Genomic DNA, 144179 nt, shown 5'->3' with positions numbered 1-144179 from the left:
CACATACAGGTTAAACTCGAATAATTAGAATATCGTGCAAAAGTAATTGCATTAAGTGCTGCAAAAGGGGCCCAAACCAAGTACTGAGTACATATACATGCTTGTACTTTTCAGAGGTCCGATATTGTTCTATGTACAATCCTTGTTTTATTGACTGCATGTAATAATCTACTTTTTTGAGGTCGTGGATTTGGGGTTCTTGGGGTTTTCATGAGCTGTAAGCCATAATCATCACAATTATGACAAATCACGGCTTGAATTATCTTGCTTTGCATGTAATGAGTCTATCTCATATATTAGTTTCACCTTTAGTGAAATAAATGAACTTTGCACAATATTCTAATTATTCGTTTCACCTGTATATAAATATAAGCAATTTTTAATAATTTTAAAATTCCCATGATCCTGCCATGAAGGTTCTTGTTCAGGTACTTCCTGCTGTAGCGTAACAATCCTTTGACCCTGTCTCCCACGTGTCCTTCTACATTGTCACTTGTCACATATGCTTTTTATGGAGACTACACGTTGCCATTTCAACACACATTAGGCTCCATTCACACCTGAGCGTTTGCAATTAATAGATACGCGTTTTGCCTACAACCACAATCAGAACGCAGGAACCACCCAGACAATCACACATGTACTTTTCTGTGTGTTGCGCGTTTTTATTCACGTGTACGAACGCGCATTTGTGAACGTGCCCTGTTAGAATGCATTGCCTTATGTGTTTTGCACTCAAGTGTGAACCAGGCCCAATGCAGGCATGATCAACTGCAGTCAGCATCAGGCAAGCACACCCTGAGGTATGGCATGTAGCCATCCCTGGGGTGTATGCATGCAGTCAGGCAGAGTCTGCAGACAGATTGCCGGAGATCAACGTGATATGCAACAGATGATTAAAAAAAGGTAAAAATTATATTTGCAATACATTTCTTTATGATACACAGTGGTTTATCAAAGTAAATGTCATTCAGATACAGTTTAGATCTATATTAGGACCGAACAACTCCAGGAGTAAAGGACAACTTTTTGCAATTGCAGACAACTACAACAATTCTATAAATCTCCTAGCAGGGAACTCAGGACCAACAATATACTGTATTGTATAATATCTGAGTAATTTCTAGAAGATCTGCATTTAAAAGGCTCAAGACCAATGCAGAGCAGCCATTACGATTATGTTTCCTAAGCAATTACTGTATGATAGTGAACGCTAGATGGAAAAGAAATACAGGAAAGATATATTCTTTCAACTTACAGATTTAGGGTCAAGCACTGTACACATTATTGACAACAAAAATAACAGGCAGAGAGACTGTGGACAATGTGAATGCAAAATTATCATTGAAAGATGAGCTAAATGCTAGGGGCCAAAGCCCCTTTTTTGATAGCACTGGGATCTTCGGTTTGATTTCAACATTTGGTTGTAGGTTTTGCAGGGGTAAGGACTGCTATTAAAACCCAACTTCAGCCAAAGCTTTTTTTTGATTGTTTTCAATAGAGTAGGAAAGAGTTAGAATCTATGTTAAGTTTTTGCTGCTAGCTTCCTGAGTTCCTGTCTATCAGTCAGGGAAGGAAGTAAGGGGAAATCTATCCAATGGGGACACAGTCCGAAGTAAAAACAGAATTAGATTATCTGGTGTTGACAGCTTTCCGAGTTCTCACTGCAAAGTTCTTTCTGTACGTCCTGCTCAAGTAAAGGGAAATCTCCACAAAAAGAACACAGGCACTATTTAAACCCAAAACAAGCCTTGCACACTCCACCCATACATAATGAAATGGCAGTATATACTGACAATGCAGACTGGCAGTATCTTTACAAAGCACAATAAGATGGCAGCATATACTGACACAGGATACTGGCAGAATATTTACTCAGAATAACAAGATGGCTATATGTACTGACCAAGCATAATTAAATGGTGTTATATACTAAAGGTGCCCAAACAATGTGCGATTTTTGTTCAGAAATCATACACAAATGTCCTTTCAAAGGCCATTCGTGTACGAACGAAAGGCCTTCGAAAGACCAGAACAACAGATTTTTAGGCATGCACCGAAATTTTGTCCTCCGAAACATTTCAGCCCGGAAATCAGCCAAAGGTGCCACGACGGCTGAAAATGCGGACTGAAATTCAGTGTATCCCAGCTTCTCTTCTTCCTACTGGGCGCCAGTCTGTGTGCCTTCCAATGCAACGGAGGTGCCCAGCAGGGAGGAGAGAAGCTTTCAGGATGCCGAGCGGTGCAAGGAGCAGTGACAGCTGTCATCGTTGCAGGAGGGCGAGCTCTCCTTCCACACCGTCAGGATTGGCCTCCTGTGTCAGGATGGAGAGCGGCACTGTGTGGTGACAGCTGTCATGGTTGCAGGAGGCCTAGCTCTCCTGCTGCACCTGCCGGCTCAGCCTTCTTTGTCAGGATGGAAAACGGTGCAGGGCAGTGACAGATGTGATCTGTCACAGGAGGTGGAGCTCTCCTCCCACACCTCTCGGGTCCGCCTCCTCGACATTTGACTATGCTTGATGGGAAAGTCTAGGTATAATCGAACAAGGGTTTGTGCCAGAAATGAAAAATTTAGAACGAAAATCGTACAATGTATGGCCACTACATACTGGCAGTGCATTTACCAAGCAAAATGAGATGACAGTATATACTGACACCACAGGCTGGCAGTATATTTACCAAGCACAATGAAATGGCAGTATGTACTGACACCAATGACTGCCATTATATCTTTTAGGCAATATGGATTAGCATTATTCTTTTTTAATGATGGCAGTGACGGGTAACATACAGTACATTTGAACATGACATTTCATATTCCACAATTAGTATGTGCGCAGGTCTTGTGCCAAATATCTCATGTTGTGTAGAAATCAGAACAGAAGCTGGAAGTTCAGGAATCCACCTTCTCTGCACTGAAAACATAAAGACTATTTTTATCAGCACTATAAAAGCGTTGATGGAGGATTGCCTTCTGCAGATCCAGCTCAATATCTCTCTTAATAAAAACACAGCCCAGAACGACAGAATTAATAAAGGGAAAACACACATTAAAAACTCACTTAACGTTATTTGCTTTGCGATATCCGGCTCAGCATTGGAAAATCTTTTCTTTTTTTTTTTTTCTAGCTGCAGAACAAACCATGTTAATGGAAGTATTCTTCCCAGTAGGCACAAAAAACATTTGACAGGGATAAAATTAATGTTCCTGAAATTTAATTAACAACATGCTACATGGAGGAGATTAAATGATGCATTTTATAATCACTTCTACTCTGTCCAGTGTTTCTAATTAAATCTCCATCTGTTAATCACAGAGACCTCCTCCGTTACATCTCTGTATTAATGGGGGAGAGGGGATAGTGAATCCCATCAGGTAGGAGTATCACTGGGCTATGTCCCATTATTGCTGGCCTTTCTCATTTCATTCTGCAGGGATGTAGCTGGTTTATACGAGTGTTGTACACAGGAGCAGTCATATTTGGGTTTTGAATTTTTTCATGTGAGATGTAGTGGCTGATAGAGTCTTGTAAACTCTGATGTGTTCACAAATATTTGGCTATTGCAAATTGAAATAGCCAATAGGAATCTAGCAATGCATTCCTATGGCCAAAATTTTTATTTTATTTTCTATTCTGATAAGAAAAAGCAGTGTTTCTCTCCTTGGCGCCCGGGAGAGTTTTTCTTTTCTTTTTTTGGACGGCAGCAGAACCGCCGGACAATAGCTAGCTCCGCACAATCGTTTTCTATTTATTTTTGTTCTACTTTTTTAACAATTTTTCTGTTCTGTTCGCTCACAGAGGGACCGAGCAGAACAGCCGAGCCGAATGCCGCTCAGCGGCATTCGGCTATCCACTCACTGCTGTTCGGCATCTATAAGAATAGACTGAACAGCAGCGAGTAGCCTGCCGGAGGTTCGGCTTAGCCGATCCAGATGTTGCATCGGCTGAGTCTAACTCCTTCTGCACTTCGCGTCAGCTGAACATGCTGAGCATGTTTGGCCGACCCGAAGCCACCCGATGTACGGCTGATTTCAGCCGATATACGGCTGTAATCAGCCGTACCAGCCTGAAGTGAATAGCCGACTCACTTCGCTTTAGGTCGGTTATTCACTCGGCTGCCTACGGCAGCTTAGTGAATAGACCCCTTAGATCAGCCCCTGCTCCAGCCTCTCAAATTGTGACTTGCTGCAATGCTTCAAACTTTGCTACATGCACTGCAAGGTTTAAAGTGAGACTAAAGTCAGGAGTTAAATTTTAAAAAGTACCTTAACTATTAACAATGCTGTAAATTATTTGTGTATCACTCGTCTGTACTGTAGCTCCTCAAATCATCTCTGAATTGGTGCTGACACTGTCCTTTCTCCTGGAGCTCACCACTCTAAGCTCACTCCCATGATGGAGTACAATCTCATGTTTAGTTTACTCATTTGTATTGAGGCTGTAGTCCATCACGGGAGCGAGCTTGGCGCGTGTCATTTCAGTGTGTCATTTCTCTGGCTCCTGTAGCCGGAGAAAAGAAGATGGCGGAGCAGATCTCTGCTTCATCAGCTTCTTGCGGGATCTATAGGTGACATTAGGGGTCTAATAGACCCCTGATGTCTCTATAAAGAGGACCTGTCATTGTATCTGTGCTATCACATGGGGGCGTGTTAGCAATTTTAAGGCTTGATCTTCTTGGTAACTATTTACACGACATGACCCCATCTTTTATATTTTACCAAAAAATTGGGTAAAAATAAATTACATGGTAAAAAATAAAAACCTCAGTGGTGATGATTAAATACCACCAAAAGAAAGCTCCATTTGTCCCAAAAAATTATATAAAATTCATTTCGGTATAGCGTTGCATGACTGAATAAATGTCAGTCAAAGTACGACAGTGCTGAATACTGAAAAATGGCCTGGACAGCAAGGGGGTGTAACACCCTAACCTTCAAGTGGTTAAATCCTCACAATAGTATAAAAGAAAATGTTGTATTTTGGTAACTGTATGTGGTTACAATCTGTAATTATAGTTTTCTGGTGTATGAATTCCTTTCTTTTTAATCAGGGCCAAGTTTTGCAGCGAAGTTTTGCAATAAAAAAGGTAACTGTTTTACAATGTTAGCTTTGGTTGGACTTTAACTGGTTTGTCACTTACTTAAAGCAGAAGTAAACATTCCTCATTTTATATATCTAGTTGGCAAATGTCCAAAAGAAATGTTAAAGAGCATTTTTTTTTTTTAGAAGACATTCAGCAGACATTCACGTCACTTCAATGTGTAGAATTATCTTCATACATCGTCTTGTGTGCTCCTGGGCAATGGAGCTCGTGGTGGGGAGGATTTTAATAGCACTGACATGTCACTTACCTGTGATGTGCAAGCTGGTGCAGATGCTACATTTCCACTGACAGGTGGCAGAGCATGCAGATCATCATCCAAGACAGAGAGTGGTGCTCAGCATGGCCAACTACTGATTGAAAAGCTAGAGCCTTGGCTTGTACAGAGCCATTGTGCGTAATATTTTGTCACCCACAAAGTCTCTCTGCAGGTGTGAGAAATACAACTCAGGTGGCTTCTTTTAAAGTCCATTTGAAGAAAGGATAAAACTTTCCATTGGCTACTGAGGCACCTGTCCTGCATTGTGTGATGGCAGGGGAAAAGGTATGTCTGACTTGGACCTAAGCCGAGGCCGACATGCAGAATGCTTTGGGTTCAGAGATCCCTGGCAGCAATAATGATTATTTGCTCACAACTAAAGGCAGAGGAAGGAATCTTGTTGTGCCTATATCCAGCTACTAGTGTTAGTTAGGCAAGTTGGTTTACAAGACAGGTTCACTTTAAGTCAGAACTATGCTGCTGTGGTTCCTCAGGGCTCTTGCCATAATGTGCAAAGATGTGAAGCATACTTAAACATTATGACTGTCTTACCTCCCAAAGTGCCCTGTGATATCTACACTCCCACTTCGTCCCTCTGTTGCTGGTCTTCTTCTGGGTCTGGAATCTTCTCCATTGGATAGCCATGGATGATATAACCCCTATGCATGGGCACCCGGATCTTTCTCTTGGCATCTGTAAAAACTGCACATGGGCAGGCAGCAATCAGTGAACAATTTTTAAAAACTGAAAGCAGGCAGAGAAGCAGGTTTTATGGCAGAAGAGAAATACAGAGCCATGTCTCCCAGAAAATGCTTATCTGCCAACATTTTTTTAAACTTGATGAGGTGGGCCAAAAGGAACCAAAAAGCCTTCCAATGAACCGGTGTGGAGCACAGTAGAGCCTTCTTAAAGCAGAAGATATCTACATGTCTCAATTCTATCACAAATCCCAAAAAAATAGTTACTAATTTTAGGATAGTGGGTGGAGCTATGCAAATAATGTATTTCTACCTCTTGGCCAACTGTACTACAATTATAGAACCGTTTATTCCAAACTACATACAAATGTTTCAGGCATGTCAGCCATTATCAGCACAGTGCATGAAAACCTTGGCCTCAATGGAGTAGAGCAATGGGCAGGTATAACCTGACAGGTTATGGTGAAGTGTGCCAAAAGGAACCCATATGTCTAATTCCCATCATAAATCTCAAAAACAAGGTATTTATGCCTCATTATAAAATAGTGGGGAGGGGACACAGTTATATATTTATGTATATACAATATTTAAGAAATCCAGCCCTCCAATGACTTTACATAATTGTAACTACTCTATAAGTCGGAAGAGAGTGACGGCATCCAACAAAAACTTGTGTATTCTCCCTGTGTGTTTATCAGAGTATGCAGACAGTATTTAAATTTATGATGAAAATCCAAATTCCAAATATCCATCACCTCCTAAAGTGTTTATGTAAATAACATCAGCCGCTCGATACTTGTCAGACAATTTGTAAAGTTTCAAAGAAAATAAAACACTTCCTGACTCCCAAATAGTCTGTGAGCACTCGAGCCTGGCAAAGCGGCCTGACAATTAGTGCGGATATGCTAATAAGAATCAATTGTATCATAATTAGACTATTGCTGAGTTTCTGTGTCTGCCGCAGCCTTGTCTGGCTTATCAACGCAGCAGAGGACGGAAATCAGAAAGCTTAAAGTTAACAGAGCTGCAACTCTAGCATAAGCATGATGCAAAAAGTGTTGCTATGTTAGTTTTCATCCTCTTACAATTAGATTGGATGTTTTACTAAAGAGAAATTACAGTTTCCCAACCTCAGATGTCATAGGGCCGCGACTCGAGCCTCATTTATCTCTCCTACAACTGGGGAACTACACAAGTTAGAAAATACACCCTCATCACCATAGTTGAGAACTCTCCGGAACTGGTCCAGAGACTCTAGGTTACCAATATAATTACCTCTGGTTGTTTTCTCTGGCTGACCAGCCAACAGACTGGAGTAGTGATGCTAGAGTAACCACTCCATTAACACTGCAAGCCGCAGCAGAAGCTGTAACAACAAAGGAGAGATCCAAAAGAGGGTATGAGCTGGGATCTCCCTCTGGTCACTTAGAGGACACATGTGGGATCAGAGCAAGAAGATTGCTAGAGCCTGGACATAAGATGCAGAGACTGTGCTATGATTGACCGTGCATTTTATTATTTATATATTGCCTATTTCTTGTCCACATATTGCTACAATTACCTGTTTGTTACCCACATATTGTCACAATTGCCCATTTGTTACCTATGTATTACCACAACTGCAAAAATGTTTTCTGCATATCACTATGTATGATTGTTATGTACCTATTACGAAAGGGAGCAACTTTAGTGGGCATGTACATCTAACTCAGTATGTATAGGAGAGTGTGACCTTACACCCCAGTAGTAGGTATTTGTTCTGGAAAAAATTGGAAAAATCCTCCTAGGGGTGTGCCAAGGCCCTAGGGGAGGGGGCTTTTAAAAGATACTGGACGCTCTCTTTTTTAAGTATATATGGAGTAATTATATATGGAGTAATTATGTTTTATTGAATTAAATTTAAATTATTGTCTAAAAATCATGTTGTAATAATACATTCATTTGTAATTTTATACTTAAAAAAGAGAGCGTCCAGTATCTTTTGAAAGCCCCCTCCCCTAGGGCCTTGGCACACCCCTAGGAGGATTTTTCAACATTTTTCCAGAACAAATTATGTACCTATTACCACAATTGCTTATTTGTTGCCTATGTATTGTCACAATTTCCAGTGTATTGCCCACATTTCTTGCCCACCCACTGTCAGAATTGCCATTGTGTTACCTGCATTTTGAGTTCAGTGCTGTGGTGTTATCGCTGTGATGCCAAGTAATCACTTGTTGTTTTGAGGACCATGTTGCTATAATTTATCTACCCCAGAAAACAAGGTATTTTGTCCATGCCCCAAATTTGGTGAATGCCTCTAAGATGGTGCTGTTTTTCCCTGCAGAATTTCATGCTCACAGGTTTACAGATGTTCCCACATATGTTTATCACCAACAGCCCCTCTCACTCACCTAATAGCATCAGATGCTGCCCTAGTACATGCACCCCCAGGCTTCCTGTTCATCTTCTAAATATAAACTGTCACGACAGGTCCTATTCCTACACAGCAGTTTCCATGTAGGTTATCAAGTCACATTATGACGGAACAGGGAAGACTCCAAAAACATCTTAAGAACCCTTCCAACCCTGCTCTCCATCAAAAATGAACTCCAGACCACGACTGTCATTTTAAAATTATTTGATTTGTACCTGTAGGGCTCAAGGCTTGCACAATTTGTTTAATTCTGGTGTGCTTCTGTTCCCCTAAGATCCAGGGTGCAAAGAGATGGCAAGCCTAATGGCGATGCTCTGGTTCTGGCTTTTTATCTCACTATTAGCCCTTCAAACGTCATACCCTACTTTGCAGCACTGGGGGCCCCTGGTTCGAATCCCGGCCAGGCCACTATCTGCAAGGAGTTTGTTCCTTGCATGGGTTTGCTCCGGGTACTCCGGTTTCCTCCCACTGTTCAAAGACATTCTGGAAGGTTAATTGGTTCCTGTATAAATTGGCCCTCATATGTATGCATGTGAGATAGGGACTTTAGATTCTAATCTCCTTGAGGGCAGGGACTGATGTAAATGTGCAATTATGTAAAAGCGCTGCGTAAATTGTCAGCGCTATATAAATACCTGTAATAATAATAATACATTGAAGACAAGGGGATTTGAAAAGGGTAGGTCACCGCTCTGTGCATTGAAGAGTTCTTAGGGGTACAGGGGCACTCTTGAGATAACTAGTTGTGCATCAGACATGAGTACAGGCTAAAGGTTCACCTTCTTTAGTAGGATCACAGGTTTGCTTTAAGCACCAGAAGAAAGCTAGCAGGGTAAAGTGATGACAGAACGTTTATATAAATAGTAACCCCTTTTCGTAAGTTTGTTTCCTTAATAGGGTTTCTCTGCAGCGTTTTAGTGGGTGAATGTTTCTTTCCACTCATTTTCTCTTGCTGTTTTTATTTTCTCTATGAAATAGGATTACAGGCATCAATTATATTAGAAATGGGTAGCTGAAATGGAAATGCGGTCTTCATTCCCACAAGCTGAATTGGTAATTACAGGAACTGACCTGAAGCTTTTTGACATAAAGTGACGTTTATAGACTCTTGTTCACCCCTCTATTCTCTATACAACTGAACAGCGTGGAGAACTAGCGCAATCCTTGCAACGCTAACTGCAGCTTGAAGGTTAAACAGAGGTTGTATCGGCAGATACATTATATAGTCTTTCACAAAATATGGCTTTCACTATCACAAAGAAGGGTGATGGCATTTAAATTATACTCCAGCGGGATCTGGCCTAGAAAAAACTGTAACACATTTGGAGCTAAGGCATAAGACACAATAGAAGTAATGCAGACAGTGCATCTCAGCTACATACTGTATCACAATATCAAAATATATCATACGAACTTTTAAAAAATGAAACAAAATAAAAACATCAGCAGATTCTAAAAAAATTTATGTATTCTGTATTCTTTATTCTGTATGAAAACTTCATTATTTGAGTTCAGCCAATTTCTTCATTTAAGAGCTATGTATCCATCTCACTGTAAAATGAAAATGTGAATTATTTGGCAGTTACGTGATTCAGTTGGCTTCAATAAATGAGTTGTTGGGCTTGTGATTTCATTAACATGTATATATACAGTTAAGTAGTGTACTCAAATCTCAAAGGAGACTTGACAGAAATTGGTATCAGATATTGATCATTGGTATTTAATATAAAATGGTCTCTTCTTGATTACCTTAGAAGTTTCAAATGCCAGGGTGTTATTTATGCAAAGTATTACTTGAGACAAAGGGGTTGATTTACTAACCTTTTAAAACACACCACGAACGTGTATACACCTCTGTAGTGTGTTCCCTCCCAGCATGATCTATGGGAGGAATCGAAACACCTTTGTAGTGTGTACACACCCAGCAGGTGTGTTGTGCAAAGCCCTGCAATGAATTGCAAGGTAATGTGGTGTAAATTAGCTCTAGGTTATGTTGCTTGCGTTGATGAATGCAGGAATGTAAATGCATGAGCTAACCATTTTTGTCTAAACTGTGAAGCAGCATTATATATGCATCATGTGCATGATTTTTCCATATATGGCATTAGTGGAAATATGCTTTTAGAGACTTTTTGGTTGATAAATACGTTTTGCTGTGTGAAAATCACACACACCTGGTGTGTGTGTGTGTTTAGGTTAGTAAATCACCCCCAAATAGTTGAGGTCAAACACACACACCAGACTGCATATTTCTGAGCCTTTAAAATAGATGGTGCCAAATAAGTTGGATTGCCAGAGGAGCAAATGATAGACAATTCAATCATCTATAGTTCTGACAATCCTTGGTATTCAAAGACTGGAGGTTGCTTCCCAGCACTTAGGTAGCCTAGCCCATGGCCCTTCTTACATTCTGCTCTTATTTTACGTGCTCTATTCAATTGTGCTCTTATGACTTTCTTTCTATTGATTTTTTTTCCAGGGACGTAACCAGAGCTGAAGTATTCATCAGAAAATAGAATATATGTACTGTTTTCTGAACAGAACAATATAAAATGTATATTGATTGTGAATGCCGGAAATGATAGGAGCTTTACACTCACATGTAGGTAGGTTAACCACTTCCCAAGCATTATATGTATTTGGAGATTGCTGGAGGCTCCACGTGCCCTTTTGTGCTACCTTGGCAGCTCCCGTGACATTAAAAAAATATGAATTCTGTGAATTTGTTTTCAAGCTTTTGTCCTAGAGATTTATGAGAGGATAGAGCTAAGAGTAACACTAAAAGCAACAACAGTGTTATATTATAAATTTTACTGGGTATGACTACTGGCGAACAGTGGTGTCACAAGGGGGGTGCGGAGGGGGGGGTGCAGCCCGCACACGGGTAACACCATTGTAGGGGTGACACCAAAATGACTTGCAGTCATTTTGGTGTCACCCCCCTCTGAAAAGTTGGGCACTCGGTCATGGACCGAGAGCCCGACAGTTGCAGGAGAGGGATGGGGACCCGGCGGCATACCTTATCCCGCCAGGTGAACGTCCTTTCCTCTCTCTGCCGGCATCCCTCACCAAGAAGGCCACCGGCAGGTATCGCAAAGATGGTAGCGCATGTGCGATGACGTCACGTGCATGATGTGCGATGACGTCACAGCAGGATCTCACCCCAGTATCCGCTCTGAGTGGCACGCGGCCTCGGGATGCCCCTGCTGGCGTGCACATCTGGAGCCATCTTCTATCTCAGGCTAGGCACTGGTGGTTTGAAGAGGTTGTGCTGGAAATATTTTAACATTCTGCTTCATAATAAATTGTACACACCCTTTGCCAGGGATTTTTTTCCTTAGCTTAATGAATGAGCTGTAGCTTGGCTGACTTTCATCTTCCAACCAAAAAAAAATGTTTTATTTTTATTTAGCCTTGTATGTGATGGGGCATCCTTTGCAAAGTGAATTTTCACCACATTCACTAAGCAAAGGGAAAATTCCCTGGCAAAGTGAAAAGCCTATTTGCCGTTAGTAAATCAACCCTTTAGCATCTGGTGTTCTCTTTGCTATTGCCATGTGTGGTGTCATCATGCCAAGATCAACAGAGGTCTCTAAGGCCCTCAGAAAGGACTGGCTGACTTCGCAAATGCAATCCAAAAGCTGATGGTTTGATGCTAAAATAAGTATCCAAGAAGCCAAAAATGTAATTGCAGGACTTGATCAATCAAAGAGTTATTTGGCACAATAACAGGGGACATGTTTGCTTCCAACTGTATTTCAGTGGAAATGTTTCAGAAGAACCTCATAGCATCTGCAAAGCATGATAGTGGAGATGTTATGGCTTGGGGTTCCTTTACTGCTTTAGGTCCTGGGCTGGTCTCATTGAGTCAGCTGTACATGTATTGTGCTTGATGAGAATGTGAGGCCATCTGTTTAAAAGTTATGGCTGAACCGGAAATTAATCTTTTTATACAATAATGATCAGAAGCACACTAGCACTAGAAGATCTACCAAAGAATGGCTCAGAATGAAGATGTCCTAGTCAAAGCCCTGATTTGATTCCCATTGAAATTTTGTAGGGGGATGTAGGGATGGGGAAAACGAGCAGTTCATGCAAGGAAACCCACAAACATCTTGCAACTAAAGCAATCTTGCTATAAGAAATGATCAATTTTTATGTCAGAGACTGGAGGGCAGTTATTTCAAAGGTCTACAAGAAGTAGATGCCAAGGAAAAAGTTGATGCCATGGGTATACTTACATTACATCTATTGATATTTTTGTTAAATAAATGATTGAAAGGGCATATTTTGCTTGTGTTCTTATTCAAGTGTATCACTTTTATCCATGGGCGCTATTTAAATATAAGATTTAATTAAAGATATAATGTTTGCCTGTTTAAATATGTTGAAGAAGTCAACAATTTCAATGGGGTGCACTTAATTTTTATATGACTGTAGATGTACACAGATTAACACACTGCACAGATCTTAACATGTACCATTTAAAATTATGGCTTGTGGCATGTCATTAATGGGCCCTTACCCATGACTCAACTCATTAACCTAACAATTAAAACTATCTCTTAAAGTGTATGTCAAGCAAATTCCTTTCTATCTGTGTTGCAAATTACCCTTACCTTACTGTTGGTAAAACATAGCAGGACAGGAAGTGAGGGTAAATCTCCCAAAGCCCCGGATAGCAGTAAAAACCCCTTAATCCAAAACAAAAAAAAAAGTTTTAGTTTGACATACACTTTAAACTTTGATCATAAAACAAAAGTTATCATTTAACTTGTTGCTGATATACAGTATATATAAGATTATAAATAATAAAAGACTTACCTATTTAAGAATTTTCCACAAAACCCATCTTTCAAACAGCAATGAAAAATCCCAAGACAATGGCACTTTTTTTTAGGAGGAAAAGGTGATTAATAAAAGGCAAAAAGGCATCACATATGTTCTTAAGGTAACCAGGGATGCAGAATAGCTCTCTCCTTTGCTCCAGAGATGGAATGTCCTTCTGTGTCCTCACATCCAATACAGTGTATGGCAGCATGTTGTACATGGTAGGAAAAACCCCAACCCTTCCACATACAAATCTGGTCAACCTCTCATAAACCATTTTAACTTGTGCCTTCTCTTAGTCTTGGCCTTGTAAGTTGCAGCTATTCAGGATCTGTTAGCTGCATTCCCTTCAGGTAATGTAAAACCCATGTGGCTTACATTCAGTGTTAAAAGAGCCCTAAAGAAAAAGAAAAGGGCTTTTTAAAAAATATGAAAATTAAGGAACACTTTCAGCTTTTGAAAGTTACCAAAGAATATAACAAAATATATAAAAAGGAAAATCAAGATCACAAAAAATCAGATGAACGACAGGTTGCAAAAGAGAAAGGCTAGAACTGAGTGAATTTCAGCTGGTTCTTGATGAACTGGTTGAAATTCGCTCAGTGGGTGGCCCTGTCTGGCGGCTCCCGATTAATTGAAAAACCAAAGGAGTGAGGTAGAAAATTGTCGGCTGAACAATGCTTGCATCTAATCAGCGCTGAATAAAGTTGCGCATTATTTATTGTGTGTCTCACTATGTCACAGGATTTTGATTGTGTCACTAAATTCACTCAGGAGCTGTACCCGCATACTTGTCAATGTCAACAACTACAGGTTTGTTACACTATATAAAAACCTCTGTGAAGGTTCTCATTCATCCAGGTCATGGTATATCTGTAAAGAAAAGTAAGTCAAGGCAACTGGACTTGCTGTATTTTTCTTGATGACGTTTCACTGGACATCAGACTAGCTTTCTCAATTCAGAATCCACTCTGAATTGAGAAAGCTGGTCAGATGTCCAATGAAACGTCTTCAAAAATACAGCAAGTTCAGTTGCTTTGACTTATTTTTTTACACATATACTATTTAAAAACGATTTTATAAGCAACAGTCAGCATGGATCCATGAAAGACTGAATCTGCTATACTACTATACTATATCTACTTTCATTTTATGAGGGAGTATCCAAAAACTTAGACAAATGGGTGCCGTGGATGTAGTATACTTGGACTTTGAAAAAGGTTTAGAAAATCCAGTCTGTAAATGGATAGAAAACTGGCCTAAAGACCTTATTCAGAGAGTAGTTAGTAATGATTCACATTCATCAAGGCCCCTCGGTGTAGTGTGGTCCTCACTCTAATCTATGAGAGCCTCAATATTGGAGCATATATAGCAGTGGATAAATTGACAGTAGGTATGCCTAGCGGTAGCCCATTCTTCCTAGATGGCAAAGGTGCACCGGAGGCTCAGCACATTAAAATGTCAGCTGAAGCCCAAGCTGTGTAGTGGGATAAAGTAAAGTCCTCTATTCTGACTCCGATTGTTGTGATAGCGATTTATCCCTTGTTGAGACCTCTAAGCCTGGCCTGTATAAGCAGATACAATCACTGCGGACAATCCTTGTCAGATAGCTGAACTCACCAATACCGTGTTCGTCCACAAAGGTTGCTTTATTCTGAACGTGAAGATAACAGGATAACAGCAGATGGACGGTTACAGTATTATGCGGTCAAAAAATGATGCCTTTCCTAGTGTACTATGCAGAGTACATGTCTCCTGAATACATGTGGCTGTTAGCTGTTGCCATGACACAGGAAAACTGACAACAAAACGAAGGGTGGGGCTTACATACAGAGCAACTGTCATACAGAAAAACAGGTGCAATATCACAAAGGCCACTAGATGGCAGCATAGGAACTAGACATATAAAAACGTCCATAGGAAAAGGTATTTGCTGTCTGTGTAGAATTTGATGTCATTTATCTGAATGTCTAGCTCACGCAGTACGAAATCTGCAATTTCTACAGCTAGCACAGTCCCGCAAAGTTCAAGCCTAGGAATTGTGTGTTCAGGCTTGGGTGCTAACTTAGCTTTCCCAAACAGAAACCCTATGTGGGTTTGATTAGAGGAATCTCTTACCTTGAGGTACGCAACAGCTGCTATGGCCTCAGTAGATGCATCTGAGAAGATGTGAAGCTCTTTCCTCTGACTGGTAGCAAGTGAATCTGGAGTGTAGCAGCGTGGTATACAGATTCCATCTAAGGCATGTAAAGATTGTTTCCAGGACTCCCACTTTGAAAACTTGTCTATTGGTAGTGGAGCATCCCAATCTTTGGTAGTCTCTGAGAGCTGTCTAAGTATGGATTTACCTTGTATGGTGATGGGAGCCACAAATCCCACTGGATCGTATAGGCTGTTCACCTCTGACAGAACACCACGCTTGGTAAATGGCTTGTCTGCAGAGCTGACTTGAAAGCCGAAGGTGTCTTTTAATAAGTCCCACAGTAGGCCCAGACTTCTCTGTACAGGTGGCATGTCCATTCCCAGATGTAAGTCTTTGAACCCTGTGGCATGATCGCCAGGTTGAAAGGCTTTCATAACAGCAACACTGTTTGAGGCAATCTTGTGTAGTCTGAGGTTAGCCTCAGAAAGCATACCTTGTGTCCTTTGGAGCAGGTCTCTGGCTTCTTCTGCAGTAGGTAAAGATTTAAGTCCATTGTCCACATAGAAGTCTCTCTCAACAAAATGTCGAGCATCTACACCATACTCCTGTTCTCCATCAAGAGCAGTCCTTCGTAAACCATATGTTGCAACAGCAGGTGAGGGACTATTTCCGAAAACATGTACCTTCATGCGGTATTCAATCGTCTCATTTTCTTCCAGTTCTGCTGGAATAAGGCAGTCTGAGTTAGTACTTTGTCCCATTGCTTGTTCAAGGACTTTCAGCCTTGCTAGTGCACCTGTTTCCTTTTTCTCCATTCGTAGAATCTGTATCTGAGCTTCCATCTCTGCTTGAAGAGTTTTGCTTTGAGCTTCCATTTCTGCTTCTTTCTTAGCAAGGGAGCTTTGCGCTTTTCTGGATTCAGCATCAGCGCGGGCCTCTATTAGCTTGTCGCTTAATGTTGAACTTCTGGAGCGAGAGGATCTAGAAGAACGTGCAGTATGCTTGGTTGATGTTGATCTGTGAGATCTGGTCTCCTGCAGTTGAGCAATGCGGAGTTTTGCCTTATAATTAGCATTTTGCACTAAGAGATCCCTTTGTTGGTTCAGTGCATCAGTCCTGGTCAGTTCTGCTGAAGAGTCCTCTATGTTACAGTCCTGCAAAAAAGCTTTGTATTTTGCAGACAGCCGCTGGAAGCGTACATACGCAGCAGATAGGTGATCTATAGAGTCTCTCAATTCAGCTGGTTGATCATTAAAGTGTGACAAAACTGACAAGCAGTGTGAAGTTCTGTCCCAGAGGTCTGACAGATTGCTGGAGAACTCATCTCTAGTGTATTCATAGTTTTCTCTGAGCTTCTGTGTTGGTTTTATTGTACGTTTGGGTCTCGCACTCTGTTCGGCAATATCTGCAGAATCTGCACCCTGTACATCTGCGGGTTCAGAGGCATGATGAATCTGCGTTGGTTCAGCCATAAAAGAGTGTTCAGAGCCTTGTCTAGACATTTTTCACGGTTTTGCAAAAAATGGTACTGTTTCTTTAAGAAGACGAACAGCAGCTTAGACAGATGGGGTAACACAGTTCAATGTAGAGAAACAGTTTTCAACATTCACATGAAGTGCTGTAAGCTTGTGCAACTATGTGCTTTCACAAGATGGCGGATGGCACTGAGCTTGATTGCAGATTAGGCACACACATATACACAGCAGGCTTTAAGAAATCTATGCATTTTTTGACTATTCTGACTCCGATTGTTGTGATAGCGATTTATCCCTTGTTGAGACCTCTAAGCCTGGCCTGTATAAGCAGATACAATCACTGCGGACAATCCTTGTCAGATAGCTGAACTCACCAATACCGTGTTCGTCCACAAAGGTTGCTTTATTCTGAACGTGAAGATAACAGGATAACAGCAGATGGATGGCTACAGTATTATGCGGTCAAAAAATGATGCCTTTCCTAGCGTACTATGCAGAGTACATGTCTCCTGAATACATGTGGCTGTTAGCTGTTGCCATGACACAGGAAAACTGACAACAAAACGAAGGGTGGGGCTTACATACAGAGCAACTGTCATACAGAAAAACAGGTGCAATATCACAAAGGCCACTAGATGGCAGCATAGGAACTAGACATATAAAAACGTCCATAGGAAAAGGTATAGGGAAAACAATCTATATAAACCTTCTATCTAAATAAACTTATATGCCCATTGGGGCGGCACATCCTCAGAAGATGTTTCCAACCTGCAAGCAGACCTGAATGCACTGTTTGATTGGGCAACTATGTGGCCAATAAGGCTTAATATTTATAAATGTAAAGTTATGCACTCAGGGGCTAAAAACATACATGCATCATATACTCTAGATCTAGGGGGAGTACAATTGTGGGAGTTGATCCAGGGAATAGTGTTCAGACTTGATGTAAATAATCTTATCAATATGCATTATTGCTAAGACTATTAGCATTATGTAGTACTGCACTATTTAATACTGCACAACAATTGTGCTTTACTGCTCCTCCAGTGTAAGTCTATGATTTGCTCAACATATAAAAAAAAATGGCCGATATCATATGTTCATATGTCTCAGCTCTTAACAAAGAGAGAGAGATGAGAGAGAGAGAGAGAGAGAGAGAGAGAGAGGAGAGAGAGAGTAAATGCACTGAGCAATTCAGAGCGCCATACACTGACTAACCTACATATTTCTATATTTAATTCAATGACACAATTCCAAAATACTAAAAGACATACAAATTACTTTAATGATAACACTGCATGTGTTTGGTTCGACCATGTCCATTTTGTCCCAGCTGTGTATTTCAGCAATTCAGTCTTTCACTCTTGTGACTACCTTTTTACATGTATATTATAATTAACTATTACATATTTCACAAGGACAAGACAATTTATCCATTCTTGATGTTCTTGTATGATGCATATCAGATCTCCCTGTCTGTGGTGTAAGCTGCCTACTCTTTGAGAGGTGCAGACGCTAAATGAGGCCTAGTGTGGTCACATTTACGAAGACTATGGCAGTTGTTGCCTGCTCCATGGAAAATCGGTACTGCATCAATAACACATTATAAGTGTTCTCTAAAATACAATATACTTTCCCTTTAACAGTCATCTTCATTCGGGGAAATTTGTATCAGAAACTGGAACACTAAGAAGAGTGTGTCTGTATTATCTGCATCTGCTATGTGAAATGTTCAATTACTGCTTTAATAAAACTGTGCAAGGATAGCAACAAGAGCATCCTTCTGGGAGCAAGAGACTGAACTGAATCAGTGCGTATTTGGATGAAAATCCTCATCTGAGAGGAGCAGCTGGAATAGAATTTCAGCGGCTATATTTTAGAAAGTAAAAGCAGTAACTTTGCAAGTTTCAAATGTATACATTTCTGATATGTAACAATAGACAACAACAGTGAATTTTGTTTCCAGTAAAGGTAAATTTTACTATTGAAAAAAACAGTTCTTGGGCTCCAGGCACGTGCCTCCCCCAAGAATCTTAACAGGATGATGTCATCATTTTGCTGCAGGCAGTAAGAAGCATTTCCTTAGTCTCCACTCTCCTTAGTCTGATCACTGCACACTGTAATTTTGCTGTGGCTTAAAAGACAAGAAGCAGAAGGGGCTGATCTAGGTTTTTCTTAAAGGGTATCTGAAGCCTAAACATTTTTCTTTAGTTTTGTATAACGTAGAATAGTTATAACCCCTGTCAGTTTTGGGGTTTTTTGCTGTCCCACTGGGAAGTTTTCCCTCTTGTCCTGTCCCACAGACACAACAGGAAGTAGAGAGGAAATCTCTCCAAGGTGAGAAGAAATGTACTCTCAGATAGTTGTCGCTGGAAAAAGGTGTCCCCATTAAAAGATTTTTTCCTCCCCTCCTATTGCTCCTGTTCCAGTGACACCTGTAAGCAATGGTAACCAAGACAAATAGGGAGGGTGAATCTTCACAGCAAACACACAGACAGCATTACAAAACAGACAGGATATATGATTGTCCACACTCCATCCAAAACTAAAAAACGTTTTACCTGTAGATGCACTTTAACTTCATGCAGCCAGATTCAACAGTCTACTGTCAGATTGTTTAGATGGTTCCATGGCTTCTTCTTCTATGTTTCTCTGCAAATATACACTTTTTGTGCTGCAGTGGGTGGTGCTGCTGTGATTTCGAGACTGATCATGAAAAGGATGATGAAGCGCAAGACTCATTATGGGTTGTCGATTTTAATCGACTTAATTGAATAACTGTTGCAGCTCTAGTTAAGTTTAATACTTGACAAGCCCAGGGAGCAAATAGGTTAATCAGATGAATAATCAATTGGCACATGTCACCCATCTAATGCATATTTATAGCAGGTGAGGAGCCAATGACATCCCAAATGTAATTTCCACACGTTAATAAGTTTTGCCAGCCATGCACACAAAATGTATAATTCCCTAGATAATTCTTTCAGTATTTCAGCTACTAGAGCCTTTTCCAAGGATAAATATATGCATAAATGGAGCTTACACCCTGGGACAGTTTCAGATCTTCAAACTTAAACTTAGAAAGAGGAAAAAGTGCAAAAAGCACTGTTCTGTAATGATTTTCATAGAACTATGAAAGCAGAAAGCAGAGGCCTCCCAATATATGCATAACCATGTCCCTGCATCATACCCTGTGGAAGGTTATTAGGCTAGACAAGCTTCCGAAAAAAATTACCAACAACAACTACTATTTTTTTCATAGAAAAGGAGCAGAGATGCTAATGTCTAATTACCGGCCCATTACATGTAAATGCTCTTTAATGCAATCAGGAAAAATGATAATGACACTCTCATTATCAATGGTCATTTCGTAGGAAGTAAAAATATAAGTAATGGGATCAGGAAGAAAACAAGTTTTAATTGTACAGAATGGAACGTTTTTTTTTTAAGACGAATTCTAAAAGAAAAAAAAGTGTTTTTTACTAGCAGATGAGCCTTCTTTATTAATCACTGCTTCTTATATACAACCTATGATTATACTACAATTGAGATTATCAGCAGTGTGACAACGCCAAATCAGAAATTAAATGACCATAAACTGGTTTCAGCACAGAAAACTGGGATAAATTGGCCGGCTCATTACGCTGAGGATTTTCTCACACCGAGTTTTGTGGCATAGTAAATTCAAGCGTTGTGATTACATTATTTTCCTTTAATTGGTCTGCAAAGGGAGAGCTCTCTTTTCCATGTAAATACTGCAGAAAGCTGAAAGAAAAAAAAAACAGAATATGATGTGGAGGGGATAGATAGATAAGATAGATAGACTGTATGTATATATATATATACATATACATAAATATCTCCTGCCAACCACATTTTCCTGACCAAGCCATGGTGAATTTAGTCACTTAATGTATTTGTACACAACTCCAACCAAAACATTTTGGTTTAGTTTTCAAAAGGTAACAGTTAGAACCTACCTTAACAAAAAGCTTTTGCCCATGTTTGACTTTAAATCATATGTAAGGCACTGTCTCTTTATCTACCCTTCCTCCAGTAGATGAGTAACACATTATATATGTCACTGCATAAGATACAGATGGGGCATGGTCAAGTGTGCAAAGAGTCTCTGAGCAGGTGTCAGATGGATGTTGCCTCACAAAAGGTAATCAGTCTTCCTAGCCAGGGCCCCTCCCTACACAATGGTGGACATACAGCATGTGTGTACAGGCGCACTAGGAGAGTATGTTCTCTGGCCTGTCTGACCTCAAACACAGGCGCTCTGGGACCAGACCGACATCTGAAGGAAAGTGAGTGGCTCACTATCTTGCACAGAGAGTGCAAGTGCTTGAATAGACAGAGAGCTTGTGCTCTCCATGCTGGGCAACTCAATATCAAGGAGGCTGAATTCATTTTGCTTTGTGATATGCTCAGGAGCCATTTCTCTATCATCACTCGTGTATGTACATTATAGCTTGAGCTACTGAGTTCATTAACCACCTGACAGCTCAGCCCCCTATGTGATAGCAAAAAAGTTAAAAGACAACTATGGGGTAACCTTTTCATCCCATAGTTCTCTTTAGTGTCACAGGAGGACATATACTAATGTCCTCCTGTGACCCAAAACTGAGCGCCGCAGCTGGGACGGATCCCGACACTACTGTCGAGATCCACCCAGCTGGCTCTTCCCATCTAGAGGCAGAGCCAGCTGTGCCCGCCCCCTCTGCATCTGTTCCTCCAGTCAGCACTGGAGGATCGGACAGGGGAGGGGGGAATCCCACTTTCCAATCATCTCTGCAGGGAGATGATTGGGAAGTGAGCGAGCGACGGTATGTGTTCGCTCACTTTCCGATCAATAGAGCCGACGTGGGACAGTTTCAATGTCACACATTGGCTCTAACTATGAGGATGAGTGTAAATCACTTACCTCTTAGTTCTCCTTTAAGTGTAAAAAAAAAAAGTTTTAAAATTTTTTGACGCAAATAAAAAAAAAATTAACCACTTGCTGTCCGGAGCAATTTTTTTACTATTTGCACACACGTGATAAAATATGCATTTCGGGCTAGAAAATAGCGTCAGACCCCAAAACAATTATATATTTTCTGAAAGAAAAGGGCTTGTAGAATAAATTACGTTGCACAGTATTTGCGCAAATGTTTATGAAACCAGTATTTTATATAGAATACACTATAATTAAATTTAATGCACAGAAACAAAATATAATACTTAATTTGTTGGTAAAATATAAAAGATGGGGTCACGTCTGGGTAAATAGATACCAAACATGTCAAGCTTTAAAATTGCATTCGTCCCTGAAGCAGCAAAAAACTTCAATATCCAAAAATTCTCATAGGGGACATTTAAAAAAAAGCTTTTACCACTCATCAGTTTAGTGTTAACAGTGACTCTGACATTCACAGCGATATGTAAAATGTGTAGCGCAATTTTAATTTTTGCACGTATGCGCACCAACACGTGTTTGCGTATGTATGTGTGTGCACATGGGGGGCTGGAACTTTAAAAAAAATGTTTTGCATTTTTTGATGTTACTTTAATCTTCCATATTACTTGATGTTACTTTTAACTTTAATTTAAACACTAACTTTATTGCTATCACACGCCCCCTATGTAATAGGGTGTGGCAGGTCCTCTTTATGGAGGCATCAGGGGTCTTTCAGACCCCTAATGTCACCTAGGGACCCCAAAGAAGCTGATGAAGCTTCTTCTCCTGGCTCGCAGAGCCAGAGAATGTAAACAGTGACACCGGAAGTAATGTAATACACATCAGTTCCAGGTTCAGTGATCGGAGGAGAGATCAGCGGCTAGAAGCCGATGCAGGGAGACCCGCTGTGCCGGTAGCCTACGGCAGGGGAGGGGGGGAGGCAGCACACTCCGCTGATCGGTAAAAGTGATTTGGATGCTGTATAGATGCCGGATCACTTGTATCTAAACAGCAATCGTCTGCTGTTCACAACAGTACCAAAAATACGGCTGCAGGTATAACCACTTTAGCAGCTGGCCAAATATGTATGGCCACCCGCGGGAAGTGGTTAAAGTCACATATAAAAAAACCACTTAAAATTTATTTTTAAAGTCCCCTACTCCCTCATACAAACCCAAACATGTGTCGGGTGCGCCTACATACAAATTCTAGGGCCATTAATCACTAAACTGATGAGCAGTAAAAGCTTTTGAAACGTTGCATATGGCATATTTTGGGTGTGGTCGTTTTTTGTGATTTTGCGAGCAGGTGCAATTTTAAGGCATGACATGTTTGGTGTCTATTTAGCTGAAATGAACCCATTGTTTATATTTTACCAAAAAATTGGGTATTTATAAATGTTTCATAACATAGGGAAAACTATTTTTTTTTAAAAACCCAGTGGTGATTAAATACCACCAAAAGAAAGCTCTATGTGTCCCCAAAAAATGATAAAAATGTCATTTTTGTACAGTTCAGTACAGTACAGGATTGCATGACTGAATAAATGTCAAAGTACCACAGTGCTTTAACACCCTGGTCTTGAAGTGGTTAAACAGCAGGATAGTTGGGTATGAGAATACACAATATTCAATTGTGACCCCTGTCACTTTCTGTTGTGGCTATGAGACAGGAAGTGAAGGGAAATCTCCCCAATGAGACACAGATCGCAAAAAAAAAACTGACTGGTTATAACTAAGGATGGGCTTGGGCGTGTTCGCAGCTCCACGTGCCGAGCCTGCCAGGAAGCTGACAGCGCGCAGTGCCAATCTCAGGTACTGAGACATTTTCCCGGTCCGCAGCTGTAGAGATCGGGAAATGTCTCAGTGCCTGTGATTGGCGCTGCGCGCTGTCAGCTTCCTGGCGGGTTTGCCGCGTGGAGCTGCGAACACGCCCGAGCCCATCCTTAGTTATAACTCACCCTTACTCAGTGTAAAATTTAAAAAAAAGATTGAGGTTTAGATCAACTTTAATTTAAATTTCTAGCGCAAACCATAACAATTACAAGCACATTCCCTTCTAAGTAAAGTACCAATAGCCATACATGTGTGGAAAAATGGTTTGGACAACAGAAGTACTAACCTATTCATTGGGCGTAGTCACTACCACAATCTGTATCAAGCAGATGTTTACAACTGAATGAAAACCACCATTTCTGTTTTTAATATTTGTATGAGGAACAGATCTTGTTTGCTTCACAGGGCTCTGAGCGCTAATTACATAAGTGGCAACACAGAGGAAAAGGAGGGCAACCTACAGTTACCTGTAGGAGGAAATTGTAAAAAGAGAATGTGGTTATAAAAAGAAATAATGAAATAAAAAGAGCTGAATAAAACCGGCACAAAACTGTTTGCATTTGAGAAGGTGGACAGAGAATCTCTGCAGCCAGCAGTTCGATTTTTGGAGCAAAGCTTTTGCCTTAACTTGTCAAACTACACACAAAAAAAGAATTTTTAACATTTAATGCAATCTATAATATGTCTTCTTCACCAGACATGATCTTCCATCTTGCGTTCCATGTTCTGATTATAAGAGCATCGTTCTTGTTCTGTGCCTGCGGCTGCCGTTCTTTGATATCAGAGGGCAGGTACGATCTTCTCTGTCAATACAAAAGCTTCCACGAAGGTGAATATTCAGCAGACCTTTGAAAAGCGTTTGCTTTTAAATACTGTGGCAGATGCAATAGAGCCCTGCTGAGGAGAAAAAGTGTGGTGAGCCTCCAAAAAAAAATCTCATTATTCCTTTCCAGTGTCAGCCTGTTGGCTGGGAGTGAGCAGCCCTAAACTCGCAGGTCTGCGGGGATGTGCTGAATTAGGTCAGCACTCAGCATTCCAGTGCAGCACAAGGGACTGGGCTACTAACATGGAGAGTGGAGGCACATAAATAACAAACGCACGGGTCCTGCGCTATATCAGAGCAAAGAGATTGATCTCAAAGACAGAATGTCTCATAGAAGAAAAAGCAAATGTAACAATAAATCAAATGAAATGGAGAAAATTAATAGAAAGGGTGTAAAGAACAGACATTTCTGCTTCGTTTTATCTTTTCCATTAAAATAGAGAATCCTCTAGAATGTGTGAGGCTGCTATGCGATCTGTTATCATAAGAAAATGTACTCCAAAGCAGTATGCATGCACTACAATTAACACACAGGCTTGGTGTGAACAGGCCCTCATGTTGTATAATATTATTATTTAATTTAGCTTATTACATCACTTCCGCATTCAGCTGTCATTCCCAGCTATAAAAGCCGGGGAGAAGCTGGGGAAGCAGATCATCAGCTTCTCTGGGTGTCCCTAGGTAACATTAGGGGTCTTAGAGACTATTTTGGGTTAGGGGGACGCACTGGAGTCCCAGCGTGCATTTTTGGTTGCTGGGCCTCCAGTGCGTCCCTGCACCTTATTAGGAGGAGTAGGCCACCTCCAGGTACACCTGCATGTAATTTATCAACTTTATTAATATGCTCACACTTGGAGACTCGGATACATAGAGTTAGGACCACACTTTGCAGAGGTGCCTTGACGCGGCAGTGTGGCTTCTACATATTTTTGGCCAAAAGTTTGTGCAACTAAACCTCTGATTTTAACGCATACTGTTGACAGGGCTACTTGTTTGGTTGCAGGCTGGCTGGCAGGTTTGGGCTGGGGAATTTTTGTGTTTTGTTTTGTCTTAGAGACCCCTGATGTCTCCATGCAGATGATCAGTCACTGTAAATTTGCTATCACATAGGGGGCTTGTTAGCTTGGGGGCTTGTTTAAAAAAAATCCCATATGAAAAGAAAATGTTTAAAGTCCCCCGCCCCACATGCACACGCATAACTTCCATCAGGTGCGACTACGTGCGAAAATAACAATTGTGCCCACATGTTACATATCACCGCAAACGTTGCAGTGAGAGCAATAATTCTAGGGCCAATAATCACTGTTAACACTAAACTGATGAGTGGTAAAAGCTTTTAAAGTGTTGTCTATGGCCAATTTTGGGTATGGTAGTTTTTTGCGATGTCGCGGGCACGCGTAATTTTAAGGCTTGACATGTTTGGTGTCTATTTACCTGATGTGACTCCATCTTTTATTAACATTAGGGGTCTTAGAGACTATTTTGGGTTAGGGGGACGCACTGGAGTCCCAGCGTGCATTTTTGGTTGCTGGGCCTCCAGTGCGTCCCTGCACCTTATTAGGAGGAGTAGGCCACCTCCAGGTACACCTGCATGTAATTTATCAACTTTATTAATATGCTCACACTTGGAGACTCGGATACATAGAGTTAGGACCACACTTTGCAGAGGTGCCTTGACGCGGCAGTGTGGCTTCTACATATTTTTGGCCAAAAGTTTGTGCAACTAAACCTCTGATTTTAACGCATACTGTTGACAGGGCTACTTGTTTGGTTGCAGGCTGGCTGGCAGGTTTGGGCTGGGGAATTTTTGTGTTTTGTTTTGTCTTAGAGACCCCTGATGTCTCCATGCAGATGATCAGTCACTGTAAATTTGCTATCACATAGGGGGCTTGTTAGCTTGGGGGCTTGTTTAAAAAAAATCCCATATGAAAAGAAAATGTTTAAAGTCCCCCGCCCCACATGCACACGCATAACTTCCATCAGGTGCGACTACGTGCGAAAATAACAATTGTGCCCACATGTTACATATCACCGCAAACGTTGCAGTGAGAGCAATAATTCTAGGGCCAATAATCACTGTTAACACTAAACTGATGAGTGGTAAAAGCTTTTAAAGTGTTGTCTATGGCCAATTTTGGGTATGGTAGTTTTTTGCGATGTCGCGGGCACGCGTAATTTTAAGGCTTGACATGTTTGGTGTCTATTTACCTGATGTGACTCCATCTTTTATATTTTACCCAGAAACTTGGGTAATAATAAATGTTTTAAAATATAAAAACAGTTTATTTTCAAAATGTTCTGTATATTTCTCTTTATATAGAAAACAATAAAAACCCCAGTGGTGATTAAATACCACCAAAAGAAAGCTCTATCTGTCCCCAGGAAATGGTGTAAAATTTATTTCAGTACAGCATTGCATGACAGAATAAATGTCAGTCAAAGTGCTGCAGTGCTGAATACTGAAAAATGGCCTAGACAGGAAGGGGGCTTAACACCCAGGTCTTCAAGTGGTTAATAAAGAGGAACTTTACCCATATCTTCAAAATAACAAGAAAGGCACCTTTAGAAATATTTAGTAATGACAATCTACAAACAGATACTAGATGATTGACAGCTTTTTATTTTTGGCATACCTTATTTTTCTTTTCTTCCCAAGTCTTCTGACAGTGGCCATTTTAACTAAGGGCAGGTTACTAGATCTCCCTTTACTTCCTAGAACTGTGGCCCATGTGACTAGGACACGTGACCTTGCACATCATCTCAGGGGAGGAAAATGCCTTTCCCTGAGATTATGAGATTATAGATGAGATTTAGCAGCAATGCTCTGCTGATGTACCCTTCCGAGGATGCAATGATTGGGCACAATTACATCATTTGTACCAAAATGGACCAGGAAGTGGAAAAAAGAAATTGTAAGTAAAATAAAAATATGTTTGTTTAGCTAATGAATGTAAAATTATTGCTGTATGCCGATTTGAATTTTAGTCAAAGGGGGTTAAGGTACTCTTAACTATGCCAGGAGATACCACATGCTTCCTATAACTTGACATTTTTTTCTGCCCATGGACATGTGGTCTTAAAGACTGGTAATCTGCGATATGTTACAATTCAAACCAAATCCAAGAAAGTAAATCATATATTGGTATATGGTGTATTTAACAGTGGTTCCTGTAAATCTAGATACATCCAATGACATTCATACAATACACAAGCATGGTACAACAAATAAAGAAGCTAGTAGTAGTTTAGTCACATTCAACTGGACTTGTTTTGTACTGTTAAAGACATTTTGTAGCTCATCCAAGCCACTTCCTCAGTTCTAATGAGGGACAGGAACACACCCAGCATTAATATCCTCACAGGTAGGATAGACAACTAAATCAACATGGAAAGGCAGATGTTAGTGTCCAAGATCAGGATGGGAAGTGTGAAAGTTGTGAAACCACCATGTTCTAGCTACATAATCCCATGCTTGGTGCCAGGAAGTCTTCATAGATGTTAATTCTTCGCTATATACACAGCTAAGGGCTGATGCACACCTAGGCAATTTATCGCGCAAAACACAGATTCGCATTGAAGTCAATGGAGGCTGCTCACAACTTTGTGGTTTGTCGCGCATCCGAAATAGCCTGTCACGCAAAAAGGTGCAGGAGCTATTTTCGGGCAGTTGTCGCACGGTTTGGGTCCCATAGACATCTCTATGCATTGAAAAACGCGTGGTTTACAATGAATAGTCGCGCGATTGAAAACGCGCGACAACCGCGTGAAAACAGCTTGGCAACTGAATCGCCTAGGTGTGAACCTAGCCTTAAGGTACGAATTGTTGTCAAAACACCAGGGTAGATATGGTAAACCGGCATGTGGAACTTGGTGTTGAAGGCACCCACCCCATATAAATGCTGGAGTATTTTCCTGACACTCAGTAGAACTAAAGAAGTGGCTTGGATAAGCCATACCTCCCAACTTACTGAGACAAGAGGGACACCTTCCAGCACAATGTATTTAGGAAATTGACACACCCCTGCCATGCCCCAGTTATGCAAACCACTAAGAATTTATATACAAACATGATTGGTTAAACCCAGTATAGTTTTTTTCACCATTACATTCCCTACATATTGGAAAACAAGATAATAAAGAGCAGGGGTGTAACTAGAAATCACAGGGCCCTATAGCAAAATTTTGTATGGGGCCCTGTGATTTCTAGTTATACCCCTTGCAGAGCCCACTTGAGATCCCACACGGCCCACCCGAGGGTGACCCTGCAGAGCCCGCCATAGATCTATGGTGGGCTCTGCAGAGTCACCCTCAGATGGGCTGGTCGCACTCCTTACCTGTCCGCCTCCTCTTCCTCCACACTCGCCGATGGGCCCCGCCTCCTCCTCTGTCACCGGACCCGCCTCCTTCTCCATCCCCAGGCCCCGCCTCCTCCGCTGCTGGCTCTCATTGACTCAGCAGCGGCTCTGGCGACGAACGCGCTGCTGCATAGATTACGGTCAGTGATCTGAACAGTAGCGAATTCTTCTTCAGAGCCGCCAGTGAAAGCCACAAGCAGAGGATGCCATAGCGACCCAGGCAGTCCGCTCGGCATCTGGCCAGGCTCCCCTGTGCCCCGGGCCCCATAGCAGACGCCTTGGTCGCTAAGGCGATTGTTACGCCACTGATTAAGAGATAAGATAAAGGTTTTAGTGCAGAATAACATTTTTGGTAGTTAAATATAACTTTTTCATTGATATCTGTACATCAGATGAAAAAGAGAGACAAATGAGAAAAGAGAGACAGAGGAATTTGGTTCCAAATGAGGGGCAGTCCCTTCAAATGAGGGACAGTTGGGAGGTATGGATACGCTACAAAAACATCTTCAACTTTACAGAACAAGTCCAGTTGAAATTGACTAAAACTCCAACTATTCCGTGAACTGGATAAGTGAGAACATTCACAGACAACATATAAAGAAGAACTTTTTAATAAAATTCTAGAAGAGTTGATGATTCTCAGCAACACACAGTTCCTATTATAAATGCATTAGCCATTTCATTTATGCAAAGAGTCCTAAATTAAATTGCTCCAGACACAAGTTAAATCTAATATTCACACAGTGCCTGTTATTAGCTTTTGTAGAAAAGAGAGAAGTGTCCTTCATGTAATTCTTTCAAACCTGATGAAAACAAAAAACAAAAGTGTGAAACAGCCTATTGATTGCATGATAAATAAATTGTGTGGACGGGGTTGAAAATTAGCCAGCAGAGCGCGAGACGTTGTATTGAGTTTTAGGGGAGTAGTGGTGGGAGGGCCGGCGGGCCTCACCCAGAGGGACCTTGACAAAGTTGACAAAGCTTTTCTATTTGCATTTTGCTTTCTCTTATATCTTTCACCAACAAAAAAAGACCTACTGACCCCTACAGGCTGATAAATTTAATAACATGTTCATCTTTTCCCACAGTCAATATATCTTATTGTACAGATAATTTATATATATACAGCACTCAGTACCATACAGAGAAGAATCATATTAGACTGTGCACCACAAGAGCTTATACTCTAATGTCACACCACAGACACACATACATTTATACCTGTATACATTTATATAGCCGTGACATATTTCACAGTGCTGTAAAGAGTGTTAGTAGGCAAATACTTGCACATTCTATATATAGTAAGTATGTTTACCTTATATACATAAGTGTGTGTACCTAGGGGCATAGCGTAAATTCATGGGGCCCCATTCAGTTGTAGAATCGCAAAGGGGCCAGGGGTGCAAAATTTGTAGTGGTGCACTGGGACCGGCGCAGAATGTACACATTAGGAGCAGGGGTGGGGTTGATGGTTCCCAGAGTGCCCACGGTGGCGCGGCCAGGATGGGGGCCCGCCACTGGCAGAACTAATGCGGTCAGAGCCGCTACCCACTGTTCAGGTAACACAATGTCCTGTTGGGGGAGGTGCTCACGGAGGACCCTCTCCACCGGACACTGGCAAGGAGAAGGTGCTGTAGGTGAGGCTCAAACCACAGATCAGAGGAGACCAGCAAGAAACACTTCCCTTAGTTGAGAAAATTTTGGGAGAATTTGGTGTCATTTTGATTATTGCAAGAGGTGCTGAGTATTGCTGAGATTAGTAGTCCTCTATAGCCGATGCCACTTCTGCATTGTTGTATAATGTATTCCTGGGATTTGTAGTCCTCAATTGCCGGTGCCATTCTACATAAGGTATTGCTGAGATTTATTCTCCTCTATAGCTGGTGATATTCTGCATTGCAATATAATGTATTGCTGAGATTTGTAGTCCCTCTACAGCTGGGTGTCAGTGGCAGAACTACCATGGTTACAGCGGTTGCAGCTGCGACCGGGCCCTGGCACTCTACCAAAGTCCTAAAATCATTAGTCCGTATTGTTTTAGAAAAACTGTTACATGACACTAAAAAAAAAAGGTATCAGTAATTGGCATCAGCGAGTACTTGATGAAAAGTATCAATACTCGTACTCGGTCTGGAAAAACTGGTGTCGGTGCATCCCTAGCTTGTATAATCTAATACATAGGACAGGAATAAAATCAATGCTATTTGTGGATCAAGATTCTGCTGTGCATTTGTGGGGGCCTGTGTGCATGCCCAATACATTTCTCAAGCATGAGCAATTACAAACTGTTAAAGTAGTGCTAACGGTCCAAGGGTAGGGGGGCACAATACTTGCTTTGCCCTGATAACCCACGCCATGCCACTGCCGCCAGGGACTTCTCTCTGACACATTGCAGTGTCAATTGAAACAATAGTGTAACTGATTTTACATAAAGTATGCTAAAATCAAGCAGCAAGAGCTGGTAGCATAGTTGGGACACCATAAGGCACCAGTTGATAGAAGTTGCCAGAGAAGAGCAGCAGTGCAGGGAATTAACTTTATATTTACTTAGTAACTCACCAGCATTTTTCAGCATCAATTGTGTTTTTTTTTGTTGGAGTATAAGATCCTAGGGATTTGGTGTAAATCTCAAGCTTATCCTTCATCTCAGCCAACAACTGCTGAAAAAATGGTTTAGTAGTCAACAAAAATTTTAAACCACAGATCAAATTTTGCCTGATTCAGCAGGAAACTGACGAAATTCAATTCACGTTTGGCCAGCTTCAGCCATACAGGGTTAACATTAGAGAGCTGACCTTGATGACCAGAAGCTCTGAAGGCAATACATTTACTCAAAGATGGGGTAAAACAAGGGAGTTCTGTGATGAATGGCAGCTTAGGATCAGGATTAATGATACAGTACTGGATTTGTGTTATCTTTACATGCACAATGATTTTGCATGTTTAAAGGAGAACTATGGGGTTAGGACTTTTCGACCGAACTACCCCTAACGAATTTCGTCCGAATCCGAATTCCGAATCCGATCTGACATTCACACCCGAATCCCGAAAAACGAAATAACACAAATCCGAATTTAAAACGAAAAGAAACTAAACAAATTTTTTTGGCAGTGCACATGTCTAGTGAAAAGCACTCACCTCATAGTTCTCCTTTAAGTTTCCTCAACAACCTCCTTAGTGGGGATACCACCACTAGTGGGCATAGCAGCCCCCTGGGGACATACATACATTTCGTGAGCACAAAAACTATCGGTAGAGGGATTTGGCAAAGGGGAATTATGTGAACAATATACATATGTGAGTGCATTGGTGGAATCTAACCTATATAGTAATAAGTAGAATCTTTGTTATGAAATCCAAAGACTAATGCAGAGCTTATGATGTGATATGCATAATAAAAAAATAATTTCAGGGTACACACAATACTGAGACAACATTCCAACTGTTAGTCCAACACAAATCTGATTCCTGTACAAGGATAGCTCAACCCAATCAACCCAAAATCCACCACCGATTTACACATATTAGGAAAACCACATTTCGTCTATAATCTGCAGTGTTTTACTATAATGAAGACAATCACATAGTACAGTAAGCAAAGAATGTTTATTTGATGATGTCTGAGTGATGTGGTACTGGGGACTAATGAGCGATACCTCTCGGGATCAAATCTATAGAGAAAGTTACTAGTTTCCATTGATCCCACGTGGTAATGACATTCTCTACAAGCTGTAACTATTTGACAGGAGGTGCGGCTTAGGCTGAACGGGAGTCCGGCATACAGGTGGCAAGTTGTTATCTTCCAATTTTTTGTATTGTTTCCTTGGCCTAATAGCCAGCATGGTTGTTAATGCGGCACCATTTTCTTGGGTTCCACATACAAGAAACAAGTAAGCCCTCTTTACATACAGGTGGAATATCACTGGGTAATGCACACTGTTATGTGATTGGTTGTTAGATTCTTTATATGCTTGTTCATTGCACATGGTATTGTTCTCTCAACTTGATAATGTCACCCCACAACACTGTTGAGGTAGAGTGCCATCTAAGTAAATCTAAGGTTGTTTACTTAAAGGGTTAGTTCACCTTTGGGCACAATTCCTAAAGAATCCCCCATGCATTCCAGCATTCTCAGATTGCAAAGCACTGTTTTTTTGTTTTTTTTTTAAATGCTCCTGTACTTAGCCGTAGCTGCTGCAGAGTAGGGGAAGTGCACTGGACATGTTCATTATTTGAAAGAGCCAGTTTAATCACTCCTTCTGTGTTGCAGGTGTGTATTATATCCAGCCATAATGCTTCTTCCAACTTGTCTAAAAATAGCTTTTGCCTTTACATATCTATTGCACATACATGGTTGTCTGGTGTTCTCCTTTAAATCGGTGACAAATGTCATGAGTAACAAGTTGAGTGGAGAGTTTGGAGCTCAGATAGCATCATGCAGCATCTTCACTTGCCCCTTCACACAGACTTCATTGCGAATACATTAGTGATGCTAATCACAGACCTTCTGCGTCCCGCTGATGTTACACACAATGCAATCCAGCTGATTGCAGGGGAACAGGAGTGCCAGTGATCTTCACTGTAATTTAATTTGAGCTCACAGCCACAGAGGCGGCTGTGAGAGGTTCAGGCCTAGCGAGATCTAATTTTGCTGATTTAAAAAGCGCTGCTGAATGAAAATGCAAATCTGGGTGACAGCTCACCTCTTTGATTGCATAGCAAGTAAATGTATTTACAGCAAGGAAGAACAAAGACATATCTGCAGAGAAATACACAACGTGCAAATCTGGCACACAAAAGTTTACAGGTGAACTCTACCCAGAACTAACATTTCTGTTTTTGGTGAAGAATGGCAAGCTGGATCACCGACTGGCCACTCATCTTTTTGGATCTCCACAACAAAGTTCCCAGCTGCGTCTGTCTGACATTCTGCTGAATATTATATGTAGTCTGCATAATGGAGAATGCAACAGGACTTTGCTGCAGCAGGAGTGAAACTTCAATGGGCGCTGTGTTGGGACTACCTCAAGATATCCAATGAGATTTAAAAAGCTAGGTGATTCAGGTTGACAACACAGACATCAGTTTGTAGCTGCTCCTAAAGTGAAAGTACAGTGATTTTTTTATGTTACTTTTTAAATTTTGTAAGCTTGCTTTTACATACTCTTATTATTGTATTAGATTGTAAGCACTCAGGGGCAGGGCCCTCCTTACCATCTTGTCTTGAATTGTATTGTGATTGTAATGTCTTCCTTATATTGTAAAGCGCTGTGCAAACTATTGGCGCTATATAAATCCTGTATAATAATAATTGTATTAAATATTGAGGTTTATGGATAAACCACTAGAGGAAGTTCAGTGCAATTGCTCGCTCTTAAAGAGGACCTTTACACCCTTTCACTAAAAATCACCTCAGCATGCAGCTCTGCATGCTGATACAAAATCATCTTACATTCATTAGTTAAACAAACATATTTTTATTTTACTTACAATTATTGTTTTTTCACTTCCTGGTCCTCTTAGGCATTAGTGATGTAATGTTCCCAAGCGTTGCATCCTGAGAAGGTTACATCAGCAAAGCACTGCTGGGAAATCTCATCTGTAATCTCATGAGATCTCAATAAAAAGTAATTTTCCTCCCCTTACATGATGTGCATGGTGACATGTCCTAGTCAGACATATCAGAGTTCCAGGAAGTAAAAGGAGATATATTAATCTGCCCTTAGTAAAAAGGACCACTGTAAGAAGATTGGGGCAGAAAAGAAAATTAGGCATACAAAGAATAAAAAGCTGTCAATTATCTAGAAGTATCTGTTTGATTGTCATTACTAAACATTTCTAAGGGTGTGTTTGTTGTCATTTCAAAGATAAGGGTAAAGTTCCTCTTTAACCGCTGCTGAGATAAAATATTAAACACACAGTACATAAATTGTTCCCAAAGTGTTGGTCGACTAAATCGGCTAGACTTGTATTGTGAGAAAGCACAGTAAATCAAAACCAATTTGTAGCAAAGCAGGAAAACAGAACCTGAGTATAGCACTGCATGAACTGGTAATTTTTGTGTGCATTGTGTTGCATTGGGCAGCCCATTTAAATGAATGGTCTGCCTTAATGCAACGCACCTTAACATGCAGTGTAAAGTGGATGCAGTAAGGTACTGCAATGGTGTAAATGGACCCTAATGGTTAATAATGTGCTAAAATGTTGTTGTTTTTTTAAAGTAGAGTATCACGTACCTGGTTGGAGACCGGTAGGTGAGGAGGATTCCCTTGCGACTCGTGTCCCTCACCCCTGGAGATGGAGACAGAAAATGAGTGAACAGCGAGCAGCACAAGTTCCAATGGAAGTGCAGACACTGTGCCAGGTTGAAGTCCAGAATCTCGATCAGGAGCTGATCAGAAGGAGCCGTGGTCAATCCGGGTGAGCAACGGGGTACCAAAACAGAAGGCGGAAGCGTAGTCAAGGAGAGCCAAGGAGACAAAACCATCCAGGCTGCAGAGCACAGGAAACAGGCCGAGGTGTGAAGGCAGGCAGCGATCAGGGATAGTCAGGAACAATCTGGTTCAGGCACAAGAAACAGGCAATCCAACAGAGTAACGAGTACACAGGCAACTTGCTGAAAAGGAGCAGCTGAGAGTGTGGCAAGCTTGTTTATATAGGGTGATCCATTAGAGTGAAAAGCAAAATTTCCTGTGCACCAGAAGTGAACATGTCATGCTCACTTCCCGTTGCACACGCATAAGTGCATGTTTCCCAACAACACGGAGAGCGGGACCATGTGCAGAAACAGTTGTTGTCTTACAAGAGTGACGCTGGTTCCATAGCGAGAGCTGTGATCTCCAATTGTAATCTGCAGAACTGAACTGTCAGCTTGATAGGTCAGTCTTTCTGACCCAGATGCACTCCCCAAGGCAGGTGCCTCTTCTGACATTGCCTCGGCCCAGCCCTGTTTGTACTTAACCTATTTTTTTTTTCTGTAGTGTGAAAGATCTACGACTCTCTCAGCTTTTCATAGGTGTATGTACAGGTGAAACTCGAATAATTAGAATATCGTGCAAAGTTCATTTATTTCACTAATGCAACTTAAAAGGTGAAACTAATATATGAGATAGACTCATTACATGCAAAGCAAGATTTGTCATAATTGTGATGATTATGGCTTACAGCTCATGAAAACCCCAAGAACCCCAAATCCACAACCTCAAAAAAGTAGATTATTACATGCAATCAATAAAACAAGGATTGTACATAGAACAATATCAGACCTCTCAAAAGTACAAGCATGCATATGTACTCAGTACTTGGTTTGGGCCCCTTTTGCAGCACTTACTGCAATTACTTTTGCATGATATTCTAATTATTCGAGTTTCACCTGTATCTCTGTTGGAAAAATACACTTTCACTATTTCTCCTGGGTTGGGAATTTTAAACTTTTTCAGTCAGTACTGGAAAAGGAGGTGAGGGAAAATCTTTGAATGTGAACACTTGTTACAACGAAAAGTGTCTAGAGGGAACTTCCCTTCACTTTTGTAGGTACTTCCTCCATTACTTTCTGACTAGCTTGTGGCACAGTAAGTGAGGTTAAATCTTTGCTGTGGTGACGCAGACAAAAGTTAAAAGAAATTCTAACCCTTCCCCAAACCATCTAAAACTATGAAAAACATTTACAAATAACACTTTAAAAATAAAGTATTGTTAAAGGATGCCCATGCATCTCATATCTTAAGAAATCCAAAAAGTTCTATGGAAATGCAGACTTCGGCCAAATTTTTACTGTAACCTTCATAGATAGAGGTCATTTTATATGGCTGTTAATGCACAACAAACTGATAGTCAAACAATAATTTCTAAACCTTTTATATTAGAAGCCATGATTTTGGCCACCTTTACTATTTATCTCAACATGACAGGGTCAGTCAGTGTCCAGGCCAATTTCATTGGGACACAGATTCATCATCACTTTCTGTTTGGAATTTTTAATTAATACAGTATATCTCCTGTATTATGCTGCTCAGGTCCCCCTAACATTTGCAAACTCTAACAGAACACAAACAATTACTATGCACACAATAGTCACATGATTTGGTCCAGATTTTGACCATACTACTATGTAACATTTTCAGGATACATACAATATCCTGAATAATGCAACCTGAATGCTCACAGCTAGAATATGTATTATTTATGATATGTACACTGTATTAAATTCATGTACCAGTGATCAGAAAGAGCCAGTAGGTCAGGAAAAACAGATTTTTAAGTACAAACATTCAAATTCCTATCTCCAGCAGCCAGTGAGATCCCCCAGATCTTATCAGACATTTTGTGAAATTGGAATAATGATTTTAGGAGAGAAGCGAAACTGAAGCTTTGAGCCTGAAACGGTTCAGGAAAAAAGCTGAGTTGGTCGCTTTGCTCAGTTTTCTTAGATTAATTTAATTCCACCTTTTGAGCTTGTATAATAAAAGGTGTTTAAGGAATTCATTTGTGCTCAACTGCTTATGTCATTCTGGTTAAGAGAGCAGTGTCTGCAATCGTACCTTACTATGTTTGTAAAACAAATTCGATGGGAACCAGTCATGATTTAGCTAATGCAAGAATTCAAATATTTGCTCTTTAAAATATAACAGTGTCCACTAACAGAGCTCCAAAATTAAAGTATAATTAATTAAAGTCCAAACTTTTATTTTGGCTTGAGTAGGGCATAGTTTAAACTTCTGTCAGGTTTTTGCAGTCTGTAAATACAAGAATAAGTGAGAGGAAATCTATCCAAAGAGAGGGAAATGCCCTCTTAGACAATTGTCACTATACCCATTGGAAGATTTCCCCTGTGTTTCTGTTCCAGTGACTGCTCAAAAGTTTGGGTAATCCCTTACTTTTAGTGCCAATGACAATGGTCAGCATTGCAGATAGAGAGGGTGAATCTTCCTAGAGGATCCACAGACAGCAATCAGAACCTAACAAGGTTTAACCCCTCACCAGAACGTGTCTAGATCCATCATTTTTGGCTTTAGATACACTTTAAGAAGAATGCAAACTGCTCCATGACTGGATATCTTTTAATATGTTGTTTTCATAACACGTGTGGCTATTCATTTGCTATTCATATAGCTACGCACATTATTTGATCAATTTTCATGATAGAAGCCGTCTAAACTGTCTAAAGCTGTCTATAATGTTTCTCCTCTGATAAAATAACACCATTAAACTATTTTGATTTCCAGTTACGTGTTGGAAACCTGCACCATCTGTCAGTCACCCTGCTTGCACAGGCGCTCATGTGAAATTAGGGCAAAGTGCTCCAAGGCACCTTCAAGCCTCACTCCTCGGAGATACCAGCAATAATATAATATCTGAGGCCTTGCATTTATCAAAGCCATTTTCTGAAACAAGACGCTAGTGAGCCATCTATGTAATCACACGGCAATAATTGGATTTATCCATTAGACTTTTTTTCCTAAACCGAAATGCAGTTGTGATTGAATTTCAGAGCACTTTCATTTTAATTACTGTGCTTTTTTATTTTTTTACTTCAGACATCCCACAAGTTCTATTTTTTGAAAGCGTACAAATGCAGACCGTGGGGCGAGAGTCTCCAATGACAAGTAAAAGCAAATAACGTTCTTTTTAAAGCTTTTTCTTTTTTCACTCAATATCCTTTGTTTCTCACTTCATTTTCATTCGCTTTTATCATTTCCTAGTGTCAGGCAATTTCCAGCGCTCCTTGCCGTCTCCTCGCATGTGGCATGTTGTTTTACAAATAAATAATTTAGTGCCATGAACTCCTAATGACTTGGAACAGAAGGAGCAGAAAAATCCTTTCTTAAAGTGGAGGATGTGTTGTTAACCTCTGCGTGGAACCGTGCTCTACAATCACCTACAGATAAGCACAATCTTTGTAAAGTAAAACGGATAGTAAATTTAGAAGTTATAGATGTAGAGGTTATGCTTTGTAAACTCAAATCAGATGGATTAAAGAGAACCTGTCATTAAAATCCTCACATTAAAGCCAAACTCTAGCCTAACCTTCAGTTTTGCACAGTTGTGTAGACTCCTGCTCCTGCCCCTAATTCAGTCTACCTAGGAATGCCTACTCCTTCAGACGGACATCACCCATTGAGGCATTTGGATAATTTCATAACTCCTCCCAAGATCAAGCCTACTGCTTGCATCAGGGCTAGGGGCTCTTAAGGGGAATACTGAGGCAGGGTGCTGTGGTGTTTTCAGTAAGCTTTGTACAGCCTGTTCCACCAATCATGATCTGCCAGCATTGAATAGAAATGCATGGAGACCCTATAATAACATCAGTGGGTCTAAAATAATGTATGTAATGAAGACAAAGGTTTTATTTAAAAAAATTGTATTTTTATGTTTTTTAAATAATAAACTTCAGCATTAATCAATTACTTTGCAAATCCAAGTAAAAATTTTCTATTTTTTTCTTGAATTAATTAGGAATTCTGCTCCTAAACTGCCTCATGTGACCTATAACCAGGGCTTATTTTATGGCTGTACACACCGGTGCGCAGTACCGGCACCTACCGCCAGCCCTTTATTTTATTTTTTTTGCAATATAGAATCGCAAAAAAAAATCTTAAAAAGGCATCCTTGTGGCAAGCGTTATCACCCCGAGAGGGGTGATGACGCTTGTCTGTCGCTGTGTCTGTACACTTGCTGTACAGACAATGCGCAAGTGTCCGTACGGCAAGGGTACGGACACAGCGCCAGAAGACAAGTGTCATCATCCCACGCAGGGTGATGACACTTGTCTTCTGGCGCTGTTAACCACCAAAAAGATGGCCGCCGACAGTAAACCCCATTGGCAACGGCCATCCGTCGCATGCTCAGTGCATCCTCGCTACCACAACAAAAATGGCCGCCGGTCCTGAGGTTTATTGTCAGCGGACATCTTGGTTGTGGCAGCACGGACTTACTGCGCACAACAAAGATGGCTGCCGCAGGGAGTACCAGAACCTTTTTGCCCAGAAAAAAAGCACTGCCTATAACTAATAAACTAGTCTAAATAAAAGGGCAAACAGGAAAAAGGGGTTCAAAGGAGGCTAACTAGATAGGCTTAAAAACCCTAAATGACTTCTATTTCCATATAGGGTTGCAACCTTTTCTTCAAGCCAAACCCGAAAACTGTAGCACCTTGCGGCAATTTTTTGGTAAAGTATACACTATGCATATATTTTGTAATTAAATAACATTGGAGGTAATCACAATATATCACAATATATCACAAATCATATGGAGTTAATCACAACTTTCCAAGAAAGTGAAACCGCCTTCCTAGCCAATGAGGAACCCGGGAAGCAGGTCATGACGTGACGCCCAAGTTCCTGATTGGCTAGGAAGCAAGCTTCACTTGTTGTGAAGTCTATAGTATGCTGCGGGAATACCCTTTTGAAAAAGTCGAGTACGACGAAGCGCGTCAAGGACAAAAGGACAATATTGGCTCCGTCTCTCACACACAATTGTGCTTATACGGCAGAGTGTTCTTGCCGCTTAAACGTTTTTTATTCTCTGAATCTTGTAAGTGCAGAAAAAGATTTGCTTATAATAAATGTTTTAACCGATGCACTTAGGAGTTTTTTTCTTTGTCTAATTTTTCTCCTCTGCCATCTGGATAAACCCCGGTGGACGGATACCGTGACCTATGCGGTGCATGAGGGGTTAACCAGAGGGGAAGGAAGGATCGATGCTCAACCTGGTCTTTCGGATCCAGAGTAAGGAAATGGATGAGAGAAGATAACAAAAAGGATCGGTGAAGGAACTCTCTCAGAATGTACTTCTTCAGCGGATCCCAGGATAAAACCAGGACACATAAGTACCATTATTATCCCCCACACGCTACTACTCGAAAGTTGGGGTGAAATAGATGATTGGTCAATTGACTTTTTCCGGCATCAGGATCGACCCTATGTGAGGACTTATTTGCGGTGACAGAACATTGAATGGACCTGCCGATTTTGGCTTATTGTTTGGAATGATATCCTAGATGTAGGATTACATTCTGATACTGACTCCCCCTGTAGATTTTGATAGTTAGATCAAGGTATTTAGCAGCTGAGTGGTGTAACAGGAGAGCTCCCCCTCATTTGTTTTCTCCGTATTTGATGGTTTTCTCACATTTTTATATTCACAGGCTTATAAGCTATATAAAAAATCCTTTATTATCACAAGTTCACACTACAACCGTCCCAGACACAAGCGGTAGCTTTACATCCTAAACTATTGGAAGAAACAACACTTGCGATTGCTTATATAGGTGGACACAGTTAGTTTCTTAGATCACTTACTTACTCCTTCACTTTATACACCAAGCGCAGCATACTATAGACTTCACATTGTGGTTTTGATTGCACATTGCTGCAGCTGGTAATTATTGACACATTGGGGTTGATTTACTAAGCCCAACACACGCACGAATGTGCTGCGTGCGCGTTTTAACCCGCAAAAATGTATTTACTAAGTGAACACGCACATCAAGTCGCGGTTTCACGCAGGTATGGCGCGTTTTTATGTATTTACTTACGCGTGTGTCGTGTAATACGCGCCATCGGCTGCACGCCACTATAATAAAAAATTGCAAGTGCTAGAATCATATTTATACTACTGCCATACATGTGCAAATCATTCATATGATACATATGTTATTGCTATGCTTCTGTGCATACAAACATTCCACATAACACTTACAAACTGGTAAAAGACAGTATTCCAAAATAAGGTACTTACACACCAGTGCCGTGTTCGGATGTGTTCCAGGCAACTGCGCATGTGCATGAGCAAGTTCACACGTTTTTTGATCCTAGAAACACGAGCACCCCAATCCTGCACGATTTCTTCTTAAATCTAGCAAACACGCGCCCATGGCGGATAAATTTGAGCGGCGCGTTTTTTTTATCCATTATGTATCAAAACATAGCTTGGAGATCACACAGCTACGGTCAATTTGCAGGATTATACATTGCATTCAAGGCCAATTGCTGTAGTGAGCCAGGCAAATGTGCGTTTTCCTTCCGAGTACATGAGGGATCCAGGTAAGCACCTGGCTCACTACTGCTGGAGTTCTTAATAGTGCAAGAAGTGTAATGCGGTGGCATTGCCCCCCCCCTCGCCAGGCGTACTTTACAATGTCCACACTGTCGTGCATGCACTACACTTGGAGATGCCCTAGAATGCATGGGCCTGTGGACACTTGCATTGGGAGTGAGAGTGACATGTGAGTGGCACATTCCAAGGCATAGCACTGAAAGCCATCTCCTACAGTGGCATCACAGGAATGCAACGTTCAGGCCAAACGCATGTCCATTGGAGCAGCAGTGACGCTCGGCGAGGTAAGTAAGAAAAAAAAACCCGCAGTCAGCGCTGGTCAGGTGAGAGGAGCTCCAGGTGGGTTCTAATTTAGCTGGCAGGCACCTCTAAGCCAGCTAAATTAGGACCCCACCTGGAGCTCCTCCCACTGGACCAGCACTGCCGCTGACTCGTCCCTGCTCTCTCCAGCACAGTAATGCCCCACTCACACTGAGCGACATGAAAATCGCGCGACTTTGAGCGATATTGCGCGATAAGCGTTATTGAGCGACGTGTCGCGCGACTTCTTCCTATTGGGCTGTATGCAATCAGGAGCAATATCGCTCAAAATCGCTCTAAAAAAGGGTCATGTAGGAGCGACAAGCTACCAGCGACGAGCTACAAGAGATATTGAGCGATATTGAGCGACGAGATGTGAACAGCTCCATTGAAATGTATTGGTGAAGCTACATAGAGCGATATCGCGCTGAAATATGAGCGATATTGCTGCAAAAATCGCGCAATACGTCGCTCAATGTGAACAGAGCCTTTTATAATCCAAATCCAAAATGCGGATTTTTCCGCGCACCACGGAAACCGGAAGTGCGTCATCATGAACTTGCGCGTGACCTGGATGTGCAACGGTGAGTCAGTTGCTGGGCGCATTGGACTGAGTGCCACCTCTTCTCTTTGGCGAGGCCCAAAAGGCACTAATTGCACGCATGAGTACATTTATTTGGCGTTTTTTTGCATGTGTTCACATCTGCATGTCTGCTGTGTTTAGCTCTTGCACGGACTCAGCTGGCCAGGCTGAGCCGTTGCAGCCAGGGGCACTGTGTGTCTAAAAAGCTACCGACCCAGTTTGCACTGTCCTCCAGTGCTCCTTTGACCCTTCTACCACTTCCGTCGGCATCCGTCACTACACGAACCCCCACTCTGCCTCCCGAGCCTACTGACAGGGAGCCGACGTCATCCAGCTTTTTAGACATGTGGGTCCATGTATGTGCAGGCCTCTGTGTTTAGCCAGATGTATGTGTATCTGCAAAAAGGAGACATACGTACATAGATGGGGATCTGGGGACTGCCCTGGTGACAGGAAGCAATCAATTCATACGTAATGCAAAATACCATTGTTAAGGCAGCAGTGCTTTTAACATCATTTCCAGGCTATCAATTCCTTCCAATATCCTGCCTGGGGGGTCCTCTCAACCTGCCTGTGAAGTGGTGCAACTATACCATGTATAGAACATGCAGCAGCAAAGATTTCATTTTGAGTGTTTTAAAAGTTTTTGTATTTTTTACTTTGCTAAAGTGTGCCTTTCATCCCTCAAAACAATCCCTGAGCTTTAAGGTCAGCTCGGAATGTTTGGATGGCCCCCATGTTTCAAAAAGTGTGGGGGTCACCCGAAAAGTTAGACTACCTTCTTAAGGTCTGCTACTCATTGCAAGGAGGAGCAACACCACCAAAAATGTGTTGCACAAAACATGGGGTCACCCCTAAAATCCCTTGCCCATGGGGCCAAGGGCCTCTCCCCCAAAAAGCCTGGGGCTGTCTGAAAGTGTGGTTGCAGGCAGGGGGCTTAATCACATCACGGTCGCTTTCTCAAAAGTGGCCACGCAGATGACAACCCCCTCTATCCATACGATTATTAAGTCACAAGACCAGACTTTTGATAAAATCCTTTATTTGAAGAAAAAACAAACATGCCGTTTTTGACTATTCCTTTAATATAAAAATAAAAAGGCTCCATCGATGTAATCCTGCGTCAATCTCGATGCAGGAACCACGACGCCCGCCTGACCGCAACGACGATCCGCCGCAGAGTGACATTGCTGATCGTATGTCTCCAGATGGGCGGAGCGAGCCGTGACGTCATGGCTTGCTCCGCCCATTTGACATTCTCACCTGTCATGAATGATACTGGTATCAGTATCTATGCATCCCTACTTGCAAATCCATTTTATTAATAGTTGGCATTCAAACGACAAGCGCATTTCTTAACCTGATGAAGGGGACCCTGCGCAGCCCCAAAAGCGCTCGTCGTTTGAATGACAACTATTAATAAAATGGATTTTGCACTAACATGGAATCTGGACATCTGTTTTGGATGATATGGACTATTGCACATAAAAGATTGATATTTATTTTGATTAAATGTTTTAAATACCTGTTTATAAGTCCAGGTGAAAAGAAGGATGGTCACAGTCAGACTCCCATTTCCAGACGAGACGAAACTGCTCCACAAACAGGCTGCCGGAGGATGATTTCTCCCTTGCTCCCTCTCTCTCTGATGTCACTTCCTCTCACTAACAGAGGAGAAAAACAGAGAGAGGGAGGGAGAGAGTGAAGACAGTGCCGCCCAGTGCTCGCCACCAGGTAAGTAAGTCTGCGGCTTTGTCCGGTTTGAATCATGTGCCCGGGTGTGAGGTGGGCTTGCACCCAGGCACAGGATTCCAAACCCGGACTGTCCGCTCACGCTCGACTCGAACATCAAGCCCATCCCTACAAACAGGGTGGCTAGAAGCATCAGACTGCATGACTTGAAGAGGCCAGGAAGACTTATCGTTGCTGATGGTAGGCATGGGCAAGAGTCTTCATTCTAGCAGAAAAAGAAGAAAGATTTTAAAAGGTAAAGATCACTTTTTGAAAATAAATAAATGCACACTTCTTCATAAAAGAAAAAAATGTGGATTGATTTTTTTAAGATATGGCCTTATCTGGAATATGCAGTTCAGTTTTGGTCACCAAGGAAAGATGTTCTTGAGGTAGAGTTCAGGAAAGGGCAACAAAATTATTAAGAAGACTGGAGGAATGGATTACATTGAATGATTACACTTATTCACTTTGGAGAAGAGGCGCTTAAGAGGGCATATGAACCCAAATATATCAAAGGTGCCTATAGTAACTGTAATAAACTGTTTACTCCAAAGTCCTTGAAGAACACTTTAAAGTGGCCATAATTTGAGGTTGGAAGAAAGAAGGTTTTACCCTAGATTGCAGAAGGGTTTCTTTACTATTAGAGCAATGAAAACATGAAAATCTCTTCCTCAGGAAGTAGTACTAACTGAGATAAATCAAAAAACTTTTACAGCGTTATTCACAAAGCTGCCAAAGGCAGCCGAGTGAATAACCGAGCTGAAGTGAACTGAGCCAAAGTGAACTGAGCCGAACGGCGTTTGGCCATTCACTTCGGCTCAGTACGGCTGAATTTAGTCGTACATTGGCTAAAGTCAGCTGTACACCGGCTGCCTTTGGTTATGGTCTGCATGTAGTGCAGAAGCAGTTATACTCAGCCGATCCAACATCTGGATCAACTGAGCCGAGCTCCAGCAGTTCACTCGTTGCCATTCGCCCTTTTTCTCATAGGAACTGAACGGCAGTGAGTGAATAGCTGAATGCCACTGGCTCGGCTATTCTGCTCGCTACCTCCTTAGTGAACAGAATAAGAAAATGTAAACAAAAGACATTTTTTTTGAAATGTTAAAAAATAATTTAAATAAATGTAAAAAAGGGAAAAATAAATATGGTATAAAAATAATTTTAAAAAAATGTAAAGAAAAAAAAACAGCGTGGGGTTTCCCTCCAAAACCATAAAAGACCCTTAAGGTCTGGTAGGAAAGTTAGAAGTGACCCCAATTAAAAAAAGGGAAAAAAAAGCATGGGGTCCCCCCCAAAAGTCATACGGGGCCCTTTAGGACTGGTAGGAATTTTAGGAGGGACCCCAAGTTAAAAATAAAAAAAGTGCATGCCAAAGTCATACCAGGCCCTTGGAGTTCCCCCCCAAAATCCTACCAGGAACCCCACCCCCCCAAAAAGTAAAAAAAACCATGGGGTCCCCCTAAAATTCCCAACCAGATCCAAACACAGGCCTGGCAGGGCTCCCTGCGATACCAGGCCACATGCCCTCTGCGCTGGGAGTGTGCTTTTCCAGAGTAAGCACCTTCTCCCCTTGCCGATGGGAACAAGGGCCTCTTCCCCACAAGCCCTGGGGCGTTGGTTGTGGGAGTGCGGGCAGGGGGGCATATTCACATAAGGGTACCCCTTTAATAAAGGGGCATCAAGATGTGCCCCCCCCTTGTGAATGAGTAATGGGTACTTGTACCCCTACCCATTCACTAAAGGGTTAAATTAAAATTTTCAAAAAAGGGGACTTTTAAAAAATAATTTATTTGAAAAAAAGAAGGATTTTTGTCCTTTGTTAAAAAAAAAAATCCCCAAAAACGATCCACCGACACAATCCAGGGTCAATCACGACGTCTCGGCAAAATGTAAAAAAATAAATAATAATTTTGTAAAAACCCTATTCTGACAGATGCTGGCAAAATATAAACAATTGGGCCGAGCTAGCGGTGACACCACCTGACAATCTGCCTGCAGGTCCCAGGCAAATCAAAACAAATGGGTGGTGAAGACTGGGGAACAAGAGCTTTATCTTATTGGCAGAATACATTTTGAGGAATCGCTCAACAGATAAAACAAATGCCTCTACATTTGCATTCTTCATTTTTACTCTTAAATGTCAGTACTGTAATTTGTCATAGAGAGAACATGGGAACAAAATAATTACTTTGTAATTCCTTTTCATAGAACTGTTGGTGCATTCCCCTATAGAATAACTAAGCATATACTCCCATCAAAACAAAATGTTAAGAGACTAGTTTGAACTGAGATTAGCATTTTTCAGTAGAATTTTTTTTTAGTTTATATGTCTGTTTTATGTCTGTTGTTTCACTATATACATACATTTGTTATGAATAAATATTTAATATATGACAAAGGATTCATGGAGCACTATGAGTTACCTAAAAGCAAAACACAGATGGTGCTGCCTGCTCGTATGTTTAGTTTGTGGCATGGAGCCGGAAGGTAGGAGTTGTTGTCATGAGTCATTCATTTGCAGGTTTAAAAAGAGTAAAAAATAAATACAACAAATGTGTACAAAGCAACAGTACATTTACCTTATGTTTCCCTGGGTGGTCTCTGCACTTTGACATGGGTGAAAATAACCCCGCAAATATGTGTTTCCAAAATTTTCTATAACAAGACTTCATACTTTTTTTGATAAAGGGTTGCTATTAATAGTGATGGGCTCAGGCATGTTCGCAGCTCCACATGAACCTTTCCATGTTTGCCTGCTTAAGAAGATAAAGTTTGAGAAACTCAGTTGCCAAAGAGACAGAGCTCTGTAAGAGTCTAGCTAGCACAATTGGTATATAGATAAACCCAATTAGAGAAAAATCTAGTAGAGATTAAGACCTAGTCTGCTGTTATGAGATCTACTATATTTGTGGGGAAATCCTGATCCACACCTCACCCTCCTTCCTATACTGCTACGTGCAAGAAAAATGTTTTCTACTTCTCAACTAAAAAGTTACTGGAGCCAATTTCTGTACATCCTGAGCAAAGACCCACACCTGAAACAAATGAGCCTGGGACCTTTATTGTCAAGTAAGTACGGATTTAGGATATTTACAATGTTGTTCCTAGTTAGCAGGATTGACATTCCTTCAAATTGTGTCAACCTAGTTATCAGTAGCGCTACACAGGGATAGATGCTTCCCCTTTATCACAAAATCCATTTTTTTTAAACTTCTAGAATAGGAAAATTAGCAGATTTTATTGAATTTGAAGGTTCTCCACATCTGGAGGGAAAGTATTTACTAGAACAGCTCATATTCAGCATAATAATGTGCCACTAATTGTTAAATCCGGCTCTAATGAAGAGAAAAAAGGGAAAGCAGAAGTTATGATGAGAATATTGATGGATTACAACAGTTGGTCCAGCTGTAATTAGCTAGAGAATTAAGCGCGGAGCCCCTTTCAGGAGACGGCGAGGAAAAAAGCTGACGTAGATTCTGGAAGGCTGCAGGACACCTTCTCAGTGAATATTTATAGGAAATAACAGATCTGAAATTAAATGTTCAATAGGAACCTTCATTATAATATAATCTCATTTGTTTACAAGCCAGCACACTGATTTTTTTTACTTCCAGGAAGAATATTCCGCAGTTTTATAATATTAATGTACACAGCGTGGAAAGAACAATGGGAATGGTGCATATGATAATGTCATAGCTTTCATGATTTTACTGCATTATTTTACGGTTCTTCATTGTTCATGTAATGCTCTATTGTAATTTTTTTCTGTGCTTGGCATGTGCAAACAGCTGGGACAAAGGAGACATGCTGCTGCATCTAGCAGTATATTCATCATCTAACAGAAACAGCTAGTATTAATCCCTTCACACCCTTAACTAAGTCTAGACCGTAAGATTGGACACAGTTATCTTTTTTTGGTGTCACCTGCTGTTCACCACAATATTTTACAATGCACATTTGTTACCATTCACTTATTATATCACTATATTTTCACTTATTACACCTCCAGAGAATCAATGTAACACAAGTGTTATTCTTTAATCTTCATAAAACTCTCCAATGCTTGTTCATTTATTTCCTTTTGTCCGTCGTCATCTCACAAGGTAGCCTGACACAGGAAAACCAATACAAATTTTGCGTTCTAGCTCGCTCTCCACAGCAGCCAAACACAATTTTTTCCCCTTAATAAAAATGTCTCTCTCTATTTTTCACTTATGTGGCTTATGTCAGCTTTGGCCCTGCAGAGGATTCCCAGAGGAGGCGTTTTCTCTATCTCAGAATTCACTGACCTCTCCGGTGACAATTTAAACTGGCGTCTGTATATTACACTGAAGACTCTACCACCAGTCTCTGAGCTCACATACGGCTCTATTACATAGTTTAGATGCTTTGCTTTTTAGTAGACGTGCTTTTATTTTCTGCTGTTTAATACCTCAAGAAAGGGGTTTAGGACTGAAAACAAGATTGTATCTATAGCTGCATTTAGACTCAGGTGAAAATTCACCTTCTGGGCACACAAAAGAGGGGTTTGATTGCTTTGCAACGGATCTGGAATAAGAACTCTGTAAGGATAATGAGCATTAAACAGAGCCTAGAGTTGGCAATGATCTCTAGGGTTCAATGGTCTCTGGGGTTCAGTGGTCCATTGGGTTCATTCACACCTATCCAATGCATATTGGTTTATTAACACACGTGTGTTAACGTGTGTTATGTTATGTGTTATGTTGCGCAGTGCGTTAAGGCAGCCCATTAATTTGAAAAACCTGCCAACGCACCACAATGGACCGAAACTTTTATTTACTAAATGTTTCCTCTAAAGCCAGTAACACAGTGATGGTGTCCCTTTAAAACAGCCGCTATTTATTTATTGAATCAGAAAGTGTACATCTGTGATGGCCCCTCCATTTTAACGCTTTTAAATAATGCAAGTCACTTTTCTAACACTTGAGGAAGCAATCTGGCAATCTAAAAGCTCTAATAGCCATTGTGTGTCTCACCTTGCTCCCTGAGACCAGTGCAGGGGCTTTTCAGCTAATTTTATCCTTAATAAATAAAACATGCAAATTTCATTTCCCAAAGTAAAAAAAATGCACTTAGAAAAAGCCTGGAAAAAAACAAGGCAGCATTAAAAAAGCATTAGGAACTTCACTGCACCCTCAGCTACAAAAAAAGAGAAAAAAAAATATCCCGTTTGAGGTCTATTCCCCTGTGGGCCACGGCATCAGCATGATGCAGAGGATGTGGTGTGAACTCAGGCTGTTAGCCACCAGCCAAAATTTAGGACAACCTTATGTAAATCCTCAGGGCCCGCGGCTGTGTGAAGAGAGAAAATGCCAGAGGTTGTTATTGCAGAGTTTCAGAAAGTGCTGGGATTCTGGAAGATTTTTTTCCCCAGTTTACAAAGTCCCAGAGCATCATATTGGAGAGAAAAGACAGCTCATCCAGCAGAAAATTATCTAGAGCCTCCATACAGGCAGTGATTTGCTATGAGCAGTTGCGGACCTAAGGAACAAAGGGCCCTGGTGCAAGATTTTTTTTTGGGGCCACCCCCCCCAAAAAAAACCCCGCAAACACAGAGCTCTCCTCCCGCAGCGCTCGGCCGGTTTTCACTTTCTATCCTCCCCGCTGGGACACGGGCCCAGAGGGAAGGAAAGAAAGCAGGGATGCGTTGCTGTATCGGCAGAAAAATTGCATTATTGCTCTCACTGCGACATTCGAGGCGATATGTAACATGTGCAGCACAATTGTCGTTTTTCGCGCGTAGGCGCTCCGACGCGTGTGTATCTGGGGGCGGGGGACTTAAACATTTTTTTCCCCATTTTTTTATTTTTTTTTATGTTAAATTTTGAAACACTTTTTTTTTGTACACTAACCCTATTGGTATTACATAGGGGCTAACAAGCACCCTGTGTAATAGCAGATAGGGTGTGACAGATCAGCAGCTGAATCTCTCTCTGACCATTGCGGGGAGACCCACCGACCCAGTGGCCGCTGCGGGGGGGGGCCACACGGTACAAACGATCCGGCGGCTGTTTAGACAACAGATCGATTGTAAGTTACACAGCAATCGCCTGCTGTTAAATGCAGTACCAAGAGCACGGCTGCCGGCCAGCCGTGTTCTTGTTTTACCCACTTCTGCAGGCTGCCGTACTGCGGCCCGGAAGTGGTTGAAGTGAGTACGGCATGCTACCGATACCGGTAGCATGGAGCTGGCTTCCCGGGCAATCAGGAATACAAGCAGCGTATCTATTTGGCCGGCTCGATGCTGATTGGCTGGGGAGCCAGCTTCCTGGCCAGTCAGCATCGGGCTGGCCAAACAGCATGGAGCCGACATCCCAGCCAATCAGCAGGTTAGACCGTGAGTCATTACCCACGGCCCGGCTTCCTGGTTGGCCAGGAAGCAGGCTCGAAGTTCCCTCACTGGAATGACCAGAAGTTCTAGTATCGAGATAAGTATCGGAGCATTTGGGCAAGTACGAGTACTCGCCCAAATATTCTTTATCGGCACAGATAAAGAATAATAGTATCAGTGCATCCCTAGCAGCTACTTTACAACACACACAGGGACCATGGGGAACAAAAGTAGCCAGAAGGAAGGACAGTGTCATCATGAATTCAGAGATGATTTGAGGATCTACAGCCGAGTGATACACAAATAAGATACATTTTTGTTAATAGTTAAAGGTACTTGAATGCATTTTTAAGATTTAACTCCTGAGTTTAGTGTCACTTTAAGAGATTCAAAAACTTAATTGGTGTCCTAGGGAATTATGGTATGAGCTTACTGGTTAATGGTCTCTTCTTGCAGATCTTCTGGGTCTGCATTTCATTTACTGCCAGATATAGAACGAGAGCTGAAGAGTCTCAGTAGGACTTCTGCGGCTATGATTGAATGGTGAGGAGCCTAGGGAGCAGTTCCTACAAGTAGAGTAGGGAGCAAAAGATGAAAGCAACAGCCTGCTGCCATCTTGCTCAATGGCAGCTCCCAGTGGCAAGGACGAAATCAGTTCATTCACACAATCTGTTGCTCCCCCTGTGCTTTATAGACATGGTGTGCATGGGGGATATTTCACTGCTACTCAGACTGCTCTCAGGTCCCCTGGTCGCTAGTTATGTGCTGCTGTGTTGTACCTACATGCAGAGCCCTGTTAAGCTGTGTCCAACTTGCCCAGCTGCTGTTCACGACCCCGTGGGTGTATTTATTAACTACACTGGCACATTTGCCTATGCCTTCTTTATAGTGCATTAGCTGCCCACTCATTTACTGAACATTGCTCAGTCACATTTTATAATAGGCAAATGTGCAGCTGACAAATGTGACAGCCAACGCACAGCGGCAAATGTCACATTTACAGTAAGCTGCAGCACAGTAGAGTCTTCTTAGAACAGAAGGTATTTACATGTCTCATTCTATCATATATCCCAAAAATAAAAGGATTATTCCTCATTTCAGGATAGAAATAGATAGACAGGTGGATCCATAGAAACCATTCTTTTTCATCCCATTGATAACTGTGCATCCACCACTAATGTACAGTATAAATATAATTTATTATGTATTTGTCATCTCCTTCTGAAACTGCATTTTTACAAAAACAGTGATTAACCCACAGGGCACTATTTATTTTTGTAAATTAGAAATTATGATGCAAAAATTATCATTAAAAAATGCATTTAAAAGAGCTATTTGACTGTGAATTGCCACTGTTTGGAGATTTTATTGTCAAGTTTGCAAACAGAAATTAGTTTTGAGATTCATGTTTTCACATACTTTGTGGTTCTGTGTTCCTTAATGCTATCCTTCTCTCTGTCTACATCCAACTCATAAAACAGAGAAATGGCACTCCAGCAGCAACCATACATACAGAGTAAGAATAGATAATGAGAGTAACATTCAGCATTCAAGAGAAGTAGTACTATGTCACATTTACATACAAAGAACACATATCAGCACTGGCAAGAATATAGGAAATTGGCTTTGGCCAGGTTTTTGATGAGATTAGAGGAATCCTGGGTGATTTGTACATCATGCAGGATGACAGGGTGGAAAGGGGTGAAAAACCGGGCGACTCCCTGGATTTTAGGGTGAGTTGACACGACTGTAGATCAACATAAAAACAGAGAGTATTTATTGACTTAAAGGGTTGATAAACCCTCAGCATTTTTTGCATATATCTACTGCTAGCAAGCAGTAGATATATGCAAAAACATTTTAAAAAAACAACAACTTTTTAAACAGGTTAGAACTTACCTGTGTGTTTGCTGCGTTCTCCCGTCCGAACATCTCAAGAGTCTCGGGCTGCCGCACAGGATCTTGGGGTGTGCGTATGCGCTGTTCAGATCTAGAGAGACACAAGGTAAGTCTATGGAGCAGTGTGCACCCGCATAGACTCCGTGGGACAGGAAGTGCCAGCTAACACAGAGGAGTCCGCGCTGGATCATAGACCGGCACCAGCGCTGGAGGGACAGCTGAAAACTACACTTAAGAAGAAGATGATCGAATCAAGAGGCATCATTTAAGGTAAGTCCCTACAGCAGGATTGGGAAGGGGCAAAAATAGTTTGACTTTTAATGTCACTTTAATCCACACGCCATTGTGTGTTTTAGGACTTTCTGCCCATTTTTATTCACCCGCAAAGCAGAATAACAAAAGGTTCTACCCACACAGGGGTTATTCCCATACTATACTACAACAAAGACTTTCCAGCCTACTGGCTTATTAGCCATACAGTTATGTATGCTCTACCAGCCAGACAGATCTGCTCCAATTCCAACCTTCCTGCTGGACTGGTTTGGCCCATCTCTTGCTCGGGTTTCAGTGCAACCACACACAGGATATCTTTGCCCCGACAGTTACTTATGGTCGCTCAGATCAAATAACGATCTGCAAATCAGCCTCCTAACCATCCCAGGCAAAAACAGGATACACACTCATCAAACAGCTGCATTAGCATTTTGTGTTTTCCTAATAACACAGGTAACCAAAGTTATATATACCTCAAGGTCCCCACAATTAACTCCTGGTGTCAGTTTACAACCTCCAATTTAGTACATGTAGACATTAAATAAATCGTGCCCTGCATTTTGCCATTTAAACAGGCATATAGCCTTTAATGACATCTCTAAAGTTTAGAGTCATCATTCCACATGAGCCTGGAGGGGAAAAGAGGCTCTTCACAGTCTTGCAGTTTATTTATTACATTGCACATTACATACAGCACCTTGTAGACACTTCAATACATTTCGAGAAAACCGTACAGCGAAGGATCTCCACACATGCCACACAAGGAACGATGAGGTAAAATCACTGAACATCATTCAGATCCATGAGTCTAAACATCCAGCCGCAAAAAAATACATGCAAAGTGAGATAGGTGATGGCAATTGCAGTTATCAAATGTGCTTTCAAATGCAAGTATATACAGGTGAAACTCGAAAAATTTGAATATCGTGCAAAAGTTCATTTATTTCACTAATGCAACTTAAAAGGTGAAACTAATATATGAGATAGACTCATTACATGCAAAGGAAGATAGTTCAAGCCGTGATTTGTCATAATTGTGATGATTATGGCTTACAGCTCATGAAAACCCAGATCCACAATCTCAGAAATTTTTTGGCAGTGTGGGCAGGTGCCAAGTCCTGCTGGAAAATGAAGTCAGCATCCCCATAGAGCTCGTCAGCAGAAGAAAGCATGAAGTGCTCCAAAATCTCCTGCTAGACGGCTAAGTTGCATTAGTGAAATAAATGAACTTTTGCACGATATTCTAATTTTTCGAGTTTCACCTGTATACTGCATCGGGCCTATATGACCACGAAAAGGCTTGCAAGAAGTTCTCAGTCGTTAAATATTTGCTGCCCCTAGTGGTCTAATTAACAAGCTTCATTTGGCCACATGATCTGGTCATTTTGAAAGTAAATTCTCAAATGAATATGGGGCATGATGGGCTATTCAATTCCAATGATTCCCAAACTTTATATCATTGCTCTTATTAGCAGCACAGGGTCTGTGTTGATGGGCTTTGGGCTTAAAGTGACATTAAAGGCAAAAGGATTTTAAGCCCTTTCAAATGCTGATGAAAACACTAACAATAGATGCTGCTTCTTGAAGTTTTAGTTTCCTGGAAAATCAGGTGGTCCCCTGAACACTGGTCCTGACTTCCTGTTTTAGAGAGACTCCTTTCTCAAGCAAGAGTGCTATGCAGTCACCCTTTTGTGTGCTAGTAAGCTGTGTATCTCCACAGACACAGCAAAACACAGCTTTTCCCCTCCCCATGGTCCCCTCTCCTCCCTTCTCCAAGCTAATAGATGAACAGTTGCTGTACTGTTCTTTGTGATCTTGTACTGGACAGGAAGTTCAGGGAAGCTTAGCTAGCAGCTGTTCAGAAACAAGCTTGGAAGCAGCTGTTCAGAAACATGATGATTGTAAGTGTTTGGGCAAAAATGTAAAGCAATGCTTTGCTGGGCAATGTATATTTGTTTGATCTGGAGTCATTATTGAAAAAAAGTTTTAGCGTTTATTCTACTTTAGGTCAATGGCATCCGTTTAACATCCATTTGAGACACTTCAGAATTCATTGACAGATACATCTGACTTGCTTGAAGCAAAAAAAAGCCTGTCACCACAGGTCCTTACCCTTACTGCACCAGTGTGTAACCTACAACATGAATAATTATTGCTAGCTAGGAAAGTAGTGGTTTACAAGGCTGATGGCCAGTGAAAGCCTGACTATTTCTCTTTGGATAAACTAAGTGAATGGCACCTTATTAAAATATATATATACCGTATTTGCCGGCGTATAAGACGACTTGGCGTATAAGACAACCCCCTACTTTTTGTGTTAAAATATAGGTTTTGGGCTATACTCGTCGTATAAGACGAGTATAGCCCAAAATAATGTTTAAATGCACCCACTAACATCCATGGCGGTATTCCGGAGTGTGGCTCGGGGTTAATTTTCAGTACCATAAGTGGTAACCCCGAGCCAAACTCGGGATTACAGTCTCTTACCTTGTCCACGATCCCTGCTGTGTCCTCCGTCTTCCACTTAGTCAATCACAGCAGGCTTTGTATTGATGAATACAGGCTTTGTATTCATTAATACAAAGTCTGCCGTGATTGGCTCAGCACCAAGCCAATCACGGCAGGATTTGTATTAATGAATACTGACCATCAACACTACCGTTACATGGATGGCAAAAGTGGCAGACAGAAGTGGGGAAGAAGCAGAGCGGGAGGGGGGCCAAGTTGCTGCACCATGGGTTGTACTTGCCCCCTGGGCTAAAAGTTTCCAGTCAGCCCCTGATCACAATCTGGATCAGCCTCGGAGGCCAGTAGCTGAAACAGCAGGCAAAGTCGTGGTCTACCAAGCCGGGTTCGGTACACAAGCAGACGGCAGTGGTAGAGGAGCAGGAAGAAGCATAGTCAGAGATCAAGCTGAGGTCAGTAGCCAAAGGTATCAGGTATGAAGCGGAAGACGATGAGAGTAGTCGGTGAATCAGCAGCCAAAGGTCGGTACACGGGTAGCAGTATGAGCAGATTGTATCACAGAAGGAGCAAAAATAAAGATATTGGCAGGAGCACAATAATCTGGCAAACAGGAAGTGTAGAGGCATGGCTTAAATAGGAAGTTCAAGGGAGGAGCAAGGAGTTCAGAGTTCAGCAGAAACTAGGTTTAACTGAGGATTACACAGGAGATCAGACAAGGAGCTGTCCAAGGTTCTAAGGTTGCTCAGCAGGTAGACCCACTGCCAGCTACAGCAGAGGCCCTGGGTTCAGATCTGGTTCCTGACACTGCTATTTCAGTGCTTCTGCTGTGAAATTTGAGGATGAATGTCTCCACAGAACATACAGCTACAGAGGTCAGCAAAGGCTTGTTTTGAGGTCCAGGAACACTATGGTGCATTGCAGTAACACAGCACAACATAAAGCATGACAAAGCGTGCTGTGTCGCACTGGGCTATAGCAGCCAATTCATTGGGTCCCAAGACAGGTACTATTGCTCCTGCTTAATTTTTATAGCACAGCACACTGCAATGCACAACGCTAGAACCCATTCGGAAAGAATGCATTGTGCCGTGCTTGGTTAGTTACAGCTAAAGCCCTATACAACTCTTTGCAAAAAACAAAACTAAAAAACATATAATAGATGACATCAAGAAATATATTCAGCAAAATTACTTGGGTGTATCTAACAAAATTCCCCCAGAGGTCACTTACTGTAGGTGAAGGTTATATTGGTGTTTTCTTATTGTTGCCCTATAGGTCCAGACCATGTGCCATGATTTAGATGATTCCTATTAGACTTTCTTGTAAAATAACCTCCCACTTTAACTCCTGGACAGTGGAAATCTTTATACCCTGAAATTTAGTGGGTTTTGCAACATCGCTGTGCCCCTGGCATCTTATTGCTTTTGTGACTGTGTCCCCCTGGGGGGTTGTTGCACCCATATTCCCTGGCATCTATTTTTTTTCAATCCTAATCTGCCTGGTTTGTTATAATTTCCTTCTTTGTGCTATGTAAATAACAACACATAATTATATATGCTGGGACTTATAGATCTATCTATCTATCTATCTATCTATCTATCTACCTCTCTGAGGTGTTCCAAGAAAGTAAACAAAACATAAGCACATATGGTTCAGTGGATAGTCTATACCCTCTGTGTGCTTTGAACTGAGATTACTGTTTTTAATACTGGCTAATTTCATGTGACAAAAAACACTACTAACTACCAGTACGCTATGTATTCATTTTATTTTTGATGAATAAAAAAAAAATGAGAATGCTTTCTTGGATTATCATGATAAAGGGCTATGACACAACTAATATTGGCTTTGCATTCCCAAGACAGGATGAGAAAAGTTTTCCTCACCAAAAGTGTCTTTATAACTGAACAGATTTGAACTGAGTCAGCGTTAATATGCTTTCTCCCTACTCTAAAGAACCTAGGAAACTAAAATAAAATGTGTGACTTATTCAAACGTTATAACCACAGATTGCAAAGAATTTTAGTGGCCTGGATTTCAAATAATCACAGTGCAAAACCCCCAGAGAGCCAATGTTTCTAACTGAACAGATAATATATAGAGATCTAAGCAAGCCTGTCAAAGTTTTGCTTACAGAAGACTTCTCCTTTAAGAATAGATATTCACAGAGAAAAGTCAACACCAGCTTTCTAATCTGGGAGTGGTGACTTCATCTGCATGTTGCATATGGAAATCTGTTCATTTAAGCCATTCTGCCTCATACATATTCATCTAAAACACTTTAGGGGAACCTGTGGGTTTTCATCTAGTGAAAGATAAATACATCAAACCTGCCTTTTTATCACATTGAAAGCTTTGCTAAAAATACCTACAAACCTAACAAGGCAGTTGCCCAATATAACCTTTTCTTGAATACCAAACCTATGTCTGTGGATCCTCCCCAATCACATTGACCAATGACTGGAAGGATCAACTGTAAAGGTTACAATACCCAACACTATTACTGTAGACCTAAAGCTGGCCAGACATTCTACAGCCTGTACATTTTCCATACAGACATTCCACACTTTTCCTCTGGACCTACAGTACTTAAACAATCTTTTCCAAATAAATTACTGTAGTTCTCAGTTGTCCTTACCAAACCAGACCCAATCTGTCCCTCTTTTTTGGTCTGATGTACAAACCTTAATCAATGTGCCATTTAAATACCAAAAAAGCACTATTTGAAATTAAACTTTTTATCCAACCAAATGTTGTAAAGAAAAAAAGCATCACTGAGTAGAACGTGTTCTTTTTGGCACCTGATTTCTTTGTGGGACTGTAGTGTGTCATTTGTCTGCACATTTGTCCCTTTTTCCCCATCTCATTCATATACGTTTATCTATGTTAAGTTTCTCAAAGCAATGTAATATGGACAAACCTAAACAATCCAAATCATTTGTATCCATCTGTGCAAACCATTATACTATGTAGTTGTTGGCAGAGCAAAAGGGATTGTACAGTCAAATTGTATAGTGTATACTCCGTGTAAACACTATCCTCAATGAGTAGATAGCAGACAGTTTTCCTTTAATGCCAGAAACCACTATCATTGACAGATGAGTGTCATTTTTCTGTGTCAGATCTTCTCAAGGTTGTGAATAGTCCCTTTGATACATCTTACCAAAGAGATAAGAATATAACGTTCTGGATTTGGTTGTAAGGGCTAGAGATAGAAATAAGCATGGAAAAAGGACTGGAAATTATTTCGGGCCGGAGCTGAGCAGTGGAGCTTTGGGATGGAGATGGCATTCTGCAGATGTTCTCCTCAGTGCCTCTTCACATGCTTGTCTTATGCATGAAATAACATAAGTCAGTAATAGGGTGCTGCTCTAAGTGCCAAAGGTTGGAATTTTTAACCCTCCTGGCAACTCACTTTTGCTCACAATGAATATATTTGATATGCTTATGCATGTAGCAGTCAGACATTTTTCTCCTGTACATCTAAACAAAGCACACATCTTACTGCAACCAATTACATCCTAATCTGGTTTCAGCAACCAGTGTAAATAAATGTGGAAGGCTCAGGATAAAGGAAGAGGGAAAATATAAGGCGTATTTTAATTACCTTCAGCTGGTTCTCTCACCTGCTTCCCCTCTCCCCCCTCCATCCTTCACAGCACTTTTTGCTGACTGCTAATTACAATTCTTCATTTGTCAGATTAAAGACCAGTTCATTATGTAGCTGGAAGCCGGAGCACTCAGTATGAAGAGGAACAAATAGATTTGTAGTGTTTGGGAACACACAGTATCTCAACAATGCAGCAGAGCTGCCATCTCATTCAGTCCTGTGGCTCCTCTCATTAACCTTAAAAGAGAACTATGGGGTAAGTGTTTTCCCCATAGTTCTCTTTAGGGTCCCGAGAGGACATAAACTAGTGTCTTCGCATGACTCAAAGCTCAGTATGTCGCGAGCTACAGCTCGCGGTATACTGAGATCGCTGCAGCCGAGACGGATCCCAACAATGCAGTCGAGATCCACCCAGCTGCGTGAATGACAGCTGGCTCTGCCTATCTACAGGCAGAGCCAGCTGTGCCTGCCCCCTCCCCCATCCGTTCCTCCAGTCAGCGCTGGAGGATCGAACCGTGGGGAACCCTGCAGGGATCGGTGACTGACAGTCACTTCTCTCTGCAGGGAGATGATTGAGAAGTGAGCGAGCAATGGTATGCATTCGCTCTCTTCCCCATCCATCAGTTTAATTGTCACACGTCGTCTCGTACTATGAGGATGAGTGATTTTCTCTCACATCATAGTTCTCCTTTAAGGTGCCATTACACTGTGCGAATTTCGGTCGGTTTTTGAGGAACTGGCCGAAACTCGCACAGTGTGTGCTGATGTCGGCACCCTTTCGGTCGGCATCCCTCGATCAGCTGATCGAAGGAGCTGGCCGCAAAATGTTCATACGATCAGAGCGGGTAGCCATTGAGCTGGTGTTTTGACAGGGGCCGCCGGCCGCTGTCAGGTTACAGTGCAAACAGCGGAATTCCTTGATCGACACGATGGTAGTGTTGATGGAGGAATCGGACCTATTTTTCTCCTTCAACCCGCGGGTTAAATGAGAAAAATAGAGCAGTGTATGGCCTGCCCTACTGATTGCATTGTGGTACATTGGTGGGAGTTTCCCGCAATGTTTAAAAATTTCCACATGTGGGTGCAAACAGGAGTGGCTTAAACACAATGAGCACTTTTGTGAATTTTATATATAAAATAAACTTGCGTTCCAAATACATATCCATTGTGGGAGCAAAGGATATATTCATCTACTCACAATACAATCACCTCCACTTTGCAGCCTCTTGCACAATCCAATCTTGTTGTCTTTTTCTCTCTTCCACAATGCAGTCTCCCTACCCCTCCAACCCACCCCCATTCTAATATTGCCAATTCCTGGCCCCCTTTTACTATCAAACCTACTTCTCATGAAACAACATTCATCTTTCACCATGCCCACCAATCACTGTTGTGATTTGCCTCCCTCATGCCAAAAGTTCCAAATCGTCCCCTATATGGAGGCTCCCGTAGCTGTCTCCTCCTTCTGAAAACACAGTTTCCCTGGCTATCATGTTGATCCAGTACTTTTTAAGTTGCTGTCTCATAACAAGTATGCAGAACAGGTGTTCCTCCTTAAAAGAGAACTATGGGGTAACTGTTTTTCCCCATAGTTCTCTTTAGGGTCATGGGAGGACATATACTAACCTGCTCCCGTGACCCAAAGCTTAATATATAGCAGGCTATTGTCCACGATATATTGAGAGCGCCGCAGCCGGGACAGATCCCAACAATACTGTCTAGATCCACCCAGCTGCGTGAGTGACACCTGGCTCTGCCTATCTAGAGGCAGAGTCAGCTGTTCCCGCCCCCTCCCTCATTCGTTCCTCCACTCAGCGCTGGAGGATCGGAAAGGGGAAGGGGGAATCCCTGCGGGGAGCGGTGACTGGCGGTCACTGCTCACTGCAGGGAGATGATCAGGAAGTAACCAGATCGGCTGCATGTTTCTGCCCACTTCCTGATCGATAGAGCCGACCTGTGACAGTTTCAATGTCACAGGTCGGCTCTAACTATGAGGATGAGTGGAAATCACTCCTCATAGTTCTCCTTTGCCCCTCTACCCTTGCCCCTCTACCGAGGACAGGGGATTTGATCTTGAATCCATGTCTATGAAATAGAGAGTTTTCTGTACATACTGGCTAAGTGCTGCAGGTCAAAGACCACAGTGCTACAGTCACATCTCTGATTCCCTCTTCTCCTTATCATTCGCAAAACACACAGCTCCAGGCTTTGCATTGTAAATGGCCAGGAGGGGTGGGGCAGTAATTCAACCATATTGCTGAGTAGACATGTGCAGCGGCTAAAAATTAATTCTGTTTAGTTAAGTTTCGGATTTCGTTTATTTAGTTTTTGGAATTTGGATCCTATATGTGTTTTGTTTCGGGAATCGGATTCGTATTTGGATCTGATGCGGAATTCGTGTCGGATTCGGAATTCGAATTCGGTTTTCGGATTCGGAATTGGGACTAATTCCCGAAAATTCAACTTGAGGTGGGGTAGCAGAATTGGCACATTTGTCATTTCTACAAATCGCACATATCTAGTGCTGAGGTCTATGGGGCCTGCAGCACTTGTAGCCAGACAAAGCAGTATGTACAGCGGGAGCTGTGAAGGTAATCCTGTCTGGAGTTGGGTTTTAATACTGCAATGGCACAGATGTCAAATCACAGAGAGACACTGCTGTGCAAAAGCAGCAAACATGGACAGGGAGCTACTGCATAAATTTAACCTTAGATTCATTTATGGTTAAAATGGGAAAAAGATTGACAGAAGGTAATAAATAAGAAAAAACAATGGATTCACAAGGAAGACATAGCCAGAAACAATACATAACCACTTAAACTTGCTTAGCACATTTCATGATTTTCTTCTCTTTAAGATGTCACTATTCCTTTAAGGAAGAAAACCCTTCAGTGCTACAGTATATGTAAATTTATCAGTATGTAAATGCACGTCATAAAATAAACCTACTTTTCCTCCATGGGTGGTTAATAATATGCCCAGAAAATGAAGGATGAGATTACAGGTTCTGTGTGCTAGTTGCATTCATGCACAACCCCAACGCCATCCATTCTAATAACATTAAAATGCATAAATCTGTGAATTTATGAAGTCCGGATATTTACATGGATTTTTTTTACACTAATTTATGTATTTCCTCCTCATAATCCATATTCAGGTTCCATTACCTCTCCAGCACAGGCTGATGGTGATCTAATTTCATTATAGATGAAATTACAAAGTGCACCCAGCTGTACTGTAAGACTAGGGCGCCACCTCCTGGCAGGAGAATGGACAGCATGGCAGGCTGAAAGCATCAGTGAACCAAGGAAAATGAGAGAAAGTGGAAGGTTAACTGTGAGGGGATATGAGCAAGAATGCACCATGCCTTCATCATTTTTCTACTTGAAGTGAGACCTCGGGTAGATTAAAAGTCTGAGTAGCAGATGAGAGATGATGGATTCACTTGTCATTATCACAGCTTCGGTACACTCATGCTGTATTGTACATCATTGGCAGAGAATGCAGATACAGCATTCAGGTCTGGGCAGGCCCAATGGGCTGAAAATCACAGCAACACTGAGCCCCCACGGTGTCACAGAACACTTTGTTCTTTCCTCATCAGCCTGCCAGAGGGAGATGTCAGATCTTATTATCAAAGTGGAACTCCAGGCAATGATTAAAAATACAGCCTCTAGTCCAGTTATCTACTATTTAAAATTGACAAAATGTGTTATGAACTATTGCAATATTACTACTGCATACCGTACTGCATTGCAGCACATTTCTGTACTTTGCTAAAAGGCTTCCATTGTACTGTGTGATCTATGGGGGTTGGATCTTGGGTCTGCCTTAAATAAAAGTCAAGAGTTTCTGTTCTGGTCTTGAAATATAACAGGACAGTTATTTTATCTGTTCAGTATTGTCTTAGAATAAGATTTCTTTTCATACTCAATATACAGTGGCAATTTCCCAGCCTCACTAAATACTAACACTCATTGCTCAGTGGATATTGTTGCCCCTGTTTTTCTTTTCCTTCCACACGCTAATGAATGGCTGTGCCTCTCTTCTAAGACCCATCTCTTATATCCCTGCCTTTCTAGTGCATGGCACAAGTGTAGGTGAAAGTCCTAATTCTATCTAGGGTTGCCACCTGTCCAGGATTGACCTGGACAGTACGGGTTTTAAATGCTGTGTCCGGGTTTCATGGCAGCAGAAACCCGGACACAAGATGTCAGGCAGACAGGGGCAACCAAAATTAAGATAGGGACTACTGGCCCCCCACTGAAAATAGTCTCAACTGTAATATTTAGATATGAATGGGTGGCACTATTTACATATGAATAAGCCATAACTCATTCTCCCAAAAAAATGACCATGTGTCGCTAGAGTGTTCAGGTTTCGCTTGAAAAAAAGGTGGCAACCCTAATTCTATCCCACTTTGAGATCTGTAAACCATCCTCTATAGCCTTTCAAAAATCCAAGCAGCCCCACTGCCACCTGTTCCAAATGCAGTAGTTAGTGTTATACACCTTTCCTTCTTTCTTTGAGTTTTGCACCCTGGTATCCTAGGGATTCAATTCAAAATCTTAGTTCTAATGTATGAGATACTCATACATTAGAACTATCGCATCGTACACGGCTCTGTCATCGGGCGGCCGCTCGCTCCTCCGAGGACCCAGCGGGCGGCCCTCTACTTCATAGCAGAGAGTGCCAGAATAAGGACCTCCATGACATGATTGCTGGGTATTAATTTGATGAAAGCTGCAGATTTAAAAAAATAAATAAAAACTACTTTTGAAATCACATTAACTAAATGCATACAAGATTGTAGTGACTGGGTTGATATCCTTTTTAAATGCAACCTTGTAATTTATCTTTGTAGAAATTTATATAGTCTCCCAGACATATATCTTTCCATTCTCTTCAATTAGTACAGTGTACCCACCCACAACACAAACGGGACACCATGTTCTTCCTGGGCTTTTGGGCAGCAATTTGTTGTAGCATTTGTCAGGTCTCTTTACAGGAGAGCAAATGGCCAGCACTCCAAAAGTCACAGACCTTGTAATTTACTAAGGTCTAAGTTGCAATAACATTGTGCAGAAACAAAATAAAAAAACAAAAATACCAAACGCCAACACCATTCTGAATTCCAAATTCTCTATTGTGAATTCTGTATCCCTAATTCCGTATTTCGAATTCCATATTCCGAATTCCAAACTCTGTATTTTGAATTCCGGATTCCAAATTCTGTATTCCACATTCCATATTCAGTATTCAATATTCCAAATTCTGTATTCCAAATTCCGTATTCCAAATTCCGTGTTCTGCGTTCCAAATTCCATATTCTGAATTTCGCATCCCAAAATTCAAAATTCTGTATACCTTATTCTGAATTCCAAATTTCGTATTCTGTATTTCAAATTCCATATTACCTATTCCAAATTCAATATTCTGTATTTGACATTCAGTATTCTGTATTCCAAATTCTGTGTTCTGAATTTCAAATTATGTATTCCAAATTCCGAATAGCGTATTCTGAAATCCAAATTCCATACGCCGTGTTCCAAATTCAATATTCCAAATTCAGCATTCTGTATTTGACATTCCATAATCCGTATTCCAAATTGTGTATTCTGAATTCCAAATTCTAACATTCCAAATTCCATACTCTGTGTTCCAAATTCTGAATTCCCTTTTCCTAATTCCATATTCCGAATTCCAAAGTCCATATTCTGAATTCTAATTTCCATATGCCGAATTCCAAATTCTGGATTCCAAAGTCTGTATTCCAAATTCTAATTTCCATATTTCCAATTCCGAATTCCAAATTCTGGATTCCACATTCCAGATTCCGAATTTTAAATTCTATTATTGAATTTTGCATTCCAAATTCTGAATTTTGTATTCCGAATTTCCTATTCCAAATTACATATTCCTAATTACATATTCCTAAATGATATATTCCAAATTCCAAATTCTGAACTCCGTATTTCAAATTATGTATTCCAAATTCCAAATTCTGTATTCCAAATGACAAATTCCTTATTTCCAATTCTGTATTCTAAATTTCGTATTCTGAAATTCAAATTCCATATTCCTAATTCCAGTTTCCAAATTCTGTATTCTGAATTCTGTATTCCAAATACCGTATTTCGAATTTTGTATTCCAAATTCCATATTCTGAATACCATATTCTGAAATCAGTAATCTTTTCCTCAAATTCCATATTCCAAATTCCATATTTTATATTTTGATTTTCATATGCAGTATTCCGAATTCTATACTCTGAATTCTGTATTCTATTTTCTAAATTTTATCTTTTTGTTTGTAAAAAAAACACTTTCAGTTTTTATTTACCTTACATAATACTAAAAGGTGGCACCAGGTCCATAGGACACCTTTAGGTGGGCGCTTGCTCGGTTAATCCCCAGCACCCCCTATTGGTCACCTAATATAGAATAATTGTACTGAAAGTTCAGTTACCTTTTTAAAGGAAACCTGTACTGACATAATACCCTATTCTTACTGTTGCGAACCTCTCTCATCAAAATGCTGGTTTTCGTCATTGTTAGGAGCATGTCAAATGCTCATATTCCTGTCTCAACCACTCAGCTCCATCTGGTGGTTGCCTCTTGTAATTGCATCTACCACAGTGCAGTCAGCTGCAGGTTGATCAGGCTAATCAGCCTTGCTAGATGCCTCTTACCAAAAATATGGGTAATAAATGGGTGTGGTTACTGAGGGTGTGGCCACTGAGGGGTGTGGTCACTGAGGGGCGCTGTAAAGCTTTCTCGCACAGGGTGCCTAAAGGCCTAAGGCCGGCCCTGCCTCTTACAGCCTGGGCAGTGGTTAGTTGTGCTCTATTTAAGCATTACAAGCCCAGAGCTCTGGGCTTGTGATAGTTCCAGTCTTGTCTTGTCTTGTCTTGCTCTGTCTACACAAGCCTGTATCCTGATCCGGAATGCCAGTCCTGCCTTGATCTTGTAACCTAGTCTTGCCGTGTCTCTTTAATCCTATACCTGTCTTGCTTCCTGTATCCTGTATTTATCTTGTATTAGTTCCTGTCCTGTATTTGTTTCCTGTTCCTGTCTTGTGTCTTGCTTTCTGTTTGTCTTGTACCTAGACATCAGGCAGTACTTCTCCTTGTTCCTGGGGGCCAGCCTGTGGCATCACCTGATCAGAGCAAATAGTCTAAGTCCTGGGGGCATCCAAGTACCGGTAGGCGTGCTTGCCTTATGGGACCGGCGGCTACTAAAAGGTGAAACAATATGTCGCTATTGGCTCTGACAGAGTGCGTCCACAGCTGGTCCTGACAGTCATGCTAATCAGCTGACTTCATTACTTTGCACTTTTTACTGACCTGAAACAACTAGACAGAGCAATGCTTCCAACTTAATTTCCCACATATTTGATCAGTCTCAGCGATGTCCTGCGTAACCTATTGGTGTGATGCACCTGAAATGTATTTAGATGATTTAAACTGAAAGTTCTTTGAGACTTAAATGTATACTCACCACAAATGTAGCAGAATGTGTCACAACTGTTTCGACATTGGCAAGACGCTTCTGATGTCACCAACAGTACTACAACAAGTACAACAGAAAGTCTGTAACTGTGTTAGGCCTAGTTGTTACGCTGCAAGCTGCCTTTAGCCTTTATAGGAGCATACACTAAGCCTAAGAAGGCAGCACACCAATCACATACAATTATCTCACATTACTAGTAGTGCGCTTAAACAATTTCTTCCCATACACTAAGCCAGGGGCTGACTGGCAACTTTTAGCCCAGGGGGCAAGTACAACTCAGAGGTCATCCCTGTTCTAATCCCTCTCTACTCTATCCACAACTAAAAAGAAGATTTGGCTTCAGATGCATTTAAACCTAACCCCCATTGTGAGCATGTATCTCCTAACTTACCTCCTCTGGCACTTTACCGCTAACCTTTACTGTTACACTTAACCTAAATCTCTAAACCCCTTAAGTGTATGTAAAGTTTAAAAAAAATGTAGAATAGAATAGGAAATGGTTAAGACCCCTGTTAGGCTTTCTGTTTTTTTCTGTGTCCCATCAGATAGATTTCCTCTCATTTCTTGTACCAAAGATACAACAGGAAGGGAGAGTACATTTCTTGAAAGTTAAACAGTTGTCACAGAAACAGATGTTCCCATTGGAAGATTCCCCATTATTTTCTGCTTCTTTGGCAACTCCAACATTTTGTTTCCTCTGTATTGGAGACAATGGTCACCAGGACTAACAAGAGAGAGTGAATCTCCACAGGACATAGACACAAATAAAATCCTATGTTTTGGGAGGAAAATAATACATCGAGGAGAGCACATAATTTCCGTCCTGTCAGCAATGACCAGTGGCTTTTCTTCAGGTCACTTGGCCACCCCGAGGAGATCTTCAAACTCATTAGGTACCAGATGGGTGGCTGTCAGCCAGTGATGCCTAAGATGTGGCAGGCAATGGGCATGGCACCCTGTACTTGAGCAATGTGTGGCCCCTTCAACACTCCTCCAACAAAAGTTATCACATTTTTAGTTGAACTGTGATTACTACTACTCAGCTGCAGTCACTGTTTGTGTATTCTGACAGCGGCACACATGCTGCTGTCAAAATACAATATAGGGGTATTCCCCCAATCTACACTGTTTCCCCCATCCATGGGCTGAATGAGAAAAACAAAAGTGTATGGCTAGCATGGGGTGATCCCACAGCGTTGAAAATAATTTCCTAATGTATCATGGGCCTTGTTGTATTTATTATCTCCTTTGTGTACTTCACTATTTACTGTGCTGTAGAAGATGTTGGTATTATTTGTGTCAACAATAATGTATGCATTTTCACTTTGATTTTCTTAACTGGGTCACACATGGTACATTTGGTTTATTTGGATATCTCTGCATTGTTTATTTGCAGAACTCAATCTTGATCCGGCACCAGAGAGTCAAGTGTCTCTTTTTTCCCATCATTATATTAGAAGGGGGGGGAAAAATCCTACATCACGTTCTGAGTGAAGATAAGAGGGTCGCTGAGGATCAAAGTGATACAAACCAAATGCAATTTCAGACTGCAAAGGCTTTGGCAAGGGTGAGACGGGTGAGAAGCTGGAAAGGATTAGAGTGGAGCGAGAGAAGCAAAGAAATAATTAAAATGAAATGAATCTCCCTTCAGCCCCAGAGGAGTCCTTCATTACCAGATGGGTGCTCATTAACAAGATATAATTGGAAACTAGTGCACTGATAAAGAAGACTAAATCCCCATTTATTCAGATAAAGCACACTGCTTGTTTACTCAGTTTGTGTCACGGAAATGAGCAGAATGTCTTGAAATATTCACATTCAATAACTTTATTATGGCGAAGCAATATTTACATTACAAAGACACAATTCACTAAGAGTAGAGAAACTCACAGCTGGGATGTCAATGGAGGATAGACATGTGCACTGCCAAAAAATTTGTTTAGTTTTGTTTCGTTTTAAATTCGGATTTGTGTTATTTCGGTTTTCAGGATTCGGGTGTGAAAGTCAATTCGGATTCGGAATTCGGATTCGGACGAAATTCGGTAGCGTTAGTACGAACGTTCGTTTCGTTTTCTGTTCTTATTCGTTTCTTATTCGTTTCGTTCGTTCGTTTGCAGCAAAAGTGACATTTGAGGGGGAAAAAATATTTTTCTCCTCTAATGTCACTTTGCTCCAACGAACGAAACGAATAAGAAACGACTAAGAAACTAAACGAACGTTCGTACTAACGCTACCGAATTTCGTAAATGGAAATTCGGATTCGTTTGCATTCATTATGTCTGTAATTCGGAATTCGGATGCATCCGAATGTCCGAATTTCCGAAAATTCGTCCGAATTTCGATTTGGAACAAAACAAAATCGCACATGTCTAATGGAGGAGGCATGGCAAGCCTTACATAGGCAACTGCATATAACACCATCCTTTAGGGGGCACTACCAACTCACATCTTTATAACATACACACTAGGCTATACTTTCAGGGGCTCAACAGAGCCACCTGAGCAATGGCACGCCTACTCCCTGACATTTATCTATGCAATGCAAGCATCCCTACTGTTTATAAATCCCTTCTGTAAAAATACTTACAGATGGCACCACCCCTCCAGTGCACTAACAGGGTACCGCCTATGGCGAGGATTTCACTTCATCCCATGTCAAGTGTGACCCTGCACTCTGCTGAAAAGCAAGTTAAGAACCAAAATGAGGGACTAGAGTTTTCATTATAATCACACTACTGTCACGGTTTGGGAACTAAGAGCACTGGAGAATGTTGGCTCTCAGGTTTTCTGGAGCAGGCAGAGACTGGTGGAGCAGGAATCAGGCCTGGGACACGGGGAGGGAAAGGACACTAAGAATTTTAAACATAGGGAGTGTAAGGACAGGGCGGCTTCACATTTGGTTTGGTGTTCTAGAGGCACAGAATCTAAGGACCGCCAGGTCTTCTCTAGAGCCCCTGATGGTGGGGATGTTGCAATGCAGGACAGCTCCCAGACTGTGGCCCTCTAACACACCCGTACAGACATGACTGACCAACTACAATGGGAACGGGAAGACAGTACAGCACTGGGACTCTAGACTCAAGGAAAGACTGATACCATACATAGGTACAGGATATACAAATACTGGGTAATACAACGTACACTGGGGAGTTACAGCACACAGGAAAAGGAGACTGAGTCCACATAGAATACATGATACAGTGCACTGGTAGGGATACAGAGGTAGATACATGCAGGAGACATGCATTACAGTAAGGTTCATGATACACAGGAGGATACACGCAGGTGACATGTGCACACAGAGGAGCAGAATACACGAGAGGACACGCTGAGAACATACATGGAGGATGCACATAGATGGGAGAATGCCGATACATGCATTGCACGGTGATGCAGATAGACACAAACATACGGAATAGCCCAGGATGCACAGGAACACAAGGGAACAACTTACAGCACTGCAGTTCAGAATACACACTGCAGGCTGAGGCACAGAGGAAGCAGGACAATAGGGGAAAGCAGACAAACAGAAGATGCAGTGTGGGAGCACAAAAGCAGTGGATGCAAACAGTACAGACAACTCACAGCACACAGCGAAGAAGGGACTCATGCAATATCCACAAGGTCACACAGGGAACTCAGAGCAAACAGGAATGCAAAGAAGAACAAAGCAGATAATACAGCCAACAGGGAAATCCTCAGGGGTACATGGGAAGCCACAGGAAACTAGAAAACATAGGGATCCAAGAAAGCACAGGGAAACTTGTAATCACATGACCTCTCAGGAAACACAGAGGAGAATCCGTAGGAACACAAGAATCAGGAGCAACATGGGGTGCTCTAACCCCAAGCAACGGGTGAAATAGGAGAGGTGGAGACCAGATAAGCTGCAGCCCTGTGACCTGCAATAGGTTGGCAGTCAAGTACCTAAGACAGCGTGGAAAATCTGGCACAGAAACAGAACAATAAGAAAAATCGGGCATGTATAGCAGGACAGTGTATCTGTAAAAAAAATAAGTCAAGGCAACTGGACTTGCTGTATTTTTCTTGAAGACATTTCACTGGTCATCCAACCCGCTTTCTCAATTCAGAATGACTTGTACAAAAAATGATCTGTGAATAAATATGGTGATTATTGCCCAGAGAATTTTTTGTACAAGTCATTATCACGTACCTGGTAGGGAGACTGGATTCGTGAGGAGGCTTCTCTTGCACCTCGTGTCCTGTGGCCTTTGAGGTTGGAGACAGAGGCCTGGCAGACAACGAGTGGCACGAGTGCCAGTGGTGTTGAAACCGTGCAAGCAGAAGGTTGTGTCCGTAGATCAGCCGAGGGTGATCCAGAAATCAAGGTCAAGGCAAGCCGAGTTCCAACCAGGAGAGCGGATGCAGTACTGAGGGATTAGACAGAGACAGGTTCCAGTAGACAGTCCGAGGTCAAAGGCAGGCAGCTAGCAGGGAAGGTCGTTGAGCAGAAACGGGTCAAAATCCAGACAAAAGGCAGTAGACAGGACTAGGCAGAAACGGGATTCCAAAGCACAATTTGGGGCTGAAAAGACAATCCAGCAACTAATGGACGTGCAAGCCAGGTTTAAATAGGGAAGTGAGCCAATCAACTACGTCACTTCCTGTGCTCCGTTTGGCGCGGTTTTATCTTGAGACTCGCGCCGTATGCGCATCACTTCCTGTGCGCCATGCGTGTGAGCGTCCGCCTAGCGGGACTTGGCGCATGCGTGGAACGGGGATGTTGATGACGGTCATTCTGAATTGAGAAAGCTGGTTGGATGACCAGTGAAACGTCTTCAAGAAAAAATACAGCAAGTCCAGTTGCCTTGACTTATTTTTTTACAGATATACCATGACCTGGATGAATGAGAACCTTCACAGGCATCAGGGCTGTGTGACAACTAGCCTGTGAGGGGTCTACTCCATAAGACCTGATAAAGGCAGGGCTGCAGCTAACGATTATATTTATAATCGATTAGCTGGCCAATTATTTTTTTGATTAATCAATTAATCGGATAGAAAAAATTAAATACCATCTTTTGCTTAAAATAAAATACACAAATGGAGTGTTACAAATATAAAGTTTACTTCAGAATAAAACTGCATGGGCAATTTTTTCCAATCGCACCACACTGGAACACAAGGCATTGGGGTACTGTGCGTTCCAGTGCTGGCGATCCTTCTGTGGATGGGAGGTGTGTTTGGGGTGCCACTGAAATGAATGGCACCGCAACGCACCTACCGCAGCAGCATTTGTCAGGCCGAAACCAAAAGTTAATTTTTTCTCACCTTTTAAAAAAAAAATAATAATAATTATTTATATTATATGAAACCTGAAAGTTCTCCTTCAGGTCCACGCCTCACCTCCTGTTCCAGTGACACCTGTGAACATTTTTGATTTCCCATCAGATGGACGGATAGAGAGGGTGATTCTCCCCTACAGGACGACACAGACAGCTATAATAACCTGACAAAGGGAGCATATAACCCTTTCCTACTTAATCCAAAACTACAAAAAAAGCATTTGTCTATGGGCACACTTTGAGATCATAATTATAACATCCCATTTTTAATCACAGTCTATGAAGGACAGGAACTTAAAAGAGCCAATGCAAATATTTTTAAAGTGCCCCGTCCCCCATCCTTTCCCATAGCGTTTACACAGGGTAATAAGTCTGGCAAGGTGTCAAAAATGAACATATTTGGATATGTGATCTGCTATATAATTTTTCTAGAGTAATTATTTGCAATTAAACTAAAACATGAGCATGAATGCATTATTTCCTGTCTTGATCTTCAATGAGAACGCATTTTTTCTGCATTAACATTCAGAACTTCACATTCTCTCATTACAGAAGTGTTATTTTGATTGCAGAGTTTTTCATGTCATGACGAGCGTAGAAGGCACACCAAATGCCACATGCTGAGAACAGTTCATCAAAGTTTAGGACTAATTAAATCCTATTCAAGAGAGTTTTATCACTGGCAAAATAGCAGGTGGAAAACAAAAAAAATGTAGAGCGAGTCACCACAGCAAACACTGAAATAATGAGGATTCTAAGGTAACACCTAACCCCTTAATGAACTGTCCAAGACATCATACAGCACTCAAAATGCCATACAACTGTTCACATATCATCCAAATGCTAAAGACCTTTCTTTTTTTCATTTCATTACATTTTTATGAGGGAATTTAAAGAGAAAATATAAGAGCAAATATACAAAAAGTATTTCAATAGCAATAACTGAATATAATCCACCAGAATGCCACCAGTTCTATAAATAGGTATTTAGAATTTGTACATATCTAATAAATAGATAGCAATAGGCAATTCAACTTATTAAATATATACTGTGATAAAAGACAAGTGCAAGGCACAAAATCTGTTACATGTAGATGGAATTGTCCTCACCAGAAAATCTACATTTACGTCTGACATACTGCACATAAGGATTAGATCCTAGAATCCCAATTTCCATTTGTTCCCTGCACTTGGTACTGCTATTATCACTCCTGAAAATATCCAGGGCCAAGGGAGCACTGGGCTGGGGGCCCCAAGCCAGTACCAATAAGATATGTTGGGCTTATGGCCCCAAGTGAAGACACTTCATCATTCAGAAATAAATCGGAGCCACACCCACAGTGAGTGACATATTTTGGGCATAATATGCTCCCAATTCAGACCTGTGATCAGTATCTGGCAGAGGGAAGTCTTTCAGCACCAACTTCATTTGAGAATCTGTAATGTCATGTGACCAAATGCAAGAGCTGCAAAGGTAGCCGTTGCTGGAAGATGTAAATGTATGACACAAAAAAATATGTCCTTGGGGAGCACCTACCTTTCACTATGCCCATCAATTAATGAGGCGTCATGGTATTTTGCATGGTACGTTTTCTTTAGCACATTGAAATCTGTTCCTACCGTGGAAGGACTACTTGATTGCGTTTACCCCCCAAGGACAGGTTTCCAAGGTTTTCCCCTGTCCTGTGTTTAGCCAGTTGTTGGCAGATGGCAAGTTAATTCCAGGCTAGTAAATGTGGCCAGAACTGAATGGTTTTTAAAAATATACCACTAAGTGTGTGTATTGCCAACACTCCCACAGACAGCAAACAGAAACATATTGATACAAAATTATATAAAGAACAAATTCTGTATTGTAATTTTGACAGAAATTATTAGTTTCATGTGTTCTTCAAAGATAAGCCCTGTGTGGTCAAGTTCCTCTTATAAATATGCAGAGACACTGCTTCATATAAATGTCCCCCATTTTCCTAATATTAAGCATTTCTATGCATCGATTTATTCTTCAAGCGGATAATTATTTTCCATAATTGTTTGTCCCTTCCTGACTCCGCAGGGCGCTTTGTGTATATGACAGTTCCATTTATCATCAGGTTAGAGGCCAGCGCTGAGTGACGGCATTGTTGTGCTTGTAATCTATTCTTTAAATACTCTTCAGTTTTTCTCGTGGGTGACCCCACCCGGAGCCTACAAAGGTTGAGCATTTTGCATCAATTACTTTGTAGCAGCTAAAATCGTTGCATGTGTTTTGTTAACCTTTTTCAACAAGAGTATCACTTAGGAATGTACCATTTGCATACGCCATGTAATTAATGTAATAGGATGCTTTCAGAAGCTTCTCTGCCTCTGAAAGACCTTAAAAGTGTGACTGATACAGGCACACAAGTAACATTAAGGGGTCTATCAACTAAGCTGCCGTAGGCAGCTGAGTGAACGACAGACCTGAAGCGAAGTGAGCCGAACACTGTTCGGCTATTCACTTTAGGCTGGTACGGCTGAGTTCAGCCGTATATCGGCTGAAATCAGCTTTTCTATTGGCCGGCGGTTCTGCTGCTGTCAAAAAAAAAAAGAACATTTTCGCCATAGTAATGCATTGCTAGATTCCTATTGGCTATTTCAATGTGCAATAGCCAATAGCAAACTAGCTATTGCACCCGCCCTTTGCTGCTGTCATACACTACACTAGGACCTGATGGAGAACTGCAGGTCCCCTCTGCTGATTGACAGCAGCAGTGGGTGGGTGCAATAGCTAGTTTGCTATTGGCTATTACAAATTGAAATAGCCAATAGGAATCTAGCAATGCATTCCTATGGTGATTTTTTTTTTTATTCAGAATAATGTCAGAATGTCAGAATACAAAAATTAAAAAAAGCAGTGTTTCTCTCCTGGGCGGCCGGGAGCGGGAGACTCCCGGAGCGCCCGGGAGAGTTGGGCTGTCTGGAGATCAGTGTCCATGGTTAGCTGGTAACCAGGGATGCTGATCTCACTGCAAGTGGATGGAGTCAGCGTAAGATCACGGCTGACTCCATGCAGCTGTCAGAAGCAGGCTGTTGGCTGGCCACTCGGCCAGCTTCGGCTTTCACCTCGGCTCAGTCGAGCCGAAGCATATGCATGTACGGGAGCTGTACGGGCTATAGTGAATAGCCCGTACAGCAGCCCTTCGGTTCTACTGAACCGAAGGGATCCTGGGGCCGAAGCTAGCCGAAGGATGAGCCGAAGCTACGGCTAGATCCTTCGGCTGCTTTGTGAATAGACCCCTAAGAAAAATCAGCCAGAAAAAGATCAATTAACATTTTTTTTGTCTCAGAAATGTCACATATTGAGAGATCACAAGCTAGAGACTATAACCTTGATTTATTCTTAGAGTTCTACGTTTGTAAAATGCTTGTACTCTCAACAGGAATGCTCATGTTTTCAGTGTTGGAATCTCAGTGCAGAAAATGGAGCTTTGGGTGGCTGGATATTTTCTCCATCAAATAAGATATGACAGATCTGCAGGGGTTGGGTTAGTGTCCAGGGATAGGGCTAAGATAGATTGAGTAGGATAACTGTTAAGTTTTAGCACTCAGGTTGAGTGTTAAAAAGGATGGAATGGAGAAGGCTTAGAACCTCTGTTAAGTGTTTATTGCTCACAGTAGACATAGGAATTGAAGCACCATACAAATTAAAATAGTCCACATGCAGCTTTATTCCATTAGGGCCAGGGGACATTCAAGAATGGTGTCCAATGTGTTTCAGGGTCCAAAACACACTCCTTTCATCAGGGCTGAATTAGTGAAATCATGTATGTGGACTACAATTCCTGCAACTTGCAAGTAGTATTGAGTTGTGATATAAGTACTTTAGGCTTGTCAGCAGCTGTTTTTTATTGCTGTCTAAGTCCATCCTGGAGCAGTCCTAACTATTTGTCCTGGTGGCCATTGTCACAAGGACAGAAAGTGGTGGAAATCCAAGATTTGACAGCTGTCATTAGAACAAGAGGTTCTTCCAATGGGGACATCTATTGCAGTGACAGCTATCTAAAAGGTGAATTCCCCTTACATTGGAAAGATTTCCTCTTACCTACAGTAGACAGGAAGTGAAGGGAATTATCCTCAATGGGACAGCATAAACACCGGACAAAGGATCTACTATACTCCATCTAAAACTAAAAAAAAGTTTTGCCACTAGTTATACTTTAATGCACAATATAAAAGTACATTCAAAAGAAAATCAGTCACAAAGAGACTTATACATACAAGAATCTGAATATTCAGTTTTAAATTATTGTTATTTATATCGTATTTTTTTCCCCTAATATAGCTTTTCTTATTTTGCTTGAGCCAGATGCTTCAGCTTAAATGTGTCAATGCTCACCTGATATTGAAATCCCAATAAGGTGGTGTCCTTAAAAAGATTATTCCTAACCACTCATAGCACTTTCTCCTCCTAAATAAAGTTGAATCCCCATTGGATTTCTTGCGTTCACAGATTGTTTTTTAAACCTGAGAAGGGAGCCCCTATATTTAGAAATATGGCACTACTTCCATTCTAAAATGTCCTATAGTTCACATTCAAGGCTGCTTTTAGAGGCCCTTGCATGCATAAGCTCTACCTAACCCAAGCCACTATACTCTTCCAAACACATACTACCAACTGAAACCTAGGATCCAGCGCCTTTAACCATATCCCCAACCCGCACTATAAGACAGGATGTGCTGGAAAGATATAACTCTGTGTTATGTATATCTGATAGCCTGGTCAATCAGTTGGCTGAGGGAACCTACTGGGACATTCTGAGAGAACTATTACATTTCTGAACCACTTCATGTTCAGTATTTTCCCTCTTGCACTTTTGGCTTTAGAGGATGCCAGGTTAGGAGGCAGTCTCTCCTAGGACTTGGGCCTGGCCACATGGTAAAGATGCAGGGATCTTCCCTGGGAGAAACCTTTGAAGGTGTTGGCTGCTGGAAGAAGAAAGCACAGGGCCTACAGGAAGCAAACTGCAACTGTCCCCCACATATAGAGATGTGGTGAGAGACTGGTTAGGTGGGAAGTTATACATACTGTAGGAACCTCCCTATGCTGTCCTTCCTTGGAAGTTATGATTGAGACACCACTTGAAGCTCAGTCATCAGGGAGCTTGAGCTTTGAAGGAGTTCAGCCAATAAAGTATGTGATTGGAAGGTAACAATCAGAAACATTGAGAGAGTCTTTAGGGAGAGATCTTGGAGTTTGAGACCTAGTCTAGAGAATGAGATGCAGTGTACTGTGGGTTAGCCTGATCCACACCTCACTCTTTTCCCCATTTCTCTATGCACATGCGCAATAACGTTTTCAAATCTAAAACAAAGTGACTGGCGCCCATCATTTTGAATATCCAGAAAATAACCAGACCTTGAGAGGAATGTTTCTAGAAATTTACTGCAAGTAAAGTGATGTAAGGCATTCTTATTTTAGCTGTTCCATAGCTGTATGGCATACTGAGCTGGCCAGCTGGAAGCACTTTTGTAGGTCCGTATGCCATACGTCCTTGGCAGCGAAAGGGTTAATATTAATTAATGAATAAAGATTAATATTGTTGTGTAACTATTATAAGACAGGACAAACAGTGTTATGCAGCGTCGTGGCACACGCCGCTGCGACTGGTGATTGAAGCAGTGGTCACATGCTGGTCTGCATACTTTTCACGTGTCACAACTGTGCGGCACTTAATTTGGCATTAACTCTTTGTTTCCCTGGCTGCTTTTTTAGTGGCTCAAATCCCCTGGAATACTTTCCGCAAGCTCGCTTCCTGGGGAAACCCCCATCTCAGAGGTTGGAGGAAGGATCATTCCACCCACAGAGAGCCTTTTTGAACTTTCACATAAAACTTCTTATATACAATATTGTACAGGCTTCAGTCATCCCAGTTGCTGATGACGGCACATCACTTATTCAAACACACAGCATAGTTACCAACAATAGCAGAGAGGAGGTTAGTCGAGGTGTTGCCCAGAGCCAATGGAGAGGTATTGCCTATCCTAAAGGCATGCGAGAAGTCCCATAGGAACTTTCAGCTTCCCCACCAAGGAATCCACAGCAACTACATGGTGGCAGCACTCTCCTGTGCTGCCAACTGCTATCCTGGGTGGCTTCCCCAACCAAAACTATATATATGGCTCTCTCTAGACCATAGAGCTCTCTCAGGGCAGAGCTACCTTTAACTCTACAATGACTCTGTCCTTCACTCTCTATTGCCTATGAGGACATCTAGTGACAGATTGTCATACTGCAATCCTAAATCCTGCCCACTACCCTATAGCTACACTATCATGAACAGGGAAAAAAATGTTAGAAAAAGATTTTGATACTCCTTCTCAAGCTCCTGTGAGGGGGAAAATTAAATTCAAACCTGTATCTTCTATAGACAATACTGTTGCCACTTTTGTTGTTGCTCTCTGTTACTTTGCAGCACGTGAAAGGACAGGTTTGACAACTGAATAGTAAGCCACCAGAGGTCCACCTGCACCAGGCTGCACTTCTTAGTTTTGCAAGGGCAGTGCAAAGAATCTCAGTAGGACAGTGGCCCAATATTCATGAGGGGTCAAGGAACCCTATAAGAAGCAGGCAAGGAGGCAGGGAGTTATCTGGATGCATGTTGTGCCGCCTGCTGCACACCGGGCTCAGACAACCTGCATCATCACCTGCCCCAATGCTATTGCTCAGAGTTTCCAAAGCTGAAGCCTGGTACAGTTCTGTATCTTGTGTTCCTGTTCATACAGTTTGGTCTCTATTCTGTTAAGAGGTCTCCTCTTGCTTCAACTAACCAGAATTGATTTTTACCAACACTGCACAGCATGGAATGATGTACTACAAACAGTCCAACAGCCATTGTTTTTTGTGCAACCTTTCTCTTCAAGTAGCTCTTCCAATAATTTTCCTCTGGGTAAGTCCCTGACTCAGAACAAATAAACAAAAGTAACTGCCAGTGAAATCAGAGGTATTGCAGCAAGCGGCCAGATTGTGGCTGCTGTTTACCAGTTCAGGTAACAAGAAATAGGACAAGAAGTACCTAATTGGTTGCCCCTACAACAACGATATTTTCCCAAAGGAATAAGAAAGCACAGTAAAGAATTTCAAAATAACATTTTAGTGCTTCTCCTCACAGGCGCCTTTATTGGGAAAATAAAATCCGCCCATTCAGAGCCGCAAAGCAAGCATAATGTAATAAAGATTTGCCCATATAGATGTCAGCTTGTGCCAATAATTAAATCTATAAATAGATTTCCATTTCAGTTTAATCTGCTCCTTACAGTTTCTAAGCTCAAGAAAAATTATGTGTTGGAGCTGAAGCTTTTCAACGTGACTCCACCACCTGCTATCTTTTGTTTAATGCTTGCAGATACATATCGCTGCTTGTTCCTGCCATTATGTGACAGTATTCATTGGAAGAGGTTTTGCCTCAAGAAGGAGCAATGTATAAAGAATTGAAAACATAGTGCACAGCATGGAAAAGAGCACAGAATCCACAAATTATACTTACCCCACTGAGAACTATCCAAGAGCAACTCCAGACAAAATGTAAAATGGACAATGCTAAAAGGTTATGGGCCCCAGTTCAAATTTTACAGTCCCCCCACCTATGAACATGAACAAGACCAGGAGACACATGGCATTGGTCTTTTCCTACACCCCTTCTCAGAGGATGCTCCTACAGCTCCTCTTTATGGGCCTTCTATAATAAAGATTAACTCTTTAATATAGCAGGACTAAGGGGGAAGATCCATGGGAGAGGATGCAGATACTATAACTGTGGCTCCTAAGCAGATACAAATGGATCATGTACTACCCAGAAAACATTAAAGGAGAACTTTGGGGGTAAGTGTTTTTCCCCATTTCAAGGGTCACAGGAGAACATAAACTAGCGTCCTCCCGTGACCCAAAGTTCAGTATACCGTGAGCTACCGCCACAGCCGGGACGGATCCTGACATTACTGTCGAGATCCACCCAGCTGCATGAGTGACAGCGGGCCCTGCCTATCTAGATGTACAGCCAGCTGTGCCCACCCGCTCCCCTGTCCGTTTCTCCAGTCAGCGCTGGAGGATCGGTGCGGGGAGGGGGGAATCCCTGCGGGGAGCCATGACTGACAGTCACGGCTCTCTGTAGGGAGATGATCGAGAAGTCAGCGAGTGACAGTATGTGCTCGCTCACTTCCCGATCTATTGAGATGACGAGTGACAGTTTCATTCTCCTTTAAAAAGTCAGTATGATTACTAGCTTTACCTTGCACCTTGAACTGTTTATCTGCCCTAATATTTATAAATCTGTCCAGCCAGTCTTGTGATGCAAACAAATGAGCCACTTCAGAGTCATCTGTGTTACCTCCCCACCTCCAGCCTGTTCATTGCACAATGAATGAACATTATTGCAATACTGAGGCTCTCCCTCTGCTACTTTTCCTAAAGAACATCTAAATGTCACGTCCTCCATCTCCCAGTATCTGAAACGTTTTATTATAACAGCACTGCAATGATGCAGTTTATTTTATTTCTTATATATATATTTTTTTTTTCTTTATATAGCGCTGACAATTTATGTAGCGCTTTACATACTGCACATTCACATCTGTCCCTGCCCTCGAGGAGCTTACAATCTATAGTCCCTCTCCCACATGCATACAGGGCTGATTTAGACAAAAGCCAATTAGCCTTGCAGCATGTCTTTGGGGTATGGGTGGAAACCGGAGTAAAAAAGGCAAACACAGGTAGAACATGCAAACGCCTTGCAGATAGTGTCCTGGCCGGGATACAAACCAGGGACCCCCAGTGCTGCAAGCCACTATGCTGCACCTGATTAGCTCACAATTCTTAAAGTACTACGTTCAGCCTGATATCTGCAGTGCAGTATATTTGAATTCATTTAAAGGCTCATTCACACTTTGCTGTGTTTTTGCTTTGCATTAACACATACGCAATGACCTACACATGAGAATGAACACACAAGAACGGACAAAAACACATATGCTGCATTTTTGTAATGCAGCACACCACAATGCAAGGCTTAAGGTATATTATATATTAGTGTTTATATAACAATATTTATACAATCTTGAATATTTAACATTTTTATGTTGATATATCTGAGTAAAGGAAGTGTCATTTGTACGCATACCTGTGTCTACTGGCTGCCACTAAGGGTTGTAAGGGTTGGGGGGTGCAGCAGGAGGTTATGTGATATCAGATGCAGAGAAGGAGTAATGGGGAAATTTTCCAATGGGTACACCTGTTCTGATGACAGCTTTCTAAGATGGGATTTCCTCAAACTTTGTATCATGCCTCTGAGATAGGAAGTAAAGGGGAATTCCCCCAATGGGACACCACAGCAGGAAAATACTACTGACAGGTCACAGGTCTTATCTTCCCTCTATCCAAAGTTAAAAAAAACAACAACTTTGGACTTAAGATATACTTTAAACCACTAGCAGCTGTACAAAGCTGCAATATCAGTTATACCTGTAAGTGGTGTTGGCCTTTAAAACTATTGGTGTTTTTTTCCATTAGTCCAGTAATGATGCATACATAAAGCATTCCCTGTGAGCCTCATCTCATTTCAGTTGTCACCAGATGGAGCAGAAGGAGATGGACGACATCTACTGTACAAGTTAAATATTATGAACACTTTAAATCCTCCCTGGCAGATGCATTTTCCGTGTTCTGCAAACCAGACAGAATTATGTTTGCAAAGCTCTCGGTGGGACTTTTGTAGGAGAAAAACCAAGCTGTGACAGGGCTTCTTAATCTAAATTTAGTTCCCAGGCCGCCAGAAAAGAGCAGCTATTGAACCTGTAAAATGCGCGTCCCTTCTGCAGGGAAATAATGAATGTCACCATTAGCGGTATCACAGCCTCCTTGGTGGGTTTCAGGTTCTGTGATTTTTCGCATATACAAAGGACGAGGCCGAAGCTGAAGCCTGATAGGTTATAATAGGATTCCTACTGTATGGCCTGGAATGGATCACAAAGCAAAGAGCTGTTATGGAAATTCACTTGGTTCAACGCACAAATCCATGTCGCATTAAGCTGCGCCAAACGCAAAGAATTTCCCCCGTTGTACTACGCTCCTTTATGCAAGGACTGGAAGTATTTCCCTTCTATAGAGTCATGTAGAGTCCGGAGACAGATGTTGCTTGCTCGTTAATCCCATGCTAAGAGAGCTGAGCACAGGTATGTTTATTGTTTATACCTGCCCAACAGGAAGTGATGTCAGACAGGAAGGGGTGTCTCAAACAGTGAGACAGGAAGTGGGACAGACAGGAAGTGAACAGGAGTCAGCTAACAAATCAGATGTAGTAACAATCTCTGACCACCGGAGTGACTTTATCCCGCGTGGCTCAGTGAGCAATGCCACATAACGTTACTAGGATTCTCATGCGCGCTCATTCACAGGGACAACGTTATATCATCTCAGGCGTGTTGATCAGGCACCCCAGAGAGAACAAACGCACGTTCCTTTCATATACTGCGTTCAAGACAAATGTATCCACGCAAGCCAATAAATCCATGCATTGCACGGGGGGCCCCAGCCGGCGTCCATACATTCGCCAAGACACAGCTCCGCTGCGCATAAGAAATCTCCTCCAATGGATTAATCCCCCAGTGTCTATTTACCGAGACACTGAGAGACTAATGACAAAACATTACAATACACTAAAAACACATCCTAATAAAATTTCCACAACAGAGCGCTGAAGTGCATATTAAACAGTAACCGCTGTGTCTTTTCCCTTAGCTGTATTACAGGTTTTTTTGAAGTGACTTACTTACACAATTCATGCTGCTTTACATTTCTAAGGGGGTCATTTCCTACTTAGAGAAATAGCGATTTATCCCTCTAGTGGCCAGTTCTTTTTTAGGCAGAACCCTTGAGAGCAACTGCTTATTTAACAGGATGGGCCACCAGCAGACACTTCAGAACACCATTATCATATTGCCCACAACAGATCTGGCACTACCATTATCTGCATTTCCCACAACAGATCTAACACTACCAAAGCCATGAAGAAGGGGAATCCCCAAAGTCTCAAAATGTGTTGGCTATGTTTTATGTCATGCAATGCATGATCATTGTTGCTGGAGTTTCCAAGACTTTCTATTCACACACAGTGCTCCTCATCAACCTCCACAATAAAAACCTGACAGAAGTTCTGATGAATCTCCACTAGTAGAAAGTTTTGGGTGGAGTTCTATTGACCAGTAAAACACATTCACTGTGCTGCAGAAGTAAGCAGTACCGTGCTATATGGTTCTTTAAGCCTGGAGAGTGAGACCTGCATTTCGCCATCCTGCATTCATACTATAAGGATTTTCGACTGGTGACATATCTGACTTGTGAAGATAAATCTGCACACATCGCCATTCCAGCCATCTGCCTCCTCTATCAATTCAGCAAACAATGGAGAAACTGCCAGGCTGATTTTAAATGATTGTCAGTGTGCAAGGAATAATATGGTATACAGGGAATGAAAGGGATTAATATGGAACTGCAGCCAAAAGTGTTGGCTAGAGAGGGGAAGGGTTAGACCCGCTGTCAGTTTTTTTTACTGTCTGGGTCTCTGATGGAGAGATGTTCGCGTGCATTTTGCACCCATCATTGTAAGACTGTCTCAAATAGGAAGTGAAAATTAGGGAAAATTGTTATCATACTTACCGTAATTTATGGGAGGGAGCTTGTCTTTTATAGCTAGTTAAAAGGTGGTCCTGTGGGGTCAGGGGGGAGGAGCTGACCCGTAGGTATGCCGACATGAGTTGAGCCAGGAAAAATCTTTCCAACAAAGACAAAGAATAATTAAACACCATTAGACAGCAGAGGAGGGTAAAAAACAATGTCCAGGTTTTATTATCACAACTCCACTGAAGTATTTCCCATCACTTCTTGGCTTTGTGATAACCTATATCCTAAAAATGTAAGAATGTGCCAACAGGAAGCAATTGAGGTTATGTAACACAGCAAGTGAGGGCATACTGTCATGGTCTGGGAACCCAGGCACTAGGGTAGGTAGGCTCCGGGGTTTACAAAGCGGTTAGGACTATCTGAGCTGAAGTTATGCCTGGGATGCAGGTCACTGGGAACACAGGGACCGAAGTGACTGTACATTACTAGGGATGTGCTAGGGGCGCAGAATCTAATGAGGGCTGGGTCTTCACCAGGGCCCCAGAAGGTAGGGATGTTTTGCTCCCCGACACCCCCCGGGTTGTGGCCATCTAGCACACCAGTGCAGACACAGATGACTGGATACTGCTGCACTGAGGTTCAGGATTCAAAGCCAGGCAGGGGGTTAAGCCTATATAGAGACTGCAGATTAGGAGTACAAGATACTGACTTACTCAGAGGTAGAAGTCCATACAATAATGTGATAGGGGGCACTGGTACACAACAGAGAGTCAGCAACAACATGGCTGTCGGGAATTCTCTGAAGAACCAGGCTGAATGAAACAAGCAGCCACACAGGAGCAGGGCTGAGAACTCACAGGTAAAGCACAGGTGTGCTAGAGCTCACTACAGGAGGTGCTTACAATCCACTTGCTGAACATACAGGATCACACCGGGAGCGCACTGGGAGAGGAATCCGAAGAAGACACAAGGACAGCAACACTGGTAAGTAGCAGTTTCAGGGATCCAAAGGAAACGAGTTCCAAACAACTCAAATGGTTCGGTCGACATGTAAAGACATGTTGCTCGAATGCCGAGCAACAAGTGCGTTGGTCTTTTAACACAGAGGTTCAGAGCAGATTGCCAGGAAGCCGAGCTCTTCGGAAAGGAGGCAAAACCCAGCACCGGATCATTGCACGGGGAAGTGTGACACATACTTTATTATTGGGGACACTGCAACTTAAACCTGGCAAATGTTTTATATAGCGGTGCACCGAAATGGAATTTTTTAAACTTATCAATGAACAGGAATCCTCTATGAGTGTTCCTGTTCATTGATAACATGAGGACATGGTATGTTTACCATAACTACAACTATGAATGAACAGGAGGGGATGTAGATCACTTCCCATTCATTCATAATTGAGGCTATAGCTAACATACCATATCCTCAATTATGTACAAACACTCAGAGATCACTGAACGCTGGGTGTATGTACCTTGCTCTCCTCTCTGACACACCGTCACAGGAGGCTGAGCGAGCAGAGCATGGAGGAGAGCCCAGCCTCCTGTGACAGTGCGGCCTGTCTCCACACACACACCGCTCTGCCGGACTGTGATAGGGGGTCGGGCGGTGTGGGAGGAGAGACGCCTGATGCTCCCAGCGCTCTCCGCCCGCAGCGCTCGGCAGGCTATCACAGTGTCTCTCCTCCCCGCTGGGACACAGAGCAGCACCCAGCAGGGAGGAAAGAAACCTGGGATGCGCCGATGTATCGGCAGGAAAATGGCACTTTCTGCATTATGCCAAAAGTGCAATTTTCGGCCGATTTGTTTCGGTGGCCGATATATCGGTGTATGCCTAGTTTTATATATTTCCTACTTTATCCAAAATGTAAAAAAAAAAGTTTTTAGCTAGGTTAGGAGTTGCAAAAGGGTTGACTAGGTTGGGGAGTTGTCTTACTTTTATTTGCACCCAAACTAGTAGAAATTGATAGAGGTTACACAAGATTAAAAAGCTAATTTGTGATAGCAATAAAGTTTAGTGGAAAAAAAAAAAGTGGAAAAAAAATGAAGTGTTCCCCCCCCCCCAAATTTAAAGTTACACCATAAAAATTTTTACCCGACGTGACCCGATCTTTTATATTTTACCAAAAAACTGGGTAATAATAAATGTTTCCTAACATAATGTTAAAAAAAAACTTTTTTTTTCCCCAAATTATCTGTAATTTTTCCTAATTATAGTAAAAAATAAAAACCCCAGTGGTGATTAAATACCACTGAAATAAATCTCTATCTGTCCCCAAAAAATGGTATAAAATTCATTTCAGTACAGCACAGTACGGAATAAACGTCAGTCAAAGTACCGCAGCGCTGAATACTGAAAAATGGCCTGGCCAGGAAGGGGGTCTAAACACCTGGTCTTGAAGTGGTTAAAGAGTTGCTATACCCAAAACTGATTTCTCTGTGTGCAGAGCAATTTGGAGTATTTTTTCTACTTTAATGAGATATTATATATTAGTGCTTGAAGGCCAATGCCACCTCAAACAGATTTCTCTCTCATAAATTCTTGAAATGGTCACATACACTGTATATTCATCCACAGATGTCTGCAACCTTACCTAAAACAGATTTCTTGTTTTGAGCGGCGAGGTTCAAGAATATCTTCAGTCCCCTCACTCTGGTAAAGCAACGTACCTGTGCCACTGGCATAAGCCCACCCAAAATCTCTATAAAGAACCACTAGAGGGTACATGACACAGTAAGTGACTCAGTGCTCATCGGAACCTGTGACAACAGTGGAAAGTTTAACCTTTCAGGGAACTTATGTGACATTATTTGTAGGGTCAGAAAGGAATTTTGTTTACATGATATAAATTGGGCCACAGTTGACTATGTTGGGGAGTTGTATTATTTTTGTTTGCACCCAAACTGCTAGAAATTGATAGAGGTTGCATAGTTATATAAGATTTAAAAAAAGACAAATTTCCATTTGGCTCAACCAGACTAATTTGCTGCCGAATCAGTCAGGTTACACCTAAGGTGTGAAATGTCTGTAAAAAAAATAAGTCAAGGCAACTGGACTTGCTGTATTTTTCTTGAAGAAGTTTCACTGGACATCTGAACAGCATTCTCAAAACGTCTTCAAGAAGAAAACAGCAAGTCCTGTTGCCTTGACTTATTTTTTACAGATATACCATGACCTGGATGAATGAGAACCTTCACAGACTAAGGTGTGAAAGCCATTTTATTCTGCTTGCAGAACAGAATTATTCCAGCCTGTTTCTTTGTCCTACTTTACCAAGACTTAGAGGAACCAAATCATTCATTGCTGCTGGCAGACACAACTTCCTAATGGCCTAATTTGGATCTTTCTAGGTAATAAATTATTGGTTCCCCCAGCAGGAAATGAAGTGTTTATGCAAAGATCATTTCATAATAAGCAGCCAGCGAACGCACAAACGCAGTTCAGATTGCTCGCAAAAGACGGAGGATCTGTCCAGACCAGATAAAAATAATTAAAGCAGGAAGGAGGTGACATTTCATGCATGTAAGAGCCATAATTGCACTCAGAATATTTTACACCGGCGTATAGGAAATAGAAGGATTTAGCCAGAGTAAAAACCCCTCAGGGAATGTTCTCAAGGACTTGAGTGAAATAATAGGTATCGAGATTCTGAATTTCATTTACTTCACTTCTGCAAATTCAAAAAAGTTTAATACAGCTGGGAGACTGATACGTGTAATGTTGGCCTTCTCTACATTTCATAGGGCTGCAAATCCCAGGAGCCAGGCAGTCAATATGCCAAAAAACTCCTACTTGAGCCTAACCACTGGGAGCTATTAAAGTGATAAGATAGTGGCAGATGAAGAGCTAGTAGTCCATCTCATGAAAGAAGAGTATTCATGATTTAATTACAGGAAAACTGTAGCACATTCCCAGTACCTTGAGTCACCATTGCCATGTAACTGTAATTGTTTTGTTGTCACTTGTTTACTTGTTGTATCATATTCTGATTACTGTATTTCACAGACCGATTTGTAAATGCGCCCTCTAGTGGTCAGCTGCATTTCAGAGCATGTGATCAGTCTCCCTTTTTAAAGGAATCCTGTATAGAAGAAGTATGGGATTGCCAGTGTAGACCTCTCCTTCTGAAACTACTGGTTCTGGGGTTGTTATGCTGATCCAAAGGCTCCATTACTTTCTCAGCCCCTAGCATGGTAGAAGTAGGCAGACTAGAAGCTCCAACGTCACTTCTTTTTCTGATCGGAACGCTTGTTTTAACAAGGGATCAAAGTCTTTACCAAGTAATTACATACCTGTAAGCTTAACTTCAATAGTTGGGAAGATACCTGAAGGTTTGATCAAGGATCACATGCACTTGTTTTTGCTTGAAAATAATATTATAAGCAATGGTCAGCATGGATTCACAAAAGACAGAAGTTGTCAAACAAATCTGGAATGGCTGTGGATATAGTATACTTGGACTTTGCAAAAGCGTTTGACACAGTTCCCCACATGTGGCTAATGTAAAAGTTAAAGTCAGTAGGTATAGAGCATTCCATCTGTAATTAGATAGAAAGCTGGCTTAAAGACTGTATTCAGAGAGGGGTGATCAATGATTCATACTCTGAATGGTCTGAGGTTGTTAGTGGTGCCCCCAAGATTCAGTGTTGGGCCCCTTACTGTTTAACCTATTTATAAATGACATAGAATTGGGGATTATAAGTACTATTTCTGTGTTTGTAGATGACATCATGTTATGTAGTGGAATAAAGTCCTTACAGGGTGTCTCCAACTTACCAGCAGATCTGAATGCACTGTGTGATTAGGCATCTATTTGGTAAATGAGGTTTAATGTTGATAAATGTAAAATTATGCACTTGGCGACTAAAAACATCCCCGCTCGAAGCGCCGCCCACCGGAGCAGCAGTGACGCGACGCTCGGCGAGGTAAGTAAGAAAAAAAACATAGCGCAAGCTTCGGCGCTAGGCTTCAAGGCATTTTGACAAGTACAAGTACTTGTCAAAATGCCCTGTATCGGGCCCGATTCCGATGCTAGCATCGGTATCGGGACATCCCTACAGGGAATATCTGATTGCCTTATGGGATCAGGAAGGAATATTTGTTTCCCTGTTGAAGCAAATTGAACCATGATTTAGAGGGGGGTTTTTTGCCTTCCTCTGGATCAACATGGGGTAATTGTGGGCATAGCGTTCTGTTTAGGCTTTTTTTTTCTCTCTATTAGCTGAACTTGTTGTCTTTTTTCAACCAGACTAACTATGTAACTATGTCAGTGACTCAGAATATATTAAACCTAGTGAAACAGAAAAATAGCCAGGCAAGGACATCCTACATATTTTTACTATATATTTTTCTCCATATTTTTTACTCTATAGTAAACCTGTCACACGAGAATTATGTGGCCTCCCTTTCACACGCTTACCAGGAAACCCATAGCTGCTTTGCTAAATGAAAACATTTTTGTTTACAGAGCTCAATAGCCAATGCTAAAATTACGCACCTTCCAGTCAGAGGAATCAGAGGAGTGACTTAAACCTTATCCCTTCACCTCTCAAATCCCCACTGTATATAATGTTTGCTTATAAATCATGGATGTTGTATAAATAAAAAAAATACAAAAATACAAAATAAATGAAACATCTGTTTATGAACTTGTACATGAAAAGAAATACAAAAATAATACAAGTAAACATTATAGTTTTCATTTAACTGATAGAATAACTAAAACACCTGACAATACTGGCACCTAAGAAGTGGCTGAATAAACCTTCACATATTTTTATAAGCACCCCCAGGAGCCCTTAAACCTAATTGGCTCAGTTATGCAAATTCCCCTCTGCTGCCAACACTTTACTATTGGCCACACATTACCTTACCTGGTTAACTGAAACTGAGCTCCTTTCGATGAAGGCTACTGGTTGAAAAAATCACCTGTAGATAACCTGTAGATCCACCATGCCATCAGGTTTGGACTTAAGAGAGGCATAAGTAGGGGTCGACCGATTATCAGATCTACCGATAATCAGGGTCGATATCCCGAAAATCTTTAATTATCGGTATCACTTAATTTCACCAATATTACGAAGAATAAATGCGGCCATACTCTGTGCGAATAGCCATCGGTTCTTGAGGAACTGGCCGAAACTTGCACAGTGTTTACCGCTGTCAGTGGGTGCCGCTGTCTGCATCCTTTCAGCCAGCATCCATCGATCAGCTGATCGAAGGAGCCAGTTTGAGAATCTATGTACGAACAGAGCCAGCAGCCAATAAGCTGTTGGCTCTGTTCAGGTATTTTCCAACAGCAGCCACTGTCAGAATACAAAAGAAAGAGTGGAAGATTCATGAATGCCTCCGCAGTCACCCCCAACACACTCCCCACCCCCTTCATCTGTCAGTGGCTAGGTTCCGCAGCCAGCAGCTAAACGTAAACAGCAGGCAGTGGGGTAGCAAAGTCTGCTAATGGCTATTTCAAATTGCAGAAGCCAATAGCAGGCTAGCTATTGCACCCCCACCCGCCTACTGCATGCTGTCAATCAGCAGAGGAGCAGACCTAAGAGAGAACTTTCTCTCTCCGGTCCCCTCCTCTGCTGATTTTCAGCAGCAGTGTGCGGTGCAATATCTAGCTTGCTAGTGCATATTTAAAATTGCAATAGCAGGCTGGCTAATGCACCAGCCCACTGCCTGCTGTCAATCAGCAGAGGAGCAGACCTGATGGAGAACTTTCAATACCTGATATTGGTTATTGGTCTGAAAGGTGGCCCATAATTGATATTGGTTCAGAAAAAAAAACATATCGTTCAACCCATAGTTATAATCATAGCATGGTTAAGGAAAAGCAGTTAAATATTGGGAAAACAAACAGATATGGCTTTTGCAATATAGGCAAAAAGATGAGGAGAGAGAAGAAGCATATTAATTTCCAATATTCTACTGAGTCTCAGAAATCCTTCTGCTTTAGAGCCAGTTCTGCTGCAATAACAGCGTCTTTGGAAGAAAGCTATATCTACATGAAAATCAACAATAAATATTTACAACGGTACATAATAGGGGAGTGATTTACGCCCTCAGCAATTATCCAGGTTTGTTGTGGGTTGTTAAGAGATCCGAGCCGGTGATCAACCTTAATTTTTCATGTTTGTGTTTGCCAACTACAGCGCCACAAATCATAACCTCTCCCGAACGAAGAGAGGGAAAAGAGGGCAATTAACAAATTTGTGTCTCTCCACATGAAATACTGAAAGTGTTTATCACAAACAATTTGGAAACGATCATTTGTTTGTCACTGCAATTGCTGCGGAGACAGTGGAGGGCTTCATTAATTGCAACCTGTAGAAAATGTATGACGCCTCGGCTGGTCTTATGAAGTCTTTGGGCTATAGCAAAACTCAGAATAAGTTTCCATTCACACCTATATTTTGGGTGCGATTAGGTGTTCTTAATCGATGCGTACAAGGACAGTGATTGATTCCTAACCGCATGTAAAGGTGCCCATACACTGTACGATTCTCGTACGAGAATCGCAGGAAATCCCGCGATCATACGAGAATCGTACAGTGTATGGAAGGCGTGCGGGTTTCTAGCCTGCTCGTTCGATAGCTGTGGAACGGGCCGGTGTGCGCACGCGCACACTGCCCGTTCTGCATTGCGGTCATCGGAAGCTTTCGATGATCGCAAGTACGATCTGCCCGTCCAGGTGGGCAGATCGTACGAGCTTTCAATAAGCATACGACCATCACAAGACAAAAGTCTTGCGATGGTCGTAAGGTGTATGGGCACCTTAATAGTATGGGCACCTTAATAGTATCGCATGCAATTAAATGTATTGTGCCGGCATTCAAATGCAGTGACTGTCACACGATCAATAACTTGAATGGGTGACAGCTGCCGTTTGTAAATAGCAGATTAGGCATTCCTGCTGCAGGAAATTGCAAGTACCTGATGCAAGAATCCCTAATCACACCTAAATATAGAAATGAATGGAGTCTAACGGGACAGCTCTGAGCTGATCAGGTGCATTTATCCGCTGGTTCCCTGCTGCTTTCTTCATTCAACAGACAGTGATTACAGAACCCCAGAGACATTGGCTGAATCAAAGCTCTGGCCTGTGCCTACAACTCTCAACAGAGCTTGCATGGCTGCCCCCATAAACACATAAATGATAATATGTGTAATTTACAATTTTTTATGTATTTTTTTTTATCAGACTATTCTCTACAAAATAATAGTGGCTTCAAATGAGGGTGTCCTTAGAAATCTCATATTTCATGTGATTTTGATATCCATAGTTGGGTTAAAAAAAAGTAACAAAAACAATCATTTTAATATTCCACAGATCCTGGTATAGGATTTCTAACTGGGCCATGACCTTTCCTCTGCACGTTTGTAAAATTTAAAACAAAGCAGAACTTACACTTTAAAAAAAACCTGAGAAAAACAAAGACTATTATTGTTGGCCTCCCCTTCTACAAATGCTGGTTGCTTGGCTATCCTGGCTTACTAGTTTCTCACTGACCCAGTATGCAGATATGGAGTTCGAATGTCTCTGTGGCTGTCCTGATCTACATACAAATTCAGGGTCACTGGCTCAAAGCATTGGAGGCATTTTTAGAAAGAGGTCAGTAATTTGTCTTTGAACGCTAATTGCCCCTTAGATTTACAAAGATAACAGTTGCCTGTTCACCTATAGATTGTGTCCTCTGCAATTACAATTGAAATTGCAATTTCTACTAACCCATGCATAAGATTTGAGAAAGGTCCTTTAGGGGGTATCTGCATCAGAAATGTAAAAATCGTACGGGTACAACTACACTCCTAGCCCCAAACAAAAGTAATCTACCAGGTTAGGAAAACATGAAGTGTGCAGTTTATGCAGCTGGGAAGTCATATATAAGTCAAATGTAATTACTACCCCGCATGCTTGATGTATTGTAACCTTGTAACTGCACTATGCTTTGACCATGATAATTCTACTGTTAAAGCAGAACTTCCATTAAAATATAACAAGATTTAAAAAAGAAATCCCATAAAAATATAAAAAATTAAATAAGCTGTAATATTCAAGCAGAAGTAAAGTTAAAACAAAGAAATCCCATAAAAATATAAAAAATTAAATAAGCTGTAATATTCAAGCAGAAGTAAAGTTAAAACAAAGAAATCCCATAAAAATATAAAAAATTAAATAAGCTGTAATATTCAAGCAGAAGTAAAGTTAAAACAAAGAAATCCCATAAAAATATAAAAAATTAAATAAGCTGTAATATTCAAGCAGAAGTAAAGTTAAAACAAAGTATAATGCTCTTTTTTTTGTCAATACTCTTTTTTTTTTTTTAAAGCCTGCGGTGTGTGCAACCTAAATAAAAAAAAAGTAACTTTTGCCATGATGTGCAAGTTTGCACAGCATACTTGAACATTAAAGCACACTTACCGTATAAGTGTTCTCTTCTCCAGTGTTGACCCATCTGGGCTGTCAGTCGCTGCTCCCCCCACCGCTGCTGCCTGTAATGACCAGCACCTGATTAATTTGTATGTACATTGGTATGGTTTGCGAAGGAGATATCACTGAAGACTGAAGATATCATCCTCATACTCTATACTGAAGATATATCACTGAAGATATCATCCTCTATTAGACATGTGTGATTCGTTTCGTTACGAATCGAAATTCGTACGAATTTTCCTGAAATCGAAATACGAAATTCGGATACGGAATCCGTTAACGGAATTCGTATTTCGTTTTGGTTGACCAATCAGAGGTTCTCTTCTGCTGCTGAGAGTTGCATTACAATACAAGCAGGAAATACGAAATTCCGTTGACGTATTTTCGTTCCGTTACGAACATTCGTTATATTGAAGTTAAAAAGCAAAATACCTTTGTTAATATATTGGAGTTGATTGATGGTAGTTTTTTTTAAATCCGAAATCCGAAATTCGGATCCGGAATCCGTTAACAGAATTCGTATTTCGGATAAAAAAAACAACTACCACTCCAATATTAACAAAGGTATTTTGCTTTTTAACTTCATCATAACGAATGATCGTAAAGTTACGAAAATATAACCGCCACTAACGAAAATTCGAATTGAGTTCAGTTACGAATTATGAAATACGAAATAACGGATATTCCGAAATGAAACGAAACGGCGCACAAGTCTATCCTCTATACTGTAATGACGTAACTCCTGCACATGAGCACAGGAGTTACATTGTTCTTGGCATCCAGTACAATTCCCGGCATATTGCACATGTTGGAAAGGGCCTGTAATAGTACACTACACAGTGTATGCAACTGCTAGAGGTTAGAAGAAACTGTTTTTGGAAAGAAAATACTTGACGTTGCTCTTCTGACAAAAAAACTCTACTTTCTAGCCGTTTTATATTTTTCAGGTTCTCATACCAGGCTGTCATTGACCCATATCGTAGCTTCGGCTGATCCTTTGGCTCACTTTAACCGAACCGAAGAGCTGCTGTACAGTCTATTCACAATAGCCCGTACAGCAGTCGAGCAGCTTAGTTGAGCCAAAGGCATATGCCTCGGCTTGACTGAGCCGAAGTAACAGCCAAAGTGTGGAGAAAGGTTGGCCGAAGGGCCGACCTTTCTCCACGGAAATGACAGCTGGATCAGCTTAGTCGAAGTCCCTCTGCACTTTGGCTCAGCCGAACATGCAGGGCATGCAGAGTATGTTCTGCTGATCAAAGGCAACCGATGAACGGCTGATGTCAGCCGATGTACGGCTGAAATCAGCCGTACTGCGCCGGAGGGAAAAGCCGAACGTCGTTCGGCTCTGTTCACTTCGGCTCGGGTTTTCACTTGGCTGCCTTCAGCAGCTAAGTGAATAACCCAATTAATGATGTATTAATGAATACAGAGCTGCATTATTTGTTTCTTTTATGTCTGCATGGAGATCAACTTTAATACCAACATGTATAACCGTACAAGACCGTACATGTATAACCGTACAAGAAGTCAAATCTATATGGTATTTAAAAAAAATTAAAATCAATATAAGAAAAATGTAAAACCTGCCCAGTAAAATCCTCAGCAGCAGTTACTGGCTGTGCAGGAGAAGAAAAACCACACAGAATAATTCTTTTTATGACATTTTAATGGTTTTGCTGCTCCAGGCATTGCTCTGCAGTTGTAAAGAGTCTCCACCAACTCCACATTAGAACAACTCATAAGCAATCTTAGCCGGACATCAGTAAAATAAACAAAAAAAAATAAAAAATGTGTGTTGTGGTACAAAAAATGGAACAAGAGTGAAGTTTTCAGTGCTGGGGGTCTATTGCGGCACATGTATTACTGGAATGCAACTAGGGGTGAACAGGCCCTAACAGTATCACATTAAGAAGGACCTTTACCCAGATCTTCAAAATAACAACAAGCACACCTTTAGAAATGTTTAGTAATGACATTCTACAAACACATACTTCTAGATAACTGCCGGCCTTGCATTCTTTGCATAACTTATTTCTCTTTTCTTCTCCAGTCTTCTGGCAGTGGCCATGTTTACTAAGGGGAGGGTACTAGATCTCTCTTTACTTCCTGGAACTCTGACACATGTGACCAGAACATGTGACCATGCACATCATCTCAGTGGAAGAAAATGCCGTTCCCTGAGATCTTGTGAGATTACAGATGAGATTTCCCAGCAATTCTCTGCTGATATAACCTTCCCAGGATGCAATGCTTGGGCACAATTACATAATTTGTGCCAAAGTGGACCAGGAAGTGGAAAAAAATAAATTATAAGTAAAATAAAAATATGTTTGTTGAGCTAATGAATGTAAGATAATTTCATAATTATTTGATTTTTTATAATAATTTGATAATTTGATTTTTAGTCAAAGGGAGTAAAGGTCCACTTTAATTGCAAAGGCAGAGTTACACTATACAGCATGTACATCCTCCAGTGGTAGCTGTAATAAGACAGACTGACGATTGAGTGCTTTTGCCTACTTGTTAGTCATTTGCATTGCAATAAACATCATTATTTAAAATGTTACATTGAAATGAAAACTGTTACGCGCCAAATAAAAGCACAATCTTCCCTCCAGGGTTTGATTGTTGGTTTTTGAAGATGTTAATCTCCAAAACACACAACATACCAATTTAACCGTGGAGACTGTTGCCATCCAATGCAAATAGAGCCGTCGTGCTGCTGTTTCGCCATTCGAACTTAACTACGGGAGCTAAATTCAGCAGGTACAGAGTGATTAGGGCTGCTCCACTTTAAACAGCATTCTGTAATTGGAATCGCCATGGGAGGGGAGCATTACAGCTTCTCCGAGGCGAGGGGGGTGTCGAGAGGAGCCATCATTTTTACACAAGAATCAATAGTCACTAGACAACGCGCCTTCAAAATTCTCTTCACACACGGATTAAAGACCCTGCCCTTTTCAAAAGCAGGCTTGGAAGATGGCGTGATGTTTCGAGTGCTGCTTGAGTGTCTACAGAAAAAGATTTGCTTCATCTGCGCTGTGTGAAAACATAAAATGTCCCATCTATTACAGCAGAGAAAGGGCTGAAGAGCAGGCTTGGAAATATGGGAAGGCATGTCGAAGATTAAAAATACGGATTAGACAGATTTATTTTAGCATTCAATCGTTGCAGTTTTTCAGCGCTGAGCCAATTGTCATAAAGAGTAGAGCACATACTTATTAAAAGTGGCTGAATCTAGGCACGTTTGCCTTTTCTAGATTTCACTGCATTCTCTGACCTCTACCCTCTAGATTCTAATAATTGTAGGGTGAATTTGCACCCTAGGGGTTTATGCAATAATAGAAAATATATCAGAATAGACTCCTAGCTTGCATTGCATCAAATGTGCGGAGAATTCTATGCAATGGGTCTCCATATGAAATCAATGCCGAACATTGGCGAACATTAACAGGTCTATTCACAAAAGGGTGAAGAGTTTGGAGAAGGCAGAGAAGTGAACAATCTAAGTCTTCTAACTGAGCATCATTTGAATGCTACTTGTAGACTGTTTCTCTCTGACTAAACACTTGCATCAATTTGAGTTAGCAGAACTAGAGGTGAGGGAGTTTTTCCTTTTAATCATGCAGCTGTAAATGTGTGCTGCTATTAAACGTGAATATCAGGAGAATAAAGTGGGGGAAGAACAGCTTTAAATATGTCATATGTTCAGGGGGACTAGCTACTGATGGCATAGACGATGCTTCTGAGCTGAGCTACAACTAAGAGCCTCATGATCCTGTGCCACCCTGTAGACTGAAAGCCCGCACAACCACATTATCAAGTGTGGTTGAACCCAACTAATAGCTAGCAATGAGCAAACAGTTGCTGAATGGCTTAAAAGATTAGCCCGCACAGTCTGCAAGATGAGAGCCAGAGACCTGCTCATAGAAGTGGTGCAGTGCACACAAAGCCTCAGATGTTGGTGACCTGTGTCAGAGAAACCCCAGAAGCTCACTATGGAACAGGTAAACTCACAAGTCCTTGCAGCAATTAAAGCATGTAATACATTTTTGACACGCAAAATAAAGAAATTTGAATTTGATATTGACCTCATTCTTCATGACCTGCAGAACATAGGGAAGAGGGTGACAGGGCCAGAAAATAGACTTCCTGCCTGCCAGATGCCTTATTCTAAGGGGTGTGCCAAGGTTAACTGCTGCTTGAGGCAGATATTTACCCCTCTTCCCAGCAGCAAAAATGAATGCCTCAGGCGGTAACTTCATGATGCTGAGCCTGATAAAAATGCAAATTCAGCATCAATGAGAAGAGCTCCCGACCACTGCGCCTGTCACATAGGCAGGTGCAGGGTCTGGGAGCGCTGCTCAGTGAGGCAGAGTCTGCATTTTAGCAGGCTCAGTAATCTTGGACAGTGCGACTGCCTATGTGGCAGGTGCAGCAACTGGGCAGGGAGCTTAGTAATGCTGAGCCTGTAGTTTTACCAGGCTCAGTGTCACTGAGCTGCACTAAGAATGGAGCACCCCCTACACTAACTTCCTGAATGCCGCCTGAGACAGCCACCTCAACTGGTCTCATTGGAGGCACGGCCTTGCTGCTTCTCTATTCCTTTCAGATTGGCAGCAACTGAGAAAAAAGTTGATTTTTGGCATAAAAAAAGCTGACAGTCTGGAAAACTGTCTGTAACAGAATGGTATCTGTATTACTGGACTTCCAAAGAAATCCTGAAACCGTTATTGAAAATGGGCTGCAAAATACAACACCTGATGCTCACTTTTCTGTTGAAAGAGCATACAGAGTACCAACTAAACTACCACTACGGGCACTTTTAGCTGTACTACGGAACTGTAAAGACCGTCACCTGATTTTGCGAAAAGTCAGACAGAAAGGCACTACAACCTATAATAATTCACTACAACCTATGATAATTCTGCCATTTCCATTTTTCAGACTTTGTGATGGAACTACAAAAGCAAAGGGCCACATTTATTGAAGCTAATCTCAAATTAGATGAAATAATGTTCATCTATTTGATGACCTTTCCAGCACGCCTACGTGTTATAAGTAATGGGAAAGTTCATTTTCTCACTGCTCCTGAACTGACTGACTTCACACTAAACAATATCCCTCCTGAGGCCTTATTGTTCTGTCTGATGAGTACATTTCCAGCGACCCCATCTTGTTAATATCCCATTTCCACCCAATGACCACAACGTTATGCCCGTATTGTTGCAAGTGATTCCCTGTTGTAGAAACACTTCTGTTAATCCCTAAGTTTTTTCACCTTTGTCTACTACAATCACCTGACACTGGATATTTCTCTTTTGGTTGTCCCATAGGCCAAGAATTCCTCCAGAACTTATTATTAAAACATGGGGGTTTATTTATTACTGAGTCGAAGGATTAAGATGAACCTTCGGCTAATCCTTTAGTTCACTTTGGCTGCAGTAAGCCTTCAGTTCAGCTAAACCAAAGGTCTGATGCATGGGCTATTTACAAGAGCTCAGCCGAAGAGCTCAGCTGAGCTGAACACATATGCTTCGGCTAGGCTGAGCCAAACACACAGCCGAAGCGGGGAGAACGGTCTCTTCGCAAAATGTAAACAAATTTTTTAAAACAACCAACCGACCTGAACTCTCGCACCTGTCAAAATGAACAATTTGACAAATGCCGGCTAAATGACAACAAAAAGGTGGAGCCAGTGGTGATGTTACCGCTAGCACCGCCCATTTGTTGTCATTTGGCCGCCATCTATCAAATTATTTATTTTGACAGGTCTAGGAGTTCGGGACGGTTCTTTTGTTCACATTTTTTTTATTCTGTTTGCTACCTCTGAGGTAGCAAACAAAATAACCGAGTGGAATGCTGTACGGCACCATTCAGCTATTCACTCACTCACACTGTTTGCCCCTATGAGAATAGGGGCGAAAAAGCATTGAATTAACTGCCGAACACTCGCATTAGCCAATCCAGATATTGGATCGACTGAGGTGAACGTGTTCTTCACTTCGGTTCAGCTGAACTGTTCGGCTGAACTGAAGTGAAGTGAAGGGAGTCGATGGAAACCGATGTACGGCAGTTTTCAGCCGTACAGGGCTGAAGTGAATAGCCAAACGGGGTTTGGCTCTCTTCACTTTGGGTTGGTTATTCACTCGGCTGCCTTTGGCAGCTTAGTGAGTAACCCCATAAATGCTAATTTTGGTATATGTAATATTTTTATTGTATGTATTGGACAGTTTGTTATAATTTATGTGACTTTCATTGCAATAGGTTGAATTATACACTACAATAATTACATAGGGTCTATATTAATCTTGGGACTTTACCTTGTCTTCAATTTATATTAGCAATGTTTGTAAGAAACCATAGAGACCGAGGGGGTGATTTACTAACCTAAACACACGCACGCACCAGGTGCGTGTGATTTTCACACAGCAAAACGTATTTATCAACCAAAAAGTCTCTAAAAGCATATTTCCACTAATGCCATGTATGGAAAAATCATGCACATGATGCATATATAATGCTGCTTCACAGTTTAGACAAAAATGGTTAGATCATGCATTTACATTCCTGCATTCGTCAACGCAAGCAACACAACATAGAGCTAATTTACACAACATCACCTTGTAATTCATGCTTGGCTTTGCACAACACACCTGCTGGGTGTGTACACACTACAAAGGTGTTTAGATTCCATCCATAGATCATGCTGGGAGGGAACACACTACAGAGGTATATACATGTTCGTGGTGTGTTTATAAGGTTAGTAAATCAACCCCCAGGTCTCAATGTATTCTACTTCTCAGTGGCTCCCGCTAGGCCAAATTACCTACATAAAAGGTTTATGTTTATCCAGGTAATACCAGGTTGGAATTTGCAGGCGCATATGCCTGGTTTCTAATTCTTGGTTTATTGTTGTTCCTGTTCTTCATCATAGTTACCGGGTTGGGTAACACAGATATACCACCAGAGGTCATACTCCATTCTCATGCACAATCACCAGATTGAAATATGGTGACCAATACCTGTGGTGCTCTCTCTTGGAATGTTAAAGGTATGTGTACCCCACATAAACAAATATTGATCGTCACCCATTTTGACAATCTAACACTAAAGTAGAAGACATATCTTGTAAAAGATAAGTGATAAATATCTCCGCAAGCAATGATTGCAATGGTCTAGTCACCCCTGTCTTACTTTTGACTCCAGGGGTGTCTCTCATACATTCATAAATCTGTTCAATGGTAGTGAATCAAAACTAAATGTAATTCAGAAGGCCAATATATTTTTGTTTATGCCACTATCTTTTCTGTAACCTTTGTTATTACAGAATTACATAACCCACCCCTTGCCTATTTGATATTCTCCATGCTGCTATATCCTTCATGGCACAGTTTCCCAAGGCCTGTATACTCTGTATGGAGGATTTTTACACGTTATTAAACCCAGTTTGACAGAGAGGGCAGGTCTAAATTTCCTTCTGTTTCCTACCCTACCACTCTCCACTGACTAGTCAAAGAGCTGGGCTGCAATGGTCTTTGGAGACACTCATTCCTAGATACTAAGGCATTCTGTCATATTGATCTTATGTTGGACAATGCTGAAACATTAACTGTGTTGGGATCTAAAGCTTATCTCACAAGAGGTATTTTTCCACTTCTACATCTAGCTTTCCATTCTGCAGGCCTCAGGCCTAAGTGGAGAATCCCGCTCTTTTGGCTTCTTCTAATACGGTCTAATGACTGCATCCAAGATCAGCATTAATTGTACTTAGAAGCCCATAAAGGCCATACTACCAGGCCCGGATTTCCCACAAGGCCACCGAGCCCCGGCCTCGGGGTGGCAGGTTTAAGGTGTCCCAGCGCCGGTTTAAGGTGTCCCAGCGGCGGACCGTAGTGTGCGGGCGGCTGCCGTCCAATCACGATGGGGAAAAGCCGAGGCTCCGCCCACCGGCTCCGTAGTGTGCTTCCTCTCAGCAAGCTGATGATGAACTAGCCAAGGCCTTTGATGACACTTAATCTCTTTATGCAACAAACTCCACTGAATTGAATCACGTGGCTTAGGAGAATGTGTTATGACTATGAAAGACCAGGAAACAAAAGAATGCTTAACAGAAACTGTTCTTTGTTAAACAGAAGTATTTAGAGTATGGCAACCACTCTAGGAAATGATTAGCCTATGTTGCTAAGCATCAACAACCATCTATCTCAGCTTTTGAAATTCGTAGTGCAGAGGGTTCATTTCCCACTGATGCTGAAGGTTAATTGAATAATTTCTGAGAATTCTATAAACAAATGTACACTAAAACCAGAGATGACATTCAATTTTCAACCTCAAATACTATGTAACTATGTAACTATGTAATCTCCCTCAGTTGTCCACAGCTCAAGTTCCGATGTTGGTCCAAAGAAGTCATGGAGGATGAGATTAAGGAGATGGTCTCAGATCTTGCTACTGGTAAAACATTAGGCCCTGATGAACTGCCTTTGGAAATATTTTAAAGATATTTGGATATTAGACATATATTAGTATTATATATTAATATTAGACATATGACATAAATATGTATGATGGGACTATTGTATTTCTGTTGAGACCTTAAAGGGACCCTGTAGAAATGCACCTCCCATAGACCCATTTCTCTATTGAATATAGGCTACTAGACTGAATGCTTTCATCTATTATTCACAATGATCAAACAAGCTTCATGCATGGAAAGGCAGCCACAATTAATATCCATAGGACCCTAATTGTGTCTCAACTATCATGATCCCAGATACATGTGCCTTGCAATCTCTAGACACTACCAAGGCTTTTGACTCTATCAAATTGTCCTTTTTACATGCTTATTTGGAATGCTTTGACTCAAAATTCTGAAAATGGATCATTATTCTGCATGCCCACCTGAAGTCTGGCATAAAGAATTATGACACAATTTCCCAACCTTCCCTCTTAGAGGTATAAGGGAGTGTTGCCCCTTGTCTCCCCTCCTCTTTGCTATAGCAATAAAGACTCTTGCCATTTGGCATATGGATCACTTTAGTGGCATTACCATTGGGAAAATAACTAAAGGAATAGGTCTATATGCAGAAAATATAATACCATTGTGACGTGCGCCCTGCCCAAACCCGCTGTACGTCAACCACATGTGACTACATGCAGTTCTGAACTGAGCGTGGCATCACAAGGAAGTGGCGGTACCACTCTCAGCCTCACCCTGCACAGAGATTTCCCAGCTCACGGGACACAATTTCAGGGCATCAGACTGAGAGCGATCGTCACCGGGGTTGGTTAACTCCGCAATTAACCATTTACACACCAAACGGTCGCTACCACCACATGTTTTTAACGGAAACATGGACCGTTCCCAGCAAATTATGTGACAATTTAAAACACTTGAACGAAGCCTACCTTACCACTGTCCTCTCAGACAGGAATATGACAGGATTCACTATACAGTAGCGCTCTTCACAGAGGCAAGGATGCTTTAAGTTTGTATTTCGAGCATAGAGATAAGCTTAACGATTTTTAAGATCGCCTTTAATAAAATAAATGGTGCAGAAAAATATACAGAAAAAGATAATAATAAAAGGATTATATATAACGACTGTAAAATAAAGGAGAATAAAAGGTGAATACTTAACAGTCCTGGTTTTAGGAGTTCTGACAGTCCACAGTTCAATAAGCATAAAAGAGGTCTGAACGGCTCTTTTTCATGCAAGCTTGTCACAGATAATGCCCAGACTTTAAAGGGAAACTCTTCTGCGATGTTAAGACTTCTTGATGTTGCTGGAGTTCCTTTTCTTGATGTTCCAAAACAAGCGGCTTCCTCTAGCTGCCTCGTCAGCATCTTTTTGTCAGCCCTCTAGGGGGTGTCACATAGCCGACCCCTAGGGCAGAGCGGGGGAGCGAGAGCAGGAGGGATGAGCCTTTATGATTTCCTCCTCTACTCCTCCCAAACGGTTAAATCCATAATTTAGGATGATAGTGGAGTATTTATATTTAATACGGTTCAGCAATTCCTAAATTATGATGCTTCATGAAGTTACCTTTTGATTGAATCTAAACATGCCTGAAATATGAAGGATGGAAGGGCCAGCAAGGTAAAAGTCACCTGTTCAGCCGTGGCTCATGGGAAAAAATGAGGGAGAGATGGGGAAAGATTAATTCTTGATATCGATGTTTTCGTTATGACTAGACACAGCTATTTGTGCACTTAATTTTACAATATCACAGTCCAATTCCAAATTATGAAATGGAGCTGATATTGTAACTCAGGTTTATGACTTGTGGGTGAATGCTGGTCACCTGGGTGATTTGGGACTCTCACTTGTTAAATAGTGCTGGGGGAATAAAGATCTCAGGCCAGATTAGTAGAGTAGTAGATCTCTGTTCTGTGGAATGTGGAAGGACCTGGCAAATGATTAAATGAAGGCCTGCATTTGCTTTGAACTGGGGTAAAAGAGAATGCTATATCTAATATTCCTTCAACCTGCTCGCTGCCAGAGCCATTTTTTTGTACACATGTTAAAATGCATATTTCGACATGCCTCCCAAATGTCCCTCATTTGGAGGTAAGTCCCTGCCTGGAGATTCTAATTCAGTGCAGGGTAGGAGGAAATATAACCCTGACCACCTTAAGTTCATTAGATAGGTAGATTTAGAGCATACATTAGACATATGCATTCGGATTCGGAGGAACTTGCAAATCAATGAAATTCAGTTGATTCGGCGGTTTGTCTTAATCAACTAATAACAATTTGCCTAAATATACAAAAAAATATATTCTGGCAAATAATAATTCATTTGCAGAATGTGCAGCGGCCATATCGGCCTCGAGCACGTTCTGCGCATGCAAGGCACCATCTTGGAGGCGGAGTGCATGACTTTACATGACTCCACGCGTGCGTGACTTTGGGTGACATCATGCACATATATGGGCACCGCCATCTTGGTATATACACTTTGAGAGGAGGTGGGTATACCAAGATGGAGGTGCCCATACATGTAGATGTTGTCACCCTGAAGTCACCGACTTCATGTGCTCTGTCGCCAAGATGTAAGCATGCGCAGAACGTGGCGGTGGCCGATACGGCCGCCGTGTGTTCTGCTGTTTATTTGTGTGCTTTCAGATTCAGAGGTTCATTGCCACAGAATCGGAAACAGCATAATTATTTGTTTCGACATAAAGAGTGCCTAAAATGTTGGAGGAAATTATAGGCTGCAAAAAGGTGGGTAGAGAAGATAGATGTAACTTTTTATACAATTATGAAGGCTTTAGTATATTTTGGAAGGGTGATAGTAATTCACAGGTACCACTGCATCATCGAGTTCTGCAAATGTTATTATGCTTTTTGATGAGTTATGCATTTGATGGCTGTAAACAAATCTGATTATAGTGTCACTTAGGAGTGATCTGACACAGTGAACTACAGCTGAGCCACACATACCCAACAGTGGAATAGCCTATCCCAGAGGAGGAGACCACGGAATACAAGGGGTGAGGAGATAGTTGGGAAGCAGGAGTGAGCATTAGGCATGGTCAGGAAGGAAGACTGAGTGTCATCCACGAGAGAAGAAGAGGTCATTGATTCAACTGAATAGCTCATGACCATCTATAATCTGATGGCTATTTGGCTGTGGTGAGTGCGGAAAGTGTTTGCCCGGCACCTGGCTGATTGGAGTGGACTGCTTTGTAGAGCACTATAACATCAGTTGTGGACTTTATTTTTTATTGCTAAATTAAATACGAGCGCATAAATAATATGGACTAGACATGTGCACAGCATAAAAATCATGTGACGTTATACACTCTGCCTCCAAGATAGTGGCGCACATGCGCACAATGCACCCGTGGCAGATATGGCTGCTGCGCATTTTGCCGCTGACATGTGCAGTTTCAGATTTGGAGGTTCGTTGCCTCCGACTCCGAAAAAGCCTAATGATTTGTTTCGTTTGACGAAAATGAATGAAAATGTTTTAATTTTTTGGAGTTTTTTGTTGTTGTTGTGTACCTCAGGGGTTACTCTCCATTATTATTCATTAGATGTCTTTGGTCTCTATGGCCATTGGGAGGATCAATTATGTTTCTGTACTGTATACTTAATTTGCTTAACTCTTGCCTTTTTGACTTGATTGCAATGTATGCCTGGCACAGCCTTTTATCTGTAACAAATTTTTCTGATGTGCACATATCTAGTGCATAATATTTATGCACTCGTATTTATCAATAGAAAACAATGTCCACAACCGATGTTATAGTGCACAGCAATCCACCCTAAACTCCCAGGTGCTGGGCAAACACTTTCCACACTTGCCACAGAAAAAACTGCAAGAGTTTAACATTACTTTAATCATAGAGACTCTATTTCCCTATTATTAAGTCTCTGACGAAACAGGTCAGAGTCTGTGGATCTTGTCATGCTTGTAACACTGTAGACTCCTACGAATAAACTTTTTTACATCGAGGTCCTGGCTGTTGAGTGTGGCTTTACATACATTGTATATATTCGCTCATTACATTTGCAGGTACTACTTCCTGCTAAGTAATGCTGCACAGTTGTTGTCTTGCCCATTCTCTTGTGATACTGCAAGTATGCCAGAGTCTGCCCGATAGAAAACAAAGGCTCTCTGCCATTTCTAATAACGAGAAACACCTACTGATACCAAGAGACCATGTGATCTCTGCCCAGGCTTTGGGTCGTATAAGAAAGCTTAAGAACAACGTGTTTTTAACTTGAAAAGAAGGAGGTATCTTTATATGCAACAACACCTCAAAATTAAAGAAGGACATTTGACATACCCACACTAACACAAATAGGATTTTCTATTAAAAGAGCTTCTATATTTTAATACGCAATTTGTCATTAAAATCTTTAGAATAAAACATGTAAACTCATGAAATGGTGTTTATGGCTGATTAGTTCATACATATAATACACCCAGTAGCATCACTAGGGGAGTGTGGCCTGCACCCGGGTGACACCATTGGAGGGTGCTGACACCAAAATAATGACTGTGATTTGGGTGTAACCCCCAAAGAAAAGTCGGGCACTCAGTCATGGACCGAGAGCCCTACAGTTTCTTGAGAGAGGAGGGAAGCCAGAGGCATACCTTATCCCGCCATGTGAACGTCCCCTCCTCTCCCTGCCGGCGAACATCACAAAGATGACCAAAAGCTGGTAACAGCATGTGACGTTACACACATTTGCGATGACATCGCGGCGGGGTGTCACCCGGCACCCGCTCCCGGTGTCACCCCGCCTTAGGACACCCTTGAATACACCTACAGCTACCCAACCCTGATAAGCATACTACTATGGTATAGTCAAAATTAGACATGTGCGATTCGTTTCGTTCCGAATCGAAATTTGGATGAATTTTCGGAAATTCGGACATTCGGATGTATCCGAATTCCGTAACGAAACGAAACAAATTTTTTTGGCAGTGCACATGTCTAGTCAAAATACAACCATTCTTAACAATAGTGCATCACACTTGACAGATGAATCGGAGAATGAATAGATACATTGAACTGTACGTGGTTTAGAGAGGTTACTCTGCTTCTTTAGGAGTATTTGGTGTAGTAGACATGTCAAAATTCGTACGAATTTCTGAAAATTCGTACATTTGGAGGCATCTGAAATCCGAATTTCAGTGCATCCGAATGTATACAAAATCCGAAATGTCGTTTCCGAATTCCGGATCTGAATCCAGAAATAGCAAACAAATTGTTCTTACATGTCTAGTACTGATCTTAAATGAGGTACAAAAAATAATAACATACAAAGAAGTTTGAAGCCAACCCCCGGAACCCCCCTCCATCTGAATGTGCTTGTGCATATACATGTATGTAAATGGAAGAAGGACTTGTACCCCAAAAAAGAAAAAGCGATGCGCTGCACGTAATCAGCACATGTAATAATTGTATAATAATAATAATAATTGCATTGTAATACAGCTGCTGATGTGAAAGCAGTTTAAATAGGGGAGTGTGGAAAGGACACGGACTGACTGACCATTCTGTCCGTAACATCAATCAGACTTCGGCTAAAGGATGAAAGTTGCATTCAGCAGGTACCTTGAATTTCAATTTACTTTGAGTGCAGGCGCAGGGGGACGTGGATTGCCACAAGCGGCAACTTGCGGGTACAGCCATGACCGTGCACGCAAGGCAGACACTTTGGTGGTCGACTCTCTGATGCAGTGAGCTATTAAGGAGGGGGCAGGTGGGCTAGCAGTGTGGATGATTTAAAAAAAGAAGATTTCATAGCATGAGAGGAAAAAAAAAACAATTACTTCATGTTCCTGTGCACTGTCAAAGTTTAAACCAACAAAAAGAATACGATTTTAATGTCCCTTTGACAGTGAAAAGCACCACTAATGTGCATTGTAATTGTAAAGTTTGTAACGAACACACGAACGTTCACAATTAACAAGGCTACTCCATCCGGAATGTTCCGAAATTCATCCAAATCCGAATACCGAAACGAAATGTATATATGACCCGAAACCCGAAAAACTAAATGAGCCATGCGATCCAGAGCACCTGTTAAAACCAAAGGGTTAGGGGCAATGCCTGGACCAGCAGTAGCATCCAACACACACCACACAGCTTGTGGTTGGTGGTACATGGTGGTGGTGGTGGTGGTGGTGGTATGGGTGTTGAGAGGTAGAGCCCGAGTACTCTCTCACGCTAGCTGGCGTGAAAGGAGGTTGGCTCTCTCTCTGAATACCCACACATATGTAAGTGCTAATCAGCCATAATCATTATATCATGAGTTCACATGTTTTATCCTAAAGATTTTAATGACATATTATGTATTGTGTATTATAAAATTAAATACGTCTTTAATTTTGAGGTGTTGTTGACTACATTTTAGGAATGTGGTACCACACATGACTTTCCTTGGAAACAATTTAAACCTTTATACTCAAGGTGATCATTTGGGCTGCAACTAATAATGATTTTCATAATCGAATGGTTGGCCAATCATTTTTTTGATTAATCGGATAAAAAGAAATTAAATAAATAGCATCCTTAATTTAAAATAAAATACACAATGCAGTGTTACAAACATAGAGGGGAAATTGTCAAAATTGGAGCAGACAGAATCTGGAGCAGCAGTCCAAGGCAACCAATCAGCTTCTCTCTTCGGTTAAGATCTGGAAATGAAGAGAAAAGTTGATTGGTTGAAGTGCACAGCTGCTCCAGATTTTGGCTGCTTGTAAGCGGGATTAGGGTGTGGCGGCTTCACAGAGGGAATCACACGTAATTGTCTTTTCAACAAGGTAACGTTTATTACCGGAGAGCCGGTAGTATGAAGAATATTTACAATAGTAAGGTAAGCAGTTTCACTCCAGGCATGGAGGCACAGGTACACAGTACAGTCACTTCTGAGATAAGCGGTAGTTGTATTCGTTAGCACTATCGGCACTTCCCACTGACTGGCACAGTATAGATCCAAGCACACAATGCGTTTCTGTAAGGGCTGATAACACGTTACCCGGAAGCAGCGTTATTCATTCCGTACAAGGCGATAGGAGTCTGGCCCACTCTTCCCGCACTCACAGCGGGGACACTGGTTTGGCTATAAGCAACTGAGAGTCTTTCATCCGACCAGGATTGCCGATGCAGGACTCTGTAGGAACCCTGAACTATCCCTCACAGGCCGGAACACTCTCCCTGCACTCTCCTAACTCTCCCTCACAAGCGGGGTATCTGTCCCTAACTACATCCACACGTGTTCTGCCCAAAACGTGGATGGGCTTTCATATATAAGATAACCACCGCAAAATGGCCGACCAAATCGACCTGAGAATTCCTGTCCTATCAGGACACCAGGCTTCTCCAAAATGGTGCTGGAGACAATTATAGAGGCTAAACAGTTCTGAACATATTTACACATAAACATATCAAATCGGCTGAAAGTATTTATATACACTTGTTAACCCACTTCCTCCTGCAGCCGGCTAGGCTGCCCTGTCACTGGCCACTGCCTACATACTCTAGTTTTGATAAATTTCCCTCATAAAGTTTACTTCAGAATAAAACTGCATGCATAATTTGCACTGCACTAGAATGCAAGGCATTGCGGTACTGTGCGCTCTAGTGCGGGCAATCACACTGTGGGTGGGAGGCGCGTTTGGGGTGCCATTGAAATGTATGGCATTGCAACGCACCTACTGCAGCAGAATTTTCCTACCTTTCATAAATATATATTTTTTAATAATTGTATTGTAAGCACATGGCGCTTGAATAGCTTCAGCCAGGGAATGACAGCTGCCAGTGGCTGATGTCAAGGTTGTCAGTGTGCTTATTTCAGCTCTCAACCAAGCTTTCAAGACCTCAAATGGCTGGTGCCATAGCTGATCACCTGTGCATTACTGTAAGGAAGGTTCAGCACATACCAGAAGACCTGTGCAGGCTCAAGCATGTGTGTGTACTATGGTTCTGTGTACAGAATCATACGGGAGCATGTGCATTAGCATGCATGCTTGGCGCCAAATGGCCTATTTAAACAAATGTGTGCCATGGACGGATTGCTGAGTGGCCTCAGCTTGTACCTGACTTCCTGTTTTTTTTCCCCCACTTACATTCAATGCGGGAGAGCAGCGGCGAGTCAGCGCTGGTCCGGATGGAGGAGCTCCAGGTGGGGTCCTAATTTAGCTGGCCGGTTCAATGGTCATAAGCTGGCAAACCTCACACCTTTGTCTGCTCCATTATTTTCTATGTATTTAAAGTATTTATTTCTTTTTAAATTGAAAGGCCTTCCCTACCCAGTTGAAGCAAACACAGGCAGGAATGGCAATGCAAGCTTGGGCAGGAATGGCAATGCAAGCTCGGGCAGGAATGGCAATGCAAGCTTGGGGCTACCTTTAAAAAAAAAAGTAAGTTCAAGGCCTAAACATGACAGCAACATGAAGTAGGGTGACAACATGAAGTGGGGTGGAGGCAGAGACTGAAACTTGAGCTAGTAGCCCCTGGATACCACATCTTTTAACCATTCATATGGGATGCTTGGTAGGTGCAATGGCTAACAGATGACAGTCCCTCTGAAAAGTGGGGATGTTCCTTCACTGTGGAGGACTTGTCTACAGGTTTGGAAGATTTAGTGGTCCAAGATCTGCAATGGAACTGGATCCCTGTTTTACATGTGGACCTAAAGACATGGGAGAAACTAAAGCAACTCTTTTGTAGCTCCAAAAGCAGAAGGTTTTTCAGACAAAGGCCTAGGTTTCCTTTGCTGTGGCAAAACTAAGCCATGGCTTGGAGGCACAATTCTGGGACCAGATAAATCTCCTAATACTCACTTATAGGACTGATAAAGTTTCACGGCTCCAAAGGGTAATATCCACTCTCTATTAACACTTGCTACACAATAATCTCCCTCTGAGCCGGGACAACCGGACCCGTACAGACCTGCACTTGGGGTGAGCGTATGGCCGCGTACTCCCATAGAAAAGGACAGGGGCTGCATACTAATCACAAGCAGCACCTGTCCTTCCCAGGAGCTGACCGATACGGCCGTGCACGCAGCACGGAGCTGTACGTGTCGGCCTTTTCTCGTGTGCATGAGGCTGTAGAATGTATGTGTAACAAAAGTACAGAAAAGACTGTCACTGTTCCAATTCTTTATTTTACAAAGCATATCTGTTTTCATAGTTACTGTAATTGTAAACATATATGCACTTTTATACTCATGTATAACTGTTTGAGTTTAATAAAAAGAGTTTAAACAATATGCCAACTGTTGGTTGCAAGTAGTAGAAATTAAATATTCACATGCTATAGTTATTATTTACCTAAAACATACAATATATAAATAATAAATGCTATACGTTACCTTAGTGGTTACATACCCCAGTCCTTCTACAAATATGTACCCACTGAGATGAACTGGAAGGATAAAACATTGTTATCTTTCTTGTATTAACTATTATTCCTAATGGAGATGAACAAAGGCAGACATGTTTAAAGTTCAGCCTGTGTGACAGCCAACCATAATAAATAGTTGAAGAGTGAGCATAGGCATTGAGAGACAGAAAGTGTGCTTTTTGCAGCATTACCAGGTAAAGCTAAAGGGAAAGAAGCCTGAAAATAAATGTTAATGCATTTAATAAACTGATACAGCCACCAAATCTATGGACTGGTAACCCTGCAATGTATTACATTTTTGTTTTTCGGGTTTAACCATCCCGTGAAGAGCACTAACCACCTAGCTACCATGTTAGGCATTTTACTATCAAATACTTCTTCTTCAAATGATCTATTTTACAATGTGTTAACATTTTCAGGTTTAATTTTAAATATTATTTTGTTAAAAAAAGGTAAGATTTAAAGTACAGTTTTAGTAGACATTTGATAATTTTGCATTACATAATGTATGGTCTTCTCAGACAGCATTGTACATGATTAACAAAGATAATCTGGATAGACCGTAAAGATTCCCTTACAAACAAATTGATGATATCGGTAACTATGCCGGCCCTGGCTTACGCCACCTTAAACGCACTGCACCAATAGCAGAACGCATCTTGCCTTCTAAAGAGGGCATATGTGCATCTATTAAATACACTGTCATACATATGCAAGTTGTCAAAGTACGCCACCTGCAGAATCCAATATAAAAGTGACAGTTTCTGGTACAGATGATGATTATGTTCTAGGATTTATTACAGTTGGGCTGGCAGGCTTATTAAACACTGGTATTGTCCAGGTGTGTCGGTATAGCCTGTTCTCCATATTAATGTCGAAACAAGGAACAGGCAGTGAGAATATTAATACATCTATCACCCAGACGTTAGGAACTTCTGACAAGGCTTCATTCACACCCGACTGGAAACCCAACACTGTTTTTGAGGTGCGATCATCTGTGTTGAGGGGTGAGGGAAGAAATTAATTATGGATTCATGTCTAGCAGTGTTTTACTATATCTACTGTTATATAAAACAAGTAAGGAAATCCACATATAAAAATGATTTTCTTTAAGCATTTAAAGTGGACCTTTCATGCAAATAATCGTTCCACTTCCCTGCCACCCTCTGCCCAAACAAATAAGCTGTAAATAAAACTTTAACAATAAAGATTTCACAAGAAATAACATTAAAAAGCTATTAACCTCAGTCCCTGCTTCAGAAAGGAGTGGATGACTTCTCTGCTCCCTCCTGGCCACTCAAAATCCCATGAGAATGCATACCTGGGGGGTGGGAACAGGGTTGGAAGCTGGGGGGTGGGAACAGGGTTGGCAAAGGGTGGGACCAATAGGCACAACTGCCGCTATTGCTAGTAGTGGAGGCAGACAGGAGGCAGGACCAGTGGGCAATGTCCCTGCCACTGCAGGTGCCTCCACCTCTGACAGATAGCAGACCAACTCACTATATGGCCCAAGGGCCGTGTGTTGGACACCATTATTAACGTGTGCAATGAGTGCAGAGTGAGCCCACCCCCCTTGAGGCCCGTGTGTACTGCACACACTCAGGGCAGCCATCAGGGGGTACGGCCGATACTCATGTAAGGGGCCTGGGGGGCCCGCCCGGGTTCCTTACATGACTATCGGCCGACGGTGAAGTGCGAGGAGGCGGAGGCCTGGCCCTAGCAGCGCAGGGCCCCAGCATTGCCGCTCCAGCGGCTTTGAGACAAGCTAGAGCCCCATCAGTGACGCTGCTCGTCTGATGTCGGACTGGCCAGAAATGACGTCACGTTAGTGACGTGACGTCACTTCTGGCCGGTACGGCGGCAGACGAGGCCATGTGTGCAGGTAAGAGGAGCTAGGAAGGAAGGAAGGAAGGAAAGGAGGGAGGGAGGGATGCAGCCCTGACCAGCCCACCTAGGACCCCTTCAGAGCCCACCATAGACAGTCTCAGATGAGCTGTGCAGCATCTATGGGCTCTGCAGGGTCACTCTCAGGTGGGTCCTGTGTCCAGCACGTCACTAAGCCCTGCGTCCAGCGCGTCACTAAGCCCTGCATCCAGCGCGTCACTAAGCCCTGCATACAGCACGTCACTAAGCCCTGCGTCCAGCGCGTCACTAAGCCCTGCGTCCAGCGGTGTGTGGGGGGCCCGGCCTAAAGCCGTGTAAGGGGCCCCAACATTTCTGATGGCTGCCCTGCACACATTGCATACATTCTGGATACGTCACTGTACCAGCCACAGCCCCTGTGGCCAGGCATGATATTCTGTGGGGAATGGGGGGTTCAGAACGGTTTGCAAAATATTGGACTGACATGCACAAAGACAATCAGTAATTATGACTTTGTACACTGTAGCAAAGCTGTTATAGGTAAATGAAACTGTAACAGATGAGTGGAACTTGAACAGGTAAGTGTATCTGTCACAGTTAAGTTGGACGGTCACAGGTAAGTGGAACTGTCATAAAAATGTGGAACTGTCACGGAGAGGTGGACATGTCACATATAAATGGAACTGTCCTAAATAAGTGGCGCTTTTACAGGTAAGTAGAATTGTCACAGGTCAGTGGACCAGTTATGTATAAGTAGAACTGTAACAGGTAAGTTGAACTGTCACAGGAAGGGGAAGTCTCAGACATAATTGGAACCATCACAGGTAAGAGGGTATGCAACAGGCAAGTGTACATGTCATGTATAAGTAGAAGTGTAATAGGTAAGTGAAACTCTCACAAGTAAATAGCGCTCCACAGTAAGGGCTTGTTCACAGTAGCCCAACCACTAAAATGCTCAGTTTCATTGTGTGGGCTAGTGTGGTGTGACAGGTACGGCAGGTGAGCGGTGTGATGCGCTGTTTTAGCACCACAACGCACATCACACCCGCATTGTGGTGTAAACAGGCACATAGAAAACAACTGTCGTCTATGTGCACAAGTGGTGACTGCCATGCTTCAGTTCCTGAAAAACATCAGTCAAATTATTTTTGTGTGAAGGAGCCCCACATGCGTTAGCAGAGCGCTGGAACGAATGGTGGATTACTTTGTTCAAACTGAATAATGAATACTCTAAAAATTTAATTTCATTCATTACCATGAATATTATGAATCATTGGAGTATTCATTATTTGATTTGATTGATTACTAATTACATAATTGGTTATACTGTATGATACATTCAGTCAGGATTGCTGTACTGTTACGTTGTTTTATTCTATTGTATTTGATTTTATGATTGTGACATATGAGATATATTTTCAGAGTAGGTTACACTTTCTATACAATGGGCCACGTCAAGCATAATTTTTTTTATTGATATTCTGCAATAACCCTCATTCTGCACACCTAATTTTAGCCTAATATACTGTATAATGATACTGAGCTATACCTCATATTGATTTTAAGTTTTACTATAATTTTATCAGACACGTTTACTTTTGATTTAGTTTTATGTTATTTATAGTAGACCATATTCATTTGATGTTTATCAAATGAATATGGTCTGATGAAGGGGGGAGTTCTGAGCCCCCAACACACATTGGGGGGAATTGATCAAAACTGGAGCAGACAAAATCTGGAGCAGCTGTGCATGACAACCAATCAGCTTTTCTCTTAGTAGCCCATATTCATTTGATGTTTATCAAATGAATATGGTCTGATGAAGGGGGGAGTTCTGAGCCCCCAACACACATTGGGGGGAATTGATCAAAACTGGAGCAGACAAAATCTGGAGCAGCTGTGCATGAAAACCAATCAGCTTTTCTCTTAGTAGACCATATTCTTTTGATGTTTATCAAATGAATATGGTCTGATGAAGGGGGGAGTTCTGAGCCCCCAACACACATTGGGGGGAATTGATCAAAACTGGAGCAGACAAAATCTGGAGCAGCTGTGCATGACAACCAATCAGCTTTTCTCTTCAGTTTGTTCAGTTGATTTGGAATGATAGAGAGAAACTTATTGGTTATTATGTTCAACTGCTTCAGGCTTTGTCTGCTCCACTTTTGATAAATTCCCCTCTAATGTTTCCTTTCTCTTGTACAGTAAAAATCAACTGGAATTACATTAGTGCTGCAGCGCTCTGATCTGTTCTGCATTGCTAAGATAAATAAACCCGTCACAGGTAAGTGAAAGTGTCACAGATAAGTGGAACTGTCAAAGGTAAATGGAACATTCAAGGATAATTGGAACTTTTACAGGCAAGTGGAACCCTCAGAGGTAAGTGGACCAGTCACAAATGAATGAATAACTGGAGCTGTCACAGGTAGGTGAATATGTTACAGATAAGTGGAACTATCACTGGTAAGTACATTTGTCACATATAAGTGAAACTGCAACAGTAAATGGACCCGTCACAGATTAACTTAAACAAGCAAGTGGAACCACCATACTTAAGTGGATCTATCACAGATAAGCGGACCTGCCACCGAAAAACTGCACTGTTACTGGTAAGTGGTTTGGTACAGGTAAGTAGAATTGTCACAGGCATGTACAGATATGCAACATGCAGAGCTGTCACACTATGCAAGAGAAGAGACTACATCTGTCACTCACAACTGTAGTTGCCCCGCAGGGTCCAATAGAACAGTTAGTCTGTCGCTGATTGAACCTTTATAAATTATACCTACTTTAAGAGGAAACATCTGTATATATGACAGGAGGTTATCTTAACCCATACCTTTTATTCCCACCACTATTGACTGCCATCAGTGCTTCTATACATCATACCACTTTATGCACAAAATTATATGGCAGGGAGGAGTTAGTAATAGGTTAATATTTCCTGTATATGTTCTGGCCAGGGGCAACAACCCTTTGCGTGAACCTGTATCTTATATCATCTCTAAAGATATTATCAACTATTTATTTTTTTTTATTTTTTTTGTTAGCTACCAAACCTCATGGGATCGAGCCTTCCTGGGAATATTGTAACTGAGAACTTGCTAAAATGTTCAGTGTTAAAAGTACGTAGGTGGGATGTGACGAGGGGCTCCTGGCGATGGAAAATCACCACACAGCAATGATGCGGAAAGCGATCTTATAGCCACAAGTATTAATATAAGCAGGGATACCGAGAAAATCTCTTGTACTAAAGATGTATTTTTTCAGTATTGGGGGCGTGGCGGGCTATTCAAGTGAATGGCGCCGTAGCCACGCCCTCCGGCCGCAATGCGATGCGCCGCACGGGATCGCAAGGCACGTTGTGCCTGCGGTCCGATCCTGTGCGGTGCGATCAAAATGCTGCAAGCACTATTTTGATCGCACAGGACCAGACCACAGGCACAATGTGATCGCATTGCGGCCATAGGGTGGGGCTACGGTGCCATTCACTTGAATGGCCCACCACGCCCCCTCCTGCACCACTAAAAAGTGAGCCGGCCGCAATGCGAGGCAGTGCGTTCTGGCCAAAATGGGGCCGGAACGCACTGGATCTAGTGTGACTTAGCCCTTAGAGTAGCACCACATCCTGATGCACAGCATGGACTTTGTTAATACTGCCCCTCTACAAGACCCCTTACGTTATTTACCCAAAAACAAAAAATGTATATATTGTGGTTTACCAGTCTTTAGATGAGGCGCCTGCATTAGTTTTCCTCTTTCTAACTTTTTTGATTTGTTTTCACCTGGTAATCCTGCAAATGAACTCACTTCATGTCCCTGGGCAGTTATGCTCACTCCTCCAGTGTATTTATTGGAGGACCAATGGTAGCCACTCAGGCTGCACTTCAAACATGTTCTTTGTAACCTTGGTTCATCTGTATTATGTGGTATGACAGAATTAGTAGTTTATATAAAGACATTGTTTTTGGTTTCTTGTGAGGCACCAAGCCTGAAGTGCACAGCTTTGAGCACTGCTGGGTCATGAGCTGTGACCAGGATAACAGATCAAATACAGTCTGTACTAGATCTGTTTAGGCAGAGAGCAAAGGAGGCATTGGGGGTCTAATAGACCCCTAATGCCTCTATACAGAGAACCTTTTAAAAGAAATATAACAAATATTTTGTCAGCCTCCTTTGCAATAACAATAAGGTGAAAAAAATAAACACTGTTAAAAAATATATATATTTTATAAATTAAAAAATAATGTCTTCCTGCACATGATGGGGGTAGAAGCGATTGTTGGAAAGGATTTTCTTTTGTTTTCTTCCAATATTCCCCCACATTTCCTTAATATCTGCAAAGCACATCTTCCACCAATCTCCACAGGCTAAACAAAAAGTATTTAGGTACCCAGTGGCCAACATAAATCATTGAGGGCATGTCAATTGTACAAATCTGTCCTCCCTTTAATATCAATGGTGCCATTTGGAGTGAAAGGCATTACAGCACCTCTCTGTATTGAAATACCTTCCTGCATTACAGCACCTCCCTGCATTAAAGCACCTTCCTGCATTACAGGACCTTCCTGCACTACAGCAACTCTGCATTACAGGATCTTCCTTCATTACAGTACCTCCCTGCATTATTGCACCCTCATTACAGCAACTCCCTGCATTACAGGACCTTCCTGCAATACAGCAACTCTGTGCATTACGGAACCTTCCTGCATTATAACACCTCCCTGCATTACAGGATCTTCCTGCAATACAGCACCTCCCTGCATTACAGGACCTTCCTGCATTATGGGACCTTCCTGCATTACAGCACCTCTCTCATTATAGCACTTCCCTCATTTTAGCACCTTGACTAGAGGAGAATCTCTGATGTGAGGTCAGATGGCAGAGCAACTTCTTGCTCAGTTTGAGCAACCTGAAAGACAAAAAAAAGGAGCATAATTACTGTTGTTATTAATAGCTTTTCTATACAGTATATGTCGGCTTGCATCACTTGTAGGCTTAACTGGTAATATAATTAATTGCTGTTAATTAAGATATGAGGTTCTTTTTTAACGCGAAATCTGGAGCAAAGTCAGCACTTTGTTAATTACAGAAGAATAATGAGGATAATTAGTATTCAAAAATAGTGAACAAATTTCCCTGGTGTCAGGACTTCTATGTGAATAATCTGTACAGATGTGTCATTTATTTATTTTGTTTTGCACAAGACGGTAAATTATCTATTGAAACATTTAACCTAATTTTCTTTTATATCAATGTTGTGTTTCGAGAATGGAAAAGGTACACGCAGAAACATAACTGTGTTTAAAATGTTCATAGTTTGCCAATAATAAAGAAATGCATATAATCTGATATATGCCCCCAGGGCTCACGAAGGCAGGTGCAGCAACATGAATAAAGACCCTTTATGTCCCAATGTTTTTTCAAAAAAAGGGGGAAACTGCTGGGCTAAGTCACCCTCTAGTTTCTTACAGCTTTCAGAGTCTCTAGTTAACCAGTTGAGTCCCAGCTGCCATTTTAAAATGTGACTGGGATAAAGGCTATTTGTCCTAGCATGATTTTAAAATGGTGAGTGGTCTCAGTGGCTACTGTGGGCCCCTGCCAGCACTCACACTGGAACTGCTGACTGGCTGTGACATCTGGAGTCCAGGCACTAAGCCCAGGAGCCAATACTAGCACACCCTGCCATTCCGATGCTTCTGCAGACCGTTCTGTAGGAACATTCTGTAGAAGCGAATTTAAACACTATGCTTCAGGATAGCGTTTATATCAGTGACATCACAGCACTTTATCTGACTACAGAAGCTGGGATAGAGTAGTTAAAGCTTTAAATATAAAATATATGTATCAAAATTTGCTACCAAATTAAAGTCCTATCTGTCCTGAAAAACATTATGGGGGCTATTCACAAATGAGCCGAAGGATCCAACCGTAGCTTCGGCTGATCTTTTAGCTCTCTTCGGCTGCTGGAGCCCTTCGGTTCAGTCTAACCAAAGGACTGCTGTACGGGCTATTGACAACAGCCTGTACAGCCGCTGAAGGCGGCCGAGCAGCTTAGCCGAGCCAAAGGCATTTGTTTTGGCTTGATTGAGCTGAAGTGTCAGCTGAAGCGGGGCGAACAGCCTGCCGAAGGCCAGCCTTTCGCCCTGCAAATGACAGCTGAGCAGAGCCAGCCATGATCTCATGGCTGTCTCCGCCCAGTTGTAATGACAGATCAGCATCCCCAAAAGGCCCGGGGGACACTGAACTGTCATTGAACAATAACAACTGGGCGGAGCCAGCCGACTCCTCACAGTTGTTATTCATGGGCCGGGACCTGCAAGAAGACTCTAGCAGGTGCCGCCCAAAAGAAAACAGTTGGGCGGAACTAGCTGTCACTGCTAGCTAGATGGTGGATTGACTGAGTCGAGGTCCTTCTGCAACTGAAATCAGCCGTACAAGCCAGAAGTGAATAGCCGAACGTTGTTCAGCTCACTTCACTTTGGCTGGGTTATTCACTTGGCTGCCTTCAGCAGCTTTGTGAATAACCCCCTATGTATAATATGTTAGGGTAGACTACAAAATATAAAATATATAACGTACGGAACTGTGACATCACCAAAACAAATGTCCCTTGGACTCAAGGAAATTTAGGGAGAAAGGGGCCTTGGGGCTCAAGTGGGTAAGAGATCTTGCTGCTGTAATCCTAACTCTAGCTCTGTACCAGTTGTATTCTCTACAATATTAAATAAATGAAATATACTACAGGGAGCATGGGACCCTCTCGCAATGGTTGCTGCAGATGTGCAGATGTTATTACTTTTTCCCTGCCAGCAATCATCTTAGCCCTTGCATGTGCCAACTGTCTATCTAAACAGGAATAATGGTTGGTGCCATTAAAGGATGACACACAGAGCTAGTCTTTAGTTGTCTTTATTTTCTTCTCCCTGAAGCTAGTGTTCTGCATGGTGGGCACAGTGAACATGGCTCTCAGGGAATGGATTCTCAATGCTTAAAGCGCACCTGGACCCCCTAAAAAAATGTAATATATTGTGGCTTTCCAATCCTTAAATGTGGTGGCTACATTCGTTTTCTTATTTAAGGCTTTTTTTCTTTTTTGCTTACCTTGTGGTCCAGCCATTAACACATTTCTTGTGTTAAGGTGGCTCCATTCTATGGAGGAGCAATAGAGGCACCCTTGGACAGCAGCATTGTCGCCCTGTGGAGAGGGTAGTGTAAGAATAGCAGATTTAGATGGGTTTGACTAACATATTAAATCTGAACTTCAGCTGACACATTTTGAACAGTTACAGCAAGAGTTTTTTCTTGCTTCCCTTTTGAGATAAAGTTTTCATATAAATAAATAAAAGCTGACCATGTTAAGAACCCCTGTCAGTGTTAAATGATTTGCTTAACCCTTTATCTGCACTTTTGGTAGACAGCTTGGCTTGTTGAAAAATAGATAGAAAGATAAGTTGAAAAATAACACACTTACTGGCCGGATCACCAGGTGAAATTAAAGGGAAAAAATAGCCTAAAAAAATAAAACTAATGCAGCCATAACATTTAAGGATTGGTAAGCTGCAATATATTACATTTTTGCTTTTGGGTTACATATGCTTTAAGGCACTTAGCTAAGGAATAACAGCTCTCAGATTGCTCAGGATATTTTAGTGTGACAGTCTGATAATTGCTAGGCACTTGGAGAAGACAGTGTTTACACTGCACGATATAAAAGAAGAGGTTCTGGACCACTTACAGAGTATTTCAAGTATACTCCTTGAATGTTCTAAGAGTATGTTAGCTTGTCATTCACAGTTGCTACAACAGCCACCATTACACTTTTTCATGTGCTTGGTGCTTACACAGCAACATGTGCTCTCCATTGCTCCCTTTCCCTACATACCCAGCCACTGCCCAGCTTCGATTACTGCCCAAATTCAACAGCAGTTACTTGCAAAAATGTATAGTCCTTCCCTAGCAGCCACATACCACAAATGTGTAGGGAAGTAGACTTTGAATCACATCCATACAAAGATCCCACTAGAGTCCCCAGGGCATTTAGAAAACCAACAGATGGATGAATTCTACAGTAATTACCAAACTGTGAAATATCAGTCTTGTGAGGACTGACCCTTTAAAAAACCTCTGTCCCTGTTAGAGTGAAACACTGCTGAAATCACTACATTTAGGCATCAATCTTTTACTTCCTTTTTTTAAAATGAGAGGAAAACAAACCTGTAGTTTAGTGCAGTCTGACAAATGTTTTGTCCTTCCTCCTTCAATGTATATATGCGACTTGAATCGGCATGCTTGAGCTAAATCAAAGGAGTAGCAGTAGACATTAAAAAAAACATAACCATATACAGTATATATTGTATTAGTATTATTATTACCTCTGTTTATGTGAATGATATATTTATTGACACATATAAAAAATGAAAGAATTTATTTTGTTGTATATTTCACAACTTTACATTTTGTTATGGTGCATCGTGACTCTCTCGTGGAGCAAAAACGAGCAAAGGTGATAACTGGTCTTCAACAGAGCTTCTGATGGTGGAGATGAGCCAAAACCCTGGTGGTCCCGGTTGACTTCGCAGCAAGTTGTAACCAGGTCAGGGCCCTCTGGATTGCCCCACCATGGGGCTAGCTGGAATAGAATGGCTATGGGGGTGGAGACTTACACAAAACAGTAGCTAAAATAGTAGTTAGACCCAGGTAGAGCTTGTAGGCAGGCAGCAGGCAAGAGAATGGTCAGGTCCAGGCAAAAGTCATGGGCAAGTTGCAGACGAGAGGGTGATCAGGTTCAATTGGAGGTCATGGGCAGGTGGCAGGCAAAAGAGTAGTTGGGTCAACCCGGGTCAGCAACAAAACAGGCAACCAGTACTATAGTATAGTTCTTTGGCACAAAGCATGGTAGCTGGCAAGAAGACCCAGTACCAAGGTCAGAGGACTCGCCCAGCATTGTTTTAGGGATCTCTAGAAGTATTGTAATGGATTATTCAAGAAATATTGAAAAGTCTTGACTCGGATTCTGAGAGTAGAAGTTCTCATAATCATGGCATCGATTCTGAGATTAGGAGTTCTGGAAGTCCTGGCAGGGATCTTGAGAGTACTGCAACACTTTTTCAACTACTTTTGGGACATCTATTTCTTCAATTTTTTAACCCTGAGTCTCATTTATATTTGTACATGAGGAAGCACACGAGGCCAGGCAATGGACATTCAAATATATTTTAATATGTTTTAAAGCTTATCTCTGTAGCTGCAGCCACTGTGGAGAAATTAATCCTTAAAGATAAGAAAAGCAGCGACCTTATCTAAACCAGCTCTCAACACTCTCCTCTCTTCCTTCTCTGTACTTACCTTAGAAATTAGAGGCTCTAAGGTCTGCCAGGTCACTGCTGATAGGAAAGCAAAATGAACTGAGCTGCTGAAATGAAATGTTCTACTGTAAACATTGAGGATACATTTCTCCATGCACAGTCTATAGTACCTGCAGCTACAGAGGTCAAGTGGGGGATTGTTTTAAAACTTGTTTACTGCTTATTAATAATATGTGAATATATGAATATCCATAGCTTGGCCACAGTTCTAATCAAAGTAGTAATCTAACTCTCTTTTTGCATATTGTGGGTAAGGTTTTTTAATGCTGTAGGCTCACTGGAGAGATTTCCTCTCAATTCCTGTCCTGAAAAAAAAAGGTTGTCACTGCAACGTGAAGTGAATACAATCTCCCCAGTAGAGAAACAACGGCAATGAAAGCAAACCTGATGGAGAATTTAACCTTCCATGTTCTTCCCAGCTAAAACTATATATTGTAGGTTTGACCAACGGTTATATTTAAATCCGTAAGTTCACTCTGAAACAGAGTGGTGCAGTATTATTTCAAAAAATTACATTCACAACACAGGGCCGGGCGATTACCCTAAACTGAAACACTGCTATATTTAATTTAAAGCTAGAACACAGCAAATTCCTCAGAACATAAAACATAATTCTATTTCCATTCACAACACACAACTATAAAGTGCTCAGTTCAGTAAATGTCACATCTGCCGTAATGTGCTCTATACTGAATCGCTTTCCTGCTGTCGACATTGTGTACGCATAATAAATTATTCAAACCATAACGATGGCCCAGGTGCTGCCTACTTCCAACTCCAGCTTAATTTCTCAATTATTCATAAAACAGCCCGCACCTGACAATACACAAAGTATCATTATTTACTTCTTATGTTGCTGATAAATGATAATGACCTGACCCAATTTATGTGGTACCACCATGTTGTGCATGCATTAAAAAAGCATATGGCTCTATATTCCTGATGCCACTGACCATTCCATACAATCTATATGAATTTCAGAAGGTTTAAAGAGAATCAGTCATGACAGAATGTATGCAAGAATCTGATAACCGGTATTCAGTCCCAAATTACATCAGTTGTACAGGCTTAATTCATTTGCGTCTGCTGCTTTATCTAGCTTTAGTTAATAACAATGTTTGAGTCATGGGATAGGAATTACCAGTTGCTACCCTGTAAAGTACCTGGTCTAACATACATGGTCTAACATACTGTCTTTCAGCTCCTGAGTGTGCATATCAGTATCAAATAAAAGAGCCCTGTAGTTTTTGCATGCCTCTTAACTGGAGCTGGAGAGCAGTGTGGAGTCAGACAGTCAGCAGAGTGCAATTCAGGTCACCTCTGGCCTTCAGTACTAAAGATATTGAGGGTTATTCACGAAGGAGCTGAAGGATTAAGCCAAAGCATTGGCTAATCCTTTGGCTCACTTCGGCTGCCGGAGCCCTCTGGTTCAGCCGAACTGAAGGGCTGCTATTCACAATAGCCTGTACAGTAGCTGAAGGCAGCCGAGCTGAACGCATATGCTTCGGCTCGGCTGAGCCGAAGTGACAGCCGAAGCAGGGAGAATGGTCGGCCGAAGCAGACTGTTGTCCCCGCAAATGTAAACAACTGGGCAGAGCCAGCCATCATGTCACGCCTGCCTCCGCCCAGTTGTTGTCGTTCAATGACAGCCCAGTGTCCTCAGGTTATTTGATGTCGTGATTGACCCTTGGATTATGTCATTGTAAATTTCTTTTTTTTTTTTAAAGCAATTGTCAAATATTTTAGTTGTTTTTTTTTTCAATTAAAGGATTTTTACAAAAGTCTGGTCTCTTTATTTACACTTTATTTAACCTTTTAGTGAATGGGTAGTGGTACAAGTACCCCTTACTCATTCACTAGGGGCGGCAGCATCTGGCTGCCCCTTTATTAACCCCCTGCCCCTTCATGGACCAGCGCTCATTGTACCACAAGACGGGATTATTCTGTCATCGGTCATTAATAAACTGAAAGGCCATGACGGAATAATCCCGTCATCGGTTAGAAAGGGGTTAATGAAAACTGCAGATTTAAATTACTTTTACATTACATTACCACAATAAAGCTTTTATGAGATTTTAGTGATTGGGTTCATATAAATTTTAAAGCTGAATTCCGGGTTAAGTTCAAAAATTCAAAGAAGAGTAGCAGCCACTGGGAATAGAGGCCATGCTACCTTAAAGGGAAAGGAACAGCCTGCAGCCTGTTCAGATGCACTGGCACTTGACAGGGCTCTGCTATTGGAAAGCATGGCCAGAGCAGCAGATAAGGTCAGCAGGCACCCTGGATCACATATTTTAGAGCAATGTGTGAGGTAAAATAAGCAGTGATGACAGCTAAGACCAGTCCCATGGTGGTCGAGTGACCTTGAGGGGCCAGCTGGAAAAGGAAGTATTGGCTGATTATTATATTGTACAGCGTAAGCATCTCTCCTGCCACCGCTGTAGGCCTACCACAATTACCACCTACTGCCACCATTACTATCTCCTGCCAACATAACCACATCCTGCCACCATTAACAGCTTCTTCTACTGCTGCTAAAAATACCTAAATACTAATGTTTCTGCAGCTGCTCCTCAGTTGTATAATTTTGAACATTTATTTCTGCAGGGTCAATCTTGTCTGGTGCATGAATGTTTGTATTACATTATGGTGCTTTGGCTTTTGTTTTGAGTGGAAATCGATCATATTGGACAGCTGCTGCTGTATGTAAACCAAGGAGGAATGTCAATGCAAACAAAATTATTACATATTTTTCTATGTGATGAAAAATACAGTGTTGCTAAATCTGTCCCAGAGAATAATACCCACATATAGATTAAAAGCATCCCTAAAACGTGTACCTGAAAGATACATAAAACAGATGTCCCTCTCCCCACTGATGGCCAGTTCCCCATGTCCTTTATTTGCCTATTAGCCTTGAAAATGACCAAAATGGACTTTCAGGATTTGCCATCCCCCATTAAGACTTCAATGGGGTTTAGATTATCATTTGCAATTTCTAAATTTTTTGATCAGTTTGGTGAACGTCCCACAAACTGAACCCAGGCGCATTCAGCTCATCACTATAAAGGATGTGACTAATACATTTTTGGTGAAAGGCTATGAGGGCTTTTAGGAAGGGATAGGTAGTGCCCGATTCCAGGTGTCCATTTTCTTTTGAGCCACTGGTTGGTTGCCATATTGGATGGGTAATGCATATCACAATATGCAGTTTTATTTTTTACAATTACATTTTCATTAGCATTTGTTAGCGCATTGTGCCTAGGGGAATTGGAAAGAAAAAAACAGAAAACGAGTGTGTTGTCTGCAGTTCAACAATGTTTAAATATTAGATTAGGTTAGGATTTATATTCATTGATCGAAAACAGATCAAAAAGGGTCATGGTAGGGTATTGAGTTCTACCTCCTACTTTCTCTACTATGAGACCCTGCTGATGGGTGGAAACCTTGACTGCAGACAGAACACACAAAGAAAGACAGGTAAGGTATGCCACAAGTAAGCATGGTACATATCCTGGAAAATTCATAGCGGTCCTCAAAGTGCCAAAAAGGGTATTCCTGACTTGTAGCAACAACATTTTTACTAAACAGGGGATACAATGTAATTAAGGGCTGCCTGTCATATATTGAAACATTTTTTATATTCTGGAAACCGAGAACAAGCAGGTTTGGTGGCCATAGGTTTTTACGAGGGTTCACCGTCTAATAACGGATAAGCTGGTGTGGTGGTAATGCAGCTGCAGGATGGTTATGTGGATGGAGAGAGTTGTAGAGTCAATCTGACCAAGTTTCTTGATATATCTGACAGCTCTCCTATGATTTAGTGGCTATATTGCCTGGTAAGCTGCTCAGTTCAATATTTGATGGAGCTTCTGCTCACTATATAGTGCAATATAAGGGATAATCTGAGAACTGAATTAAGATTTAACTAGCTTTGAATCCCACTGTGCTGTTCATAGACATATGAAGAGAATGTTAATAGTGTCACTTACTTTTTGTATTACATGCTTTATGTGGCTGTGTATGCCATTTTAAGTGTGCTGCTATATATGTTATATTCTAAGGGAAAATGCAGATTTATCTATTTTCAAATGTATAAGTATGAGTAGTTAATTAAACCGTTTGCTCAGGTTCATTGTTTCTTAGAGGTAAGAGGAGGATCACAGGGGCCCGTTTCATGGTGCAGCCATAAAAATATGATATTTGACACCGCGTTTACAGTTTTTTTTACAGTTTTTAGACACTGCTTGATCAGGGTAGGTAAGGACAGTCGACAATTTAAAAAGCAGCCAGATGGGATCTGGTCCATAAATTATGAAAAGGATTAGAAGAAGGGAGTCAGGGCACTTCAGAGTTTGCATCACTGGCGGAACTACCATGGTCGCAGCGTTCGCAATTGCGACCAGGCCCTGGCGTTCCACCACTTGGGGGGGCCCAGCAAGGACGTAGAGGGCCCCCCCGCGATTGTGCCTCTCCTTCCCTGTCGCACAGCCACCCGCAGCATGTACGGGCTGCTGTGCGAAAGGGCTGGAGACGCTGTCACTGATCCCGTTGAATGAGCTGACCCCACCTCATAGGGGCGGAGCTAAGAGGGCCGTCTCTTAGCTCCGCCCCCTGGCCGCCAAGACGAGGAAGAGGGCCATGGGCCTGCAGGAGACTTGGGGGGGCCTTTATGGCTTCTTGCATCGGGGCCCTGAAGGTTCTAGTTACGCCTCTGGTTTGCATTCTCTCTTATTTATTGTAAAAGATGGGATTTCGTCTATATGTTACTGATTTATCCAAATCATTTTGGTGACAGTGCTAATACATTGTTTATGCTTTATTTCAGAGCTTCCACAAGGGCTGGTTTGGATTATGGGCAACTCTTATGTTATTTGAGGTGTTATTCAGTCTTAAGAAAGGCAGAAGAGGAGACAGCTAGGCATCCCTCGAAGCAAGGCAGTGGTGTGTTGGCATCAGGTTTTACCTGATATACAATTATTATTCACATGTTGTTAGACTCCCAGACATTGCGCTACTGCATGTTGGGATAATGACATAGGAGTTTGGGCTGTGATGGACTTTAATATGGAACATTAAATATGGCCTGCTAGTCTGCTACCCTTCCAACAGAAGGTGTAAGGGTCATCCTAGTCTGGTCATATATAGTGGCCAAGAGAGTCTCAAAATACCAAAGTTAACAGGAAAGTTGTGAGATTTGTGGCTAGAATTGGTCAGCTAGTAGTCAGTACAGGGAGTTCAAGGGTCAAATCATAGAGGGATGATGGAGTCCATTTCAATGCAGTTAACACAGATGTGTGTTTTTTGGGATTGCAGGAAGTGGGCTCCTACATTGTGGAGGGACTTGCTTAAGTGAGATGTCAATCAAGCTCGGCTGGTGGGTGGTCAACTTGGAATTGTTACAAAACAGGAGCTCATCTAATGGTATGGTGTTTCCCTTTGGCGAGTTGTTGTTGGTTCTAACAGGGGCTTGTTCCCAGCAGGAAATGCAGGATGTCCCACTGACTAGAGTAATAGTGTCACGTACCTTTGAGGAGTCTGCTGTGACTAGGATGGCCTCTCTCACAACTCTGGTCCCAGAACACCTGAATTGAGTACAGGGGCACAGAGGGGCATGAGTGCGGCGATCTCTGTAATGCTGGTAGATCCAGGCAGGGTTCAGGTTCAGAAGACACGTACTTCAGGAATGTTCTTCAGGCAAGCCGTGGTCAAGACAGGCCGGGTCGTTAACAGGCGGGCAGCGAGGTACCAGGACAGGAAGCAGGAACATAGGCCAGGTCAGCAATGTGCGGGCAATGCGGTACCAGGAGTAAGACTGAAGCGGTGGTCAGGAGAGCAGTGGAAGGTCAAGCCAAGCCGGGTCATTAACAGGTAAGCAGATCAGAATACAGGAACTTCAGAAACACGGGTAAGCTGACAATCAGAAGGCACAGGAAGAATGGATGTCACAGCCTAAATAGGCCAAAGGGCGCCAAAGCTCAAGCTACATGTCAGCATGCATGGCAAGGCAGAGATGCAGAATCTGGCAAAGCTCTATGAGCAACACCAGGCGCATGCGCAGACTGCTGAGCACGAACTCTTGTTCTGGCTTCTCCATAAATAGAAAAGGTCTAGGTAATTAAGATGTTGTCATCATCCAGGGCCACCCGTAAGACCTCCCCTAGGAAAGTCTTGTACAAAGAAGCCATCAAACACACATAGTACACAGAGTGTTAGGTTACCCATATTCTTGGTGCAAGCACTTCACATATATAATATGTGACACTGGAGTGATAGATAATATCCTTGGAAAACTATTAATGCACCTTCTCACTCTTCAGTAATCAGTAGATAGCTTTAAGTATTGTCAACAGTTTCAAACATAGTATAGTGTAGGGGAGGATAGCAGAGCCAGATAATAAATCTCCCATTGTCCAGTCACAGAAGGACAAGAAGAATATCTTGCATATAGCGCATATGTTGCACTTGATACATAAAGAGCTATATTACAGAGTATAACATCCTTATATAAATGCACTAAATATATAAATAATCTGAATTCCAGTCCCCAATTGTAGGAATATTGATCAATCAGCAGGGGCCTTCAAGGTGCACCCAACATTTCCGCGTACAATTGTAAGCTGAATTAGCAAGCTAAATGTGTAGCCAATAGGTAGCACAAACAGTATCATAGGTGAAAAACATCCATAGTTATCCAAGCTCCCAAAATAACAGGCAGACCTTGATAATATTCCAGGGACTGATATCATAGAGTGCAAGCAATGTTTCCAACGGGTATTAAAGAGGACATCCAACCGCGCAAGCCACTGTCCATGAACCGACGCATCTCTGACGTGTTTCATCATATAGTAGCATAGTGTCCTAAAACTAAATAATGAGAACCCACTTAAACAAAAGAGTCAAAAACATAACATCTGTTTATTAATTGTACTTATTGAGAAAAATGATTCACAGCTATAAAGCTAATAAAAAATGATAAAGACATGTACTGCTTGTATAATGCAGGAGTCCATCTGCAACTAAGAACCATATCTATCTGATTAAAAGGTTCTATACTGCTCCGGTTCCTCTACCCGTTTATAATGATAATCCTTGTTTTTACATTATTGGAATATTTAATAATTCGCAGACAAAGATAAGCTTCATAATGAACAAAATGCTCATTTGTTTAGCCAGGAAATCAGTCCCCTACAATGTGTACACAAATGTGTTTTCCCTCCTTATGCACAGCACAAGCACACATACCTCATTTTTAGATGTCTCAATTCATTTTACAGTTCTGCTGGAGAAAGAGGTAGAACGTTTGTCTTCAGCTTGGCAAAGTTTAAAATCTTGGTTCAGCTGTCCAGGGAGAGCTAGAAATAACTTTATTTTTAATGCCCAGTGCTAGCTGTTTCTTCCACACAAAATGGCTGAACAAATGTAAAAAAATAAAAATGGATGAACTTTAAAAGAAAAGGCCAGGGCTCGAGAGACGGCAGGGAGTACAGCAACACAATGCAGCCACTGGAGGTAATGAGAATTTCTGACACTTTTAGAGTGAAATGGATGCCTCCCAAATGCACAGAAATGCTTTTCCGAATGTTCCTGGCAAAATGTCAAAGGGGGAATACATCTTCTAGAGAATGCCCGAACAGACATCACATACCTGGCTCACTTTATGTTCTGTTTACTTCAAAATAAGACTGCTTTATAAAATGCCGGCAAGAGGTGCATACTGATACACACACCAAACAGGCTGATGTCATGGGGCAGATTTTATATCATGTCTGGGTCATTTGGGAAGAATCACTTTTGTTGTTTTGGTTGTTACAATGTAATTCACTTTGGTGTATTGCCATGTTTAAAGAAGAACTATAAGGTGAGTGATTTTCACTCAACCTCATAGTTCCAGCCTGACGTGTGACAATGAAACTGTCACACGTCGACTCAATAGATCGGGAAGTGCGCGAACACATATCGTCGCTCGCTCACTTCTCGATCATGTCCCTGCAGAGAGCCGTGACTGTCACTCATGGCTCCCTACAGAGATTTCCCCCCCCCTTCCCCGCTCTGATCCTCCAGCGCTGACTGGCGGAATGGATGGGGCGGGTACAGATGGCTCTTCCTCTAGATAGGCAGAGACAGCTGTCACTCACTCAGCTGGGTGGATCTTGACAGTAATGTCGGTATCCGTCCTGGCTGCAGCTGTTTCAGTATATCGGGAGCTGTAGCTCGCGATATACTGAGCTTTGGGTCACGGGAGAAGGCTAGTTTATGTCCTCCCGTGACCCTTAGGAGAACTATGGGGAAAAGCACTGAACCCATAGTTCTTTAACCTTTTCATGGCGAGAAGTAATAAAAACCTTAGTGATCAGACCAAACTTTGAATATTTGGCATGCTCTAGTTTACTCGGAATTAACCTTTAAACTGCTTTGCACAATCAAGTTATTTTCATACCATTTTGTAGCGTATATGCTGAATAGATGATAAACAAGAGCTTACAGTACAGTGATGATGCCACTGCTAGTTACAAGGTAATAGATCTAGTTTTGTATGGGGGTTTGGCACACACAAAGTGGATTTATATGCTTTGTGGCTATTGAGGAATACTTTTCAATGAACGTTTTTGTGTCTGAAGTCAGCTTGCGTCAGCTTTAAGAACAGTTACAGGTCATAAATTGTCAAGTAAAACTATAATGATGGCACTAAAACTATTCTTCTACACTTGGCGTGTGTGGGGATGTCTTCCACAGTTTATTGAACTGTGGAAGAGTACCTATGTCTCCAGGGCCTCGTATGGCCCTTTATAACCTATTGTGTGGCCTTCAGGGCCAGTCTTTGGTTTTCTTACCAACGTGCTTGTTTTATTTCTTACACACAATCTTACTTCTTTCTGTGCTTCCTATCTCTTTTTCTCTTTATATGTTCTTTTTACCCCCATCCACCAACTGGCCTCTGTAGACATCAAGGATGTTTACATGCACATACCCATCTTCCGACACATCAACGCTACCTACATTTTGCTGTGGGTATACATTACCAATTTGTTGCTCCTCCCTTTGTCCACTGCACCTTGGGTCTTCACCATGGTGCTAGCGCCTGTTCTCACATTCTCAATCAATATTTTGGTTCTGTTCAGTTGTCATTTCACCACTGGATCTCTCTGCTGCAGGGTCACCTGACCAGGGGACGCTGGACATGGACTTCATGGCTTCCAGATTTAAAAGAGAACTATGGGGTAACCTTTTTTTCCATAGTCCTCTTTAGGGTCATGGGAGGACATATACTAACGTCCTCCCGTGACCGAAAGCTCAGTATATAGCGGGCTATTGCCTGCTATATGCTGAGAGCGCCGCAGCCGGGACGGATCCCGACAATACTGTTGAGATCCACCCAGCTGGCTGATTAACAGCGCGCTCTGTCAGTGCTGGTGGATCAGAGAGGGGAGGGAAAGAATCCCTGAGGGGAGTGCTAACTGCCAGTCACCCCTCTCTCTGCAGGGAGATGATCGGTAAGTGAGCGAGCAACGGTATATGTTCGCTCACTTCCCGATCATTAGAGCTGATATGTGACAGTTGCAATGTCACACGTCAGCTCTAACTATGAGGATATGTGTAAATCACTCACCTCATAGTTCTCCTTTAACAATAAACTGGACAGATTTGTTGCCAGTACCAGGGAACCTCAGGCCTTTACAGTGGATGCTCTGGTGACTGTTGGATCAGTTCAACCTGATTTATGCCTTTCCCCGCGCTAAAGCTTCTTAGCTTCTACTCTGCGGGATTGAGATGGAGGGCATTCCAGTGATTCTTGTTGCACCAAACTGGTCTAGGAGGACGTGGTACTCTGACACAGTCAAGCTCCTTACAGACTCGCTGTGGGCCCTTCCAGATCGTCCAGTTCCTCTGCCCCAAGAGCTTATCTTCCATCCTGCTCCTCAGCCTCTGGAACTAACGGCTTTGCAGTTGAGGCCCAGGACCTGAGTGACAGGTGCCTATCAGATTCGATCATCCTTACACTTATAAAGGCTGGGAAATTAACTTCTCACAAAGTCTATCATCACAATAGACTTCGCTTGGTGCAAGGCAAGGGAATTGTATCCCAGGAAGTTCTCTGTGAGATAAATCCTGTCTTTTTTTCAGTCTTCTCTGGACTAGCTTTTAACCTTGAACACCATCAAGGGTCAAATATCGGCCTTAGCAGTTCTTTTTCAGAGGCCGCTTGCCTCTCACACTTTAGCAAAGGTCTTTGTGCAGAGTGTTGTTCACATTGTTCCCCCTATACCTTCCCGTGTGACTGCTTCTCAGTCACCTGGGAACCGTCAGTCAGTGTCAGTTCACCCCTGCTCCTAATCTGCATAGTCAGAGTCAGCTCCTCTAAAAATGTTGTGCCCGGCGATTGGAACCCCCCCATGCTACGCCCCTGGGTCTATCTTTCTGTGTGGAAAAGGAGGGAAGAACCTAAATGTTAGGGCCACGGAAGCAAAATAGGAGAAGTGGCCCCATGGGATTGTCGCCCCTATCACCCATGTGTTTTTGTTTTTTAAACTAATTATATGTGAATAGAGGTGTGGAGTGACTGTCATGTACATGTCTCTCTGGGACTGCTTTGCTGGTTCTTTCTGCTTTGTCTTTCAGGTTACAAGCTCCCTGCTGTTGCTAGGAAGATTTACCTCAGTTGCTGGACAGACCTTCAGTCAGCTGAGCACAGGATTGGTGACAGACTTTTGGCGGGAAAACAGCTGACCAATGAGTGTAACCTTTCCCCCTTTATAGTCACTTCTGTCACTGGACAGTGTCAGCATTTTACCTCAGAACTGCCAGCTAGACTCACCTCTGGATTATCTTCACAATTAATTTTGGATCTTTTCACCTGCTTCCCACCCACCCTCCCCTTTACTGTACTTTCCCTTGTCGCGGTCAATCTTTATGGGGTAATGTCGCCCACTTTGTGGGTGGACAGTGGTTGGTAAACAGTAATTTGGTTGGTGTAAGTTATTGCTGCTTGAGTCTTGATGACTAAGCATGGTGGTCTGTTAATGGTTAACAGTGGTTCTGTTTGGTAATAAAGGTTAAAGTCTATTTATTGGTTAAATTAATTAAAACCCAATAAAGGTGCCGTGGCCTAGTTATTCCACAATCGTTGTTGTGTTTTACTTTATTATTTAAGTTTATTGTTATGGTATGATGGGTGTCAATGGGGTGTACAATCCCATGGTAGCTATAGGAAACAGTATGTTCCCATACTGGAACATAGGCACTGCTAACTGTATGGAAAACTGATTTCCGACATGGAAGTGCAGTATCTAGATGTTTACCTTCTACTGCACTCGATGACTTGATATTATTAGTATTATTGTTCAAGTGTCTATTTATGTTTCTATTTAAGAAGTGAAATTGATTTTTCCTGTTTGAAAGATGGACTAATTATAATTAAAATGAGAGTGTAAAAACCATAACATGTAGAATTACAGAGGGCAAAACGTCCTCATCTATTTAATTGCTGTTTAAGAGTAATAACTTCAAAATTCTTGTAATAAATTGCTATGTCCCCCGAGTCTGTGGAGTGGAAGGATGAGCATGGCTTTGTTGCTCAAATGAAGAAAGAGCACCCCCTGCTGCTTGCAAAGCTAACTGGACAAACACAAGAAGCAAGGAGAGCAGTTCACAAAAAGGCAGGAGGCTCCAAAACAGTAAATTGTATCCAATCCTTAAATGCAGTAAATGCACACCAATAAATCATTTCATTTTGTCCTTGTCTGACTTCAGCAGAGTATATCCTAATTGGATGGTGTGGGTTGCAGCAATTTAGAATTTAAACTCATATTTGAATAAGGAAGAGACATTATGGTAGATTCTAATGCTTTCACTCTGTAATCACTTCAGTTAACTAAAATTGAATGGGTACATTTTCTACATTCTCTATTGGAAGGAAACCAGCCAAAAAAATGAGGTCTAGAAAAATGACAAAGCTAATCTGCTTTTCTTTACAAATGGACCCTATAACCTCCATTCATTTGATGTGCCTAGTCTGATGTTTTTTTCCCTACACAAATGACAGTGCAGGGTGCTCAGTGCTGTGTGCCAGGACTTGTTCCAGTACTGGGCAGGCTCTGTTGCCTGGTAACATTCCCAGCAGACCTGCTAATGAGCCCTTGTAGGGTTCACGGGAGTCATGCAAGCATCTCAGACTATTCAATTGCCTTTTAATCCAACGTCATGGGCCCATTGCATTCATGAGAAGCTGTTTGCTTTTATGCTATGTAACATCATAGGCTCATCTATGAGAGTCACAGCACAGAAAATTTGACCTGTTCTGTACAGGGCTGGATGCTACCTGCCCTTTTGTTTTTACACAGAAAGGAAGAAAATGAAAACACGGGACTAGTTACTACAAGCAAATCGTTCACATATAGCAATCTCATAGGGGGAAGGTCAGTGTGTGCCCCATAGCAACATTTAAGCTCCTCTGTTTCATGAAAAAACTGCATGTTCTGTTTCAACTGTTGATATATGCAATGAAATGCCTCCTCAGACTCAATCTGCATTGACAGTTTGGCTACTTGCGGAATTGGCAAAATCCGCAAGAAGCTTCGCTATTTAAATGAAGTTTTACTTCAGATAAGTGCAGTACAGAGGATGTTTTTTCCAGTCTTTTGAACTGTAATATTTTTTTCAACAATGGCTTTACTAAGTCCTGTCTCTATTTGGAAAGTGAAACTAACTGAGCAGTAGAGTGAGAGGCAAGGAGTGTCTTGCTAGGGACTGTGCTAATTAGAGACAAAACAGGAGGGGGGAACAAGGGAACATAGCAAGTAGAAAAATAAACAGACTGTTGTGGAATCACACTCCCATACTCAGTATTGGTAGATACATACTGTACATTGCAACAATATTAAACCTTAAGTCCATAAACAAGTCCATAAATGTGCAAAACAAAGAAAAAGATGGGGCTTTAAAGGTGTCATCTACCATATGCAAAGGGACTTAGTTCAACATAATGCCACAAAGGTCACATATTAGGTAAAAATTATTGTCCTTAATTAATATTAAAATACATGGCAGACATAACAATAAATAGCAAACTGACATATATCCAATGATTGCAATTAATGGCACAAAATACTACATACTATAAAAATATAGCTATAACTTTTCACAACATTTGTCTCCTTATAATATCTTTGTATATTTTATAAATAGTCATGTTCATCCAGAATTGATCTATAGTTCTATACTGTGTCCAGAATTCTACGCGTTTCGCCCAAGGCTTCATCAGGAAATGAGGAGGTACCAGATGTGCCTGCGCTGCCGAAGAGCCAACCCATACAAACGGGGGAGTAAGGGAGGTAGGGAACCCTGCGGGCTACCAGAAGGGGGAGAGAGCGAACCCGTCCCGAGGAGTGCTTCAAACTGTTATTACAATGCATTCTTCTCAGTATGATATTGCTCCTCGCATGACAGAAGGCAGCCACCCCGATCCGAGCAGTCCACATTCCCTCTCTATCTCCCAGATGGATTCCCGCAACACAAGACACACGCCGTCCACCACTGTCGGCGTGTGACATATCCAGCTGGGGAGCACCGCAGGAGGACAGGACGCCGGCGCCTCTAGAACGCACTGGAATGCAAGACGGCCGACTCCCTGCGTTCAGGGGCAGGAGGGGGCCGGCCCCGCCCACAGTGCGATCGCCTGCCTGCATTCCGGTCCAGTGCAATCTGCAAAAATAGTGCTTGCAGCATTTTTGCAGATCGCACTGGACCGAAACGCAGACACTAATAAGGGTGTGGCTGTGGTGCCATTGACTTCAATGCACCGCCATGCTCACCCACTGAATGCAGGTGTTTTTTCGTTGGTAGAGCTCATTGAGCTCGTCATTTGAAAAGTAGATCTCCGAACGAAAAATTGTGGGTGCCCCTGTTGTACAGGATCTTCGTATTAGTAGATCCCGGGTCACCTGTTGGAAGTTAATCCCTGCTGCTGTCAGGAGTAGTTTGATAATACTGTGTAGCGTCCCCCTTCCCGGTCAGCGCAATCCCAGCACAGGATAACACTACCAGTGGCTCTGAAGGGGTGATCTACAGTAAACTGAACTAATGGGTTTCCTTGTCTTTCCTCTATAAGAAACCTCTATTATGGAACCACATCACACCAGCACGCCTTGAGTACTAGGGTCAGTTGCTTTGGGTTATGACAGCTCCGATTCTTCTTGTCTGGGGATACATTTGCTCGCTTCTGCCAATCAGCACTTACCACCCTTCTGTAGAACGCTTGAAGTGAGGTCCAGACCGTAGTTGTGATGCTTGAAACTTTTATTTGCAGAACTTCAGGGAGAGAGGTAGAGAAGGGCTAGGATCATCCAGACAGATGTAGACTCCATGACTTTCAGAGAGAGTGTGGTTATAGCTTCCATGCATAGCGGGTCAAACACCTGACACTGCATTACTTGAGGTAGAAGTTACTGATCCTTGTCTTTAGCAGTACCAACCACTGACTTGCTGCCACCAGGCTCCCGGGTGATTTCATAGCTAGTCCCCAAGCTTTCAGGCCTGGTCTGCTTAGGTAGTCCAGCACAGCCTCCCATCAGGCAGGGCCTGGGGGAGGAAGAGAGAGCTCACATGGCCCACCCCGAGTATTTAACTCCTTCACCAGCATGCACCACTGGCTATCGTTCAACAGTGATTGGCTGGGGAGGAATATCTACTCCTAGCAATCCCATTGGCTGCTCTGTTCTATCACCAGGGCACACCCTGCAGTACCTCTGGCAGCAGACAGATGGCAAGCAATGATAGATTGTTTAGGGGGAAAACCACATGAACCGAAACTACAAATTAGTATTAGACCACATACAATCTGATAAACACTAGATTTAATAGCACCCTTTCCCCTAGGGCGCTACAATTGTAAGACAATTCTTGAATGCACACTCTTGAAGTCTCATTGCCAGAGTTGGTATTTCCCTTGAGTTCCCATAGCATGAGTTTTAAGAGATGAAAGGGTGTCTTAAATTGAATTAACAATAGCTTTACATGTTTACACACTGTTTGAACCCTGCTTCTCACTGGAACAATAATAACAACCTAGATTGGTCCTTTGGGCATAAGCATGAATTATTACAATCATTGAATTGATCAAGTATTTTGTGCAGTCTTTAGATGTATGCTCCCAGGATAAGCATGATTTTGGCATCATTGTCAAGTGCTGGTATGTAACCAGTCATATTAAAGGAGAACTATGGGGTCAGGGCTTTTCCCCATAGTTATCCTAAGGATAATGGAAGGACACAAACTAGCGTCCTCCCGTCACCCTAAGCTCAGTAAATAGCTGTAGTTTGCGGTATACTGAGACGCCTCAGCCGGGACGGATCCTGACATTACTGTCGAGATCCACCCAGCTGCGGGATTGACAGCTGGCTCTGCCTATCTAGAGGCAGAGCCAGCTGTGCCCGCCCCCTCCCCGTTCATTCCGCCAGTCAGCGCTGGAGGATTGGAGCGGGGTAATCCCTGCAGGGAGCCGTGAGTGACAGTCACTGCTCTCTGCAGGGATAGATCGAGAAATGAGCAAGCGACGGTATGTGTTCGCTCACTTCCCGATCTATTGAGCCGACTTTTGACAGTTTAATTGTCACTGGTCGGCTAGAACTATGAGGCTGAGTGATTTTCAATCACCTCATAGTTCCCCTTTTAAGGAAGAATACATATCATGCGCCTTCTGGTGAGGGATCTCTTCTCTATTGTTAGGTATTAGATGCACTCGATGAGCGTAGGAATATTAATTCCTTCAGTTCATTTTATGTCTGAAATAATGAATTCTACAGCAGGAGCAACTCTTTCTGTGGTTTCTACTGTTCCAGCATTTGTGCGCAGCATGTATACAATACTTCTCCCTTTAAATTAAATGTGTTGAAGAACTCTGAAGTGGCAAAATGAATGTCTGCTTTGATTATCTAAAACAGAATACATACTGACAGCTCTCTTTGGGTGACATTGAGGAAATGGCTTGACCAAACATATTTTAGAACTGGTTTTCTCTGAAAGTCCTTTGTGATGTAGCTCACCATTTTAAGATATGATCAATGGAGATGATTGTTCATGGCTACCCCCACCATGATTTGAAATTGATGTAAGATCTTCATTGAATATAAAGTCTCATTTAAAGGAGCCTGGGTGTAAGACCGATAGAAGCCTATCACATCCTGAAAACGTTCTAGTAAAGTGCTCTGTGGGTACACAACATCTGAAACAAATGGTATGGTTTCTTAGAAACTCCTTGCATTCCTCAAAGGGCTTTCCCTTGCCTTCATGACATTTCCTGAAAGGATGGGGTTTGTTAAAGATGAGACAGTAGGAGTTTGGGTTATTTTGCCTTTCTTTGCTGTCGCCGCTGATAGTGGGTGTAACTCTCGTGTTTCTAATGGAAACAACATTTCTAGGGTCTCTGTATTTAGTGGTATTTTATAGTTGGGGTGCTAGGAATGTTCTTATCAATAATTAAGAAACTCTGATCATCTGAAATCTAGCTACGTCCTTGATGAACTTGGAAGGAAAGGTGGAAAAGAGACCTGATGTTCCTTCTTATGGCTGGAAAGCAATGTTGCCCATATTTGTGGATATTGTAAGACAGTTTTGCTGAGATTGGGTTTACAGTGTTTAGGAAGCAATGATTTGGTAGATGTGGGTCTTTACTGGTATTTTAAGATCGCTGAGTTCCCGGAAATCCTGGTTGTGTCTGTTGGACAATCTAGGAAAGCAAGTACTGACTTGAATATGAACTTCCAGCTTCTGGTTGGTCATGTACTGGGGTTAGTCTCCAATTGTCAACTGTGCTGACAATTAGGATGAATTGCAGGGGCATATGCATTTGGATCCAGGAAAGAAGATTTGTGCAAGAGCTCCCTATTCGCGGGCACCATAGATGTTGCTGTCTCTTGTGGTCCCCGCTTGGGGGTGATGCCTATTCCTTTGTCTTGCTCCTCTCTCCGTGCATAGTTGGTTGTAGACATCTCCATTCTCCTGAAGAAGACTTCAAGGTGAAACCCACCATAGCAAAATCTACAGTGCAGTCTACCATATGTATGATGGACTTGGAATTACAACTGAAATAACTAATTGATATTGATGATAATAATCGATAATGAGAATCGTTGACATTATCGATTAGTTTATCTGTGCTCAGTCCCTTCCAATCCCTGTTGCTCCCGGCGGGGATTGGAGGGGACACAGACCCCGGCAGATGGTGCCCAGCAGTGAGGACAGCTTCCACCCCACTACTGCCGCATCAGCTCTGCTCCTGCCGCTCTGCAGCTCTCTCCTCCCCGATGGGAGCCCGTTGCATGCTGCAGTCTGTGTCCCCTCCAATCCCTGCTGCTCTCCCCCACCTGTATCCACAGAGGCAGCGGGGATCAGTGGTGACAGCCGGAGGAGTCAGGATAGAGAGTGAGGGGGGCGGAGCTGCTCAGGATGGAGAGCGGAGGATCGGTAAGTATGTGAAATATTTACCAATCCTTCCTTGTGAAGAACAAACTCTGCCGTGACCAGTACTGATCACTACGATGTTTGCAAATAACTAAGGACATAGTATTCAGATGCTATGTACCCAATTATGAATGAACAAGAATTGCTCTACATCACTTCCTGTTCATTCATAAATGAGGACATAGTATCTGTTTACTATATCCTCGATTTATGAATGAACAGGAAGACTCTGTACTGAGTGGTTCCTGTTCATTGATAACAGGGGCTGCAGAAAAAGAGATTGAGGACTCTGTGTCCTCGATCTCTTTTTTTTTTATTTCAAAAGGGAAATATCAGGGGTCTGTTTAGACTCCTGATACTTCCCCAAAGCACTTAACAATAAAGTAAAAAACAAAATAAATAAAAATAAGTTTAAAAATAGTAATAAAATTAACAAAAATAAATAAAGCCCCCCATTTGTAAATAAAAAAAATAACTAAAACAGGTGGGTTTCGGCTTGACAAAATCTGGTGCGAGAGCTGCGTTTGGGGAGCCAATTATTTCATTAACACCCCAAACGCGGCTCCCGCCCGCAGTGCGAATGCCCCCACCGAAACGTGTGGTACCACAATGCCGTGCGTTCCGGTGCAGTGCCATTGCAGTTTGATCCTGAAGTAAACTTTATGTTTGTAACACTCCATTTGTATATTTTATATTAAATAAAAAATGGTAATTTCTTTTTAATCTGATTAATCGAAAACATAATTGGCCAACTAATCGATTATGAAAATAATGGTTAGTTGCAGCCCTACTTGGAATATCTCTGTTGTAAAAATTAAGATCACGCAATACCTATTTGTGAATTGCATACCTCTGTGTGGGTTTACGGAGATGTATTATTCTATGTCACGGAGTTGATGTTGGTTTTAATCTCTTTATGTATACAGTATGCAAATTATATTCTTTTAATCTGTACAAATAAAAATTGAGTTTTAGCTTGCTACTAGTACCTTCAAAGCCCCATGTCTTGTTACCTACTAGTTTCCTCTGTATTAATACTTAATAGAAGTGTACAGTATAATATTTTTCAGATGGTCTTTTATAGCTTTCATAGGATCTTTTATGCCTTTCAATTGTACTGTTTAGTTGCTTTCCATTATTACTCTTTTCACCAGCAACAGTTATGCACTACATTGTCCTGTTCCACATATCACATAAAAATGATCAGTCATTTCTGCCTTGTTTGTTTTTATACCTTTCTTTATGCTTCAAGGGAAGCTTAAGGCCTCATTCACTATGCTGTATAATACGCTGCGCATAGATGTGCATTTAGGTCTAGCAGGTATCTCTACCTTTAAAAAATCAGCTTCATTTTAAGGGGCTATCTCTAATAGGTGCATAGAGCATTGCTGAGACATGTTGCTGCACATGTAAGAGGTGTAGCTATATCTGTGTTTAGCCACAAATTATGGAGAAAGCAGGTGTTTCTGCAGAGCAGAAATCAAACACAGTCTATCACAGCACAGCATTTCCAACAGCAGGAACAATTCTAGAAACCACAGTTCTAGTTAGGCTTGCCACCTGTCCGGGATTCACCTTGACAGTACGGGTTTTGAGTTCTGTATGTGCTGTTTCCAGGTTTCAGGCCAGCTGAAACCCAGACACAGCACTTACAGGACTCAAACCAGGACTGTCCAGGAGAATCCGGGGCAGGTGGCAACCCTAGTTCTAGCAGTTATACAAGCACATTCAATATGGAGCAAATTCCAGCACATACACTGCTTTCCAAACTGGGGAAAAATTTGCTTCTAAATAGTGAGACCAGACACACCAAAACTAATGCAGCAGACTGTATTCTGGTCCTCTGTTGCTTCTTTGCAGATCACAGTCTGTATTGCAACCACGTGCTCACTCTGAGTGCAGAGACCATATTATATTTAAGAAACAGTGGAGCAGAGTGCAAAAATGCTTTAATTTATTTTTATTTTTCTGCTTTGTTTCAAATGCCAATGTATGCATTGACATGCCTCTTTAGACCAGTATATGCGGACAGTATAGCCACTTGCTGACTTGGCAAAATCCACAGGCAGCTTAACTCTTCAATGAGAAACAGAAGTTTAGTCTAATGTAGTTATACTTCAGATAAGAGCAGTACAGATGATGCTTTATCATCTTTTGTGTTGAGTGTGAGGAGGCAATTACTTTCCTAAGCACTATCTCTGATTTGGGAATGAAACTAACCTAGCAGTAGATTGGGATGCAGTGAGTTTCTAGCTAGGGACTGTACTAACTAGAGTCAAAACAGAAGGGGGGAACATGAGAACATACCAAGTACAAAAATAAACTGTCTGCTGTGGCATTTAACGCTTAGATACTTACTTCAAGCAGATAACATGCCAAATGCTTCATTTTCAAGCATCAATTACTTAGAAAATGGTATTGGTGCATCACTAAAATGTGGCGATTGGGAACTCAACAAGTAAGCAAGACTGAACATGGCTGGTTGCCACAGGAAACCAATGGTAAAGTAGTGATTCTATTAAAAATTCTCATTTTAAACTGGGAATGATCAATAGAATCACTGCTTCACCATTGGTTTCATGTGGCAACCAACCATGTTCAGTAGAGCTGCAGTTTACGATTATTTTCAAAATCGATTAGTTAGCTGATTATTGAGATCGATTAATCGGTTAATTGGATACAAAAAATGGCTCCAGTGATGGACTACTAGTTTGTATTGAGATTGTAGTCCATCACAGGAGCAAGCTTGGAGCGGTGGAAGTAAAAAAATAAAAAAAAGTGAAATGGAAAGTGTAAAATTATACAGCAATCAATACAGAATGGCACCGGCTATAGAGGACTACAAATCCCAGTACATTATAACTGGTGGTATTCTGCATTGCGCTGTATAATGTATTATTGCTGGGATTTGTAGTCCTCTATACAGCGCAATGCAGAATACCACCAGCTATAGAGGAGTACAACAGGGCCAAATAATTGAAAGCCGATTAATCAATTATTGAAAACGTTGACAACTTTTTCCATCATCGATTGTAATCGACATGGTCGATTAGTTGTTGCAGCCCTGACTTGCTGTCTTGCTTACTTGTTGAGTTCACATTCACCAAATTTGCACCAATACCATTTTTTCCAGACCGAGTAAGAGTAGCGATACTTTTCCTCAAGTACTCGCCGATCCCAATTACCGATACTTTTTTTTAGTGTCATGTGACAGTTTTTCCTAAATCAATACACTCAATGATTTTAGGACAGTGGTGAAGTGCCAGGGTCCAGTCGCAGCTGCAAACGACTCCAAGCTGTAGAGGGACTATAAATCGCAGCAATACATTATATAACAATGCAGAATACCACCAGCTATAGAGGACAACAAATCCCAGCATTACATTATACAGCAATGCAAACAACCATCGGGTAGAGAGGACTACAAATCCCAGCGATACATTATATACTGTAGCAATGCCAAATGCCAACCAACTACCGTATAGAGAACGACAAATCCCAGTAATGCATTATAATATGAAGCTACATACTCTGCGCTGTCTGCCGTCCGGCCTGATGTCCCCAGCGGAGGATCCTAGGTGGCTGTGTGGGGTCTATGGTGGGCTGTGGAAACTCGCAGGTGGGCTATGCAGAGTCTATGGTGGGCTGTGCAGACCCTTAGGTGAGTTATGCAAGCTCTCATGTGGCAGTGTAGATTCTATGGTGGGCTGTGCGGAATTTCAGGTGACTATGCGGGGTCTTTTGTGGGCTGTGCAGTTTTTCTCCGGGCTCCCAGTCAGTCATGGCGTGTGTGGGCAGCATGGAGGTGGAAGTGATTTTCAGCTGGCAGAGGCTACCTGGACCCTGCAGTTTACAGTGCTGGCTTTGGTTTATTTATTTATTATAGGTATTTACATACCACCAACAATTACGTAGCGCACATTCACATCAGTCCCTGCCCTCAAGGAGCTTACAATCTATTGTCCCTATCTCACATGCATACATACAAGGGCCAATTTAGACAGAAGCCAATTAACCTACCAACATGTCTTTGGAGTGTGGGAGGAAACCAGAGTACTCAGAGGAAACCCACATAATCACAGGGAGAACATGCAAACTCCTTCTAGATAGTGACCTGGCTGGGATTTAACTAGGAACCCCCAGTGCTACAAGGCAGAAGTGCTAACCACTACGCCACTGTGCTGCCCAGGTTTAAAAATGTAAAGCCATTTTCACGGGAACGAGATATTGGTGCATCCCTACTGCATTTTCAGGCTAAATTAGTTGTTCTCGCATTTTGCCATTAAAACCCAATTGAACCGTCAGTTCAAAACAGCAAAATGCATTTCAGGTTCATCAAAACAAAAGATGTTCACCTCCAGGACTTCTCTATAGTCTCTCCCATCCTCTGGAACTCTTTACCCCAACCTGCCCGACTATCTCCCACTCTGACTGCCTTTAGGCAATCCCTTAAGACTCATCTCTTCAGGGAAGCCTATCCCACCTAAACCTAACCACTCAACCATCACGTTCTCAAACAATTCATCCCCACACAGCTCCCTCCAAAAGTATCACTTCCCCCTCTCT

Source organism: Nanorana parkeri, unplaced genomic scaffold (assembly GCF_000935625.1).
Source record: "Nanorana parkeri isolate BGI_ZX_2015 unplaced genomic scaffold, ASM93562v1 scaffold455, whole genome shotgun sequence".
In the NCBI taxonomy this organism is placed as follows: Eukaryota; Metazoa; Chordata; class Amphibia; order Anura; family Dicroglossidae; genus Nanorana; species Nanorana parkeri.
This window is presented reverse-complemented; position numbering follows the sequence as displayed.